A 116,420-nucleotide genomic window follows, 5' to 3' on the forward strand; every position below is an offset into this window, starting at 1 on the left:
GGACTAGGACAAACTTTGGAGACTTTCAATTACTATGTTCTGTCTCGGTATTAAAGATTTAAGAAAAAATGTAGATAGCTTTATTTTCAGTATTATTTCTGTATGTCTTTAATCATTCCCAAAGCTAATAAAGGACCCCCCTGCTTCGCAGAATTGCAATTTAAGAAGTCATATCCTTCGGTATCACTGTCAAATCTAGACTCTAAAGGCCTAATTCCTATACTTCTTGTCCAGCCATGTAGCTGTACTATTACTGTACATAGGAATGGAAACATCTTCAGTGTGGAAGGCAAAAATCAGTTTCTGGAAGCCACTGTTTGGTACAGAGCAGGAGAGCTAGCAGGTGGGACAGCACAGTGAGAGGCTGGTATCACTGTTAGGAAAAAAGTCCAGAAAATCTTAAAGATACTGAGAAGGTCTATGTGGTAGTCTGTGGCTATGTGTGGAAAGCTGGAAGTGTCAGCTACAGTGGTAGTATGCACAAAAATTGGTCATGAGATCACAAAATCATTAGGAGTTACTTTTGAGAACTCTGGGATGTTAAATGAAACACCAGGTCAGAAACTGAAATACGGTGCCTATCCTTTAAAGATAAGCTGTGGAAGAGTGCTGTTGCCTTAAACTTCAATTATTTGTTGATGATTTAGATTTTTTTTCTAGTTCTAAGACTTGAAAAAGGAGATGAGTAACCATCAGTCATTCTGATTTTTTTAGCCTGTTGAAAGAAGAGAAACACCACTTCCCTAATTTTTAAGTAAGGCTGTTGACACATCTTCAAATGCCATCTTTAGATGCTTCTGAGGGCAAGTCGAGACACTATTATCAGCACGGCTCCCTTGTCTTTTACGCAAACCCCGGTGGGTGCTGCTATGTATCCCGAGACCCCTACGCCCCCTTCAGCCTGTCTTCCCGCCGCCTCCCCGGCTGGAAAGGCTTAGCAGAGCCTGCAGTGAGCCAGGAGGGGGGCTGGCCCTACAGAGAAAACTCTGCTTCCTTTTGGCAGGATTAATTTGCTGCTGGCTTGGGAGCCTGAAGAGAGCAGGGGAGCACCCGCGGGGGCACAAAGAACTCACTGGGGAGGAGCCGGGCAGGGCCATGCCACTTATGTGAAACCCCAACTACTGAAAAGCAAGTGCACGGCCGGGGCGCGCTGGGAACCGCTGCAGAAGAGCTCCTAGTCCGAATAAAGGAACGCTGAGGAGCGCTGGACCCTGTCCTAGCCAAGCCTTATTCCTTCTGGCACTGGGATGAGGGAAGAGAGAGCGCGGTCACCCCACCCGCGGGGAAGGCGGCGGCGGCAGAGGCCGTTACGAGGAGCTCAGCGCGGCTGCGAGGGCAGGGCAGGCCGGCCGCCCTCCCAGGGGCCGAGCGGGTGCTCAGCTCGGCAGCCGCCCGCCCCAGCGTCTCCGCTCCCCCCCCCCCCCGGCCGTGCGCCTGCGCCTGGCTGCGCTTCCAGCTGCGCACCCGCCGGCTGACGTAGCTTCCGTTTCCGTGCCGTCATTTCCTCTCCCGCCGCCGCGATCTCGCCGTTTCCTGCCCGGCCGGAGGGGACTCGTGTCCCTTCCCAGGCTCCCTGTGCGCGCGCGCCCCGCCGCCGCCCCCCGCGCCCCCTCCCTTCCCCCCGCCGCCAGGGCCGCCGCCATGGCCATGAGGCAGACCCCGCTGACGTGCTCCGGGCACACGCGGCCCGTGGTGGACCTGGCCTTCAGCGGCGTCACCCCCTACGGCTACTTCCTCATCAGCGCCTGCAAGGGTGAGCGGGGACGGGGGGCGGCGGCGCCCGTGTCGCCGGCCCCCGTCTTGTTTTAGCCTGCCCGGCGGGGCTGCGCTCCCCCCCGGGGGGTGGGTGGGCCGCGCCTCCGCCCTGCTGCTCGTAGGCCGCGCGTCGCCTCCCTGTGGGGGGAGTTGCTGGGGCGGGCGGGAGGGGGCCGAACGGCCACTGCTCGCCGGGGCGGTTGCGCCGGGGTGCCCCGTGCGTCCAGCGAAACGCTGGTACTTGTAGGGTAATACCGGCTTGCGGTCTTACCGAGCGAAAACGGGAGGGGACAGCTGATTTTCCCGGGCGAGGCTGGGGGGTATCGTAGCCCGCATTCCTTCAGTTGGGATCCAAACCGGAGGCGGGAAGCCTCGAAAGGATTTATTTCTAAAACTGCCCGTTTCTACCATCTGTGCACGTGTGCTGTAGATCTTGAAGCGAGCTGCCGTTTAAGCAGGGCAGCTGCCTTGCTGGACATGGAATGATGATGTCCGTCTCCTTTCCCATGAGAACTCTCTTCTCATCATGTGAATAGCATTTCCCCTTCATAGACGCATATGTTAATCTTATGTATGTATTCATAAGTTTAAAAGGACGTTCATTTCTGCCTTGGAGTGCTTCCAGTTCAGCTCTACAACAACTTTTTGATAGCCTCCCAGAAAAAATAGTTACAGCAAAGGCTTTTTATTTCTGTTTCATTTTTACAACATCTCTGTGTGTGTTTTAAATGTATCCGATTACAAACACAAGACTTATTTTTGAGTACTGTTAGTCTGAAAGTACTGTTCCAAAGAAAAAAAAAACTGCGCTGCCTGAAGAAGACTTGAGTAAAAATAAAACCTAAACAAAGTGTTCCTTTCTATCTCCCTTCTACCTTAACACAAACCTAAAGAAAACTTTTATCTTATTTAGAGCGGTCTTTTAATGTCTGTGCAGTTTAGGTGCATGCAGCAAGTACAGCTGCATATCTAAGCTCTTCAGCTAAACTCTTTCACAAAGAATAGCTCCATAAAGTATGTGGTATTTCCACATGCTGGTGCAAGGGAACCTTTTTTTAAAACAGTTTCCTTTTTTGTCATGATACCTGAATATTGGTTTTGTTTTTGTGAAGATGGTAAGCCTATGCTGCGTCAGGGCGACACCGGAGACTGGATTGGCACATTTCTAGGTCATAAAGGTGCTGTTTGGGGTGCCACTTTGAACACGGATGCCACTAAAGCAGCTACGGCAGCAGCAGATTTTACAGCGTAAGTGATTAACTGTCTTTGAAGCCTGTATTTTTATTTTAGTGCTCTTTGGTGACATACAGCTGTAGGAAATTACTGATTCATTTGTTTTTCTTTAGTAATTGTTAGCTTATTTATGGCTAGCCAAATTAAAACCTAGACTTTTAGGTTCTTGAAAGCAGCTACAGTTAATTCTGTCATGATGAACAATTATGATTGCTTCTTGATAAATATACTTAATTACCATACTGATTTGCTAGAATAACATTTCTATGTGACTCTGATCTCTGGCACTGTCGTTATAGCAGAGTTGAAAGAGTGATTTTTATTTGGCTTCTGCCAGTTAGCCTCTTTTTATTACAAGAAAACTCTTGTGAAAATTCTAGTGAATTATTTCTTTGATGGTTTTTGTTGCTTGTTTGTGCTGTTTGCAGCATATATTAATATTTGGCAAGTTGAATCCTGTTAGTAGAGGGCAATCTATTAAGTTGCAGAGAAGAACTGCCTTTGTCTTAAAACTAAAATGCTAATTGGTCTGCATTATCTTGAAGAAGAGGATAAAGGAAAATGGTGGGATAGTAGGGGAAAAAAAGCTTTAGTACAAGCATGAGAAGTATTCTCATTGACTAACTGGGTTATAACTTACAAGAATGTAGCATTTATGACAAAATGTTATGATGGTGTCAGGAAAGATTGCTTACAAACTAATCCGACTTGAGGTTGGTTTGTCCTGGTGCTACTAAAATATAAATGTTTTCTCTTGCTGTTTAGCAAAGTGTGGGATGCTGTGTCAGGCGATGAACTAATCACATTGGCTCACAAACACATTGTCAAAAGTGTGGATTTTACACAGGTATGAAAAACCTTTATACCTTATTCACCAAGGTAGTAAGCTCTTGAGTATGTTTTGCTATTAGTTACTTTTCTACTTTTTACGTGTGTATCTTAACAGGCAAATAATCTAGCATACCGCTTCTAGTTTTTAAGATTGTAACTTAAATGTAATAAGTGTGTCAGACGCTGTCTGAGAGAAAGAACTGTTTTTTTAAGACTCACGGATGAAGGCTGGTATTTTGATTCAAAATAGAGTTGACCCTTTATAACTTTTGTTTCAGGATAGCAATTATCTGTTAACAGGTGGACAAGATAAACTGTTGCGTATCTACGACTTGAGCAAGCCGGAAGCAGGTGAGTCTGCTTTTAGAACTGGTTCTTGTTTTTTGGAATTAAATAAAAGTTCTGAAATTAAGAGCTACTTTCTGTTATGAATCACAAAAGACAAAGTTAAGGATTGTTTTACAAATGTAGCGTCTATAACCTTTTGCTAGAGTAAGATAATCTGTATGTTTTAAGTTTACACTTTTACAAATGAATTAGTTTATCTGTAATGGATTTCAGGGATAGCATGTTTCAGTTCAACAGAGACTCATTAGAAATAGGTCTAATTAATTAAAATTTAGTCATGTGGAAAAAAAGATTCTACATATTTAAGTGTGTTTAAATTCATGTTGACACTGAACTACTGATGATTGATAGGAAGCTAGAGAACCTTGGTGTTAAACTAGTGAAGCTTTTTAAATTTAGGCAATCAGATGCCCAGTTTGCATTTATCCTGTTTCTGGAATAAGATCTACAAATAAAGTCAGAAGTGCTTGAAGTCATTTTACAGTTTCTAGTAAATGGAAATCTATATAGCTTAAGAAAGCCCCCAAACTGCTGCATGACATTACTTCATTTTCTTACATGTATTAAAATATTTGGCTTTATTTTAAGAACCTGACGTTGTCAGTGGACATACTTCGGGCATTAAAAAGGCATTATGGAGCAGTGATGACAAACAGATTCTATCAGCTGATGATAAAACTGTCCGGTAAGAAAAAGTAACATTCAGTTTTCTAAGCTGCTCACTTTTATTTATTGTTATAATCTATGTGAGAAGATAGTTATGTTTTTTGGTAAAGGATATAAGTAACACAGGTTATTGGATCCTAGATTATTATAGCTGCATGCCTAATACAGTTCTCTTCTGCTGTTAGAGACATAACTTCTGTAATAATTCTAATTTACCCCATAATTGTGTCCTCCCTGATAAGAAGAGGTGGTCTTTGAGAACTGCATAGTAGAATAAATTTATGCCTTTCATAATCCTAGAGAAGATTAATTTATAGATGAGGTCTTGTGAATATGCGTTGTGCTGAGGTATTGCTGCCTTGTCGTCTGCAATCCAGCCTTGAAAGATGCACAAGGCATGGACTAGCCAGGGACTGGGATAAACGACTGGGAAGAGTATCTGGAAACAGTGCGCTGTTGATAGACATAGCCTTCTTTCTCTGCTATGCTGATCAGTTGAGTAGGCTTTAATGTTTTTATAAGATGGCTCATCCAGTTACAGTTAAGTGTTTTGTTTACTTTATGCCCAATTGGTAGGAGATGTGCTGAAATGTAGACAAACCTGGCTGCTGGGGAGATGAATTGACAAAGACCCTTCCTCAAACTATGCTCTCCAGAAAGAATGGGCGATGTGCCTTACTGCTTCCTCAGCTTTCTGCTGATACGACCAATGTCATCTCATGCCTAACTGTCTCACCATTCTTATATTTATGGCACAAAGGAAAAAGAAATAGAATGGTCTTTTCTGCTTTGTGGAAGGAAGGATGGGAGGGTGAAGTCACTGGCGCTATTTCCCTGTAGTCTCTTTTTCAGCTCCTGTTCTTTTCAGTTTCCTGGTGTTCAAGATAGGCAAGAGCCTAGGCTTGTTTATTTTTCTCTGAATTGTAAGACTAGAAATGCAGTAGTCAGCAAATGAATGAAGATTCTTACTTGTCATAGCAAAACAATTTCATTTCTTTTCTGTTTAGATAGCTCTTGCACCCCTAGATAGAAAACTATATTATCTTAAATGAATCTCTGTTCTTTGCATAAATTGGCGTTAGTACCTCTTTGCCTTGTGAGGTATAAAGGCAGAATGGAATCTTCAAGCCTTGCTTCTAGAAAGCTCTGTTGCTCAGGAGACTTATAACAAGGTTTTTAATCTCCAAGAGAATCCTTGAGTAGTTAAATGGTATGTGTACCATTTAATGTTGTTGCATTAAACTTCAAAAGTAGCAGTATTTTAAAGTAAGCATGTCTTCATTCACACCTAGGCAAATCCGAAGCACCTGTGGAATCAAACCATATTCTTTGTTAAGTGGTTTTTTGATCCAAATCTTGCCGTGGATGGGAAGTGAAAATTGTTTGATTTGCTGAAGTAATCGGAGAGTCTTTTCTGTTTTGTTTCCTCTTAAGCCTCTGGGACCGGAGTACCATGACCGAAGTGAAGGCGCTAAATGTTGCAATGTCAGTGAGCAGCATGGAGTATGTTCCAGAAGGACAGATACTTGTGATAACCTATGGGAAGACTATTGCTTTTCATAGCGCAGAAACGTGAGTCCAAAACACAGAATTTTCACAGTTTGAATAATGGGCTTGGTTGTGGGTAAAAACTGACTGTACGAGGCCAAAATCGCCCAAGTTGCCGGAACTGGTGTAAGTAGACATCTTTGCTTGCCATCTTGTCAGAGGCAGAGCGTGAAACAGCTACCCTTTTCTAAAATAATGAACCCTAACTGTCTATAAGATGCTAGACTGTAAAGGTTCGGTGCCATTTTTGTATTTCACACTAATTATAATTGTTGTTAAATAAGTTTCAGCCAGGGTTCAGTTCAGTGATTTTCAGAGAACTAATTATTTATACATCTCTATGATGTCTCAAGAAAGCAAGTTACACACTTAAACATATTCCAGAAAGTAGTTCTGAATGTGAGCCTTTTGTTTTGCTTATTCTGAACTTGTTTCTAACTTGATGAGCGTGATTTGCAAGTATTAAAACTTGTTACAGAAACTGTGCGTGGGTGTCTTCTGCTTTTCTTAAAAGCAGTTGTGATTTGTAGAATCACAGTTTCTTTGCTCTCTTTTTTTCTTTTTTTTTTAATGAACTTTTAACAAACTTTTCCCCCTCAGTCTAGAGCAGATTAAATCATTTGAAGCACCTGCTACAATCAATTCTGCATCACTTCACCCTGCGAAAGAATGTTTGGTTGCAGGTGGTGAAGATTTTAAACTCTATAAATATGACTATAATACAGGAGAAGAATTAGGTATGTTTATATTCTATAATCTAAAATGATTTCTGAAATGGGTATTCGATAAATGACATAATGACTAATAAATGAAACTGTTGTACTCAAATAAGGTCTTAGCATAGCATGCTGTGCAAGAGGATGAAAAGGTGTATTATCAGTTAAGAATTTATCTCAGTATACCTAATATTGTTCTTCTGGAACTAATTAAAGCCTCCATTAAACAGCTCTTTGTACTTACTAAAAAAAAAAAGTTAAGTCATTCTGTGTTGCTGCAATACCAACCTGTATGTTAAGTGTCATACTATAGCATTCATTAAATATGTCTGATGAGTTGCAGCTACTTGCTTGTATGAAAAATGTGATATGCTTGTGTTCGTGTTAATGTTGGCCAAATACATTTCAAAAAAGTGTATTTCTAAGTTTGTTGGTTGATCCTGTCCTTGTTCTAAATTGTATGTATGTAGAGGGCATGGCTGAAGGAACAGAGCATGTATACTCCGTGCTACTGGCTTGCTTTGTAGTTTTGCGTAGAATAATTAAGCATCTATTTTCTTGCAGTTAATAAAAGATTAATATGTTACCTAAATTAGAGACGGCTGAGATACCAATTAATAGAAGCTTTGTTTTGTGTCAGAAGTTAAATACTGAGAAATTGCCTCCCATCAGTATTTTTTTTTCCTCTTCTGAGCAGCTTTTACTAATCAATTTCAGTTGTTGGCTGAAATTTGAAATTAACGGTCTTGATATTCTCTTATAGAATCTTACAAAGGACACTTTGGTCCAATTCACTGTGTGAGATTTAGCCCTGATGGAGAGTTATATGCAAGTGGCTCTGAGGATGGTACACTAAGGCTGTGGCAGACCACAGTAGGGAAAACCTATGGTCTTTGGAAGTGTGTAGTTCCTGGTAAGTGCGTGTTCCTGGTGAAACTGGGCTGTTTTGTGTGCACTTTTTAAGTAACATCTATCTTAAGTGGTAAACATCATCTGAATTTCATGCAGTAACTTTACGGTCTTCTGAGGGTCTCTATCCATTCAAGTCTGTTAGATTTGAGGATTTACTTTTGTAGCTGTCATTTAAGCAATTAACTTCAAACCTGTAAGCTTATGGAATATAGACGCTTTGTGGAGAGTTAAGCAAGTAGTCTGGTGTATTTTTATGTTATAGACCAAGAAATAAAGATACAAGAATCTCTAGAAAGAAGTGCATATGATAGTTTTATTTTATATTGTACTTTGTTTCTCTAAACTTGGGGAGGGGGCCAACATCTAGAAAACTGCAAGTGAGTATTCGTTAATGGATTGCTTACCCAACTCTTTCTCAACACTAAATTAAATGGATTTTTTTTTTTTCCGTTAAGGTGGGTGGGGTGAACTGAAGGTATTGACTGTTTTTTCTCCCTTCTCTCTACAGAAGAGGAAAATGCAGAAGCAGCAAAAGCAAGGACCACCCTTCCAGGAACTGCAGAGGAGGAAATAGGTAATGCGCTGAACTGCCAGCTTCAACTCAGCTAAGTGTTAAAAGATCAGTGAGGATGGTGTAGCATTCTCTAGTATGGAAGAGGTAGTTTTCCCCAATTACCCTCTTGAATTTTTCACCCTTCTCAAAAGATCTTTGAGTGCATTTTCCTGACAATGACCATGTGGTAAGTGTCAGACTAGTGACTAGAGCTTTGCAGACTGAACAGATGAGGTAGAATAACTGGATCAGGTTAAATGGAAAACCAAACTGACCTGGTCTTTAAGCAATCTCTGCAACATTTATTTTATATATCTAGTTTATGTATTTAAGGTGAAGTTAAATAATACCCTTCTTATTTAATTGCAGAAGATCTTGCCTCTGAAAACTCAGATTCAGTGTACAGCTCAACTCCTGAAGTTAAGGCCTGATTATTGCAACTGTTACGCAGCATATGGACGTACGAGACTAAATCAAGTGAACAGTGATAAACAGCAGCCTTCCAGAGTGCGCTCTCTACATAAGGCAAAGATGGGCAGTAATTGATGAGAATGCGGTGGAACTGGCTAGGTGTTGTCTGTAAGAGAACTGAGTATCCAAAAAAAAAAAAAAGACAAGTAGTAGAGTTTTGCTATCTTTTTAGCATAACTGCCTACTGTCTTTTCAAAGACGTGTGCAAGCCAAGATCCAGTCTCTCCAATTTCTATTAGACTCATTGTAGTTTGTTTTCTTTATTATGGAGAAGAGATACAATGGCTTTTACCCATTTTTTTTTTCTTGAAAGTTGGAAAATTTGGCTTTAGTTGAAAAGAAGGGGTTATGTACTGGAAGTATTTGGTTTGAGTTTTGTTTCATTGTACGCTGCTTCTGAACGTCTAACTGTTTTCAGTTGTCTAAATAAAATGCCTCTCAAAACTCATATCTTACTGTTGAGCGTTGGGTTCATAGAATGAAAAAGCAACCAAGTTAATTACATAATCCTTTGTAGCATCTTGGTTTTGTATTACACGGAGGGAAAGCAATAAGAATGTTTCAGTGTTGGTACAGAGGGTTGCAAGTTCCTTGATCTGTAAGCTTTGTGTCTTTTTATTCTTTAAAGTTTGAATGTAAATGTGAGTCTCTAAAATCAAAACCAGTGAAAACTCCTAAATTAAACGTGCTGCCTGAAATATTTGGTTGTACATGAAAATCTCAGAGGTTGGCTATGAATCTGTATAAAACTTGGGTTTAGTCCTCCAGACTGGGTAAAAAAAGTTACTCTTTCAAGGTTACAAATCGTATTTTCTTCATTAAAGAAAATATTGCCATTCTCCACTTGTCACTTCCTTTAATGTTATGCTGAAAGGTTTACATAATGCATTCTGTATGGAAAGGAGAAAAGTTATACAGAGGTATATTCATATACCTTTTTATTTTTTTCATAGTCATACTTGTCCTTACTGTTCTTTTGGATTTTTTCCCAAGAGCACAGTAATGCTGTCATCTTAGAAAATTGAAGCTTAACATTTGAAAACTGGGGTATACATTGAAACATGGGCAATTCTGTCTGAACACAAGAAAAGACTTTTCCATTGAAGGGCAGTCAAACACTGGAACAGGTTGCCTGGAAAGGTTGCGAAGTCTCCATTCTTGAAGATACTCAAAACCCAACTGGATGTGGCCCTAGGGAGCCTGCTATAGCTGAGCCTGCTTGAGCAGGTGCTTGGGCTCGAGTGGTTGACAGAGGTCTCTTCCATCTTCAACTGTTGGGGTGGGGGAAGTAAGGAAAACAAAGAATGATACGATGAATCATGGTTTCACAGTTTATTTTCATAGTAGTGTTAAGGGTATGTTATTTCACGGACTTTATTCCAAAATTAGTTTTGCAGTTATCTACTTGAATTTTACTCTAAAAACCAGCAACTTGTAGCCCTGTGATTTACAGCTAATTATTTCAGCCTTATCATTGATTCCATTAAGGCTTACGAGGGCTCCAAATCTAGTACTTCAGCCTAGAAGCTGTTCATTTTACAAGCTGAAGGATGCGTTCAAAACAAGAAAAACACACCTCGCCCCCTGGTGAAACTTGCAGGCTGTGGTCTTCGTGCCATATTTCAAGTAGGCTGCGTAGCATTTCATAGAGGGGTCTGGAATAGCATCCTCAGGTTTCAGAGCTGTGACCCTTTGCTGCTTTATGTGATGCTATTGCGAGTTTGTGGTTTCTTTGCTAGCACAGAGCAAGCAGCGCTATAAAGTTGCAAGATGTTTCAACTAAATGAGAATATTAACTATTTTTAATACTTTTTTCATGCGAGTTGGTATCATTACAACTCTGGTAAAAAGTAAAGGCTGTGAAGTTGCCAGTGGCTTTCATTTTGCAGGTGTTACTAGAAAGTTTTACAAGGTTGGTAAGTTTATAGAGCCCATTGTGTACATGTGACGCTAGTTTCTACGTGAAGATTCAACTCGAAGAAATGGGAAGGTGCCTGGGCTCATGAACATCAGGATGGCGAGCCGGGTGTTACTTGTCGCTAGAGGAACAGACCGCCCCAGCAGCTCCGGCACAGAAGGGCAGCGCCCTCGCCCTGCGGGGGTAGGCCTTGGCTGCCTCCTTACCGGCAGCTCCGGTGCCGTGGGCTCGGTACTAACGCGGTGGCGGCGGGGGAGCACCGTGCCCCGGGGCCTGGAGGAGACCCGCCGAGCCCGCCCGCCGCCGCCGTTTCCTGCCCGCGCGGGGCGGGACCGGCGAGGCCGAAGTCTGTCCGCCCCGCCCGGGTCCGCCGCCGGGGGCGGAGAGCCGCCGGCAGTGCGGGCCATGGCGGGCCGAAACCCGGGCACGGAGCTGGGTAAGGGGCGGCGGCCTACGGGGAGGGCCGGGGGCTGTGGAGGCGGGCCCAGCCCCGCTCCTCCGGGGAGAGCTGTTAGCTGCGGAGCCGTGGCGGGAGGGGTTCCCGAGGCGGCCATCGGGGGAGCGCTGCTGGGCCGGGGCCGCCCGCCCTGGGAACTGGTGGAGGAGTGGCGCTGAGCGCCCGGGCGGGTGAGGCGCCCGGTGGCTCCCGGCTGTGGGGCCGGCCTCCCGCCCGCCCGCCTCCCCGGCTGACCCGGGCCGGCTCGGTGCGTGCGAGCCAGGCTGCTGCAAAACCTCGTTTTTCTGAAAAGCCAAAGTAGAGTTAGGGTTGCTGTAGAACCTTTAACACATACTCGTGAGGTATAAGCGGGAGGCTGTAGGAGGCTTATTTTCCCTTTGATTAAAGAGAAGTTGAGGTCTGCCATCAGGTGCGGCTTCGCCCCGAGAGGCTGCCAGCAGGGCGGCAGGTTGCAGGCTGGCCGGTGCTGCGGAGCTTGGCAAAAAGCTGGGCCTGGTCACAAAGCTGGGCCTGGTCCCCTCTTGCATACCTTTCTGGTTCTCACGGAATAAACCTCCCCCCTCCTTTCTCCCCAGGAGGTTCAAAACACTTTTTATTAGTTGGATTCTGATTTGCAAACTCAGGACTTTACCTCTCTTTACCATTCTCCTTGTTTGCTCTCTGAAGACTGATAAGGATTTTCCAGGTTTGCAGGTGGTCTCCAGGCCTGAAAGGTGGCTGTGCCTCAGGTAAGGTGGAGGGCAGCCAAGAAAGGGTTTCTGTGCCATTTCCCGGCTGGATCTCCTGTTCTGCTAATTGCTGGGGGTGGGGAAGGAGAAAGGGCTATAGCTTTCTGACTTCTCCACTCAGCAAAACTTGACTGCAGTGGTGGTATGAATTAAAGTGATTAGCCTTCCTACAGTCTGCCTTTAGAGTATGATAATTTGGTCAATATGAGTAGATGGACAATTAAGTGGAGGAGATACAGGGGTGGCATCATGGAAGATGGGAAGCAAAGGCCAGCTGGTGTGGAACAGGGAGATCTCAAAGTTAGCACGAGCAGAGTTCAGGAGGCCATGCTGCACGGTGTCACGTGGCTCCTGTCTCTAGCACAAGCATGGGCATTTTTACAGAGCTAACACGCAGTTTAAATGATTAGCCTGTGGAAGACTGAAAGTTGACTGCGTTTTTACTCACTGAAATCATTGACCTGTTGTAAATCCTAAAAGTAAGCTGTCAAGTTGCTCTCTGATGTGCTTATTCATGGGCTGCTTGCAGGAACAGGTGAGTCTGTAGCCATCGGAACACCATCTTTTTGCTGAAACATTTGATAATATAGTGGCAAAACTTCAGTGTCTGTTAGGAAACAAGCTATCACGGAAGTTTGCGAATGCACTCCAGTTACTTTAAACTAGGGGCATTTTGTGCTTTTTCTTACTGTAAATTTAGTCTTGCAATTAATTGTCGGTATGTGTGGGGAGTCCAGAAACCTGAACGTAAAGTCAGTTCAGTTCCTATCAAATAGTCGTTCTCTGACAGACAGGCATACATGTAAGGAAGGCCGTGCTGCTGAGTGGGAAATTATTGGAAGAGACGGGTGACCTCACTAACATTTGGCCAAATCTTGCTGCACAACCGTAGTCAAGGGGAAAGTATTCAATGGGCAGCTGACCAGCACAACATAATTGTTGGTTTTTTGCACCCATTAAAATAATCTTTGAGTATGTTCCAAGTATTTTCTATAACTCTTTCTTCTCCTGTAAGCCCTCCCCTGCCCAAGAGGCAGAGTCAACTAATGCTCAAGATTATTAATGGAGAGCACAGAGGGATGGATGTCTTCAGGGCTGCACCATGTGGTCTCTTCCAGCTGCAACTGATTTACCTGGAAAGGCCACTGCCCTCAGCTTATCTGCAGTACTTGTTGCCATCCCTTCCCAGTGATCTTCATTTAAATCAGTTGTGGTCAAAATGAGCTGGGTTAGGTGTGCTGGACAGGCATAGTAGGGGAACGGTGTGGCCACGACTGCATTTTTATTAAGTGGCAGCATACTCACTGTGGCTGTTTCTAACAGCTGTCTTATGCTGGCTGCTTTAAAGGGAGAACTGAACCTCCCTGCCATTTGCTCTCCTACTAAATACATATATGAAATATGTTACTTAGTCCTGTATCTTGGCTGGTAGCAGTACTCAAAAAGGACATGTTAAACCCTTGCCTTTGTCTTTCGTGGTTGCTAGCAATACACACTGTGACTTCTGTGACTTACGCGCTTTGGCTTTTGAAGGTTTTGCCAGCTTGTGCCAGCAGCTTTAACAGATTAATTCAGATTATTTGCCCTGTATCTCACAGAGCATTCTGTAGGTTTATAGTTTTCAAACAGGGACACCTAGTGGTAAAATATCTTTTACTTAAAGATATATTATTTGAGTCCTTTTCTCTGTGTCTGCTATTTCTGTGCTTGCTACCTAATGTAATTATTTAAGCAGTAAATTTCTGATGCTGCCATTAGAAAGCATCTATTTTTTTATCGGTGACAAGCCAAACTCTTCTCAAATCATGGCTTTTAATGCTTTCCCATGTGATTTTTTTTTTTTGGTAAAATAAATACATTTTTGTAAAGGCTCTTAATTGATCCTTTCTTTCTTTCTTTCTTTTTTTCTTATCACTGTTCCTTAGTAGAAGAACAAGGTGTTTACTTGGTATAAAGAACAGGTATATGTAACACAGATAAAAAGACACTGATTTGCATGAACTAGTCAGAGGGTCACTAATCTAATACATGGATACATTTGCCATCAGAGAGTCATGTAAAGAAGGTGGATAAGGAATTTTACAAGTTTGGCGTTCCACAGGGACTGTTTGCGGCATGATTCTTGGGTACTCGGGTTCACCACAATGCCTGCAGGAGCTGAAAGGCGTCTGCCTCTCCTGCTCTGCTCCCAAGGATGCTGGAGTATAATGGACCAGATATTTCATGTTTTGTCACGTTTCAGAAAAGCATCAGATGCAACTTTTTAATGCCACTTCACAACAAAATAGTGAAACACATCAGTGAGCATCTGTTTTGTAGTGTAAGCTAGTAGCATACTCCTTTGGTTTGATTGTGGGGATGCAGACATCTGCCACATGGGTTTTCTGTTCCCTGCAGGTGGAATTTCGATGCAACAGCTTCAGAAATTGTGGAGAAAGACAGACATTCAATAACCTTGGGTAGAGGCAGAAAATGGCAAGTAGGATGTTTAAAACCAAGCAGATAACACAGCTTGTTTGTGTGGAGCCTGAACTTGTGCCTAGATATAAGTCTTTCTTCAGGCCACTCAGTAGGGAGATTGGAAGGGGGAATGGCCTGAATGATAACACAAGGTCATGTGGCAAAACAACAGTGGAGTTGATTTCTAGTCACATAGTTTTATCATTTATTGTATTGGTAAAAGGTTAAACTGTGCCTGGCCAACCTAACTGCCTTCCGTGTAAAATGGTTGGATATGGTGACAGGGGAAGAGCAGTGGATGTCATTTGCTTCAACTTTAGCAAGGCTTTTGACATTTTCTTTCGCAAAATTTCATATCCAAGTTGGGACATTTGGATGGGTGGATACCAAAATGGTTAAAAGCCTGGTTGGATGGTTGGGCTGAGAAGGTGATGGTCAATAGGTCATACTCTGCTTTGAGGCTGGTACCAAGTAGGGTAATGCAGGGGTCTAACCTGGGACCCATCCTGTTCAACATTTTTTTTCAATGAACTGGAAGAGGCGATGGACTGCTTGCTCATAAAGTTTGCAGATGAGACTAAATTAGCCAGATCATTCACAGGGACCTGAACTGGCTGGGGAAATGGTCAACAGGAGCCCAGTGACATTCGGCAGCGCCGAAGGCAGAGCCCTGCCCCGGGGAGGATGAGCCCGGCAGCCGCACAGGCTGGGGCCTGCCTGCCTGGGGAGCAGCTCTGCCCAAAGTGGCCGGGAGGGCAGCGAGCTGGGCACGAGGCAGCAGTGCCCCGGCAGCAGAGACGGCCAGCGGCCTCCCGGGCCGTACCAACGGGGACATGGACGGCAGCTCCTGCGAAGAGAGGGATCGTCCCCTCTGCTCAGCCCTTGTTAGGCCATATCTGGGAGGCTGTGTCCAGTTTTGTTGCCTCCCAATAGGAGAAAGAAATTAATAAACTGTCACAAGTTCAGCAGAGGGTCACCAAGATGGTCAGGGGCTGCAGCACCTGCCCTGTGAGGAGACACTGAGGGAGCTGGCCTCGTTCAGCCTGGGGAAGCGAAGGCTTTTGGAGGTCCTAGCAGCAGCCTGCTCATCCCTGTGGGGAGTGTATCAAGAAAGGAGAGCCAGGCTCTCCATAGCATTGTATGATGGGATGAAGCGAGACAGCAGGCTTGTTCTGAGACAGAGAAGTTCATACTGGATATAAGGAAAAACTTCTTCAGGCAGGACAGTCAGGGGGTGGGGCAGGTTGCCCAGAGAGGCTGTGCAGTCTCCATCCTTGGGGACTCTCAAAACCCAACTGAATAAATCCCTCAGCAGCCTGGTCTGAGCTCAGAGCTGACCCTGCTTTGCACAGGAGGTTGGACAAATGACCTTCAGAGTTCTTCCAACCCAAATTATTCTATGATTATATGGTTTTTTACCTGTGCATGTGTGTCTATGTATATGTGTGTGTATATATATACACGTATGTATTCTGAGTAATGAATAATTAGTTACAGTTGTTTTGCAAAGTGTGTTTGTTCTTGGATTCTAAAAAAAAAAAAAAAAAAACTATCCATGTTGCTCAGCCCCTCTAGTTGAAGGGCCAGAAATACATTCATTATGTTTCAATTGATATTTTTAATTATAGTTGGTATTTCTGAGCTATTTACATGTGAGAGCTAGCCTGTTGGTAAGTGGCATTTAGATAATGAAGTGTTGCATCCCTTTTCAAGACAGCATAATTCTGTTCTAATATATTAATAGTTGGTTTTAGCCTGTACTGTAGCTCTGTTTCTTCGCTGTTCCTTTCTAACACCTTTTGAATCTGCTGGATAATTTTAATCAAATTTGAAGGACAGATTAGTGTCTTGGAAATAAGTAAGTCACTGGGTAGAGTGACCAAATTAGTCCCTCTGTTGAGGGAAAGGCAGGCACAGCTCGGCAATTACATGACTTTTCATTACATCTTTTTTTGGGGGCTTTATGCAAGTAACAACGTCCTGGTTTACTCCATGGTTGTAAGGACCGTAATAGGACAGCTGGGTTAGTGGGGTGAGGAGAGGTCTCTGGAGCCAGGGAAGAAGAGACAGAACAGCAGAGGACCTGCGGGAAACCAAGGTCCCGTTGTCCTACAGCTCGCTTTCTGAGGAAAGGCTTGTCAGCGGTTTTCGAAGTGCTTTGGAGGATACCGTGATCCATTTCATGTGATCCGTGGTCAACATTGTGTGATTTCACTAATGTCACAAGATAGCAGAGCTGATTTCTAGTTCAGGGCTCATGCCGTGGTGTCCTGCTTTGAGTATCTGAATGCTGATGACTTAGAGACTGAACTTCTCTCATATAAGGAGGACCCATCTGAAAATAGAATAGGTCCACAGCAAGAGTCACTATGAAAAAACAACTACAGCTTCTGTCTTGAAGAAACTGAATAACCCACAAACCTCTAAACAGCTTATGCGGTAAGGTAACTGTAACAAGACCTGATCCTGAAGCCTTTTCTCTCTCTTCAGTGGCTTTGCTCACTTATGCATGGCCAGCTGGGGTCAGCCTGTGTCCAGCTGAATACCTCATTTCTCCACTAAAGGTTCAGGACACAGTTTCACTCGCTTCTCCAGAAATAACAGCTTTCATCACTTCCCTTACCCATTTTATCATGTGTTCATGGTAAGAGCAGGAGCACACATGCTGTTTCTGGCACAGAGGAGGAAATAACCGGTTGGGAGGGCAGCTTCTTTTGGGGTCAGTGCTGCCTCAGAATGCTTGTGAAGCTACAGCCTCAGGCATTCTTGAGCTTTCTGTTTCACCATCTGAAGGGATGCCATCCACACATTTTTTTTTTAAAAGCTTCTGAAAAGCTTAGTCTGTTTTATGAGGAATATGTTAGGTATCTTAGATATTTATGTAATTATACTAATGAAGTGGTTTTATTTATTGTTTTCTGAGGAAATGCTTGGTATTTTTGGATTCATGTTCTTCAAAGAGAGGAGATGAATTTCCTGTTAAGATTTTGAATATGATTTTTTCAAATGTCTTCAGAGGAAAAAGTAAACTTGAAGAGTGATTACAGAATATTGGCTAATTAGCTATAGTGTAACTGCTTTAATTACTTTTATCCCTGAAGCCACATGACTCTGCAGATGACTAGCAGATGACTTATTTAAAAAAAAAAAAAAAGACGTGTTCACACTGCAAGGTTAATGAGCCTAATTAAATATAGTTTTCCTTAGCCAGATACTAAATCATAAAGCTTGGGGGAGTGGGGGAGGGGGAGAATCCAAAGGCAGTCAGTTCTATTTCAAATAATGGTTTTATTCTGATTTTTAATGCAAAGAAAAAAAAAAACTGGAATTGTGAGTGATTTTTCTGAATAGAGACATTTACATTTAAAGATTTGGTAAGGCCTCCCGTGGCAAACTTTGAAAGTCTATTTAGAGACAGTTACACTGACACATATTTGTTTTCACTTGCCCACTGCTTTAATTAATGGAGAAGTGGGCTTGAATAAAAGGTCTGTGTTAGACAGAAGTCTCCATCTGCTGCTGTGTATCATAAGAACGTTTGTCCTTTCTTGCCGTGTATTTTTTTATTACACCATTTTATTTCCCTTAATAAGCTTCATAATGTCTCACATTAAGTTGTTCAGACAGGATGGAATTCCGATTTCTTTTTAATTATTTTAATTTTTTTATAAGTTTTCTGCCTTTGCTGTGCACAGTGGTTCAATATCCCACATTCAAAAATATACTTGGAGATCCAAATTCTATGGTCTTTCAAGGAAACTTGCATCTCAGGAACAAAAATTAGATATTGCACCTTATTGAGTTGCCATGTGTCAGCTACCTTCATGACTAGTCTGGAGTTATTGAAAACAGAAGGTAAAATGTGTTACACAGTGAAAAGGGCTTAAGCCAATGAATTTCATCATGTTTGCAAAGAACTAAGAACATGCAATCAGCTATTGCTGATCAGCTGAGATATGGTAACTTTCACAGGTGACTTTGGGCAAAGATGAGTGAGTAAAAGTAGTAGCTTTTTTTTCCACTTCCACTATTCTTCCCCTTCTTTTCTCCCATTGATTGTGAATTTCAAACATTACCCCCCCCGCCGCTGCAAAGGGTATTACACTTGACAATTTCTTTTAAGCTAATCTAGTGTGCAGCGTTCCGTTTCCTGCAGAGATTACCCAGACCTTCTGAGAAGCTATGCTCAAAAGTCAGGTAGGGGCAGATACAATAACAGTATGTTTCTACCAAAGTCCAGCACAAGATGAATCAGACTGAATCTGCTCCAAATAATAAGTAATGAAGCGTTAACCTACTCATGGGGGAAATTTTGGTTCTTTCACTTAAATTCAGGTTTATGCCCCAAGAACCAAGAAGATGAAAATTTTTCATGTTTAACAGATTGGATGCTGTCTCCATAGTCTTCCTAACTCTTCTATAGAAGACAGTAGTTCTTATAAATTAATTATTTAGTTGGATTTCTTGGTTGTTTTTCATAATGTAGAAAGAATAGGTTAGGGTAGAATAACCGAAGCTTCTGGATCCGTATTAGAGAGCAAGAAGCTGAGTATCTCATCTAAACTGCTTGCTTTGATTTTTATCACATTTTCCAAAGGGGCTGAAAGGTCACCACGCACCCAGTAGGGTTCAAAAGTTATCTTGATAAATTGAATTGTGATTAAATTATTCCACCTGAGCACTTGGTATATAGTAGGAGAATCACAACAGAGAGTTTGTGTTCCTTCATTTATTTATTTATTCATTTGTGTTTTCCTCCCCTGTGGGCTTTGTCAAATACTGCCTATAATGGCCCTGTGGGAGGTGATGTATGCTCTCTGCTGATCACATAGGAGCCTCAACCTTAAGGCAACTGCGGAGGATGTAGAGGTTTCACTAGCTTATATTTCAACTGTCTGTGTTTATATGGTTTGCATTTATTGATACTCAAAAAGAAGGAAAGTTTTGTAGCAATAGCTTTTCTCACCTGCTTTCTATATGGCAGTTGAGCTTCTTGCTTTTGGGGCAGAATGAATAAGCCTGTGGCTTTGAAAGTGGAGGGAAGTAATGAGGGTTTGTTGTTCGACTGGTTTGCAACTTTGCAAGCTCCTTCTTTTCTTTTTCGCCATACAGTGAGACTGATGCTAAAGTCTTAAAGAAATCCTTAAATTCCTTAGGATTCCTTTGAAATTCCTTCTTTGGTTTGACTTTTTTTGCTTTTGGCCAACATTTTGACCTTGCAGGTACTGCTCATTTAATTACTTGTATGTGGTAATAGGAAAGTAGTAGCAGGGTGCCTTACTGTGCTCAGAACAAGATTTCGTTTAGCTGTGTTTCGTGCCTTTGTCCTGCATTTCCACTGAGTCATCTTTACCCTAAATTGGTTTCTCCAGAGCTTTTTGTAAGTCTAATTAGGAAAACAAGCTTGTATTTACACATACTTCAGCTAGTACATTAGCTCTGCACTTTTTTTGGCTATTAGAACTATAAAGTAGGAAGGAAAAAATTTGACGATAACATTTCTGTACAAAATTAGTGATTTTGGCTATCAGCTTTTTTTAAAGTTTTAAACCTTTTTTAATCAATGTGCTCGAGGGAAATGCAAATTTAATACAGTAGTGAAGAAGACTCGTAGAGATGAGATGCTTTTAATAAATTAAGTCACCCAGAATTATTATCTCTTAGTATCTGAGCCCGTGTCCATATACTGACCTTAACCGATGATGGTATTTGATGATTGATGGTGGTGATTTGCTGATGATTGGTGGTTAATGATTGTTGATGTTGTCTTCGGAGTATTTTCATGGATTGGTTATATGATTAGTATTTAGAAGAATTATTTGTTTTGGGATATGAGAGATTTTAAAGATGATCTGATTTCTTTTTCCTGTGTACTTCTCTGAGCAGTTTGAGTTTATTAACATTCAAAATTACACTTTTGGTTCATCATACTAAGCAGAAATTTCAAGATTCAAGGGCCTGAACCCTCAGTTCTCCTTTATCAGTCAGTTACCCTTCGTTAAGCAGTGTCCGATTTTTGGTGCTTCTGTTTTTAGACAGTTACATTATTTTAGTAATCATTGAGTATCTGCTTCTCTTTGGGTCTGGTTATTTTTTATGGATAGTGAACCATAGGCTGTGTGCAGTGGGCATCTGAAAGAATTCACACGTTGAAGGTGTTGCCCTGGGTCCTCCGTGGTGCTTGGCAAGGCGAGCACTTCTCAGGCCGGCATGCATCTCAGCATCTTCCAGGCAGATAAGTTGCCCAGGAATTCAGTGCTTGTGGAAACTTGCAGTTAGTCAGGCCCTAGTAGCAAATTCAGTAAAATTAGCTCTAGACAATAACAACTCAAATGCTTTGTCATACAAGGGCCTGTGCAGAGGTTTTGGTGACTATGTGGGGTACAGTTCCTGTAAACAAAGATTCATGCACACAAAAAGTGCTGTTGTATCCTGGGTGCCAGCAGACAAGGAAGGACTGAATAAATGTTACCATATTCTGGAATCAAGAAGTAAATCAGCAAGCAATGGCAGAAGGCTGTTTTGTGGGGTTTTATATGCTACGTGTGTAGTAAACTTCATAGTCCAGGACGGGCAACATAGTGTGTCTTACCAGCAGTAAGTTAATTCAGGTGTAATGGCAAACAAAACATGCTGTGTGAAACATCCAGTTCACAGATCATACCCTAACAGCAGCTAATGCCATTACATTATTTCAGACTGCTGATAAATACGCAAGCCCTTAAAAGGACATAAAAGCACAACATGCTCCTCAGAGATCCCAAACCAAGCTACAACTTTCTTCTGAAGTCCCACACTGTATATTAAAAGAACACAGAAATAGATGAGACTTTTTTCTTCTTTTTTCCCACCCCAGAACTTGGCTGGATCTCAAAAGTGCATGTGAATCGACCTGCAGTTGTGAGGCATGCAGAACGAATTAAAAAATGGAGAACTGTGAAAGGTAATTGGCAAGTAAGTGCTCTTTTTATGCATTCTGTTCCTGTATTTTTAAAGCAGTCACTCTCCCTCTCCAGGCTGCAATATTGAATTTTTTTCAAGATGCATGTAAACTTAAAAGATGTGCTTGTCCAGGTCTTATTTTAATAATTTGTATTTGATGATGATGGGATGGAATAAGGTGATGCATTTATCCAAACAAGTTAAAAACCTTATAACTCATGAGTGGCAAAACCGCAAATGAATTTAAGTCATCTTTATTCATGAGTGGATTAAATTGTATATTACTATCCCACCACATTTATTCTGTTTCCCAGACAGACTTCTCTGCATGCTGCCTTCTTATTTTTTAATTTTAAAGCTGTAAGATATGATCATGGTCCCTGTCAAGTTTGACCTACCTGGATGATTTTTCTTTACTTAAACATCCCCAATATGTGTGATTTCTTTGCTTAACTAGTTCTTACCTAAAACTCAAAAATCCTGACTGGCTATGGCACTGGGGGGGGGGGAAAGGATAAAAGAAGAAAGAAAGGAAAAAAAAAAGAAAGAAAGAAAAAAAAAGCTACTAATGTTAAGGGGGCTGACTTCTCTACTCCTGAGATAAGGTAAATGATCAGTTATTGTCCATCTTAGTATAAAATAGGTTCATATAAGCCACCGCTAAAGCCAGTGGTGCAAATGAGCTTTTCTTCAAGGCTATCTTGTCTATTCATTGAACACACACGTTTAATGTCTTAGCAGTTACTGTCAGCCTCTGCTGTTCACCGCCCCCCTGGCAGATACTGGCGCAGTGTGCATTTCGGTTTCTCCAGTTTGTACATGAGAATCGTAATGCAAAGCCATCAGGTCAGCAACGTAAGCTAATACGTTCCGCAAAGGAGAGCGGGTGAGGCACAGCCACATGCTGGTCTCTGCCCCCTCAGCGGCAGGACGGGAAGCGCTGAGAGGGGAACGGCAGGCAGAGCTGGCTGCAGGATGCCGTAAGTGCTTCGGCAGCGTTCAGCCAAGGGCAAGGTCTGAGAAATGCTGTGGAGCAGACCCAGAGCTCCCAGTGAGCTCTTGGCTGTGGGGTGTAACCAGTGTCCAAAGGACAAGTTGGTTCTTCGTTCACCAAACAGCTGTTCTGCAAGCAAACCTGTGCGATTCCTCCCCTCTGCACGCTGAACAAGTCGTTTACTTGCAACAGTAACTGCTAACGTGGAAGCAGGAGGAAGGAAACACTCAAGGATCGATCTTAACAGTCCAACATAGTAGAACAAAGCAAGAATCATTTAATTATACTTAATTCTTAAAAAAACTGTTCAAAATAGTTGGTATCCTGAGCTTAGCATGTCGGGCAGCCATTCTGGGGTGGCTGAAGCTGCGTTTACAATGAGTACAGATCTTGCGGACAACAATTTGGGGATAATTTGATGTAGCTTTGTAAGATTCTGCGGGAAGGTGATAGAAAACAATTTCCTGCCTGTTACATGAACCTGAAAGTCTGTGCTTTGCATGTTATGATTAAATAAAAAATGGTCATAAACTGAGGAAAGTTAGACATCAGCATTTCCCAAGAGTTTCTTACACATAAAAAGTCACTTGCTACCAAGTTTAGCAGTCCAGTGGCTCTAGGTTGGGAAATAGTGTCAGTGAGAAAATCTGAAGGGTATTCCATAACTTTGGCTATCTTCAGATACTGCAGGTGCGGTAATGTAAAAAGTAAGCCTTCTGATTTGACAGAAGTTACTATATAAAGAACAAAGGAATAGAGAGCCATAGGCTTTGATTACAAAGAATCACTGGGAAGAAAGGATTTAGTGTCACTCCCTCAACATGGCTGTAGGACAAATATTTAATTATTACTAACACTTCCCCACTCTTCTATGTAGTAACACTGGTACTGAGCTACTTGAGTGAGGTTTTACTTTGAAGAATGCCAAGAGATTATTTTCAGAAGCATCTCTCCTGTATTTGAACACTGTCATTGCAGTCATGATAGTCATGTGCTGTTTATTTCACAGAGATGATTTTGAACTTTTACGTGTTTGAATGTAAGTAGCACCACAGATTCAAATTTTGAAGCCCATTTCCCAAAATATTCATTTGAAAAACCCTTTTAAAAAAATGAAGTTCATACCAGTTCTTGGAACTCCCTGACTACATCTGTCTTGCTGACTTTATGATTCATGTCATAAGAGATGAGACAAAAATTCCCTCAAGTGAAGGATAAAAAAATCCAAGTAAAAGAAACTTAAAACCATTTAAAGTGAAAAACACTTCTGAAGTATTATAGGGTGAAAGTAGAAATCTGTTAGAAACAAGCAGTCAAGCTTAGACTAACAGAGGCCAGTAACGGTTCATTACTCTGTTTAGTCACCCAAAAATAGCTTTCAGTGTAACATTTACTGCAAGTTCCCATCAGCAAAGTGTGAAGGTTTGTAGGCTGGCCAGCATCTTAAGATTTGCAGAGTAATACCTCCATGAAGAAACAACAAATTTTGTTGCCTATACTGACAAAGCGTGTCACAGAGCAGAGCAGTCTGGGAGGGACTTTATGGACTCAAGTGGACTTTGCTGTTGCAAACTCTCCCCTTGTTGAACAAGTGCCCACTAAGAGATGCCAGCTTTTAGTGAAGCCATCACTGTAAATGAGAATTTGCTCGAAGACCTTCAACAAATATTTCAAAATAATGTCTTAAACTCAATTTTTGTTCAAAAAAATTTTAGTTGTGCTTCTGTTCCATTCTACAATTAGTTAGTCTTTTAAAATTCTGCAGCAATTTCATCTAAAGAGTGCTTTAGCCCTGTCTCTTAACTCTTACTTTTATGTCTTGCACTAAATAATTGCAGATGTTTTTATTCCCAATTCACACAAAAGAAAGTGGAAACATCTGGAGTCTAGACCCTAAATTTTAAGAAGTCTGAGTTCTTGCCCCCCACTGATTCCATGTTTCACTCTCACAGCAGGAGAAGCATGCAAACATGCAAGTGTGCAAATTGCTGATGTGTACACTCATCTGGTTACAAACCGTGCTCCACTTGAAGCACGTGTATAATTTTTCGTGCATGCAAGCTTTAAAGATACAGACATACTATATAGAATGGAGCATATTATAACAGTGAGGTTCCTCACATAGATGATGTTTTTATCTTTGTCTTGGAGAATTAAATTTGAACCAAGATCCTTTTTGTCCAGGTAAAAATGTTTGTCTGATTCTTAGAGTCCCATTTTGTAGTTAGCTTTGCACCAAAAATTGGAATTAGATCCTTTCATCCTGAGAGAGCTGACTTTTTATTCCAAATCCTTTCTGTGCCATTAGATACTGCTCAAGACGTGAACAAATATCTGCCACCCCTGTCTGTCATAAACCATTCTTTGCATATCCTCCATGTTATATCACATACATTTTCTTATTCTTAGAGTGAGAGCCAGGCTTCTGATTCCTGCATCTTCTAAGTCAGTTTGATTTTGGAAGCGCAAACTGAAATATTGTATTCCTTGCTTCACTCCCTGTGTAGGCTGCTTGGCTGCTGAAAGCTGTCACCTGCATAGACCTTACCACTCTTTCAGGAGATGATACTCCTTCAAATGTCCAGAGACTGTGTTTTAAAGCAAAGCATCCCATCAGAGAGGATCTGCTGAAAGCCTTGGATATGCATGATAAAGGTATGATTGGTTTTGTTGTGTGTGTTGTGTAGAGAAAATGTCTGCATTTCCTTAGTATTTTTTCAATTTTCAGATAGGTGTAAAAATGGCCTCCTCTTCTTATAATGGAAGCAGTTACGGTAGGCAGCGCTGCAGTTATGGTAGTCCCGAGAGAACAAACTAGGCCTAAATGGTCTTATTCAAAGCAACTGTCTTAAGTTGTAACTGCAAAATATCTATTCTTTTGAGTTAATATAAGAATACAAGGAGAAAAAAAATCCATTCTCAGTTTGGCAACCAAAGTGAAGCATGGACTCAGGGTGACACTGTAAGTTATGATGAGCAAATTTGATATGGAAGCTGCAACTGTGTAACCTCAGTGTATGTCTTGTAATAACAGTGCACTAAGGTGAAACTAATTAAGTGTTCTGTGAATCTGCTGATGTCCTTACTAAATTGGAGAAGGAGGCAGTGTTCACGCGACTCCTTTGGATTTCATGCTTAGCTGCCGTTACTGTATGTAACTACCAAGCCTGCCACTTTGCTGTCAGAAAAGATGCATTCCACAGTTCTAAGCATGTTATTTTTACTTGGGAAAGCATTACCTGTTACCTACTTGTTTCAATAGTTAAGGTAGGAGACATCTTTGCAGCCCAGTCTACTTTAAGGAATCAGTCCTATAGTAAGTGTGTGTGGTTGTGTGTGTATCACATATACACACACACAGAGTTCCCAGCTAAGTCCACAGAGTTGAAGGGGCAGAAGGCAGCCCTTAGGAACTAGTGGTAAAACTTTCATTGATATTACTCAAGCAGCCTCCATCTGAAGTCCCAACGTTACACCCAAGACTGAACACGATTCAACTTCAGAGCAAATTGAGACTGTCAATATAACTATCAATAAAATCTCTTTATATCTGAGCAGCTCTTCTTTTCCAGCTGTAATCACTGACATGTCGGTGAATAGCATTTGACTTTTTTCCTGTCATGTTGGCCTTATGATGATCTATCAAAACCAAAATCTCACTGACATTTCGGGCATGTTTTTACTATTGAAATATTTCAGTTTTACATGGGCATTGGTCCACCGATTGAAGTCATATGATGTAAAACCAAAGGGGAATCAGACCTCTGGCTTTAAGCCATACACATAAAATACCGAAGATTAGTCTTTTTTTGGAACTTGGATTTATGGACTCTTCAGACAGTTGAAGTATTAAATATGAGGTCAATTATCTGAGACTTTGAGAGAATAGCATTTTAACTAGAATGCAGTAGGACTGCATTAACATAAAGACTGCTCAGTTGCTGCTGGGCTCAGTCTGGCTCAACAAGTAAGGACAGAGCTTGGCAGTGTGGTTTCTCTCGCAGTAATTTGCTGACTAAGCATGTCTTAACTGTACATGTTGGCATTAAATAGTGAATCTGTCGATAAAAATCTTGGTGTTTTAATTCCTGCTAATGCAAACTTGCTCCTAGGGTCAGGTGAAGGAACATGAGGGAGGTAACAATATGGAGAATCACCTGAAGTGCCTGAACAATAAAACAGATATCCCTAGTGTAGGTGCTTAAAATCCTTGTGAGAATGCAGAAGTGGGAGGTGCAAACAATGCACACATGCTCATAATGTGGATTGCACTAGAGAAGGTGGAAATCTACACATATGAAAAAGCGAACTGTGGCTTTTGCAGGTATTACCGTTGGAGCGGTTTGTGTATATCCTGCAAGAGTCGTCGATGCTGTTAATGCCCTAAAGGCTGCTGGTTGTAACATACCAGTAGCTTCAGGTATGTTTTATTCTAAAATATCCAACTAAATACTTTTATGCTATAAAAAGTGTAGAAAAATCCAGAAGTTTGGATTTGCTTTTGTTTCAGAGAGTAAGGTAAAAAGGTAGCAGGTGGAAGGAAGGGAATGGAGGGGAGGATTTGCTTCTGGTGTAATCTTTTGTTTTCTTTCAACTTCAAGCTTATCAGCAATGCCAAGTCTGTTTTGCTGGAAGCTCTTCAAAGAGGTCCTTGAGATCTATCAGCATTTCCCTCATCTGAATAGAAGAAATTGCAATAGTGTGCAGGACAAAGTATCAGTAGACACTAAGTAGATAATAATAATAAAACTGCAATATGAGATTTTAGGAGTTCTGGTACAAGTTTTTTTCCCTATCAGTTGTTTGGCTTTTAAGTATAATCGTACAGACTGAATTCAACGAAGCTGTGCGCAGAGACAAGGGTTATTGCCTGCTGAGCAGCCCGCAGGTCCAGGACTTGTACTTGCAAATATAATAGTGGCAGCTCTTCTCCAGTCACCACACACAACAGACAAGTCCTGAATCTACAATAAGCAAGAAGTAGAATCAAAGAATTATGCAGCTTGGAAGGGAGCTCTGGATGTCATCTGGTCCAAACTCCTGCTCAAAGCAGGGGCTAAGTTTGAAGTTAGATCAGGTGTTTAATGCTCCATGTTTTCTGGTTTTGTTTTTTTTTCGTTGTTGTTGTTATTGTTGTTTCGATGTCGTGTAGGGAAAAATACGTACTAAATGCATTTATATGTCAGAGAGGCAATTAGAGCAAATATTTCTTCCATTTCCGAAGTTACCTTTGGGTTTTGTACTTAAACATCATGAAGGTAATCTTAAGTAGATCTCATTGAAAACAATTTTTGCTGTATTGTGATTTAACTGTTAAACATATTACTGGGATTTAGCTTGAAATACTACTTAAAAGAATTGGGGAGAATGAAAAATGTATGTATTGCTTCATATATGAGTTCATGCCTTGTTTGCTCAATTCTGCTGGAAGCAATAGATATTGTGCTTTCTTATGTAGCTGCTTTGGAAAAATTTAAGGCACGTGAAAGAGACCTTTTTGCAAGATGTACTTAGTATCTTGCTGGACGTTGGTTCTTGCAGGAAAAGCAAATGCTTCTTGTGGATGAAGAGAGGATAGGATGAGATGCCTTTAGATTTTTTGAATTGTGGTAGGGATAAAAAAAGGAATAACTTTCAAAACTCTTCGGTGTATTAGAGGTATTTGCAATTTTGTGGTCAATTTATAAAACATTTTCTTCTCTCTACCTACATCCTCCTTCTTGCCAGTGGCTGCTGGGTTTCCATCTGGACAAACTCCTCTAGAAACCAAACTGGCTGAAATAAAGCTAGCTGTGGAATATGGTGCCAGAGAGATTGACATTGTCATTAGCAGGAGTCTGGTGCTGAGTGGCCAGTGGGAAGGTAAGTACCCACCCTTCGGCAAGGAACCTAAGCCTGTGTATATGCACAGCCTGTGTGTAGTGCAAACTCTGTCTTTGTCTTTCTCCAGTCTCCACATCAGTCCTTGAAGAATTTGGTCCTTTCCCTAAGAGTGACAGATAATCTGGGGCACGGAACTATTTAACTAATTTATGACTAATGGTCGGATTTTTTTTAAAAGAATGCTGTTACAAGTTCTGTCAGGTTGGGTATTCAGAATGACTTCGTGTTTTGAAAATTCAGGTCTATTCCTTCTGTGCCTTTTAGAGGATTTTGTGTACAGGATTAAAAAAAACAACAAGTGGAATGGAAGTGAATGCCTATAGTCCAATTATTTGAACAGTTTTGTTAAAAACCCCAAGGGGCTGCTAATGTAGATGATACCTTGTTAAATATACATGTTTCAATTCTTGACAAAAATATGTATTTTAGTTGTTTTCTTTTCCCTGAAAGTTGAGGGTACAAATTGACCGTTCATATTATTATTGATGTTCTTGTGCTTGTAGTCTACTACTAATTAGTAAGAACAATAATACTGAAGATGGTTTTTGCTCTAATTGCTTCCTTAATGTACTGTGAATGGTTTGCCTTAAGTGCTGACAATGCTTCTATAACTAATCTCCATGTGAAGGTAAACACATCATTGTCTTGGAATGAATTTTCCATTTAGTTGTATAATGCATTGCTGCAACAGCCTGTTTGCTTGGAAGACTTTATAAAGGACCCCTGGTACCTGAGTTTGGTTAAGGAAATACAATCATCATGGTAACAGATCATGTTTTCTGATTTTGATCTTCCTTCAATTAGCAGTTAGAATTGAACCAAAAACGAAGTTTCTGCATCTGTGTCTTCAGGACTGAGATCCTGGTTTCCACTTGCTCTAACATCTTGACCTCTTTTGTAGTATTTACCATCTCCTTTCTTTTGCTCTTAAATATATGCAGCTTTACAAATGTTTGAATTCTTGAGGATGGGCAGTGTCGCAGACATCTGTTTCTTTCGGAGTGGCTATTTTAAGTTTAGGTATGGCCCCAGAAATTGCTACAATATGGAGACCAGGTGATTGAGCCGTTTTAACTAAGACAGAATGATGGTCAAATTCTTTACCAGCTGGCAGCAAGACTACATGCACACCTTCCTGTGCTGTATCTTTGTTAGGGTCTACACGGCAGGTACCCCCTCCAGGAGCTGCGCTCCACTGGGAACACGTAAAGGTCTTGGATACAAAATGAGCTGAGTCAGTGATCTGTCACCAACACTAAAAAAGACCAGTAAACTGGACTTGAGCAGCAACTTGCAATTGTGTCTGGGAAAGTCTGTCTTGTAGCAAATAATTGTGGTTACCATGCTTCAGACTTCATGGTACAAACCGCTGTTAAGTGCAAGTTGCATAGAGCAGAGATCAGAAAGTTAGTGCATGCAGGCCGTTGCAAATGCAGGCTCGAAGTTACATTGCCCAGGATTACGCAAAGGAGAACTCGGAGAAGAAATACAGGACTAGATTCAGTATCAGTGATTGAAATGAACCAGACATATATTGCTAGGTTTTTCTATATGGGAAACAAATTGTTTTCTGTGGTCATAAATTACATGGGAGGAGTACACAGACATAGCAATGATGGATGTAGTATAAAGCTGTCAGTTTACTAAATAAGTAAATTAGGGATGACTCTTGATTCGGTGTGCATATTCTTTTATCCGCAGTGAAATTGTGACAAGGTTTAAAGCCATCCTTTTTTTGGCAATGATTAGTTTACATTTCTTTTACTGAGGGCAGAATTGAAATTATTTCCAAATGTTTTCTGAAAGTTTGTTTACGAACGTGAACCTGTGTATGGCACATATTTACATGGTCTTGAAAAAGCTACCTCAGGAACAGAATTTACTTACCATCCAGATGAAGATGCTACAGGGTGAAAAATTCTAATATTTGACTTGCTCGTCCAAAAAAATTACTTCAGTAGGTCATCTGAATATTTTGGTGAAAATCTAGTGTTCTGACTTCATGTTTAGCTTTCAATAGATGTATGTTACTTGTGTGAACATGCAGCTTTCCACCCCTGTCTAATGATTAGATATGATATACAACAATGATAAAGTACGTTTAAGGAAGCTAGAAAGGATGAAGAAGTCTTTCTTAGGCTGGATTCCTACTTAAAATTGAAAAAGTCCAGTGCAGTAATTATGCCTGTGTTCAAGGTACTTCATCAACTAGAGCTGCCTTGCAGTTATGACAGAACCTCTGCTTATGCTTATAACACTAGTATATTTTTATCATTTTTTTCTCATGCTGCCTGTCTTCACAACTTCAGGAGTTATTGACAAAAATACATATGTGGTAGAATGCTTTATCTTACTGTTCATACATTTTTAGCTTTTCTTCTAGCCTGTGCAATAATTGGGGTCACCATGATAGCATAGTGTTGCTTTCTGATTTGTTTCAAAGGCTTGTTTGGTTATTAAATATTTTAGTGTATGTCCACTTATGTCAAGTTATTTTAAAGCAGTTCTTAAATATTGTTGGAACTCTGTATGACATTCGGAATATATTTTCTAGATCTTTACAAAGTAATTGTTAAGAGCTTTTTAATAGTGCTGAACATGAAAGCAACTTTATTGGACAGTTAATTCAGCTTGGAAAATAACATTGAATGAGATTTAAGTTTAGGAACTTGTATACCTTTTACAACCTATTAGCTTTTAGGGCAATATTCTTTTACAACAGTTTACTCGACCATTGTCTTGTATCACTCGACAAAGTATGTATTAAGCTTAAAAATCACAATTTAATGTCTTTAAGCCCAGAATGTGGAGCCTGTTTGTAAAAAGTGACGAAGTTGACCAACAAAGTGTTGAAAGAAACTGGATTTTTAAATTTTTTTTTTCCCTGTTATCAATGAATATGTTGGACTTGCTGTACCTTCTGAAGCTGCCTGGGGTACCGTAATGTTACTTCTAGTTCCACAGCTTTTAGCAAGCACCTAGACATACCACAGTGTCGATGGCTTCAGAGGTCTTGAGTATGCTCTAAGAAGTTTTAACACAGCTTCATCCATGAAATTCATTTGGTATAACCTCGTTATGAAAGCTGCCTTTCAATTCTTCTTGGTAATCATGCAACTGTGAGTTTAGAGGCTTTGTTCAGGGATTGAGGCCCCCTTTTGTGCTACATACCTGATAAACAGGGCAGGGAAAATACGCTCCGCACTCCAAAGACTTGGAAAAGACTCCACATGTTGTTCAGAAATATTATAATTGGATTTACCGTTTTCTAGATGTGCAAGCTGACTTGGGACCTCAAAGTTTAGTTGCACAATTTTTCTCTTATATTGTCAGCAGCAGCTCAGGCTCCTGAAGCCAAGCTCTGTTTTCAGTTTCATGTGAATCACTGGAGCCTGGAGTTGCACATATGTGGCTGAGAGCAGAACTGAAAGAGTCGTGTTGTGCTGATAGCCTTGTGCTTGTCATTTTGTTAACAAACCTGCCATTAATGTGCAAGACAGAAGGGATTCCAGCTCATTTTCCAGTTTCCCATCATGATTACCTTGATCTTTTGGTCTAACAGAAATTGAAACATCTTCCCTCCTCGTCTCAGTTTCTACCCTTAACATCAGTCAATGTGACTGACTAGATAAAAACAGCAAATAAGCTGAATTTAAAAAAAAAAAAAAGAAAAAGTGGTTTTATCACCGCATTTTTGGAGAAAAGCTGTTTCATAAAAATTTAAGCTGTGTTTTTTTCTCCTTAATATTTTCATTTCCTGTGTAGGAGATATGGATTATCCCCTTTATTATGTGATTTTTAGAACAAATGTATTAGACCAAAGCAAAAGGCCATCTAGACAATCTAGGGCAGATTATAGCCAGCAGTAATTGTCAGGGATGTTTGCTTGAGAGATGTGTTAGGGGGAGGCACGTTTTCTGTGGTGCATTTAATAGCTGCAAAAAATCAATGTAATGTTTGTACTGAATAGTTGGACTTTTAGGAAAACTACAAAGAAGCCACCTTCCAACACTTATCTTTTGTAACAGTGGAATTAAAACCACAGCTACGAAAGTTTTTTTTTTTGTTCTTATAAAATCTGAATTTTTTTTACTTTAATGAATGCATCCAATAAAAGCAGATCTAAAGTTCATGAAAGCAGCAAGGTATCTTAAGTAAGTGGGTGCAAAGTAGAAGAGTTCTTATATCACATCTGTTTTAACAGCTAAGTCAGTGGAGCTACTACAGACTACATCAGTGAGCATCTGGCTCCAAATACATTCTATATAAGTTGGCTTGCTTTGGATTTTGGGTTTTTTGTTTGTTTGTTTGCTTGTTTTTCCTGGCTTAAGACTTAGACTTCTTTTAGAATGCATAGTGTTGGTGCTGTGTTCAAGGTGCTACACAGTGTTGGCCATTTGCTTTGAGATTGTCTTTTCCCTGTTTTCAGCAGTCAGAAGGAGAATCTCTTGCAAACTCTTCATGGTGGTCTAAGCTCACAGCGGAAAATACGCCTGTGGGGTTTTCTGTGATAGACGTTTTTCACAAAAGCTTTTTGCCACTGCTGCTAACCAGAGAAGCTCTACCTGCTGTGTCAGTTACTGGTGTTCTGCATAGGTTACAGATATTCCTAGAATCAGTGTCCAGCTCTGTTCCTGCTACTGATCGGCTTGACGGAACCGAGTAGTTAAATGATGGACTTTTTGGCAGCACAGACTGTCCGGGAAGAATCCCAGGACCCCTTGAAATACTGAGTGCATTTTCAAGTGTCATTAATTCCACCCATACTTTAGTCATTTGCCAGGAAGTTTCAGGATAATCAAGTTACTTGTGTCTTGATTTAAATCTGAGTGAGTATTGAAACCTCTTTTTTATTTTTGAAAGGAGTTTTTGCGCTTGTTCTGTATCAAAGCAGTCCCTGCTTTTACGGGGACTGGGGTGCTCTGGTTAATTTTCTCTGTCCCAGAGGTAGTTGCATTTCTATTTGTGCTTTTACTGTAGGGCTGAGAATGTCCTATGATGCCAGCTATTGTCTGCAATAATTGTTCTCTGAATAAAGAGCAGTATTTATTACCTACACACCTGCCCCATTGAAGTATGCCCATTTTTCCACCACCTCAGCTAACCTGATAGACACGGATGATTGAAGATCATCAGTTGTTCCTGTCCGTGGGTGGATGCGTGCTGTCAGATGGTGAGACTGTTCAAATGATCTTGGCACTAATTGCGTATAGAAGTACCTTCCAACAATAGGGAAGATGCTGTAACTGCGGTACTAACTCCAGTGAACAACAGCTGTGAGAATATAATTTCTTTTCATGGAATCCAACCTAAATGTACACTTTGTTGATTTTATTTTGACATTTTTGGCGGTGTATCTTAAAGGTAGAGAAAACTCGAGTCTTTTCTTCTTGTTACAGAAACTAGAAGAAGATGAAAGCTGCTTTCTCTGGCTTTCCAAAAGCTTCAGGAAAGAGTCACTCCACAAAGAGACTGCATTTGGATCTATCATGAGCAGTGTTATCAAATGCACAAGAAAATAGCACAGGTTCTCTGTATTTCCTTTTGAGTCTCAATTTGATGTAGGTTTCTGGAGTATCATCAATTGATCAATAAAACATGTTAGACTGCATGCTAGTACTGATTAATTCACACCTTTGGTACACAGCAAGAAACAAGGTGAAGCCTGGTGTCTATAAAGGGACTTGCTAAGTGCATTAGCCAGTTGTCTACTAACGTGCGTAGTACGTCTCAGAGGACCACCCCAGTGACCCCAGCCCCGGCCGCCTGGTGTGCTGGTGGCATCAATAGGATGCGACAACATCGCGGGCGGAGGGGAGGTCCAGCCGTGCGGCAGCTGGCAAACCCTACTGTATGTTTCCAGGTCTCACTTGAGGACTGAGGAGAAAAGAAAGCTAGTATGCTGAAAAAATTTAGTCTCCATAGCCATATCCTGGCCTTTTTTAACAAGGAAGAGTTGTTAAAAGCTGTATTTTAGCCTTCCATAAACAAACTTTTCCATTATGTGTTTGAAGATTGAATACAATTTGTGAAAAGGACTCTCTTGCAAAGGACCCTGTTTGCTTATTTTGTGTCTTTTTTTTTTTTTAATTCAAATCAAATCCCAAAAATGGTGACTGTACACTGTAAGAGCTGCTTGTCTCTCTACCATTAACACTGGATGGCTCTTAATCATCCCCAAGTGGCCAGCTTCTAACAGCTATGTTTTGATAATTTCTAGCTATTTTAATCTCCCTGTGTTTACAATTTTGTGGGAGCACTGCTGAATTTTACCAAAAAAAGGGTGGGAGGGTTTCCCAGTGCTCCATGTGTTGCATTACCTGACCAGGTCTGCAAGTTCTAGCCTTTTTTAAAAAACGCAGTTGGTTATGTCCAAATTTATTCCGGTCCTTACTGAGTCTGTGAAAATATAAAGCTGTTAGAAAGTTAAGCATGCCTCTGGTGTGAAGATACGGAGATAATGGTCTGCTTTAAAGGCTAAAAGGCTTTATAGAAGTCAGTCCTGCTGTCTGTGTCAGTGCGAGTGGCAGTGCTTGTGAGTATAACAGTGGCTGATAACAAACCTCCTTCCTGAGCTCCAGCCGGCTTCCTCAGCGAGCGTGGGCATCAGAAGCGAGGGTCCAGCCCTGCCCGTGGAGCTGTAGCTCCACAGCATGCTAGGCAGATGTTGTCCTGCTAGCCCTCCTGCCGCGGTGCTTTCTTCATCCTTGCCAGGGCCGTCTGAGGTCATGGCACAGGGTGGTCCAAGTCCTCGGTAACCTCGTGAGCAATGCAACTACTTGAGGTGGTTTGTAAACACAGATCCATGCAGATTTGCTGGTCCTTGGGGTGTGATCCCAGGCCTCGGTCTCTCCTCACCGGGGATGTTAGCAGACTGCATTGATTTTTTCAGGAAATTCTTATTTTCAAAAAGCTTAAAGTGGGATTCAGATGCCTAAACACAGGCATCTAGCTCCATAATCAGACTTCCCAAGTTGGTCCCATGGTAGGGGAGAATGGTAGGAGACCAAAGGGAGATGTGAAGCGTCCAGGAGTGGCAGCTGGAAGCCAAGGGGGATGACATCTCAGGTGGCACTGGTGTTTGTAATTAGACAACTTGGTCATACCTTTGGTGTCTTTTAGGCTGAGCCCTTTGGCAAACGTGGCTGGAGGGGACAGAGAGGGTGGTGATGTGATGTGGACAGGAAAACATAACCGTCCCTGAGTACTGATTCAATGTACTACCGTATTTATTGCTGAAAAAATTATTGCTGTTGTAAAATCAATCTTGACTAGCATAGCATTTTTTACTCCTGATGTATTTATGAGTGTTTGTCATACTGTGCACATTCTTAGTTTTGAGAGAACCGACATTAATAGCTATTAAGTTAAGTCTGAAACTGTGTGGCATTGTTAATTACCTCCAGTCATGTAATTTATTGAACTTGCAAAACTTAAGTTCTTGAGTGCTATGACTAATTATAAGATTGGAAATTAATCCAGAAGTGGAAATTGCAGCCATACTTGAAAATGTCTCTCAGGCAACTTTGATCATTTTCCACATGCTTTTATCCACAGGTCTCTACGAGGAGATCCGTCAGTGCCGAGAGGCCTGTGGAGAAGCTCATATGAAAACAATCTTGGCAACAGGTGAACTGGGGTCCCTTGCTAATGTCTACAAAGCCAGTATGATAGCTATGATGGCAGGTAAATATATGTGTTTTTCTTTTTAAGCTAAGAATGTCTTTTCTATATTATTTATGAAGCTTAAAAAATTATAGTCGTGAAAGTTTAGTTTTGCCGATAGTAGGCAAAAACTATTATGCAGCAATTACTGAAGTTGCAGGTGTAGTAATGAAGTGTCACTTGTTTTGTATAACCTACAAAAACTGCACAAATAACTGCATAAATAACTCTTAAAACTGTTAAATGGCAAAACTTGTAGGAACAAATATTTGTTGTCAAACGTCTGATCCTTGGTATATTTAATAAGGATACATACATTTGCGGCAGATATGCATATTATCCAGCCAATTGTGGTGAGCTACAGATGTGGTGTAGGTAGATGGCTCGTAAGCTTATTTTAAATGCAGGAGGAACTTTCCTGTGAAGATTCATGCTGACAACTCTCGTTTCTGGTTTGCGATCACTTCTTCTAACCATCTCTATGAGAGTGCGATTCGGGAAACCAACTGTACTGGACATGCAGCGAGGGGAAGGGTACCATATGCTCCAGCAGGTGCTGGGATGATCTCAGTTATAACTGGTTTTAACTGGCACACTCAAAAGCAGTAGCACTTGCTACCGGCAATTAATTGTTGCTTTAAAAAGTGTTCAGTCTTCCCTATCTTTGAAAACTCAATTATGTCTGACCTGATGTTTAGGAGTCTGTCTGTCTTTTATCCTGAACCTTTCAGCTAAGAAACATTCCCATGAGCAGGATAGAGTTTTTAGGGGCTGCGTATAGTTTGTAGGTATTACTTTTTTGCATAGCTATAACCATTGCAGACTGAATGTAGCGAAGCACCCATTTGAGCCCAGATTTACAGCAGTATATTTGCTCTGCAACTTTGGCCTGCGCTGGTATAATTTTCCCTAGTTTAACCAGGATTTTAGGGCTGTGTTTTAATGCCATCTTTAAGATGCAAAACCAGGAATTGGCTGATAAGGCTATGTTCTTTGAACTCTGTTCTAGACACCTGCTTTTTCCATTGTGCTTGAAAGAGGGCTCTTCAAGAATATTGATAGAGAGAAGTGTAAAGATATACTAAGAACCACTTCTAAACTTCCCTCATTTTTGTGTTGATTTTTTTTTTCTATTGTAAGCTCTTCAGACCTGGAATTTCTTCTTATTTTAGAGCAAGAAAAAAATCATCCAAGTATCTTGTCAGTATTTAAATAAATATTCAACTTGCTGCTGACCTCATTGTCCCCTTATACAACACTCCGCTTATCTACTTCAAATGGAATGGGAAGCATTTCAGGCTTTTTACATGCTCAGCTACAATGTCAATTAGTATCATTAGATACAGAGGATCAGTATTATGCCAGTACATATTGCTTTTAATTAGAAGAGGTGTAAGAAATACACATTTCCTGTAATTTAAACTGATGTACTAATCATTATGATTACTTTTTGTAACATGGAGTAGTGAAAAATTCAGGTTGTAAAGCATTTTAACGTTTTCAGATTTTTTGCTGGTGTAGTTTTTTTGAAATACAGCAGATGGCTCTATTGTTAATGATTTTCCTTGCATAGTTATTCATTTTACAAGATACTTATCCATCTGAATATGTGCAATAATTTCCTTATTTCAGTCTCTTGCTTTTTCTTTGTGGGTAGTGTAAAAATAACAATTTATTGGTGCCCTACATACATGTATTGAGGGCCAGATTTTCAGACTCCAGCTTGTCAGAACTGCTGAGAACCTCGAATTCCAGTTGAATTTTTTTTGGTCTGCATATTTGTAGCATTTTGGGGAGAAAGTAATTTGACACGTTATGTTTAAATTCTAGCTTTAGTATCCATTTATTTTTTCAACTGGTGCCATGATTTAAAAGAAAGAAGGAAAAAAAAACCAGATGATCTTGTGGATGTGGCCCTGGCAACTTTTCTCTAAAGATAAAAAAGCAACACCTCTGAAGATAAAAAAGCAACTCCAGTGATTAGTTTTATATGGGGAAATGAGTTACAGAGTGTAGTGGATTCAACTGCAAAACTGGCTTCAGAAGCTTTTTAGCAGCCTTGCTGCTGCTGGCCAATTGCTCCTGTCCTTTACACCAAAATTTGCTGCTCCTTCAGCCATGCTGTTAGAAGCGCTCATTACGCTGCATTGTAAACTGAGCTTTCAAAGTAATACTGTTGAAAATTACTCCAGAAAAGGGGTAACTAGTTTGTTGTGGGTTTTTTTTTTTTGAGTGGTTGGCAATGTTTTGGTTTTTTTAAATGGTCACCTCCTCAACAATCTGGTTTACAGCCTTGCCTTGCATGCAACTTTATCAGTGCAACTGAGGACATGATGTGCAGACCTTAAACTGTTTTCACTTCACAGTGCATGATGTAAGCCTGTCACGTAGGGAGCACAAAATCCTAGCCTTACAGATGTTTACATTGCATTGCTGAGCACACACACATTCACCTAGGTTCTGAAGCACCGAGCTACTAGATGTGTTGTAACATATACATAAAATATATGTATTTCCCATGTGTCTCATTTGTGAGACTCAGAAGGGTGAGAGAGTAACACAGTGCTGATTTATCACTAGCTTCATGGTTAAAAAGCTTGCCTGGGATGTCTGGGACTTGGTCTCTCCGACTGAGGTTCTTCTTCCACAAAAGGGTCAATTTTACAGTGTATTTGCCATTAAAGATCTCAGTCCCTCCCGATAAAGTTGCTCTGCTTTGCACAAAGCAATTAACTGAGCAGGGAATGCAACCCAGATGTCTCCTCTCTCAAAGAACTTTCCAAAATTTCTATACAGTCTTTCTTGTGCTGGCTTGAGGAATTATTGGCCTATACTGGGAACCACAGCACGTTACATTTAGTCTGATTCAGCTAGCAGGTGGGGGTTCACCACTGGACGTGAGGCCAGCTGCACAGGCTTGAGAAGATAAAAGGTCAAAAAATGGGCACCTCTGCATTGGCTGGGATTTTAAAAGAACGCTAAGGGCCGTGCTCAGGGTGGGGTGGCGTGCCCCATGCACTTTTATTTTCAAAGCAGATTGCATAGGCTGCTTCTGTAGGCCAGCATCTGTACTCTGAATCACAGCCCTTGCAGGACTCGGCAGAAGCCGTTCACTACACACCAGTGAGGGAGCCTGAGGCCAGTGAGACATGCAGATCCCAGCAGTGCGCTGGAGGTGGAGGCCAGTAGTAGAAACGGTGCTTTGTACAACATGCCTGTGTACAAGATGTTAGTGCTTGCACCTGCAAGAACTTGGGAAAAAGTGTTGCTTCACAGTGAGGTGTGATAATAATTTGCCTTTATTTGAAGCAGTGGCTTTTGGCTCCTCCTGTGTCTGAAATAGTACCTCCAAAGTACAATGACTACTTCTTCCTTCTCTGGCACAGTACCTAAGGAGAACGACATCAGAATGGGAGCAGGCACCCAGTTCTCTTAAATTGTTCTAACCAGACCTTTACAGACTTGACTGACACACTAAAAATTCTTCTGGAATATTTAGGAACCTATTTCTGAGTGAAAGAGGCTGACAGCTCTCTAAGGACAGTGACTCACCTGGCAAGAATAATCCTTGCAGTGCTAAGGAGGACATAATGGCAGGTAGGATTGCACGTCAGTGGCTCTGTGTCACTACCGAAGGAGCACATTGTTTTCAGAAAGCTGACCAAGATAAAATCTCAGCATTGAATCAGTGAATTTTTGGTTATTGGTTTACAATGTCCACTGCCATTTCTTGAGCTTCTTGAAGTCTTGATGGTGGTTTGAGTACGTGAGCTTCTCAAGGGAAACTGACTGCATCTTTGACTCTACCAGACAGCTTCCAAACAATGAGTAGAGCAAACTCATTAGTGGTTTTCACTGTCTGGTGTATGCTTGTGTGAGTCACGTCCGTTTCTACAGGAGACACTTAAATCTGTGTCTTCGTAGCCTCTTGAAATAAGCAGTCCCAAGAAACACAAATGGGAGCCTGACTCCCCCATACCAGTGGGAACTGTTCTATGTTTCTTCATCATGGTGTCTTTAACAAAAACAGGTCTTGTACACAGTTCTCTTATGAGAGGTAGGCCATTTTTTAACTTCCATTTTTTGATACAAACATCAGAAACTGCCAAGGAAGCCAGACAAGGAAAGGAACGCTTTAGTAAAGGTGTGAATGGCTTAATTGCATATTTCAGTCATACATAAGGTTTTCATTTTGGAAAATCACATTTTAACCATATTACCTAATTACAAAATCTTTATTGTTCTGTGTAACAATTCATATTAATTAAAATATGCAGACTGGGGGAGAGGTGGAGGAAGCAATTAACTAAATGTACTTCACTTTAAAAGTAAAAACTTCATCTGTGTCACTTTGACTGTGAAAGCTGGTCTTGATAGTACAGCTCCTTTTACATCACTCTTTGGGAAGCTAAGGGAAACACAGCAGTGACATGTGAAAGATATTTGGTTTTATTACATATATCTAAACAAGTACCTGTGGAAAGATCAGGAAGGAGTGATGTATGTTCTTCTGCAGCTCTACTAAACATATGGGTTTAAAACAATTTTTTCATAGGTCCTTAAGCAGTTAGTCAAATAAATTGTAAGTTGAGAAACTGACTAATGTAAAAATTGAATTTAGAAAGGGAATGAGTTAGTGCTAAAACAAACTTACTTCTCTAGCACAAAAAAACTCTGCGAAAAGTAGCAGAAGATGGCTGGGGCAATAAGGTCTCTGATGCTGATAGTCTAGAAGAAGAAAATTAAAACACATTAAATGTGTGAGCAGAAATTTTTTTAGATACTTTGATATTGTTCATTCCAAAGTGAGCAGAAATAATATAGCCAAATGGTGAAGAAAAGATGTGTCTTGCAGTTCTTAGGAGAACCCACTTTCAATCCTTCAAGGCTTCATCCTGCTTTATGGGAGTGGTTCCAGTTAATACACACTTACCATTTTCACAGCAAACCTTACCAAAACTTAAAGGCACAAATAGGCGGCCTTGTGCTGGATCCAGAGAGAGACTGGCTGAGGGCTGTAGTATTCAGTCTTTGTCTCTAAAAGCAGAGAGCAGTGCCACAAGATTCCCGCAAAGAAAACTCAGGACGCAGGAGTACTGCATGAAGAGGTTTCCTCAAAAGTCCTGAAGACCGGAACATCTCACTGCACAAAAGCCTAGTCCTGAATTAAGAAAAGATATGACAGTTTAATGATTATAAGAAGAGAGAGTCCAAGAAATGTGGTTTGGAACATTGCAAGATAATGCCTGGCTACAAAAAGCTTTTACCCCAGCTCTAAATAAGGTTTTTATACTGTCATTAATATTGGTGCAGATCCATTTTTAGTATGAATAATGGGAAGACAAATTCTAAGGTACCAATAGCTGCTGTTGTTCAGAGCACTGTCTTGCAAAGATCTGTTCTGAGCAGGGTTAGGTGGTATGGCTGCAAACATGCTAGCAGCTGTCTAGGTGCAAGGGATGACTTTCCTACTGCTGGATGTGGACCGCCATGATCCAAAACTTCTACCAAGCAAATGTATCATGAAAAATGAAAGAGAAGAAAGGAAACCAAACTAGCAAAATTTGACTGAAAAGCTAGGCATACTTTGCGCAAATGCGACTAATGTAGGAAACAAGACTACTGAATAAGTAATAATACTTGGCACTTAGCTAGCACTTCACATCTTCAAAGCACATATTGACACTAGCAGAATAAATCTTACAATCACCCTGTGAAGTATGAGACAAAGATAATAACAGACAAGTCAAAAGTCAAGCTGAGATCAGTTGTGAATTCCTGGCTTTAAATCCCATGCTTAAACCAAAAGTTGAGGGTCCCTTCAATAGCATGTGAGTTGTATTGTGTTTAAAGAAAAGTTTGATTTAATTATGTGTCTACAATTTCAGCTGTAATTTAATACTAAGTCAGTCAGTTATTAGAGCCCAGAGCATTTCCAGATGAAAGGTAAACCAAGGGAGGAAGCTTGGTAACACATATGAAACAAGATTTCAATTTGTGTCTCGTTTTACGCATCCGAAATAAAACCAGCTGTGTTGAGTTTACAGCTTATCTGTAAAGGGTACACTTTACCCTGTAAAAGGTCCATCAGAAATCAGGGGCAATGCGTGGCTGTCGTCTTCTAAAAGCAGACGGGGTCAAAATTGGCAGCTCCTTTCTACAGATAGGAACTGTCTCAGAGTGCTTTCCAGGGTGACAGATCATGATAAGCTCTGGTCTGGAGGTCCAGTTTAGGGCTGGGGACAAACTAGTAAGTCCTTACTCTTCTGAATGTGTAGGAAGAGGACATTCTGCCTGACTGGCGATTAAGGCTTTCTCAGTCACAGTCTGGTGGCTGTTTCCTCTCTCCCTCCAACCAAGCAGGAGTCAAAGTGAGTCCAAGGTGTGATGGGGATTACTTGCTGTTCCAGCTTGGCTGAGCTGCGCTCACCGGCAGAGGAAGGTAGATGTTGAAACACGCCGTATTCTTGCATCTGACTGCCTGTCTTCAGAGAAAAAAGCACAATGCAGAGAGAGAGTTCTCCCACCTGTGTTGTCAAATGGTAGAGAATAATCCCAATTTTCTTTGGCTGTGATCTTCTGGCAGTACAGATTAGATCTAGCGTGGGCATGAGCACATTTCTGAATTTCTGTTAGTTTACTGAGAGTGCATAAAATGATGTTTATGTCAGCTCTCTTCCGTCTGCATGCATGCAGACAATATCTCATTTGCCCAAAGATCTGCCCATTCCTTCAGAATTTTTAGATAAATTTGAACTTGCAGGGTTTGTACTACTTCAGCACTTTGCATCATGCAGATGCAGTGTTGTATGTCATTTTAGGAACATAGCCTTGGTTACTGTCTTGAATATGTAGAAGTGGTTGCAGTTGGCTGCTCTAAGAGGCTCATCAGGACAGTAATTAATGCTATGGAATTATATTAGTAGTTGATAACTTTCCTGTCTGTTTGCTGCAGCAGGTGTCCTGCATTCTGCACAGTCTGCGGTTGTTCTGCATGTTCAGAACTCTGGTTAACATCACTGAAAGTTTAGGGCAAGGAACGAGCATGAAACATGCTGTGGAAAACTGAGATACAGAGCAGGTCAGAGTGACACAGTCCTTCTCAAAATTTTGCATGATATTATGGACTAAAAAAGTTTTTGAATTAAGGAGTTAGATCAAAAGATAGATGGTCTTTAAATACAATCGGTCTAAAAGAGGTCTCTACAGGAACCAGTGACTTCATTTATTCTGGTACAGAGTAGGGGGAAATAAAAAAGTCAGTAGTATAAAAATGCAGATAGCTGCATGTTCTGTAAGGCAGTACAAGGCTGCTCCCTTAAAAGATGTAATTGCCTACAAGCTTAACAGTGATACTGCAACTAATCACTAGAAATAATGTAGGCGTGATAGATAAGCTTGGAGTTGAAAAGTTCTGACAATGTAATCACAATATCCTCAGGTTTGAATTACTGATGAGAGTCCATACAAAGAGCAGTAACACAAAAAAAAAATGTTGGGCTTGAGTAAAGCAGACATTGAAGGAATGCAAAATGAGACTTAAAAATCTGTCTGGAACTCAATAATGCATGTATAGGGAATCAGAAGTGAAGGAATGGAAAGTGGCTGAGAAACACTAGGGCAGGCTCTAATGAAAAGTCTTTTCAGTAGAGTCAAAAGAGCAATAGAACCCTGTATGGGTAAGTAGAGGACAGAAGTAACACGTAAAGGAAATGGAGATGTTGGGGGGAAAAAAGATACAAGGAGTCTGTGAAGGGAGAACAGAATTAGTGTGTACAGTAAAACCTCATTTGTTTGCAGTTTGTTAAGTTAGAAACCCAGATGTGCATGCAATGCCACGTTTTGTTATGCATTTATTTATGTGCTTACTGAACTGTGCGCTAGCCTATACAGCCATATCTGAGGGGAGATAGTTATCTGGGGCCATTCATATTTGTCATACCGGGATGCCTGGCAACTCAGTTTGCTAATTTTGTGAAAGGTCTATTCTATTAATGGCATTCTACTGTAATCAGAAAATAGCAATATACACCCTCCACTCAAGTCAAAGAAGAAATACCAGTGTAAAACAGATTACATTTGTCAGCTCTGTATACCTGTTTGTTTGATTTTGTCTTATCCACAACACCGCTTGACTTTCTCTCTCCACCATCCCCATTTACTATTAGAAAGAGTGCTATTTCCAAGCACTTCTCACCAGAAGAATACCAGGAAGCCAGAAGATGGGTAGGACTGATTGAGGTAGCAGGATGACTCCTAACTTATGATCACTTTTGACAACCCTATAGCTTCTCTGTTTTGCCATATGTAAAATTAACATTGCACATTTTATAGGACCTCTGTGATGTCTAGTAAATTGAGATATAAGCAGAAATATATTCCTCTCATTAGGAGGCAGAAATTTTCCATGCCTGTGCATGAAGATGGAATACCCTTGGTCACCAATTGAAATTGGGAAATGGAGCAAGAGAAAGTCTGGAAATTTTCTGGTGGGAGCTGCTGATTCTGATTTACTAGTACAACCAACCCTGTGAGTGTCAGTGGAGATGGGAGCTGGCGTGGCTTGATGGTATCGTGCACTGCACGATTGACCAGTACTGCCCGTAGCAGCAGGGAGGTCACCTTTCTTCAGCTGTTTTCATAGCACTCCATCCAAAATGTTCTTTTAAATAAAAGAGTTTTGCCGTACCTCCTGTACGCCTTTTTTGCTGTGCTTTGGTGTTCTCCCTGCACTGAGCAAAATGGAATGAGCAGTATGCCCCTACAAGAACTCTTAGAGGAGCAGGAGCGTGATAAATCCCCAGAAATCCCAGGACTTGTCACTGGATCTCAGAGAAGGGTTTGAACTCTGTTCTGCAGATTTCTGCTTCTTGACCTGTAAGGAAGTGGCTATTCTTTATGCTTCAACCTTTGAAACTGGTTGTGAAATAGTAGGTTACAGGGAGTAGGCATGTACTGACAGTATAACATACTGTTGAGAGGGGTCAACCTTCTATTAACAAACTATCCTAAATGCCTGAATAGCATTTTTCTTTTGCTGATATTCAAGATCTTTGCAAAGCATGTTAATTAAGGAATATCTAAATGGTATACTTTCAATTTATAACAACTGATGCAGAGAGGTGAGAAAGCACCCCTGTTGTGTTAATTTTCCCCATGAATGAAACCTTGTTTCTATGTTAAATAATTTGTTAGAATTTGAGTAAAACTTCTGAAGTTTCATATCACCTCAGATTCAGAAATCGTTGCACAGTGAATAGTTCTAGTCAAACATGCCATCAAAATAACACGGCTTCGTAGCAAAAACCTTTGCATCTGTGAAGCTCTGGTATTGAAAGTAATGGTTTGAGAGAATGCAATTTTAAAACATGGAAATATTATGTAAAATCAATAGATGTACAGGGTACTATTTATTTCTCTGATATTTCAGGTTGTTTTTTTTATTGTGTTAGCAGCAGGTGTTAAATTCTACTAAACCAGTGAAAAATAGAAATAAATATTTAATTTACTGTATCTATCAATTATACAAAATTGGCTTATGAAATATTAAAATATCTTTTAAGAGATTGCAACTAGGAACACCAGTTAGAAAATCCAATCCCTTAACAGAAACTTAATATAGGTGTGGAAATAAACTAAGCGTGATTTTAGGGTTGTAGGTCCTGGGATTTTTTGTTGCTTTTTAAGGTGGCAAGGCCTAGTGATCGTGCCTATCTAATTTGAAGGTATATACTCATGACAGCAGAAATTGGACTTCTAAAGAGGAAGATGTTGAATGGAAATATACACTAGGAATATGTGATCTTGAACACCAATATGTTATTTTAAAACACTATGGACACTCATTTGAATAAACCCATTTAATCATAAGGAACAGGAATGTAGTGGAAAACAGAGAAGCATAATGAGATGGACACAAACATAAGTGAAATACATATTGAGACATAGAAGTCAGACAAAAATTAGTCATATGAAACAAGAAGTTAGTCATAAGGAGGTTATGGATACTTTCCTTACAGATAAACTGAATCTTAAAACACACTGCGATCAATATAAAGACATCCACTAGCTTTTAACAGCTCATATCCTAATGGTGCTGATGCTGTATTTCAAAGTATTACTTCATTAAGTGCAGAGAAACAGGCTGGATACCCAAGCTAACTGTTGGGTTGATGATGCTACAAACACATTCCTCACTGAGCTAAAGAGAACTGCCTATGCAAATGCTTGTGTTTAACATTTTCCCTTCCTTATAAATGTAAGTTTTTAACTGGAATTTAAAAGGTCATCTTAATAGACTTTGTCAGTCTTTTCTCAAAGGAAAATATTTCTATCAGAATATGACCATAGGATATAGCAATATTCTTCAGGAATGTGCTCATTTCAGTGGTGTTTGGAAAGAGCTCCATGGCTTTTTCCAGCTTGCCTCTCTGGTTGCTTGCAGTATTTTTGGTGAGTGGCACAAGGGACTTGAACTTCCTTGGTAGGTACTGGGGTTACTTGGAGCCTGTCTCCCAGGCTTTCTACGCTCCTTTGATTCATGTTGCCAAAATGCAAACCGTGTTAGGAAGGTGTGGAAAAGAACGGAAGATATTACCTTCTTCGATACTATACTTTGGAATTTCATCCCCTGGGAAATGTTCCTGATTGATACTTTTTAAATTCCTTTTCTGAAATGGTAGTTTTTAATTTCAGCATCTCTCAGATAAGACAATTTCTAGTTTCTGACTATGCTTACTTTATGGTTACCAGAGACAATAGCTTCCCCAGACCTGTCTGTAATAGTCCTGCTTTTGAGAGAATTTTTTCGAAGACAAAGATGACAGCAAAGTCCATAGTCTTCATGGCAAGTCAACAGGGATCTGATATCTGGTTGTCATTTGCACCTTTGATGTTTCTTCCCCTCTAGCATTTGTGCTATAAAATGATTTCCCTGCAGTGTACAACTGCAGCTGATTTCTCAAGTTGAGTTCTCCCTAAATCTAAGATGTAGAAAAGATTCCTCCTTGATGATGCCAGGACTTTTTCTTAAGCAAAAAGTCTTCCTTCCATCACCCTTGCAATTACACTGCCAATCCAATGTCCAACTTACCAGCCTATCCCGAACATCGCAGAGGTGAAGTCTTGTAGTTTATCAAGAGGATTTGTTAACTCATCTCTAATGGACCAAGAAGGAAACAGATTACGATGTTCCTTATTCTGTGCAGCACATTAAACTTAAATTATGCAATACAAAATTATGACTCATATATCTTCAAAAGCTGCCTTCCCACTGGTCCTGGAAAATGGACATGTAAGAGCTCAAAGTAAACACAAAGCCTTACTCATAAATGGGGCTTTGAAATGAACCCGAGCCCCAGGTTGAGAAAGCAGCTTGGTGGGGTGTGATGGAAGGGGGTGCCATGTTTCTCATGACTTCTAGTCCCCAGTAAGAGGAGGGGTAGTATTTTCAGGTGGTGATCTGATAACAAGATACCATGGATAGCTAACTGGTTACATTTATGTTGTAATCGGGTACTGTGTTTGCAGCTACTCTGGATGTAAGCAAATTTAGCTTCACAGCAGTTTGCTTGGTTGCCAGTTGCAGCACAGTTGCAGCTTCGAGGCAGGCTTCTCCAGGCACTTCAGCTGGATGGACCCTGTGCTGTCGTAATGATGCCATTTCCAGCGCCTGGGTTAGAATTACAGCTCACTTAGCTTTAAACTAACTGTCTCCAGAGTGTACTGCAGAAATGCTGGTTTGTTGCTTAGAAGTAAAACAAAAATATCCTAGTAAAAGAAACAGAGCTGCTCCGTACTTTTGAACAACTTGGCGAGTTCATTTGCAGGCTCTTGCTTGTATTAGGAAGTAAGAACTGAAGGCAGGAGAGAAACCTGGGAAGAAAGTAATATATTTTTCTGCTGAAATGTTCAAGAGATTAAATAAAAAAAAAAAAAGTGTTAGTGAGGGGTAAAGAGAAGCCTTTAGGTTTGAAGGGTTCCTGTGTCTTTTTTACTGTCTTAAGAACACAGTTTTGGAGTGAAACACAGGAACATGCAGAGCACTTTGCAATCTATGTATGAAAATGCTGCAGATTAGAACAAATAATTATTAATTAGTAACACCGCTGCATTTTGTTACTTAGAAATAATTCAGAGAAGGGTTCTGCCAGTTGAGGTTATTGTCTGTGTCTGATTCATGAAAGACAGAAGCAGGAGAGGATCTGAGATTATTTGGGTGGAATTTTTCAATGGCGGAATGCAAAGGGAAGGTAAGAACAGAATCAAGTTGGAAGGAGGCAACTAATACGGCATTTTGAGATATCAGTGATGCATTCTGTATTATTCACGGCCGTGACTCCAGTATGGCTTGTAGGTTTTCTACGTTTTCATTTGCTAAATTAGGTGGGACATCACATAAAGAGTGAAGTAGTCAGTGAAACGTAGAAAGGTTTAGATCATCATGATCATACAAAGCTTGCAGACAGCTTTCTACAAAATGTGAGTTGCTACAGCACTGATTTTTATGTTAATTTACTAGTGAATAATTTAAAAAGACCTGTTTATTTTTTAATAAAAAGGAAAGATATAAATTGGCTGAGTGTTCCTAATGTTACTTACAGCTGCCATTGAGCAGATGTTAGGGATTCTTAGTGGTATGCTAGACCAAAATAAGTTTTATGAATAAACAAACAATTTCTTTTTACTACCAACTCTTTCAGGCTGATTCTCTCCCAAATTCACAATAAATGGCTTTTTAAAGTCTCCTCATAAATAATTACCTTTCTTGTGCCACTTTTTTCTAGGCACTTGGATTTTAATTACAATGATGAACTGTTTTAATAAGTTGTTAAATAATTTTATCTTTTTAGGGCTGAATCCATTTTCCATTTCTCTTTGACTTCATTGGTTCCTGGGATTTTAATCCTTTTAATTCTTGCTAATTCACTTGATATTGCACTTTCACTCCCCTTTATAAATTCACACTGGAGAGGCAAACGGCATGCAGCAGCATCTTTCTGCTCTGAACTCTATGCCCATACACCACCTTAGCTTGCTGGTTAACAACAGTCTCCTGTTGCTAGTAACCATTTTGTTTAACTCGGTCATTTTGGTCACAGTAAGTTTGAAAAGATAGGTAATTAAATGGTGACAATGCGTCTTTGCTTTGGGCTAATGTCTGGGGGCCTTAAAGCACTCTACAGAAGACCTCTAGCAGAGTGAATACTGTGCTTAGTTGATAAATAAGGGATATGCAACTTCAGACCAGTGTTACTAGACTCCACTTCAGATCAGTGTTTTCCAATCTAAATACTTATTGGATAACTTTGTATGTGATTTGATATAGAGAAATGCTGAACACGTAATTCCTCGTAACTTCAGCTGTGATTCAGTATCTGTGAAAAACAGCTGCTTTATTGAAATGTACGCATTGCTATCAGGATGGGGAAGAGCCAAGTGACAGGTTTTTAAACTTCCTGATTTTTAGTCTCATGGCATGATCAAGATTTACTTAAATTAAAAGTGACCGCTATTAAAAACAAAAAAACCCCAGATCGTGTTTAAACTTCCATAGTTTTCTTTCAGATTATGTATGAAACACAAAACATGGTAGTATGTCTCATGATCCCACTCCTGACACTGAATAATTGGAGTCACTACAGAAAATATTAATACCAATTTAGATATTGTTAGAAGTCATAGACAGAAGTGTGGATCTTGCAAGGCTTTACTTTTATCGGGTTAGGGTCTGTCTGTTCACATCAAATATCTGTTTCTTTGGGGTGCAGCCTTGGGTAGCTTTGCTTACTGTTATGCTCTGTATGACCTAAACAGAGCATGCTTAGGACCAAGCTCAAATGGAGAGACAGTATTGCAACTTTTTGCTATTTATGTCAGAAGCTTGGGATTACAGAAGGAAAGGTATAGACCAGGCAGTTGTGCTTCCTGGTGTGATGGTGACACCACCACTACCGCTGCAGTTTGGCAAGTGACAATGTGGTAAAACACAGGTAGTGTTTTGCTTGACCACTTCTATTTCTGAACATATAAATGTGGATGAAGAAGCCATTGATACCAAAGCGAGGCTCTGAAATATTGCCATGCAGAGCTACAAACTTTAGATAGATTTTTTTTTTTCTGTAAGAAAGACATAAAATGTACTGTCTCAATGAATAGTGACATTTAATAACTTGCCACTAAATACCTATGAGGATATATATACATCTAACACAATTGATACTCGATTTCTTTCATTCACAGTATTTCAGTAAAGAGAGTGGAATGCCAAAGTACAAAATTATAATATATATTTAGTGTAGGTTTTTAAAAATATAAAACCTATATATAAAATGTAGATTTGAAGATTGAAATATCATCTTCATTTTGCCAGTGGACTAACGAAATGTGCATTTCTATATCAGTTTCAATTATTTTTAACCAAAACCCAGGCAGTTGTTTGATCAGATTGTTGGTACTTTTGGTTTGAGATGCTCACCATGATTGCAGTCCGTGAACAGATCAGCACACAGGCTGCTGACAAATGGAGGTGGAGAAACAATGCCCCGGCATATTAAATACCTTTTTATGAGTGGCTGCCTATTTCTGACGGCGCTTAAGGGTCTTTTTTATTTCCTTCATTTTTTAAAGTAGTGCTCAGTAGATTGTTATGCCAGAAAAGTCTGACTGAAATTATCAGCAACACACCTTCATACAGCAACCCTTTGAAATAAAATTGTTAGTTTTGCCATGTAAGCATCATTAATAATACAGTGGGGGGAAAAAAGATTTCTTAAAAATCCAGAAGTGTGTCTTTCCCCGACCCCCAGCAGAGAGGTGCCTCCTGCCTGGAATGTGGCTGCACAGTCAGGGGTTTTGGTTGTTTTTTTATTGAAGGGGACTGGCAGGCTTTTTGGTATTCAGGCTACCTGAAGAGCTAGAAACCTTGTAAAACAACCCTACTAACAGTGGAGAAAACATCTGTCAGTACCTGGAAGTTCTCACCCACATTGCAGCCTACACACCTGGGCTTTTGCAGTTTAGCCAGATGTCAAATTATCAAGTTGGGGAAAGAAGAAGGAAACGCTCTGAGGGGCAAAAACTTCTGGGAAGCAGGAGCTGCAAGTAAGATCGGTACCTTTTAAAAACAACCGTAGCTTGCCATTTTACTGTGCTGCCTTACGTGTAGGTAAGGCCTTCCAGGGTGTTACCCTTTGGATATTTGTTGCATCATGAGAATGCCCGATACCTGCACCCAGAAAGTCCATGATAGAACCTATGTGCTTGTAAGTTGATTATATTGAAGACTTTCAAGTATCATAAAAATCAAACTAAAAGTGCCTAACATTTTCCTAGTAATCGCATGATTACTGGAAGTGGAATATTCAGCCCTCTATGCAGGCCCCTAAGTAACCTATTCTACCTGATTTGTAAAAGCCAGGAGGAAGCAAACCCATCACAGATGAGTCTGGTGAGATCTGGCACCTTATAATTTTTTTCCAGGAGAAGCCAAAAGCTTTACGTTGGCCACAAAGAGCTCTTGGGAAATGCCTTTGATACTGGAAATCCCCCCAGTGCTGAAGCCTCCACCTGTGCCAGCTGCCTTTTTATGTGTAGGGAACAGTGTGGAAGCAGGGCTGATGCTGGCTGTTTGTCCTCTGCATGACAAAGAGGCTGGATGCTGGACAGATTCTGACTGTGGCATTAAGACATGACTTTTAAATCTCAAAAATCAATCCTGCCTTTTTGTGCATTAGAGTCAGAACAGAATCTTAAACTGCTTTTATCATGAGGTGTTAAAAACACTCAAAATGACATTGAAGTGTCATGATTTTGGCTGTATTATGTATGGTTTTTTAAAAAAATCTTTAAAATTCATAGCACCTTCTTGATAAAGTAGAATGATTTTCTACTTGCTTTGTTCAGTGTGGAGTATTTCCAAATGGATTTTAAACAGCTATTCCTTCAATTTGAGTAATTTTGTTACAAGCTAATAGGCAATACGTAAGCATACCTGAGTTTTCATGTTAACATATTTGTTTCAAAGTTGCTATCAACATTAAAAAGCACAAAGCTAAATGTGGTTGCTAAAACATGGTATGCAATATGCCATGTAGTGCTGTGTTTCTAAGCAGTCATGCATATTTATTATTTTCTTCCAAATTGCAGTGCTGTTACTGGTAGATATATCAGGGTTTTAGCCTCAGTCTGTAATATGTCATGTACTGGACAACATTTTGAGAGACTGAGATGTATTGATCCAAAAACCAAGAATGCCAAGAGGGAAAAAGCCTGACCTAGATCAGTGCTGTTTTAATTATATCACATTTTAGGATAGTTTATCATTGCTTAGATTAGTTTAAGTGTGAACAAGTAAATGATGTAATGCAATTCAGTGTTTGTAAAGGAAGCTTAATGGGTGAGATTTTCAAATCAAGTCTAATTTCTCCCACAGCATTTTGCTTTTTCACTCAGCCCAGCAGGAACACATGGCTCAGTGCTGAGAACCTGAGTGCCTGCATCTAATCTGAAAGGAGAGGCCAACCTTTATGTTGTTCCATAAAGGAGCAATAACTTGTTTTAGCAGCAACCTGTGCGTTACTGGTAAAGGGATGAGAATGAATGTCATGGTTCCTTCTCAAACACCCAGCATACCTTTAGCTGCTGTAAGTGGGACACTAGCACTCTGCCAAAGCAGGGAAAGTCACCATCTCCCTCTCAGCCCCTGGCCACATCCATATCCCTATACAGAGACAATGTGTTATTTTGTAACCCTTAGCTTTTTTTGTGCAAATGATGACGTTTGGACATTAGGGCGATCTGCAGAGTTCAGCCATCTCTATCTTTGCCGCAAAGAGTTGGAACGAGGTGTTGAAAGATGTGTCTGCCTTTTTTGTAGGTAGCCGCTATGTAATTGTGGAGATCATGGTGGTGGTGGCAATGAGAGGGAGCAGATCTGCTGCTCTGTGCCTCCATGCATGCCGCAGAGCACTTGCACTAGATTTTATGCAGGTGCTGCGGCTACTCTCACCACTAGCACGCTATCCATGCTTTTTTCAGTTGTTTGTGGTTCTTCTACTCTCTTTCCCCTTACTCTTCAGGTATTTTGGTAGCTGATGGAACAGCCACATCTTAAAGCTAATGGAAACCGACTTGCTTCTATCTCCACATACCACTTCTGCTACTCCTTTCACCCTGCTCGCTCTTCTCTCCACTGGATAAAATGCACCACAACTCCCTGCTTCTGTTTTGTCCTGGGTATCGTGCCGGAGGAGGCGATAGGTTCGGGCACCTGGAGCCAGAGCTGTGCCACCAGCACTGCCTCCTGCCCTGGGTGCACTGGAGTGCCCTCTCAAGCTGAGCCTATGCTAGAGTAGAGAGGAGATTTGCACTGATGTCTCTTGTATTTTGTGTCTTGCTCAAAATCAGAAGGAGCGTGGCAAAAAATAGCCCACAGAATAGTTTGTAAAGAAAAACAGCATTGCGAGTGGATAAACTGAGAGGAAAGATGTATTTTTTCTCAGTGATTATAGCAAGGTTAGGATTAGGTGTTGGGATGCATTGATTTATTTCTTCTTTCTACCTTTGGCTCGTCATGTGTCATTAGGCAAACTGCTTAACCAGTTCCAGTAATGCCATCTGCAAAATGAAATAAGGTTAATATAGGTCATACACTGTAAAGCCCTTGAGTGTAATAGATGGTACACAGTTTTAAAGAAGAAAAATGAGATCTCAGTAAAGAAACACGAAATTTAACAAGCAGATAACAATACAGGGATTCCTTAAGCTTCCTTGTGGTCCCATTAGTCCCTCTTGGGAGGATATCCTGCTGCTTCCTCTTTGGAGAGGAAGAGGAATGGCTGTTCCAGCAGCACATAACTGCTCCTGGCATCTCCCAATACGGCTTCTGCCTGGCAGTATGGGAGGGGACTGGGAGCATGTTTCGTCCTGCGCTTTAGTGTGGTTTGAAGCCTAAAGCCAAGAGCCACCATTGACAGGGATTCCAGCTGTGGCCTTTGAGCCTGGAGCACATGTCAATTATTTGTCTTCTCTTTCACTACTAAACAGGGATTGGATTAGAAGGAATGCTCTAAAAATAGCAAGAGCCCATACTATATAGCCAAGCAAACAGAAGGTGGTATGGATCTTTCTGTTGAACCTTCTAAAGAAACACATTTTAAATGAACACACAAGAAACTAATACTAATTTAGTAATAGTATTCTATGGAGACCTGTGGTAGACACTATAATAGTGCATTAGCGAGCTATGCATAATTCAGCAATGCTGAATTCTTTCAGACATCATCTACAGGGAATTTTGCATGAGTATGGACTTAATATTTTGTCCCTTCGTGTGCATGTGTAAGTGTTCCTAAGGGCATCATTTGGCCTGCAGAACGCCTATTGCTGGAGGTGGTGTACAAGAGAGGAAGCATCCATTCTGAGTCTTGAAAACCGAGCTGGGATGATAGGATGCGTCATTAGAAATGTTGTCTTATTTGTAAACAGACATTAAACATGGAGCCCTATGATGTGATTTTTTTTTCTCCCCTCCGTGCAGGCACTTTTCCAAAAAGAATTGCAAAAAATAGGCAGTTCGCAAAAGACCAAGTTGTAAGCTAGCATTTTTCAAAATGGTAGCTTAGACACAGGCATGTGAAAACATGCATAGGCACCTAACCAAGTGGTCTGGCAATGTACCCATGTGTGATGGAGTTAAAGCTACTTGGTGAGCTACTGCTGCTGAAGTGAGTTGTCACAGCTTCGTATCCTCTTCTCCTCCTCAACAGCAAAGTTAAGCTAGCAGGAACTGTATTTTATCTTGCCACTGGAGTAGGATAAGGACATGAAAGTGTACAATTACAATGACTCAACTGACACGAATTAGCTACTACATTAGCCTTTTATTTCTTGCCCTGCCTCTTATTTTCAGAGGGTTGATAACCTGGTCGCCCCTAGTCAGGCTAATTATGCGTGAATCTTAAGATCCTTATTTTAGGTACTCATAAAATAGAAAGATGACTTGCTAATGGGACTTTATGCACATTTGATAATGTACTATTTTATCATTGCTATCTTGTCAGCACAAAAAGCAGGGGCTTTTGCAGGTCCCCTCAGCAGCATGCCTCTTTTTGCCACCAGTCCTAGAAGTCTTGGAAAGGTATGTGTTCACCCTATGTTGCCGCATATTGTTATATCTGAGTTGCATTGTAAGTACTTACAAAGTAGCATGGCATAATTGTCCCTCTGCAAGCATCTCTCTCTAAACTATTGTTTAAAATTGCCAGATGCATCTTTGTTCTTTATTAAGAGTAAGGCAACAACACGGAGTCTGTAGTTATCAGGAGATAATCAATCCCCAAGGGCATTTGAAGCACTTCACAACCAAAAGGTTGTGATTACTCCACAATTGCTGTACTGCTTATTATTCCTTATTGCTTAATTATGGAACCAGAGCGTGTTTCCTGGACACTGTCATCTAAATAAGATTCTCCATTTCTTATGCTCTGCTTCAGTGTTAGGTGGACTGGGAAGCTTTGTAGCGTTTCGAGGTGACGTAGGGGATAGCAGTAGGGCAGGCCAGTCATGGCAGCTCTTCTGGCCTTCAGGAGATCAGGGTGTTCAATCCCTGCCCTGCCAAATGCTTACCAAGGGGCCTTGGGCAAGTCACTCAGCTTCTGTATACCTCAGCTCTACACCTCTGCTCAGGTGCTAGCATAAATAAGGCTGTGTGAGTATCTAGAATAGAATAACGTGATGGACTTCATCTTGACCTCTAGGTATAGACTCGGGCGACATGCTATGAAGACACTGATTTTCTTTTTAGCGTGTGCACATTCAGCTGGCTTATTTTGAGTGGTAGAGTGCAGTGGCTGAGGGTTGTGTATGTATGGGGAGTGAGAGCACAAGGAAAGGGGGGATTTAATATCTTAAAATACTCTACCTGATTTCACAAGGCGTGTGACTGCAGCCCAAATGGTCTGGCTCCCAACGGCACTGAGAGCTCGGTTGCTCTCGACTGGAGAGAGCCTCTCAAACAGAGGCTGCAGCACTGTTCGCTTTTCTTAAGGTTTATTCAGATTTCCATCTCTGGTTAAAGTAAACTGATGCAGTTTGTGCTTGCCAGGCTGTGGTGCTGTCATGTATCACACGCAGGTGGGTTACTAAGTTGGCAGCAAGCCCACCTGAAACAGGCGTGTAATGCTGCTGTGTTTCAGAAAGGCTTTGATGTCTCCACCCTTTACTGGTTCAATGAGTCTTACATGACTCGCTGCCTTGAAAAGCAGTGTACTGTTGTGGTTACACATTGGAGAAGAGTAGAAAGTGTGGCCTTTTCCAGGCTCACTGGGCCTAGAAATCTACCCCGAAGAACTCATTTTTTTAAGTCTTTGATTTAATGTTTCATTGAATCATGTAACCTTCCCTAAGGAAGGGGAAAGCCATCCAGCATGTATTTTAACATTAGCCTTGATTTTTTGAGTGTATACATCCATAGGAAGATGAGAAGATGGGTGATAAAACTCAGTTTCTAAATCATCACCTAAATTTCCAGATGAAACTCCTGCTGAACTTCATTCCTTAGACTTGTTTTTGAAAACTTGAATAAGTAATAGACTTGGTGAAACTCCCTTATTATTACAAGGTTGGCATAAAGTCTACTTAATGAGGTGCTTTTTACAGCAGTGGTTGTTTTTTAAATCCCCCTTTTCATTCCTGAAATCTAAAAGTTAATAGCACCTTCCATTGTGGCATGCTCTGCTAGCGTGCATCTTCTGTCTGCCTGCAATCCTGCTGGCAAGCTCTTGTGTCATAAATAGAATTTGTTCAGGAAATAAAAATGTATTGTTTTCATTGTTAGAGGATGCTACTAAATTGGCTGTATGTTTGTCTAATAATCACATCTAAAGCTGATTATTCTGGTAATAGCCTTAAGATATTATTTAAAAATAAATATATAAATGCACTACTTTTGTACTAATACTAGTTTTTAATCTCTTCTTGTTTCTATGAAGTCTGAATGAGATTTTCAAAATTGAATAATAATTTGATCCGTTAATCTTTTGAAGCTAGTAATTTTATTTTCCCCTCTTTGCAGTCTCTGAGGCTCGCAAATGAATAGAGCTTCATTACTGGAGTCTGCATTTAATAACCATTATCCATTATCTTGTAATTAAGACTCCCTGTAACGAATCATGAGGACAATGCAAAAATACATAGTACATTTCTTTAATGAACTGGAAAATGTTCATCTTGTTCTATTTAGTAATGAGTTGCTGAATAGTCGTTAAATCCACTGGAGAATAGAGCTAGATGGATTTTGAAGACTATCTTGAGTTTGTGGTTAATCTATTAGAATTAAAATTTCATCTTCTATTTTTATCAACAGCTGATTAGAAGTCATTCTGTTTGACCAAATTGATTAGAAGACCATATACAAGGGCAGCTGTTGTTTAATGAAAGTTTTTAATGAAACTGTACCATAGAGACTTGTAATTATAAGACTTATAAAAGCTTTGACTTACCTTATACGAGAAAAAATGAAAAGTATTGCACTGAAGGACTTTAAGTGCTACATTTTGAAAGGGAAATTAAAAATATAATTTGGCGATGTTGAAGTTTCACTTCCACTGTTACTCGTTTTAATGTGACTATCAGATGTCCGTAGTGTCTCTCTGGAAGGGAGTAGCTCTGAAATATGTAACTCAGTTGTCTCTCCTATGTGCTCTGTTCTTTGCAAAGCTCAATCAACTATTAATTGCTTCTTTTGCACATTGCACTTTCTCTGGAGTTAGAACTTTTTTCGCAAATAACTGTTTCTCTTTAGAATGAGAATTGTCATAGGAGGGTGCAATTTAATCACCAATGGGCTGAGTTAGTGCCTAGACAGGAAGCCTACAGAGAAAACTGTGGTCTTACAAGACACAGTGTTAGTGATACCGTTTGATTATGTTTAAATCACAGGACACAGAAACATGCCTGGCTTTGTCTTAACTTCCCATCAGGCTGAGACCTAGGTGTGTGCCAATCAGCTGTGTCATCAGGAAGACGGGTCTCTGGAGTGTGCTGCAGCACACGTCAAAATGTAGTCTAGGCAACTCTTCGGTTTGAGCCAGTAGTGAAATTTTCCTTGCTTACTCTAGGGGATGTTGTAGAGGCATCATCGTTCAAATAAGAGACAAAATGGACCCTAAGCCAAATTTGAAGTGGAAGCAGATGCAGTTCCAATTGACTCGAGTGGATGATGCACTACTATGCCATGTTTGAATTATCCCTCTTCTCCCGATTATCTTTGATAATTAATGATCCCACAGTACACCTTTTCTAAGAAGTAGGTTCCCAGAGATGAAGTGTGCCCTAATGCAATTAAAGAAGTTTTGTCATTGTATTGTGTCAATGCAGGATCATACACTGCAAGGCAAATTTTTTTATTAGTTTCTTAGCTTTTTGTTGTATTGTGCTGCAGGATTCCCTTTAAGCCAACCCAGAACAGCAAGAATGCTCAAGAACAGTACACAAGTATTCAGGACAGGCAGTGGAGAATATTGTTCACAAGTGAGAAACTAGAAAAAAACAAGCCAAGGCTAACTCTCTTTTTTTAAATAACACAGGTGTTTTGACCTTGTTACTGCATTACATCAGACAATGGCTTTAAGTGTAGTAATCTGCAATGTTACAATTGCAAAATGCATAAGAAGGGAGTTTTTCCCCTGTTTACAGTATTACACAGCTGGTTTTGTAAATACACGTGGGCTTTCTTTCACTTTAAAGAGCTGTGGGAGATACAATACTAGACTGTCAAATGTCAGACTAAATAGATGCAAAGTTAAATTAAAAAAACTGATGAAAATTGTTTCTATTCAGAAAGATCCTTGTGGAAATACTAAAATGTTGATTTATATGCAAAATTTGTTTGGAGGAAATAATTTCCATTGTTGTGGTTAATCAGAGACATTCCTATTAATGTATATATACACATATATTGAGTGTCTGTACAGGAACATGTGTTATATTGGACTGTCCTGAAGAGATTGTTGGTCTGATAGCTAGAGCAAAGAATTAAGAGCTGGGATGTTCATTTAGCCGCTGGGATGTCTGACTTGCTCTGAAACCGGATGGGTATCATCCTCCTGCTCTAGCCTCGACCAGAGCAAGGTTAGCAGCGGCACCACAGGAATGTACGTGTAAAGGAATGCTTCATAATTGCTGTGAAGCATGAGGACATCTCTGGAGGGTGTGAACTATGTATGTGCAGAGTGGCTCTTGTTCTAAAACTACCATAAAGCTTTTTACTTCCTTTCAGGTTCTGATTTTATAAAGACATCTACAGGAAAGGAGGTGGAAAACGCGACCTTTCCAGTCGGAGTAGTCATGATGCGAGCCATTAGAGAATTCTACTGGCAAACTGGCAACAAGGTAATTCTCGCTACCTGTATAAAAATTAACCAAACAGGCTCACTCAGAAGGAAATAAGACTGTAATAGTTTCAAAATGCAGAACATATAAATCCACATATATGAACTTCCACAGCTATATGAGCAATAGGTAATGGGTCTTCTCTCTTGTATTCCTAATTCGATTTGCTAATATTTGTACACTTTAAAAAAAAACCAAAAGGTGGCACTTATCCCTCGAATAACTGTCACTTCATTCCCTAAAAGCTCATGCAATCTTGATGCATCTACTGCTGCATTTGGGTTTGAGTTTTGTTTCACCATTTAAGGTATTTAAATGATCATCTCCATTAATAACAGGGCAAATCTCAAACTGACAGTGACTGGCATACTCCCATAAACCTCAGTGGAGCTTTACAAATTTATAGCCATCGAGAGTCTGTCCAGCGTACACAACTGTATTTTCTGACTTTGTTCTGACAACCCAAGGGATAAATTCCGCTCTTTGCTCCCTTGCCAGAGGAGTTTTCCAAGGGGACAAGAAGGCAGATCCAGTTGGATCCTGTTGTCTGGGATGGAAGGAGGGAGGGACAGGGGCTGGCAGAACATTTTGTCCTGGTACACAACATTTATCCGCCAGGTTACTGTCAAGTGAGGTCAGTGGAGGCAAGGAGCAAGGGGGAGCATATGGCAGAGCCAGTGATGAACTATCCGTGCATCCATCCTTGCGCTGAAGCGGTGAGAAAAGAGGAGGTTATCCAGGAAGGCTTAAGCCACCTCTCACCTCCTTTATCCACCGGCAAGGGGGGGCTGCCAGTTAGATCTGGTGCTGGTGTTCAGCAGTGGGCTTTGTCCTCACCTGCAGCCTCAGGGAAGGAAACAATATCTCCAGCTAAGACCCTCTCCCCATTTCTGGGTCACCCTTCCATCCTCTCCAGCTCACCCTTCTGTCCCTTCTGAAGGTGACCTTTCAAGGTATGATGTTAGGACATGGGATGAGCAGTGGGATAGGGGCTGAGATGGCTTCAGGGGCTGTTGGAGCTTGAGGAGCACATGACAGCAGGTTAGACGTGTGTCCATCTGCTCTCCGTAGTTGTCTAGATGAGGCCAGCGTGGATCTCTGGGCTGTCTGCACTTCTCCCTTCCCCAGCCTGCATCTCTCTCTGCCACACAACAACTCGAGCAGCTCTGATAGTCTTGCTTCTGCTGGAGCATCGGAGCATCGTCACTGCTGCCAACCTGAGGCAGATCCCTGGGGCCGGGTGACTCACCTCAGCACCGGCGCTGTTTACATGAGCTGTGTGCCAGAGGTTGGGCTCTGCTGCATTAACACAGCTTTGTACCTATAATTGGATATAAATGTTGAATTCACCTTCTGTTTTGAAAGAATGCATTTGTGGTATAAAATGTGTTATTAAGCATGAGTGCTTATGTCTGTGTGCATGCGTGTGTCAGTGAATTAGATGTAAACTGACTTTATGTGCTTTTATTAACTGAAGACAATATTATCAGTGACAAGAGATTTCTAAATGGTTTCTTTAACAAACTAATTTTGCTGCTGTAGGGATGCTTTCTAGCAAGGCGTTGGCTGGGAAAAACAGGTTAATACAGAAATTAAACTTCTTCGAGGAAAGGAACAAGTTGCAGAGTAACATTTATTGAATGATAAGCTGTGGTGGTGATATGAAAAGTGTGCAATATAATGGGAAATAATCTTTTCCTGTCATTATTGAAGGACATACATAAATTGGTTTTTCTGTTGGGAAAACCCCCAATCCAGAAAAACTTATTACTTTTAATAATATAAGGTGAAGAGAAAATTCTTGAGGAGATGAACTTATTAAGCAAAATAATGAAATGCTGTGAAACAGCAGGAGAGTGGTAACTGGACTTTGTACTGCTCTTGAATTAAATTCCAACACCCCTTCCTTTTTGGGTTTTTATGGCAGTCAGATGTGCCGTTTGGAAAGCTGGTAAATGGAGGAGAGGACAGGCTTGTCTTTGTCAGCTTTTTTGTGAAGAAAAGAGCTTTCAGAATTTGCTAAAAGGGGAAGGAATTCTGCGTGGTGTTTTCAATTCTCTTATTAACTCTATTTTACTTGTTTTTACCACAGATTATCTCAAAGAGCTGTAATATTTCTAGGAAGAAGTGTAAATTTGAATTTCATTAGAATTTCTCTTCCTGAGGGAAAACACATTCTCAGTATTTTAATTTATTGTCTAGAAGATGCTTTTCCAGTTGCTGTGGTTTAAATTCCTTTTGGAAATCTAATGTTAACAGATGTATGCATATACTCACGCATCCATCCATTCATCCACAAAAACACAGTCTTCGTGTTTTGGATTTATCAAGCTTTTCCTGTTATTGTTCTTTATAATCTTATTGGAAATAAGATTGGCTGTTATCACAATGCTTCAGTGTGAGAGAAGGATTTATTCTGTGTTTGTTTGTCCTGAAATCACTATAAAAAAAAATAACCAAACACATTTGAAAACAGATATTTTTGATTCCACTATTATATCCATAAGGTACAAAGAAATCCTCAATGCAGTGAGGTTTCAGGAATGTATATACAGAAATCAGAACGATAATTCTTGCAGAAGGAGGCTGACAGGAAGGAGTACCCAAGGTAGAGGTTTATGGCAGAGGGAAATGTAGAAAGAATCGCTGTGTGCTACTGTACAGATTGTTCAGATTTAATTTTTTTTTTGATGCAGAAACACTTTTTCCTAATTCTCTTTGTTTTTCAAGAGTTTAGTAAGCTGCTGCACGCCAACATTTTGGCTAATGCAGGGGACAAAATTTTTGACGAGGGATTTGATAGCTGCATGTCACAAGCTCTGTCTCAGAATGAGATGCATTTAAATGGCACGTAACCAAAACATTGGTGTTAGGGATGCATGCCAAGTCACCTCAGTGCTGTCTCTGCACAGCGGGTTTATCATGGGATTCAAGACATGCTTCACCTCAAAGATAGGTTTTTCTTGGTGTGTGTCCCTCTACATACATGGCAGTTCACCTGACCAAATATGACATGTATCTCACATCAAGTGGCTGAAAGCATATCCAGCATGTGTTGGGAGAGAAGTTTTGCAGTTCCTGTGAAGCACAAAACTTTCAATTTTTGGAAAAGACAGACCTAATTTAATTCTCATTTGGAAAATGTTAGTGAAAATTAAACCTCTGATAGGTTTGAATGTACAGCCCAATCATGTATAACTGTGGTGCACAGGCTTTTTATAAAGTACAACCATCTCTCACAGCTCTCCACATTCAGCTGCCTCACATGCTTTATTTCAGCATCTTTAGTGTTATGTTATTGCACGTATATTTGTTGTTATATATTTGGAATTAGATTGCAACGTGAACAGTAGGTGATACGCAGATATCCCAGGTCCTGCCTAAATGCCTTGGCTTAATATGTGCTATGGGCAAAGTACTCTCATTAGACCTCAAAGCTAGCTTCTGAGAAAGTGCACTGGGGTCAAAAGTATTACTCCCTCAGTTGCTGTCCCTTGGGATGAAAATGTTATCCTTCGCGGTGATGGCTGAGCCTTGATAGCTCTCAGCACTAAGTCCAGGGCTTATACCGTTTGCAGTCAGATACCTACCAAGTAGAGTTGTTACATACACCACAGGCACTTTGAGACTGCAGGTGTACAAATGCTGATTGCTCTTCTAGGGTTGCTGATGAGTGAAAATTTGTATTGCACTTCTTTTTTCTATATAAAGGTTGGATTTAAACCTGCTGGGGGCATTCGGACGGCAAAAGAAGCTATTACTTGGCTTATGCTGGTGAAGGAGGAACTGGGAGTGGAATGGCTAACACCAGAGCTCTTTCGCCTGGGTGCCAGTACTTTGCTGGAAGACATTGAGAAACAGGTTAGTTGTTAACAATTTTCAGCTTGATGGAGAGAAAAAGTAATCTTTCTAAATGTGCTGGCTTACTGTTTTTGCAGAATATGCTTTTTGGTGCTGTTTAAAAGATAATAGAACATACATCTAATTCATTATTAACGACAGGTTTGCTTCCAGCCCAGTATTTCTTTAAATTTGGCCTGTCATTACACACATCTGAGACATTGATATTCCAGCAGCCTGGGCCAGGTTTGCAATGCAGGGAGCAAAGAGGCTCAGTTTGTATATACACGGAGTCTTTTGCAAATGCATGGTAGTGCAATCCCCTGCACTCCTAGCTGTCGCCCGTTCAGCTGACCCTCAAAATGTCTCGCAGACCCTTTGTGTCACTGTGCTGCAACTGTTCGCAATATATTTCCATGCTGTGGAGAAAGTCACCTCTCATCCTACGTATGGTACTGCTGATAGAGAAGTTTTTACATATTGATTATTTCCTGGGGAGGAAAAGCAATCGCCTCCTACAAAGCCTCGTTCTTCTAATTGCTTTTATTTTTGTGCAAGCTGGTGGCTGTGTTTCCTGGCAGGCAAATAGTGTATGAGGTGCAGTGGCAGTATGTAGCTCCCTGTGGGAAGAAGGGTTCTAACCTATCTACCCACGACCTTCCTCACTGGCGTAGGGTATCAACCCCGAAGGATACAGCATATGAGAACAGTGTAGTGTCATAGGAACTACTAAACCATTAGGGCTGCTGAACCTCGCTCCCATGTTCGTTAAACCCAGGAGATGAGGTGATACTGGCTTTAACCAAGAAAAAAGTTTGAGAGTCCTTGTGCTGTTGCTGCTGGTGGGAGAACATGAGATATAGGGGATTTGGGGAAGGAAAAAAGCATCAGTCTGCTCCCTTTCCCCACCTTTCCTGGCAATGGAAATACTGACATGTCTTAAGAAGTATAGAACAGCTGAGAGATGTCAGGTGAATATTCATGACTGTTGAAAACCCCTGGCTCACTCCTGCAATGAAAATAATACTGGCTTGCTTCATTGCCAGACTGCCTCTGCCTCACTCTTGACCTAAAATCACGTCCCTGGTTATGACAAAGCAGCATAAGCTTTCTTGTTGCCACTTCCATCGCAGCTGATTCTTACAACACAGCCAGTGATTGTGTTGCACGATTTGTTCTGATTTCTTAAAGGTGGCAATCTTAAGGGATTGCACAAATGCCTCAGTCATGACCAAAGCTCTGCTATACTGTGCCATGTAAAAACATGGAAGATAAAAAGTCCTAATCGTTATATTCAATAAAAGAAACAGGTATTTAAAAAAAAAAAAAAACAAGCATAGAAAATGAGGAGAATGCTCCCCCACCCCCAAGACAGTACAGTTAAAAGAATAGTTCGAAATGAGCTATGTAAAAGCATAAGCAATTTTGGATACTTTGAATATCACAAAATAATACTGAAATTGTCAAAATCAGATTACAGTGAGAGTAAAGCATTGTCTTCTACCTGGCTCTTTTTGAAAGCTTGGTTAAAAGCAACAAGTATCTTTGCTTTTTTCCAAGTAAAGCAGCAAGAGCCCTTAGTTCAGATCCTATAAAAAAGTATATAGAGGTATATTACATCATATTTTATGCACGCATACATACACACACACACACTAACAAATATCCATCATCTTCATCTGGCATGCCTTTAATTTGTTACTTCCTTGACACTTTCAGATTTATAGACATATATAATTCCATCGTAATTTTTTTTTTTTCTTGCAGATTTTCTATCATGTGACTGGCTCTTATGCACTTCAGCATGATCTGGCAATGGCCTAGACACAAAATCAACTCAGGATTACTTTTACAAAAGAGGTCTTTAAGCAAACAGCATTCAGAAGTCTTCTGACAACCAAGTGCATACGATAGAATTAAAGGCCTAATTCTCCCTTCTTCATATTTTATAGTATTTAAAAATATGCTCAAGTCTGCTGGTTGTACTTGATCCAAAAGCAGAAAAAATGGTAATTCTGAAATAGTTAAATAGTTAATACTTACAGATTTGCAAAGTTAATCTTGCAAAGCCTTCCTCAGACCAGCCTGAAAAGCTTATTAATGGCAACACTGAAATACTATGAAAAAGATTTAGGTGGCCTGGTAACACTTTGCAGTCACAGAATATGAAATATCTATGGAATGTTTCAGATTGCTAATTAAGAGCTACAGATCTTGGAATAGCTTTCCATTCATCTCAGACAAAATCTTCTGCCACAGATGTGTTGCACTATTAATTGTTATGTTGATTCAGTTTCAAGCATTGTAACCTGAGAAAATGAAACTTGCCTATTACTTTCTTTTATAAAATGCCTCTGTAGCAAAAAAAACTTCTTTTTTTTTATTTTTCCCCCAAACTTGGGCACAGACATCCATATTTAGACCCTTGAATAAAGGTGGCTTGATTTCTAGAACAGCTGAGTATCCACAGTTGCTCCTGAAGTTAATGGGAGCTCTGGGTGATCAGAACAACTGAAAATCAAGCAGCCTCTATATAGGTGCCTAACTATGCATTCAGGGGCCTATTTTTAGGCATTTCACTCTTAAAATTTTAGTCTAACTTGCTTAGAAGCTCCCATTCCTGTCTCCTGTCATTTTAAAACACATTCATGCAAATCTTTCCATTTTAACGTAGGGGGGGTTGACTGTCAGTTTGCAGGTGTCACTGCTATGCTGGCTGAACTTCAACTTTTCCCATTCTAAAAGCAATTCTTTAATTTAAAAGGTGATTTGAATTGTGTCCTATACGAGGTTTACAGCTTTAATGTAAAAAGTACTTTTCTCAGAGCACATTAAGAATAATACCAAAATCGTCAACACCTTTTGAATATCAGACTGGAGCTAGTAGATTCATTATTTCAGAACTGCATTCTGCTCACTAACCAGAGTTGTACTAAAAACTTAATTATCTTATCATCATGACTAGTCTCACTGACTTAAGTAGGTCTCATCAGGGAAGTAAGAGGAGGAGGATTTTGCTGTAAATCAAGCTACAAGGTACATTTATTACAAAGAGATCTGTGTTTCATAAAGATAATAACGCAGTTATTTATCTGGTTATACCACCTGAATCACTAGTGCTCTGCGAAACACCTTGGACAGAAGGAAAGCTGAATAGGGAAAAAAAAATCAGAGAAACAATATATACAGAAAGCAAAATCCTATATGCAGTGCTCAGCACTAAAAATAGGCCTTAATTTCCCAGGAAATAGTTCATCCAAGGCTCTCAGCCTTTTTCTGGTTTAGGTCTCAACACAGAAAATGAGGCTGAGCTGTGACTGTATTTTCACACATTTGTTTTCCTGGAAAGTGGCCTTTTTTGCCATGGGTTTTCCTTCTGATTTCACTGCCAGTTTCTTGAAGGAAAAATCCAGTGCCTGTTTGCGTATTTAGAGGAAAATTCTGCTGCTGAGCTTTCCGAAATACAGAGCCCATTATATGAACTCAGCTCCCACCAGGTGCTTGCCAGGTTGACCCTCTGCCATGTCCTCCCAGCAACCGCACACTGGATTTTGCTGCTGCTCAGCTCTAGCTGTATAAATGTTAGAGTGTATTTCAATACTTCCATAACAGAAAAGATTCACCTCGCTTGCAAAGTACACTTTGTTGTTGTTGGTTGTCTTTTGGACATTTAGGGCAAAGATAAAAGCTATTTTTTGGAGATGCTTTAGTTTCTAGGTGAAGGACTCTGTGTAATTCCTTAAAATTAATGAAGGTCCAACTTTGCCACCTAGCTATTTAACGTGAGTACCTCTGAGAACAACCTCACTGTTTCCATGGGAGCTACGTGTCGATTAATGAAATTGCCAGGAGGAATTGTTTATATATCTGTTGACAGCCCCCCCTTCGTTTTGATGTGCACATGGGCTGCTGCTGGTTATGTTGCTTCAGAGGGAACAGGCCCCATTTGTGGAGGGAGAGGTTTGGCTTCCTGAAAAGTGGAAGGTAGCCGCTTCCCTTTTCCACGAACATTACAAACACACCGACGTGAAATACTGTGCAACTCCAAGCCAACCAGTGTTTTGGGAGAAGCTGGATTGGAATACTGTGCAACTCCAAGCCAACCAGCGTTTTGGGAGAAGCTGGATTGGAAAGTAATTTAAACATTTTTTCTGTTGAAACCTGTAATTTTGGGGGGAAAAAAGAAAAAATGTAAAAGTAACAGAAAACAGTAAACACATTCAAATAAAGATGATTCTGGTTTTGGAGTGGTTTTTTTTCGAGGAATAATCAGAAGGCTCAGTGTTACAGAGTGACTGGTTGTCTTTGTCTTTGCTAACTTCTCTGTGACTCGGGTGAGTTGTATTCATATTGTCTGTGGACCCCTCTCGTCTTTCACTCCTCCTATAGAAGCTGCTCTACCAGCAGGTATCGGTCTGTTGACAGCCGTAGACGATGTGCGGGGAAGAACCGGGGCTGGGGGTCCCATCAGGAGCAGCAGGGGACCGGGCTGGAGACTTATGACAAGGCACGTCCAAGGGGCCCATCAAGGAGACGGCTACCAACAGCGCAGGTCCGAGGTGCATCGCGGAGGCAGGGCTGGAGACCAGCACTCCTGCAGCGTAGCTCAGGGAGGTGCTGAGGGCCATGGTCTGAGCTGATGTGGGGCTCCTGGGGCCCTGCTGCGGGTGGGGGGAGGCTGGGCAGGGCCAGAAGCGTCACTGAGCTTATTGCAGTACTGAGCCTGTGAGAGAGCCAAACACGGGGACTAAGATGTGTTTTGAGCTCAGGTCGGAGGCTGGCGTGGCAGGACCTACACCCCCGCCCACGGGGAACTGGCAGCGCTCACAGTGTGGTCTCCCGGGCTTGCTGCCCTTCGCCCTGACCAGCGTTTCCACTGCCCTCTCTTCCATCTTTCCCAACGCTGACGGCTCTTTGCTGCTATTTAGTTCCCGTGGTCAGGGGGCAGTTGAGATTCATCGAGGCTGCTGCAGCTGGTTGTCGCTCCTGCAGACAGCACGTGAAAGGTGATGGGGACCTGAACTCAGCCGGGAACCGGGGAGGGGGCGGCGCTCCGTTGCTGCATAGACTTTGGGGAAAGTTCAGATTTAGCGCTGTGCTTCAGGCCATTAGAAAAGGAACAGGCAATTATGCACTCCCGTCTAAATATATTTCAGAATATGGCATATGTTTTGTGCAAGGCAGCCTTGTATACTAATTTATTATTTTTATAACACTTATTCATTTAGGATTTTAAATAGCTTCATTTTGTAGACCACATTACTTTGCAAAGAAGAGAATAAATTCAAGAAGAAAGTCAAGTAGAAACTGCAAATCTAGAAGTTTCTGCATCAGCTTATTTACAAGAAGAGGGAATTGGGAGAGAGGGTAAGCTTTTTTCTGGTTTGTAGGAAACAAAGATATTAAATAGTAATTATATGCGAAGTGTACATATCAGCTGGGGCAAGTAATACTTTGATATCTTTATTTCATCACTCATATAAGTTCATTCTTTCATTTCCTTTGTGAAGCAGGGAACATACATTATATACCATAGCACATGCTACTGAGACAGAAAAAACTGATCTACTTTTAATTTTATTTTTCTCAGTTGGAACTTTGGCTCCCTGCCTCCCCTGGGGGGGGAAACACAAAACAATAACAGCAAGTTTAATCCAAATCTTGGTGAGCTTTTGCTGAAATTACCAGTGCTGACATCTGGATGATATGCATAGTGTGCGGTAAGAGTAGAAGGAGGGAGCTGCCTTTAATTAGATGTAACCTGCCCAGGAGAGAAAGACAGAGAATTGTCCATCTGGTCAGTCCTTATTTAATAGGGCAATCAACGATAAGAGTATTCTTAACATGCAAAGATACCATAGGTAAAATTACTCATTGACCATTTTTATTAAAATCCCAGAAAGCCGGAACTGTGCTAAATTAAGAGGTAGTAAGACTTAGAAGCATCAAGAAAGGTTGCAGTCCTTGCACTCCCTAAAAGCAAGAGTAAGCAAGTGATGGGCGACTATCAGGTCCCAACTAGCGATAGAGACCTTTCCTCTGTTCTAGACAATTTACAGATTCTTCCCCTTCTGTGAGGACCTACAGTAACCACTTACCAAGAGAAAGTGTGACAAAGTTGTTTTAATATCCTTTAATTAAATTTAACATTGATGCAATGAAGGAATGCCAACAAGACGCTCTAGCCATTCCTAATGAGTCTAGTGATTTTAAGTGGCTCTGTTTTGAGCACTGGGGACATCTTGTGGATTGCTAATTCTTGGAAATTGCAGAAAATGTGGTCTTCTGGAAGCAAAGCTTTCTTGAGGCATAACAGTTTCAGATCTCCGAGATCACAGGGAGTCTTTGAAAACACTGAATTATAAAGCATCAATTTAGAATTGCTTCCTTAGCTGAGATGAAAACAAAGGATTTTTTAAAGAATGTTAACAAACTGAGGAAGCCATACTGGAATTGACTACACTTGTTTTTTCAAGTCTTGCTTTCTCTATGGGAGGAGTAGAGGAAGGAGCTTTGCAGGCTCAGCTGGTGGAGATTAGCATCATCTCTATACAGTACAGTGTTGTATAAAACAAGACACCAAAATGGATGATGGCTTGCCCAGGAAAACAAGGGAAAGTTTTATAAGCTGATTTTTCCATTTCAATAATAGCACGAGCTCTGTTTTTATTCAAAGACTTACATAAGTTCTCACCTATTTACTAGTCGTAACAAACAAGCGAACAAGCAAACCAGCCGGCCTGTTCACTTCCTACACCTGGGCCGAGGCCAGCGACCAGGCTGGTTTGATAATCCCGCGGGTTTGGGGTCCCCGCCACTGTCACAACCTGGAGAGCAAGTGGGCTGATGGAGGAGCCTGCCAAGGCTCACCATCGTGCCTGCCGGCTGCAGGAGCCAGCCTGTGCTCCTACTGTCTGAGAGGTTGCCCTGGGGGTGGATGGTGCTAAAACTGTCTGTAGTGATTACTGGTCCATCAAGAACTTTTTTTTTTCCCCCACCCTAATGCTCAGACCTGTGCAACCAGCTTCTGAGGAGAAGCTGGAGAATGCGTATTCTCCATGATTTAATTTAATTACCTGTAAGTTGATTAAGGATGTTATCTTCATTTCCAGGGGAAATGAAACATTCAGCCGGCATCATGTCAGAAGTCTGGCTGAAGGCTGGCACGTCTCAGCTTTGGCTGCTTTCTGCTGCATTCAGCAGAGTCTTAGGCTTTCCTCAAGGTACAGGCACCTTTCTTCAAGGTACAGGCACATGACCCCGAGTGTGATTTCTTGCTCTAACTTATTTAAAGGCATGAATTGAACCAGAGCAAAGAACGACTATCCGGGGTCTCAACAAGAAGTGCTTTGTGTCCTAGTTAGCACAAATCTGTCCAATTCCAAAAAAACCCGTGAATGCCATCACCCCATCTGATAGCGACTGTAACAAGGCCTCTGGGAGGACAGTGACAGGAAGATGTAGATAAAGGAAAAAGAGAGGGGAAAAAAGAGAAGTTGTGAGAAGTAAGAGAGATCATCACCACCACTGTTATTGCTTCACAGAAGTGTAATCTTTTGTGATCTCTTTGGAACAGGAGGTAAATAATAAAACACAAGGGAGGGAAAAAATTAAAATAAATGTAGTGTGTGAGTGTATGTTAAAACAGATGTCAGATTAAAAATAACTGAGAAGGAAATTCTACTGTAGGGGAAAAACTGCTTTTTCCTTCAACATTTTATATTCCACCTTCATTAGGCGGAAAGTGAAAGAGCTGTAAAGGAAAAGGGGAACTTTTGTTGTTTCCCTCTGAATGTTAAGAGAAGCCTAATGCGAGCGCAGGGGGGATGCTCTGTGTGCTGGAGCAATTCTCAGGGTGAAGCCCAGAAGCAGCAAGGATGTTAAACAGATGCACTGTGTGCGCCGAGCCCTGGGACTTGGAGCTTTAAACCTGCAGTGCTGCACATCCAGGTGGTTTCATCCTCTCCATCCTCCCTCCCTTAGTCCCTTCAGGGTTGACGAGTCCTCTAATGTTGTAAAACAATAAACCCTGCAATCTGGTAGGATCACATCATCCAGTAATGCCCCTCTAACCATACATCTAGGTACTGGGGACTTCATTCTAGTTTCTTCAGCTCTTTTAAACAGGCTATTTCAGTGTTTGATGACAGCAGAGTGGGGAACATCTACACACACACATATTTTTCCCCACATGGCAGCCAGACCACACCCATCCTTGCAGATGGCAAGTACTCGTAAAAATACCGGTGCCACTCTGTAAAACAGTGTCATCCCGGGTCTCTTCTGCTGAAAGAGTGGCTCCTAAAAATTCATGGTCTGAAAAGTGACCTGCCCTGCACGTGTTTAAAGCTCAAGGAGCTTTAAATAAATACCTTGAAGATGTGCTGAGGCTGGACTGGGAACCACTACATTTCATGGAGAGCTAGCATGGGTAATTTGGCTTGTTCAGATTAGCTAATGAAATGAGAATAATCTTTATATGGTTTCCGCCTTTATTCCTGAGCGTGGGATGCAGTTTTTTGTTTTTTTTTTTTTAAAAAAAAAAGGGCTCAGCTCTGTGACTAATGCCTCAGCTTACAGGAAGAATCAGAAATGACAGATATCTTTGGCTACTGTTACAGTGTGAATGTCCAATGTATTCAAACAACTCGATGGGATCCAGAGCGGGTATATTCCTACAGTTTTTGAGAAAAATAACTACTTTTCGCTACCATTATCTGGAGCAAATTCCCACAACTCCTATTTCTTTAAGACATTTAAGCTAAGGAGGAGGCAGCTGAGACAGAGGTAAAAGGCATCCTAAAAGGTATCAACAGCAGACTGAAGGCAAAGCTGTTTCACAATTTCTGAAACTTTTCTTAAGCTTGTCCTGAAAATGCCAGGTAAGATCCCAATGCAGAGTCCTCCTCACGAGAACCGCTGACAAGCAGGAGCATCTCGGTGTTACGCTGGCTTGGGATTTGCCAGAGAGGAAGGAGCAAACTCCGCACAGCCAGTCAGGGTGAAACAGGTACGTTAGCAACACGGGAGAGTACACTGCTTGTTAAATGTATTGTGTTAGACTACAGTCAGATGAGACGGTATTAGAAACGTGTAACATTTTCCGAGAGGATCGCTAGGTATTAGCGGCCACTCGCGGGACACGCAGCACCTCTGCCCTCAGACTGTCTCTCAGAGGCACAGCAGAGAAGCAGGGACCTCCCCAGTCCCCAGCAAAGGTGGGGAGGCTGAGGCCTCCAGGAGGTTTCACCTGCGCGCTTCCCACTGATCTAATTTCATTTACCCCCACCCCCGCTTTTCACTAAAAAGAAAACTCATGACCTTCTGTTCTGAATAAACAAATAAATGCATAAATAAAAGTCACTTCAACTGCAGGAAAATATCTGTCTGCTCTTAATTGAGTATGTGTTTTCAGAGCTGCCTCCTCCAGGGGAAATTTCTTTGTTAAGCGTTAATTCCATTTCATTTTGCTGAACGTGTCTGCCATTTTCTCCATTAGAGGGCTGCAGAGCAGTGTGTTACAGTGTTTTAGAAACGGATTTAAACCTCTATATGTACTTTGGGCCTAATTTCCTGCTGCATAGCTCTCCTGAACTCAATGGGGTGTAAAACTGGTGCAACGCACGGAGAGAAAAAAACCTGTGCGGTGCCTCAGAATACATCAATGCTTTGGGTTTTGCTGATGAGATTAAGAAACGCCGAGATGCTAAGACAGAATTTTAAATACACGTGTGACAGGTGAGGCAGATGAGTAAGTTAATTGCTGCTTGTGTGTTTGAACACAGCGTAATTGGTCAATAGGGTATGTTTCCAGAGTAGTGAAGTGCATGAGCAAAGCACAAGTAGAACTTTAAATCCTTCCTTAGAAACTACGCTTATTCTAGGCAGAAGTTAGTCTCTAACACTTATATGAGCCATAAACGTTATATTCTCCATTACGCTCCAATTGTGGTGTTGGCGAGCTAACTGCTTGGACTGAAATTTTCTAGGTAGATGTCTTCCTCGTCTGAACTTTCTTCTAAAAAAGAGTCAGAAAATAAAGCTGAATAAAAATACGGAGTGGGCTGGGGGTTTTCAGCCCACACCTAGAAACTTTGGCAATTGAGCTCTGTGAAATTCCCACATTTCAGAACATGAACCTGTGGCAAGGGGGAGAATGGTCCCGATCCTCGGCACCTGCCTTTCGTGGTGTTAGTACGGCGCGTGGTGCCAGCAGGAGGAGCGTAATTCCACCGGCAGGGAAAAGCGAGGCTAGCGGGAAAGACACTGGCACAGGCTGGAGAAATAAAGGAAACGGGAAGTGCCAGTGTGAGCAGGGAAAGTGGAAGGAAAGGCGTTGGGGGGAGATGCCTCAGAAGACCAGAAGCAAGAACTGGCAGCTGCACAGCAAGAGTGAGGTGATCCGGGCAAGGAGCGTGGGAGTGAGCCTGCCAGGAACATGGTCCCTCATCGGGAGAGGAGGAATACTGAGACCAAAAGAAAATGGTTCACTAATCTCCTGTCCATGAATTTAATTTTGGGAATGGCTGGAAGAGAGGCAGACAGATGGACCAGGGAACACTATCGTCACTGAAAGCAGCATTTACAAAGCTTGAGATACGGTGGCACAGGCAACCTTAGTACTTGGTGTTTTGTAACTTTGAAATGCTTTGCTCTCCAGACCTCAGTGTTTGTTTCTTGTCGTGGATGTTGTAAATTTAATTCATCTGAGCAATTAACTCATTGAGGCAGGGATTGATTTTTTTTGTTCTGTTTTCGCACAGCACTTGCTGTGATGTGTTGTGGTTCCTGGCTAGTGCCCTTACATGTCACTAATGCAAACAGGCAATAGCATGTTGATGGAGGTAAATGAGAATTCCAGCAATGGAGCAGAATGGTTTGATACAAAATACTGGGATTATATCCAGTGCACCAGGCAAAAATAACACGTGGAAAATTGAGGGTGAGTACCAACAAGTCTTTCTGTAAGTAGTTAGGCGAGACTGTTTGGCAGCCCATTGGGCAAGCAGCAGAAGCCCCTCAGTTGGGACCCGACTGAACATGAGGCAGCAACGTTCAGAAAGCGCAAGCCTGTGTGGGGAGGCAGATGGGCTGGACGGTCTAACGGGTCCGCTCTGTCTTTAACTTCTCTGATTCTGCACAACCTTTCCCAAAAGCCAGCTGTCCTGGTTTTGGCTGGGATAGAGTTAAATTTCTTCCTAGTGCTGTGTTTTGGATTTAGTATGAGAAGAATATTGATAACACACTGATGTTGTTAGTTGTTGCTAAGTACCCTGCTAGTCAAGGACTTTTTCAGCTTCCCGTGCACAAGAGGCTGGGAGGGAGCATAGCCGGTACAGCTGGCCCAGCTGGCCAACGGGGTATTCCATATCATGTAACGTCATGCTCAGTATATGAATGGTAGGCGTGTCCAGGAAGTAGCGATCGCTGGTTTTTTTGGGGCATTGCTCGGCGAATATTCTTTTGTATATTGTATATTCTTCTAATTTTGTATATTCTTCTATTATTATTATTGTTATTATTGTTATTATTATTTTCCCTTCCTTTTCTGTTCTATTAATCTGTGTTTATCTCAACCCATGAGTTTCCTCACTCTTCCGATTCTCTCCTCGTGCCACTGGAGGGGGGCGGGGGGGAGGAGTGAGCGAGCGGCTGTCTGGTGTTTGGCTGCCTGCTGGGTTAAACCACGACACCGGCACAAAGGAGTGTCAAAAGATGCAATACATATTCATGGACATTTTTGGAGCTACAAAGTATGAAAAGAAATCAAGTCGTTCTCATCCATGGACTGAAATTGAGAGTACACTCTAATCCAAAAGGATACCAGCTCGCAGAGTGGTGCATGAAAATCTTATAAAGCTCTGCAACACTCCATAAATAATTTTCAAACAAGAAGCTTTTTGTTTCAGTGATGGCAATACCAAAAGGGAAGAATGGCAAATAGCTGTCAAAAAACAGCTGAAACAGCCTGCACTCTGTGCCGATGTTAACTTTAATCATTGCAAGAGTTGCACACAGAGTTATCAGTCATTTATTAGAAATCACAGATGATCATTGCAGGGGTTTAGATTAACGTGGACCGGAGCCTGGTACCTTGCCAGTGGGGCACCACGTGACAGGCAGCCCGTGGAATAAACAGTCTGGCACATCAGCGCACTATAAATCCCCCAAATGAAAGAAATTAAAAAGCCAGGAGCAATTTTGAAAATGATTTATGATTGGAGGTGCACTTAGGAGTACTTTTATTGTCACGGGAACATCTCCTTTCACATCCTTAAAGTGACAGACCCCTCCGCTTCCCTCCAGATTTCGGGCTACCCTGTGACTGCGGACGGTGTGGAGGCGAGCGCCACGGGAGCGCGCTGGGTGGTGGGGGGCATACGGGCGCTTTAGCAGCACCCTTTGTGAGGGTTAGCTTTGCATGGCCCGAGGGTGAGGGAGCTGCAAATCCCTTCTGACTTTTTAAGTATGCGAAAAGACGCCGGTTGCTGGGTTTTTTTCTTCTTTTACAGCTATGTCATAACCATGCTCCTAAGTGCATGTATAAACATTTTATAACATGGATTTGGAATAACGCTTGAAAACTAAACTTAAGAATAGTTCCTAAGCAGAAGGTATTCTTATCAAAATAGCAGTCTGTTGCAAGTCAACCCTTTGCTCCATACGTAAAAAGATGCAGCACTATCTGTAGTGTACTTCTAATGTAAATATTACTAAATGTTTCACTAAAATACAATTTTAGTACTAATATAGATATGTTTTCTTAAACAAAAAGTGCTTTCACTATAAACTGAAAGGCAAAAGATTGTGGTTTGCAGGCAGAGTACTCTGTTGCCTGTCTAAAGAACAGCAGTGGTGATGTGAGTGAAAGCCTGAATATCTTGTCTATCCAAAATACGGGCATGACGGTAATCCTGCCCCAAGCCAGTGATACCCTGGGCCATGGGCACAAACCTACCTGCAGCGTTGGTGCCTTCCTGGTTTCTACTTTGGGCATGCCTTCTACTTTGGCCTTGTGCCTCTTGTTCTTCTGGGGTGGCACTGGGGTGTCCCACACGGGGTGCCATGCACATGTACCCAGCAGGGCCAGCTGGTTTGGATACATTTGGATTAGCAAGCCTGTCTGATTGTTACTGCTTCTGTCCACAGCTGGAACAAAACTTTAAAAAACATAGTCTGCATGGGTGATTATTTCAGTTAAAGGCTTACACATCTCCCAGTGTTGCCTGTCTTCTTTAGGTGATTGTGGATACCTGTATCGATCTAAAAATATTTCCTCCGCGGGTTCCTGCAGCTGACTTCTTAGAAAGGGTTAATTTTGCATCTATCTACTGATCCTTCTGATGTTCCCGTCCTGGGACAGTGCAGCAAAACAACTTTTATAACTTGGTTGGAGGTCGGCTCTTCAAAGCCAGCAGCTCAGGATCTGTCTTATAAAACTCTGCGTGTGTTTGCTGAACGTGACTTTTCCTTTGCTGGACTTTAAACTCCTGCAAGGTTCTTTCACCTTTTTTGGGGGGCCCACACTCACTTACACCCACTCATACCCCCACCTCCATCAAGGCTAGGCAGTGCCTCCTCCCCGGGGACGCTGTGAGTGGACTGACGGTACGGGGTACAATGCCTGGGGACCTGCACCACAGGTGGGCATATGTGACCTTATGGGGTCCTTCTTCACCCTCACATGGGGTGAACGTGGTGGGAGGGCATGAGGTTAAAATTTTTGGGGATTACTTATGGAAGTAATGCCTTTCTTGAATTTGCAAGTGTTTATTTACATTTTGTAAGCATCTTGTATTGTGGTTTATCTGTTGTGCTGCTGATATTGACCCTGGATGTATAGTTCACTGACTGCCAGTTAATTACATGTCATTAGTAAATCAATAACCTGCTTTGATTCTGATTTGCTTTAAAACATATGAATCGAGCAGCTTTTCCCTGCAACAACACTAATCTTTCTCTGTCCATTTCTCAGAAATAAACCAAGGAAGTTGTACAGCAGACCCCCCCGAAGGCAGGTATCTCTTTGCACGTACCGTACCTCGTCCACCACGCTGAAAAAAAGGGGCAGAATGAGATAAAAACTAAGGGAGTGGCCACTAAGGGAGAAGTTCCCCATGGCACTGGAAATGAAGGGTACAGCTAAGCGTTTTCCAGGGTAGCAGTAACTCTGGGTGGGGGAGAAGACCAACGAGCTCCTGCAGCACAGGGAGGGTCCTGTAAGTTGTACAAATTGTGCTGAGGGAAACTGGAGGGAGTGGAGCTGTCTCAAATCGAGTGAGCACAAAGAGGGCTTTAAGCCATTCAAGCTTCCTCCCTGCGAGGCCTGTGCTGAGGCACTGCAGACCCGGAGCTCAGCAGCTTCCCCGCCTCTGTACAGCCCAGGTGTTAGTTTGCTCTGTGCATCTAGTCTGGTCTTCCCATTTTACTGACAAGGCTGCTGAGCAGTGGCTGCTATGACAGTAATAGGCACCTGTGGATCCCTATTTAATAAGAAATAACCTGAGAGAAATTCTCCATCTGCATAGTAGGTGAATGTTCCTCCTTTGCTTTCTGATTTGGATTGATTCAGAAATGCTAAGCCATAATTTTAACAAGGCAGATGCTGCTAGAAACGCAGGATGCAACACCAAGTGATTTAATCATTGCGTTGTATTTAAAACAAGTATACGAGTAGATGCAGTGAAGGGCATTTCAGCACGTATCAGCTCCATAACAAGTTCTCCATCCTAAGTGGAGGGGCATGTCTGAAATGGTGGCCTGGGAGCCAGCCGTGTTCCTCAATGAACCGAGGGGCTGCGATCCCACCGCACAACCCTATGCACCCCCAGTTTGGTATTTCAGCACTGGCATCTGACCTGCTCGTGTACGAAGTATCTGTGGGTTTGTTAGCGGGCCTGCCTGTCCCCCGCCCCAAGAAATCCGCATCAAACCTCCCAGCGGACGGGCTGATCTCCATTCTCGGAGAGAGATCTCACCTTCACAGTTTGTAAGGATGCATGCCTTGTCTCGCAGGGCCTTTTCCTCCCTCTCTCTCTCGCCCACCCCATCAACACTCCAGCATGAAAACGGGATGCCATCAGGCGCAGTTATTAATACACAATAGAAGTGCCATGTGTGATTGTCTGCGAATGCTCCAGTGTTTCATGTAATGCAGATTTAGAGATTTCATTGTAAAGTCATTTTAAACTCTGAACTAATGGGTAGTTTGGCAACAGCTTCTAAGTATGAAATCATTATTAATTCCTGTAGTACCATAATAACATTGATTTAGATGAACCCTTATAACATAGAAATTGTATAGTATTTAGCTGTAATTAACGTCCCCTAATTAGGAAGTGTTGCCAAGTACTTTTCTCTGCTGGCTCTGTTGTACTTAAGTGCAGCTGGATGAAAATTAACCACAAAGGGAACAGCTTGTGTTTTATGTGAAGTTTGCCTTTGATTGATTAAAAAAATATTCCTTGGTACTTTATTTTATTATCAAAAAGGGTGCACTGGATTATCAATGTTACAGAGAGCCACAAAGTCCACATGCCATAAACTACACATACATTTGCATAGTGTATAACCCAATGACTTAGCTATACATTCAGAAAATTCACAGATTTATTTTGTTTCAATATCACAAGTTACCATAATAAAAATGAATTGATTTTAATGTGGCTGTCATTAATAAAGTCTGTAGAAATTTAAGCAGAATTAGCATAATTTCATGTCCACTCAGAGGAAAGAGTCATGCACTGCAAGCTGAGAGGCATTTGTTGATGTGAAAAATGCTGACATTTTTGGAAATTCAAATTATAAATGAAATACTGCTGTCAGTTTACTGTGCAACTTCGTAGCATATGGTGCTTCTGCTGGTGGGTGTTATTTCAAAGTTTGCAAATCACACTATGAGAGTGTCCCTCTGGTGAGCTTTTGCAACGCTTAGCAACTGTGAATCAAAAGTGACAGTACAGAGGAAGAGGGACTAAAAAAAAATTTCCCTCTCTAAGTCAGTAGAACAAAGTACATGATAAGTTAATACATTTTTACAGGGGGGGAAAGGAGGCCAACATGGTAAACCTAAAAGAGATCCGGGGCCTCCATTCTTGCAGAATAATGCACAGTCTTCTAAATTGTTAAAATAAAAATATGGTTTCTCTCTCCCAGTCTCTTTGACTTTGATATGACAAGAGAATTAAAACAACTGACAGATAGAACATATAATGGTTCACTTTCAAAATTAGGGAAGTTGCTTCAAGACATGATGCAATCTCCTCAGAACGTCCAGATGTTTCTTTTACCCATCTCTCTGAAAAAAGTTCCTATGACCACAAAATAGCATTCGCCATTTGAAAAGCATTGTCCACCCGAGGCTGTCAACACAGAGGAAAAAAGCCAGAAAAAAAAAAAGTTCTGAATTAGCCCAGCAATGTGGATTCCAACTAGTCTGATAAAAAGCATACACTGAGAAGGTAAATTTAAATAACTAAAATACAATGACATCCTACACCATGTTTTTCAAGAATCTGCCACCCGGTGACCCCTTTAACATGCATATACACTATCAAGAAGTGAACATAAAACCTGGATTCATTGTGATTTGATCTGACCGTAGTTGCTACTCGTTGTTCTGCTCCAGGTAGTGATTTTTGGCACCAAAATGGAACCGTGGGTGCGTGGTACAGACCTCATCAATTTGCCAATCAAGCTGGCTGAGAATAGAAAGTGATGGAGCTGTCAGTAGCAGTTCAACCATAAGCAATTCTAAACTAAGCAATTTGGAAATTTAAATAGTTATAATGACCAAGATTCTCTACATTGGCCCTTAATTACTGGAATGTCAATTCAGCTGAAAATTGCCTTTCCCAGGTAATGATAATTCTTAGAAAAGTCTTTGCTTATACACCCACCCATGGCACTCATTAAGTCAAGCTTCTTCCTTTTGACTGAAGAGCTGTCAATTTTACGTGACATCACCAATCATCTGCCATCTAAAAAATCTCTAGGCTGTCTTGCTGAAGGCAGGCTTATTCTCTTCCAGCTGTAGTGCACTGCATGGCAGCACAGCCTGCTCTTACAAGCAACGTTGCACCAAAGGAGTGTGATGAGTTGCCAGTCTTGGCACCGCTAAATGATGAGCCACTCAGGTTTGGTTGTTGCCATCTCGGGTGAAACCTAGGGTCCGTGAAATAGCAGTACATGTTTTATGTGTGAAGGGAAACTCCACTACCCAGCCCTTCGCAGCACTCAGCACTGGAAGAGAAGGTTGACATCCCCTCCATCACTTCTTCTGGAAAGGAAAGGGAGAGGGAAGTTGCTGGATTTGCTATATCAGAGGGCTCCCCCTGCGATGGGCATAAGGGATAGAGATGGGTGGAATGAACCTGTGGTGCATGAACATATCCCTATGTATCCCATATATCATATTTATTACATTTCTTTTGCAGCAATCTGCTATTTCCAATTCAGAATGATTGCCTTGCGACTGTCCGTGTCGATCGACATTGGTGGAAATCACTAGTTGTTTTCTTTTTGAGAGAAAAAACATGAAAAAGAAGCAAAACCACCTCCATGATCAGAATGTGTATATCAACAATCCATAGTTATTGTAACCCATGTTAGTAATATGTATTTCCCACAGAAGGCCAACAGCACCCTGCAGTTGTGGGTACAGAACAGCTATGCTTCGTTCCCCTCTTCCAGTCGAACCGAAGCAGGCTTTGCCTTCTGCCTTCATATGAGTAATATGGAATTCCAGGGAAACCAAGAAAAAGTAAGAGGAGCACAATCGCACCCGCAGAAAAAGTCTGCAACAGATAGAGGGAATTCAAGTGCTCATGCATCTAAATTCAGACTAGTTCAAATCATTTACTGCCTCCTCCTGGCAATGTGTCGTGTGCCCAAAGGCAGGGTTATATCTCTCTGGACACCATGGCCAACACGTGGCGGTTTTTTACGCACAAAAAAGAGGAAAGGGACTCCATTACTGGTTTGAAAAAGGGAGAATGTTTCTTCCGTGCTGCCTTCTTGACCACGACTCCTTCCCTCACCGGCCCTACATGCTGAAGGTGCCATTGCCCCACATCTGTAACAGCTGCATAAGGGTGGCAATCATATTCTCGCAGTCAGAACTGTTTCTTACTAGTTTGGATGCAACTTGCTCACTCTCTCTCCCCGCTCCTGATTCTTGCCTTGCACACAATGAACTAGTAGGGGCCTTAGGCACTTTAAAAAAAAAAAAAAAGCCCTCAATAAATCCCCTTAAGGGCCCATTTTAATTCTGCTTATGCTCTTGATGTGCAAGTTCTTACCCTGCTATCCCCCTAGAAGCAGTTTATTTCTGCCTGTCAGCCCTGCCAAGTGACAAAATCCACTTTCCCACCCACCATGTAATTGCTCTGTTGTTGCCCTTCCCACACATGCCTGTAGAAAGAAAGCTCTCGCTTTATTTGTACTGCCGAAGTGAATAGCATCTCTTTCCTCCCTCCCTCCATGTGGCTTTCAAGTAGTCACACTGTCATTAGTTATTTCTATTCTGGAGGAGCTCCCCATCTGAGAAGGGAGCATATTCCATAGGAAGTAGAGCGAAGGCCTGATCTGGCAGCCCTCATGTGCCCCCAAATCCTGGAGCTGAGGAATTTGGGGGTTGTAAGGAATGCAGAAGCAAGCATTACAAATAAAGGACATTCAGAGAAGGGTAGTAAAATAAGAAAATCAAAGGACCTGGCTGCATTTTTTAATTGCATATTTCTTATTGCAAAAGCTATGGGGCAAAGTAGATCCCTTTGTTCTGTGCTTGCATGGTGCCATGTTGTTAATTTTAGTCTCTGACAGGAAAACTATCCATTGGAATCGGGTTATTTTTACCTTTCCGGTCTCTCTCTCTCTCTTCTTCATTTAAACTTCCATTGTTGCCAGAAAACAAAAGCAGTTCTAGAATCGGTCTAAAGTTCTGGTTTTCTTTTAATTTCTTCGGGGTTTATTTATCCATTTATTTTAAAGGTGCACCACAGATTAATTTCCCCACCTCATTCTAGGTGCCAGGTGTATAATTACAAGAAGACCACACCGCCGCTACTAACTAAATCATCAGAAATAATTTCTTCCACTTGCCTAAAGAAACCGATCCCTAACTCTTGTTAAAACTTCAAAATTCACTGAAGCATGGTTACATGGAAACAAGAAATAGAGTTTCAGAACCACTCACCTCTAAGGCAAACAATGCACAATAAATTTATTTCTTAATAAAATTTTAAAATATAATAATGTAGCCTCAGATAGAACAAATTTTTGCTTTAGACATGCTAAGTTTTTCATGTAGTTTTGCTCCTGTGTGGTTTGGCAATCTAGGATTGGTAAATAGCCATAGTTACATTGTTAAATAATAGGAGAGCATGACTGTAACATATTTTGCAGTCAGCATCCTATTATATGCGGCTTCAGAATTTTGCAATGTGACAACTCTCTTTGCGAAAAAAAGTCCCTAACAGTGATCTAAATCACATATTTGCTCTTCCTTCGAGCACTGGTGGTTGTCAAAGCCTGTTGCACTCTAGTAGGGGAGCCTTTTAGGCATATTCCAGGGCTGGCTCCATGCAGACAAAATGCATTAGAGGCCACTCAAATACCACATCTAAACAACCACACAAACCTGCTGGTGCCCACTTCATCCGCGAGCAGTCCTGTAAACCCCACGCAGAGGTCAGCTGTCCTCCTCCTCTGCGGTGTGGAGCACTGCCAGGCACAGAAAATATCAAGGGCTGGTAGAAATTAATCTATATTGCTTGCCAAGCATGTATTTAGGATATCAGAGGGGGCGTTAACAAAAACAATGCAAAAGCCCAGGTTAGGAAAAAATGGGAAGAATATAATTTTAGTAAGAGCAAAACAGACTAACCTTAAACCTCTCCCTCTCTGGATGCCCAGGCTTCTCTCTGTGCTACTGTTCCTCCCCCGCACTCCCCCTCCGTCCTAGCTACTTCCTCTTAAAGCAGTCTATTTTTATTTAAACTTCTGTTTATTTAGAATTAATGAATTAATTTCTGAAGAAGCCAAAACGTATCTGTGAAGGAGCTGTATTACAGTACCATTCATCTCCTGGGCTAACCCAAAGAAACCTGTACTGGGGGAGAGCCTTATTACGCTACCAATAACGATGTTCTTCTGACGGTGCTGCCATGCTGGACACTGGCTGTGCACTTTTATATTTGGTTTTCAGTCCTTCACTCTGCTTTTTTATCTCTGACAGGACCTTCTCTCTCCAGTTCAGGTATTATCAAGTCTTCATAGCTGTGCCTGATTTCAACATTTTATAATCAGCTCTAAAATTTTCCATTTAAACCACAGCAGCATGGATTTGTTAATGGCAGCCTGGAAATAACAGCCTTTGTCATAAAGCCCTACATTAAAATTTTATCTTTATGGAAATATTTACATTTGGTTTTGGATAAACAGACACCAGTTACTCACGCCGTGAGTACAGATCAGTGCTTATGCTGTAAAAATTGAGGGGATGGAGAACATGAATGAAGAGGGGATTCTGGAGTATGCTCCCCAATGATCTGCAGAACCCCCTCAAACCCTCTGATTTATTCCTAGCTAGTGATTCCAAAGCTGAAATAAAAACATGTTCCTCAAAGTAGTTTTTGGTTGGTTCAAAGGCGAGATTTCCATCAGTGATGATTTACTATTCTCAGCAGTCCCACTGATCCAGCCCTCCTGAGAAATCACACCCCTTCTCTGAGCCCCCCAAGCCTGTGGAGTTTGAGAAAAGAGACCCAGATGGCCTTGTGAAACTGCATAGTGCATAGCCTTGCCCTCTGCGTAGCCTCTGATTTCTGCCAATATTACCAAAGGAAGAGCCAGATAGCATGAATAATTTCTTAACATCAGCCATAGCCAATAAACAGCCCCTTGATGACGACAGCTCCTCACCTGGCTCGGACCGGCAGCTGAGCTTTGCCTTCCCAGTCCCAGTCCCGGCTGTTCGTGACCACCGGCGCCCTGCCGGCCATCCCGGCTCCCGGCGATGGCTGCGCAACCCCATCGCCCAGACGCAACACGCTTGGGGCATCCCAAATGGCTTCTGCGGATGGCACACACGGGGGAACTGAACAACGTTCACTCTGAATTGTGTTGGCACTGCCGTACTAAGTGGAGTACAAACACAAAGGGTTATTTTTCAACACTCATTTCAGCAGGTGAGACCTTACTTATAAACACAGAATAAATCAGCTATGTAAGGCAGTGCCAGTTCTGTGTTAAGAATTGAAGGTTCAGGTGCAAAAATAGATTTAAGCAAAACAGGACTAATTTCCCCGGCTTGGGTGGCTACTGTCTGCGGCGTCTCGCGGGCTGTGTAACTCAGATCCCCAACTGCCTGACACTTACGTGCCTGTCCTCCCTGTAAGATGACCAGGAGAGCGACAGGCACCATCCACAAAAAACCAGCAGTGTCCTAGGTGAGCAGCTAACCAAGCGCCAGGTGACAGAGGGCCAGCAATGCGGGGGAGCACTGCCCCCCACGCAGCGCACAGCCGGGCTCTGCTAACGCTGCTGCTCACCTCAAAGAGGCAAGCGGGGCTCATCCTCGCTTGCCACCACTGCCCGGAGGGTTTGCAGCATTGCAGCGCTTAACTGAGATCCAGCACATCCAGGCGTGAGTCTTTTCTCAACGTAAGAGGACTCAGACCCACACGTCCTACCCTAACCACCAGGCGACAGCCCAGCACCGACACCGTGCCGATACGGGTGCGCGGCGCACGCCTGTGTGCCGTAACACGGCCGTGAGTGAAGGCGGGAGCCTGCGCGTGAGTCCTCTTCTGAAAAGCCAAAGAGCTTCAGTACTAATTGGGCCAGGGAGAGAGAGGAAAAAGAGTGTGCCTAAGCAAGAGGGACCACCCTCTTCAGATTATTATTGAGAGCTTTCCTCTGAGAGCAAGAGTCTTTGGTCCCAGTGCACGCTCCTAGAAAGTGATCTATTTTACATTACATGGATTTTACACGGATAAAATACAGGAAGAGCTGGAACTGGAACTCGGGACTCTTAAACTAAATGCCTTAACAACACAGCTGGTTATGATGTCCCTCCCTCCCTCTGGCCAAATCATTGCTGAGTCTCTCCTGCACTGTGGCACAGCTCCCAAACTGGAAGGCTGGAAAATGGGGCCCCCGTCCTGGGAATCCGGGCAGGCAATAGGGAGATGAGAGGAAGGGAGGTGACCGGCTCAGGACTCCTTTCTGGCCAAACTTCCTAACACCGAGCCACAGTACAGGATCCAGTTTAAGACAGAACTTAAATGAAAGCAGAGCTTCCACCACTTTTCACCCAACCTGGTAGGCATTCCCCACATTTTCAGACTCCTCTGGGAGAAACCAATGTACAAATATATTGTTTGAAGATCTTGATCAGGCTTATGCATAAAGATAGGCAATGAGCTGTTCAGCCATTTCAAGACTAGGAGGCTGCTCTTTGGGCACTAAAGTGGATTGTGAGGTTTTTGGAAAGCCTATAAGGAGAAAACTGCCCATAAAAGATTATGAGGCACAAGCTGAGCGTCCAAATAAATGGTGCTTTGTAGGACTGCATTTTAGGATATACTTGACTACATTTAATGGCAATACCACTTAGGCATCCTGGTCCTTTTTCTATCTTCCCTTTTAGAGGCTGATACACCTCCCTGAGCACTCCTGAAACCTTGTTCAACTGACAAGGTCACTAAGTTTCAGCACCATACACCGTATCTCTGCTGGCTTTGATTCCCTCCTATTTTAAGCAACCGTACGTGGAATGAAAGACAAGCACACGTTTCTTAGGCAATCGGAGGCATTTAACTTTTGGCTGTGTGGCACAGGATGAAAGACGTACCCAACCTCCCAACTTCTCGCCTGAACTCACGCTTCCTTCACGGCTGACATTTATCCTTCTGCCAAGTCAAATCAAAACCTTCTCTCACAACTATCCTGAAAACCGCATTTACAACCAGCCCAAGGCTCCCTAGCCGGTGCCAGCTCTTCGTACGCCTCAGAGTGTTTGGTAGGAAGGAGAACGGCCTTACGAAACACACCTGCTTCGGTTTACTGGACAAGAGCCTATTCTCATTTACGAGTCAGGCGTGACATTTGTGAAGACAGAGGAATTATTCTTGTATACGCTAACTCCAAGAGCAAAATACATCCCCCTCTATTCGTGCAAAATGTAAACCCTTTCTTTCGCCTTTAGGAATCTACTGCCAGCTCCAAACTTGCATCGTCCATTGATTTAAATCGCAATTCTGTAGGGTAAAATTTGGCTCATGATGCCCTGTACTAATTTAGGAGGAAAAGAGGGGCCTCGCTCATGAAATATTTCAGGTATAATCAGGAAATTGTGGTTACAGATGCAATCCAGGAGCATTTTGGGTTGGTAACCAAGGCAACACTTCTTGCTTCAAGACACACTTTTCTGTTGATAATCTATTGTAATGCCAGTAATTGCAGCTGACAAGGCTCTGTTTGTTGTGAGAGATAATTAGCACTTGAAATAAAGTAACAGTTTTAAATACATTGGGGGGAACCGAGTGGTGTGACCTGATCGCTTTAGAAACAAACAAGAGCTTTGGGGGCCTACACACTGTGTGATGTTAGTGGTGGCCTCCACGGCGACTGAACAATACCAACGTTTATTAGGCATTGTTTAATTGGGAATTACAGTCGCTTTAGTGATGAAAACATTTTTTCTCTTTCTCACCCAGGTTATATTTACATTATAAAACACTTCTAAAAAAAAAACCCCACAAAAACCCTCTACCTACCTTACCAAACAAAACTACAGATGTTTTCATGTGCTTGTTCTTTTGCCTAGAATTTGATCTGTTTAAAACCAAATGTTTTTTAAAAAGTAAGCATTTTGAAGAATTGCACCGTTTAAAGAAGCCTGGGTCACTCTGCACAAGGGTATGGAGGGAGTGTTGTTCGATCAGCACATACTGGGTATGTCCCTGGGGTCAGTAGGCATGAAAACTGCTTCAGTTCGCCGCCAGTTTATTCAAGCCCTGGTTTCATGCCTTGGGTTCTTAACGCGGCTCCTTGGTTGATGTTTGTGTTTGCGTTAGGTGGTGTATCTAGAGCTAGAGAGGCAAACCAAGGCTGCTGCCCGATGTAACGCGGGATCCCATAATCTGCAGAAAGAGCATTAGCTGGAGGGGAAAGGTGGGGGTCAGAAGCTACAGTAATTCCCTTAGGCTCCACTAATAAAGCCAGACTCGATATTATTTTTTTCTTTCTGTAATTGTGAGATACAACTGCTTGGCTCAGCGGATAGCGAGAAGAGGAATACAATCCTACTGAAAATTTTGTGCCATGGGGAATGAAAGTATTTTACATAAACTTGTAGCTGTTGAAATGAGGATGCTTCTGGGATGGAGCAACACAACCGCGTGGCTGCATGCAGCCAGAACTAACCCAGTTAAGTGATCCGCTTTTCCACAGTGCCCGAGCATCGTTTTTGCAGTTAAAGAGAAAATGAGATTTCCTAAGAAACTGAGACCAGCTTGTTTACAAGAGAAGAACGGAGGCTCAGGCTACACAGCTTTGTCCAGGCTCACAGGCAAACACGTGGCAGAGCAGTGAACTGAGCCCACGTCGCACAAGGTCCACAGCAGCAGCCCAAACCACAGGCCACATTTTACTTCTGAAAGCCAGGCTGTTTTGGGCTGGAACGGTTCAGCTCCTTCACAGAATCTCACCAAACCTGTGAAACCTCCTGGCTGGGACATGATATCATATCCAGTGTCAAAACAGAGACTGTCATGTAAATGCATTCAACCCAAGGCTGGCCAGAAGGCAAAATCAGTACCCTCTCAAGATTTGCTCATAAGAGATTAAATGACTAAATAAGGCCAGTAATACTGTTTCTTTCTTTAATACTTCATCAAAAAGACATCATCTCTGTTATCTTCAAGATAACAGCCACATTATTTCTCCAGCAAACATTAATTGACAGTTCACATCAGAAACACACATTCATTATACATTACTATTCACAGCCCAGGTAAGGCAGGATAGTCACATTCTCAGGAGTCCAAAATTGCATTATTACTTTCCTTCTGCAAGTGAGGTCAGTGGTTAAAGATACCAGAACTGAACTGCCTGCTGTTTGCTAACCTCTGCTGAAGTTACAAAGGTGGCTAGCAGAGGAGACCAGACTGAAGCCCGAGGGGGTTCATGCTTCCAAGGCCAGTGGTCAGGCTCTCCCCTGCCAGCTCCCACATGCGCTCTTTTCCACACAAGTTATCCGGAAGCAAGCAAAGAAAAGCTGCGTGTTAAAACTACAAGCTCAGCGCATGGATTACAGTCGTCTTCTTTCTTTAGTAATCAGCAGTTTAGCTCCACCAGGCAATGTTTCTGCTTTCTAAATGCTTTGAAACACACAAAAATGTTGCATTTATAAGTTATTTAAAAAACAACAACAACAAATAACGATCTGCAGTAGTTCCCCAGGAATTAAAAATTGCTTACAATTTGTAGCGTATGCAGGATCTTACCGCAAATCCCATCCCAGCCCCAGTTCTAAGTAGCTCATAAAAATGGCCTGTTTATTTTCTAAAACGATCTGCATAAAAGGATTAAGCTTATTTATTGTAAAAATTAACGTCTTGCTGAAACAGTAATGACTATATCATCGAGGAATGTTCTTCCCCTGAATGCCTCCCTCGGCAGTGCTGTGCAAGGAGACCCGCATTTATAGTCTCCTAGAATAAAGTTAATGCTCATAAGACTCTGCTCCTGTACGCCTACAGCTAAATCATGGTATCTAGCAGATGGTGTATGTGTGTTTCCTAATGCAATGTCTTGTATGTGTGTAGTTGTCATAATTAAATAATAACTCCCTACACCATCTCATGTAACAGGACAGCCACAGCCATATTTCCCATCACAGCGAAGCTGTAAAACCCAGCTTGTGGGCAGATGAAGTAGGCTATAAGGAAACTAGTACACAAAGCACCCCATCACCTCCTCTCGGAAATAAAACCAGTTCTTCTGTATGTGACTAGTCCTTTTTAAAAAGTAAATGAAAACATCTCTGCCCCAAAACTGGCAGATACTAGGGTCCCAGCACATCTCTGAGGTTATTTAATGTATTCTCATCCCTGAGGTTAAGTAATCTATTCTTGTGGGAAAGGAGTCCGGCCTTATATATTTTGGATTTTCCTTGCTTTTTCATGGTCATCGTCGTGACAGAGGAATTACGGACATCTGCAGGAGAAGTGCCTGTGAGACAAGGCAATTTACAGCTATCATCTTCTTAAGATAAATGCAACAGCTGCTTTTTATATTCCTTTATGGATGGAAGACAGAATGATAGGTCTCTGCAGATATTCATTCTTTCCTTGGCTTAGGGAGAGAATTAAGTTGTTGATTACGCCCAGCAAGAAACATCTCTGTTCAAACTGAGGACAAATGTAACTTATTTTAAGGGATACGCATTTTACAATTCCAGTATTATCCTTCACTTTGCTGTAAAAAAATCCTTTTGCTAAGGATACTATAAATGCCTCGAACAGATGAAAGGCATTTAGCCTTTATTTCATACTAAAAATTAGAATGTGAAATCAAGAAAAGCATCTTTCAAATTTGAGTGTGCAAGTTAAACAGGAGGTAGTGGGAGCTACTTACCTCTTTTGTGTGAAAAAATACAAGGAATCTTTGGCTCTCCTTTGGCCAGGCAGCTCTCTGCCCACGGATCAGCCTCCTCCTCCTCCTCCTGCCCCAGCAGGTCGCACCTCCCAGTTAACTGGTTACTTCTTGGGAGCCTGGGGAAGCAATAAGCAGCACCTCCCTGTGGCTTCCTCCTCTGTAAGGTGGCACAGCCACAGCTGATCATCTTTTTCCCCTCTCCTTCAGCTTCAGAGAGCTGGAAATTAAAACCAGGAGTCAGTTCTAAACTTTGCAAAGGGCCTCGTCCTCTTAGCAAACAAATCACTCCTCCTCTATCTTCAGGACGCTAATATCCTCTTTTAGGCTTGAAAAATGGAAGGCATAATTGTCTAGAACATATGAATGACTATCTCGGTATTTTTATTTCATACAATGATCGTTTTTCGTCATATATGTGAGAAAAAAAGAAAAATTCCACCTTTAAATTTCACATCATATACTCTAATTAAAAGTAAAGGCGAGCTGTTGCCACAGGAAGCGCATAAAGACAACAAACTCAATTTTTCTCCTGAAGTTTACATTATAATACATATTCATGCCATACTCCCTTCACAGTGTAACTGCTAGAGAACACACTGTAATCTGTTTAAGAAGAACATGAATCAGACTGATAAAAATAATTGGCTGGATTTTTCTTTTAATTTTTTTTTAATGTTTTAAATAAAGCTGTCAAAGGTTCCTGTGGTAATGAAGAGCTTTGTTGTTATGACAACTGCTTATTTCTTTTCTTTTGAAGAAGTCTGCAATTTGATAGGCAAAACATCAGGAATAATTAAAACAAATGGTAAGTGAAGAAAAAACATCTGCTAGGAAAAATCCCTACCCCAAATCTTAACAATCATCTCACTTGTGAAGTGACAAACTTCAGATGGAGTGTCTTCACGTCAGCTAGCACAGGGGTGCTCAGCAGCTGCCGGGGGTCCGGGTAACCCCACGTCAGAAAGCCCATCTCTTCGTAAGGGGCACATATACGTTATCCATGTGACTCTCTCTTCCTCTCCAATGTATGTATGTCATTATCAAAGAAGGGTCCTTTCAGAAGTTAATTCTGTTTCTTCTAATGATTTATTCTGCTCCTCCATTTTAAAGCAGCGATCATTTAAAACATGACCTCCAAGTGTTTGGCAAACCATGCTGGTGTCTTCTGCGACACGTACCCCTCTCACTGCAGACAGGGACTGGGGAATGGGGAGCTCTGGGCAAACTGGTGTGAATTAATAGGTTTTGGCAACCAGTAGGGCTTCCCTTTAGAAGTGAAGGTGGACGTTGCCAAAGAGTCCTCTAGTGAAGATGGCGCGATCCTCAGAGCACTGGCTGGGGATGTACCGAGGGTCTTGGTGGCTTTGAGGAACCTTTGTATGAGCAGCTAGGGCTGTCCACAGCTGAGAGCATAAGCAGACAGCTTTGGTGTTGACAGCCACACATAGACAATGGATCTTGAGATGCAGTGATCAAAAGTATTTCTGCTGTCTGGGACTAATGTTAGACGCGAGGGGGAACCACACCATAAACAAGTGCCGAAAATTTGGAAAAGTTTTCCCCAAAGCAATTTTTTCCCTCATTGTTATCTCATGGGCTGTCATCCCAGGAGATGTGTGACTGTCAGACTTTAGTCATTTCTTATGTATGATAATTAGTCTGCTCCACTTTACAAACTGCGAGACTTAACCCCGTAGATGTAATATGACAGAAGGGATACAAATGCACGCTCCTGGCTCTATAATGCTAATAAACTCGGTGTTTGGCAATAAGCTGTGATGATACATGCCGCTCGGAGACTGGAATCGGGAGTGCCAACACTCCTGCTGTGTGTCTGACTTCATGAGAAATAGGACACTTTGCAGTAATTTCTGTAGCTTTACACGCCAGCTCGTACTGCCAGGCACACCACGGTCTCATTTTGCCGTTCTTTGCAGCACACTCTGCTCTCCATCGCTCCATCCTCTTGGAAATAATCCAGCGCTCTTAAGCGGCAGAATTTTAACCGCTGTCTTGCCTTGCCACTGACATTCAAGAACCTGCACTTTTCATGAGTGCTCCTCATTCATTCAGCCAAGATATTCCTACCGAAAGTGAGGATTTCAACATCCCTGTCAAGAAAGTCTGGTCCCCTCTTGCTACCCCTTTCTACACTGAGAGATTTCAGACATCCGAGAGAAGATGATCCTCCCAAAAGATGGCAGGATTTCAGAATAAAAGCAGTAGTTGAGCTGTTGCAATTGTACATTTTTCTGAAGCTGCTGTAGGAGGCTAGGGTAGCTTAAAAAAAACCCCAAAAGCCCCCCCTGAACTTTATTTTCCTTTTTTCCCCCGCAACTGGCTGCATTCCCCCATTAACGACATCTGAATTGCCAGGCTGGACACTAGGTGGTGCTGGGACAGCGGTTTGTCAGGAAATTTAGTAGGAAAATTCTGGGTGAAAAAGCACAGTAGGTTGTAAATGGTTACTTGCCAATAAAACATTTGCTCTGGTACAGCTAATCCATTACTATCCGTCTTTGTTAGACTAGCCCACGTGACTGGACACCATTAGCTGGCAGCGGGAACACCTAATGCTGCCTTTTGCCAACCTTGTTTCCCACACATCCATAAGCTGTCAGAAGTATAATGCTCCTTTTGCCAATCCGTCACTCTTCCCCTCCCTCTCCTGTCCCCTCCCGGGAGGACACCAGCCTGGCTGCCTCCTGAATGCAGAGAGAAAGATGCTCAAGAAGTTTTGCTGAACTAGCCCTGCCACTCGGGCAGGAGAGAGGCAAGCGAGCGGGACTGCTCCGTGGCCACTCTGCACCTCCTGCCTTGCGCCGTGCCCGTAATAGCTGTTTGCGTGGTTGCGCAGCTGGCCAGGTCGGGGAGCTGATTTGGTTTTAAAACAACCATTTTCCACCACGTCCCGAGGTTGCTTTTCAGCTGCATCGTGTCCCTCACCCGCTGCATCGCCCACATGAGACACAGCGTGCCAGTGCGGGGTGCGGGGTCAGACCAGAAACTGAGCTGCCACTAACCAGAAACTCACAGCCCAAGTCGCCCTGGCCAGCTCTCCTGGTAATAAAGGTACCAGAAATGGCAAGCTTTGACAGAGGGCTGCCTGCTGGGAGCGGACTGGAGGACCCAGCTTGGCTCCCTGCGCTCCCTGAGCAACCCCCAGCTGCAGGGGTGCAAGGCTCAGCGTCCCCGAGCCACCCGCTCCCCCGGGAGCCGCGGTTCCCTGGCAGACGTGGCACGCATCCTCCTGCATCTGCATTAAGGGTGTGTGGTGCTCCAAAGGTTAGGGCAGCTGCCACATACCGTGACAGCGTGCGAAGGAACCCGACGAAGCCGTATTCAGGAGCGCTGCAGCACTCGGTGCTCCCGGAGGTGTGAGTAAATCTGGGGACAAGAGGAATGAATAACGCTTAGAAACCAATTAGTGGGAAAGGCTTGCTTTCTTTGATCTGGTTTTGACACCCAACTAAAGTGTTTCTCCTCACTTACGGGGTGCTACATGAGCGAGAGCCCTCTCATCACACCGTCTGCCCGCCTCTCTCCCCGAGTCTCCAGGCAAACTGCACCCCCGTATTTACAGACAGCAAATGAGACTAATTCCCTGGGGTCGGTCAGGTGCAAATTGGACATAGTTTAGCGTTTTAATAAATATATTCAGAGAAAAAGAAGAGTTTGAAAGAATAAATCCTGTAGTCTTATGATGTGGTATACTTAAGGATTGGCTGAAACTAAAAAAAACAAGGGCCACTTCATTTTTCATGCATATAGTTACTTCCTAACTACAACCATTAGGTATGTCTCCACTTCAACCTAAATCCTTTTACCCAAAACATTAGGATTAACAAAGTAAAGGGGCCCCAGAGATCCTGTATTTGGTGCTTTCTGTTGTCAGGGAGCACTATCTGGAAAACCAGGACCAGTTTAAGGCAAATTAAAAACCAAACCAAACCAAAAACTTCAAGAATAAAATGCAATTTCAGAATAACGAACAGCATACAGCAAGTAAATAAGCATTCCTGCATGCATTGAACCTAGAGATGATACCTGGCTTAACTGTATACAAGGCCTGTTCCCAGACACAAGAAATTAATTACAATATACAATACAAGGAATTGGTTTTTTTGTTTGTTTTTGGGTTGCGTTTTTTTTAATTAACAAAATACTACTTCATGGCAACCAGAAAAGTTTGTGCAAGAATGCTCCAATTTCAATACTTATTTGGAATGAAATATCTAGTCTGGAGCAGGCAAACAAAGATCTGAAACTGCACTTCTAGGTAAGCGTCCAAGGGGTGTAAACACAAGACTGCTCTGGACATACTTTTGAGTCCAAGTTTTTCCTCAAAACACTTTCTCAGTTGCTGGCAGATGTCTTGGCACAGAGTGGAAAGCGATCTGAAACCTCACAATTGCAGAGAAGAATAAACATGCTCTCACCCAGGAGAGGCACACACTAAATTTAGCGTTTTGACCTTTGGGTGCCTGTGTTATGCACAACACGACACCGATCGCATCCTCATTCATCAGTCACCTGCGGCAAGACAAACATCCTTCAGCGGATAGGGCAGGAACCGGGACGTAGCGGCAGGCTGCACCCATCCTGTCCCAGTTAACCAGTAACTGAGTAAATGGTGGGTATTTGTAATGGCTCCCTCAGATGAAGAAACTATCGAGATCCAGGCATGCTGTCCCCCAACCAGCACCCTCTACGCAGAAAGAGCTCGATCACCTGGAATTGAAGCCCGGGAAGTTGTGAGAAACATGCGGAAGATTCAGCTAACAAAAAAGGTCACCTCTCCTTGCCAAATCACACAGTGCCCTCTGCATGGGGGCTGGCGGCACGGAACAGGTTCTTCAATTTTTCTCATATCATAGATTAAACTAAGTAGGAATGTATTCTTAATAGCAAAGACGACCATTTGTACATGGGAAAATTCAAACTAGCTATCGTGATTTATATCTGTGTCTTCATCAGTCAAATTAGCTTTCATGGATAGACAAGCCTGTGATGGAGCCAGGGATAGTATCACATCAAATAGTTTTACAAAGTCATTAATTACTAAAGGTCAGAACTATATTACATAAATCTTAAAGCGTCCTTTAATGGAATACCCTCTGTTTTGCCTATTACAGCCAGACTATGAGCAGCCTTCTATGGATTTCTTGCCTTTCGCTACTCCACTCTTGCTATGTATTCAGGGATCTTTCAAGACAATAGTTAATACACATTAAAAAAAAAATTAGAAAAAAAAAAAGCAACAGTAACTTGGTGGCTATTTTGTTATCTAAATGAGTAGTCCCAGATGACCATCTTGTTAATGCACGCTATAAAATATATTGTCCCTGCTTGGTGGACGTAAAACAAACACAGAGATTTGTGGGTTCTGGCAGTTGCTGCTTGCTCAGTAATGCTCATGCATCTTGTCACAAATATAAAATGTAGATTTTTCTAATATATAAATATTTCCAGCTTGGCAAAGTGATTAAAGACAGAGGATATCCATCTTCAACTATCCAAAGGAATAAAAATGAAAAAAGGAAAATATTAGCAATAATTCACAAGGGGATGGGTCAGAAGACCCAGATACGATTATGGGTTTTAGCCTTTGAAAGAAAACGTGGTTAGCCTGACAAGAACGGGTCACCCGTGACTTCAGAACACGTATCAAGGACCCTGTCCTCTTCCGGCCGTGCTCTAAGTGCACTCACAGCTGAAGGACACGAAGACGGCCGTGACCCACAGAGGAGGCTGCCGCTGCCTCTGCTGCCCCACCGCACAGCCTGGTCCCACCGACCGAGGAGCTCCGTACTGCGGTCCAGCAAACCAGTACGTGCGAGACCACTACTTGCGGCATAGACATACAGATTCGGAGAGCTAGTAAAAAGCCCGAAGCGCAGCAGAAGCGCTAGGGCCCGAGATGGTCCCCAGTGCCCTCCAGGACTCACCAAGCCACCGGCACCTGATGGAGGAGGGCGAGCAACCCACGCATGCTGAGGGGAAACAAAACACACCCCCAGGAGCTGGCTGCTGCTTCAGGCTGGGCGAAAGGGCTGCTGTGAGGTGTGTACCGCTGTATACCTCCTTAAATTAGTCCTAGAGAGAGAACAAAGATAATTACACAAAGCATTAATAAGATTTGAAGTCCTTTTGGTAATAACCAGTGAAATCAATGCAACCACAGCTGACACGAGCATCAGCGCAGAGTTGCTGAGCAGAACTTCAGGGCATGAGGCGTGGATCCTCAGACACAAAATGAGCCACTGAAAACCGACTGACTGACAATACCCAGCCTGCTGCGTGCATTTATTGCAACGCGTGTGCTTGCAGCAGGTGACTCCGGCATTAGCGGGGGGAAATAGTATCCATAAACAACTCCTTGTAGAGTCGCTCTTAAATGCCTGCGATCCCTGCTTGTTCTATTGCTTCCCTTTCAGTGAATGAGTGTAACTGCGCTGTCATTCCGTGCTCCCCAGGGATATTTATTAGACAACAGCCAGCAAATCACCTTCATTATAGCAGCCAAATGCAAAGCCTTGAACGATGCAAAGATCTTTCAAGTTTACCGGCAGCGCTTCCAGAGAAAGAGAAAGCGAGTGTGAATTTAGTTTTGTTCTTTCATCCTGTCATCCCTCAACATCCAAGGGCTTCAGCTTGCTGCAGCCGGACTGTTGAGGACCCCCACGGATTAACACGAAGCCAGAAGACGGTAAGAGATGATCAGACGGCAATCACAGAAGCAGACGCTTAAAGGATCTTTTCATTTCACCAGATGACGGACCTGATATGCTAATTGAAACAATATCTGTGTCTGCTCGTGCGATTTCAAACCACTAAAGCTCTGTTTTTGACACAGGCACGACAAAAATAAAGTCCTCTTCAAAAGAGTAGTAGTGACCTCATTCAGACACGTTCGTTTCCATGAAAGGTAAATATAGCAGACAAAGTAGTGATGTTAGCAGTTTGTTCCTGGGAAGTAAGGCAGGGGGAGAAGAAAAATCATCACATAGTTTGTCTTTCCACCAGGCTGATTTCCTTTAGCAGCCTGAATAAGCAATTGGCTACTAGCCAGCTGCAGTGAATTTGTCCCATGTTTGCAAGATCAGTCAGTGAGCAAAGCTGTTTTCAGTTAATAAATATTTGATTTACAAGGTACAGTAAGTAATAAAAAGGGGAGTTTAGCTGCTGGGAGATTTGTTTAGCACTTTAGTGGGGATAACTAACAACCAGCTTTGGTTGTTTTTCCTCCTTCGCATGGCCAGTGGGCAACCAACTTTATCAGTCTTGCTGCATTACACCTCGTAGTAAGCAGAACTAACACACTGAGCAAAACAGAGGTGGACTGGGACATACATCTTGCCTTGACAGAAACACAGCTGAAGGGAATGCTCTTAGATTCTCCTTTCTTCTTCTCCGAGAGTAACCTGTGATAAATATTGCATTTCTCAGTATCATTGGGAAAAATCAACTGTTTGATCCTTTCCATATGATATAGGTAGCTATATATGAGAGGGGGAAGGATATAAAGTAGCAGGTAACAGAACAGCCAGCAGCGTTTTATCAAAGGACAAAAGACCCCAGAAGACACTAATCAACCGACTATATCGTCCTGGGTATTTTGGATAGAGCTGGAAAACAAAGTGCGCACACACACACACACACACACAAAGCCTGTGTTTAAAAAACCCCAAACCAGCTATGATATAAAAGGTAGCATTTTTTTACATTTTAATTTCTTCCTAGAGTACTGAGCCTCTAGGTGGGGATGTGGTAATGTGGGCAAGGCAGGGAACAGAGCATCAGGAGACCCGAAGTGCAATGCTAGCACAGGTGAGCACGCTCTGCATGCTGAAGGAGCCGACACGTCTGTTCTCAGTCTCCGGTGCGCAACAGACCTCCCGAGTGACCATGGGCACATCTCCTAGTCTTTCAGATCTCCGGTTCCCCTTCTTGTAAAAAGACTGACTATCCTACCCCCTGCTCAGGCACATCAGGTTGTTTCATGCAGGCTCTGTAAAGGAGTTTTGAGTTGTGTGGCAGGTACTAAAAAAGTGCAGATTATTATTAGAGTTGTGGCTGTTCATTGCAGATCAAGGACTCCACCAGAAGAGTAATAGCCTCTTTCTACGGGCTCAGAACAGCAGTAAGGGTGTCCATACAGCCTCACCAGAAATACTGTGCATGCACAGTTATTGATTTCTAGGATGCTGTCAGTAGTTGCTTCCCAGTAACTACCAATAGGACAGAACAAAGTGTTTTCTCTGTCAAGTTCAAACTAATTCTTCTGAGTTCTAGCTCGTCAGTCTATGCAGCTTTACACTGTTTTATACTGCTTTGCATAAGTTATTCCAGGTATTTGCCTAGTGAGAGCACAAAGCAAGCCCTGGAGAGCCTGCAGGTGAGGGACAGACCACAGGTCTTACCAAGCAGACTCTGGAAAATTGGCCCCTTCCCTGCTCCCTGCTGCACAGATTGGTCTCAGACCGCAGCACCTGGAGAGAAGAGCAAAAGGCAACCGAGGACAACACCGCACCTACAGCTGCGTGGCAGCACCGCAGCCTCGGCCAGGCTGGCCCACGGCTCTGCTCTGAAGGCCCTGCTGGGGCTCGGTGGCTGGTTTCCCCGCCGGAGCCAGAGCAAGCACTTGCAAGAGCGGCTTTTGCGTCGCTGGTGTCTAGCGGGTGCTCTGCAGTGAGGAGCCAGCCGTGCTCAGCACCGCTGCGGAGGGCGTGGCAGCTCCAGCAGGAGACCAACGGCCCAGCTGGGTGAGCCAGGGCCCCGCACAGCCACGGAGGAAGGCGATGGAGGAAGGCGATGGAGGAAGGCGATGGAGGAAGGTCCGTGTTCACTTTTCTACCAGCATAGAAATTCTGTCTTTAAATTCTGTTCCAGACTTCAGGAAAATTTCATGCCAGGAGTTCCATCAAAGCATATGCTTCTGCAAAAGAGCTTTAATGAATCAATGTTTCCTGACAAAAAATAGTTTTTGCCAGAAATCCTGTCCAGCTCCCCTATTCAGTTATCTATCTCTAAAGACCGCAGTCCTCCATCTGCAAAACAAGGATAAGAATTTTACCTTTTCTTTTTTTTTTTTTTTTTTTTTTTTATGAAGCACATTAGGATCTGTGGGTGAACAGCTCACAAAATAAAGAGCTATTAAAACTGGTGCTTTCACAAACGGACTGACAGCTGCCACACTAATATTGGACGATAGTATTCAAATGGGCCAGACAAAGTAGTAATTTGGGCACGAACGATCCCGCATTATATGATTTTAAGATATCCACTCATTCCCCTGGAATTGGAGTCCAAGGGTGATGCCAAGTGCTTTGGGGAAAGGAGGGAGCAAGAGGAGGGTGTATTTCTTTCATATACGCTTTACTTTTTAATAGCTATTGGGATATCTGTTAAACTAAACTGCAATAGTTGGACCACAAATGTTTATTGTAATAACAGCAATATTATAAAACTGATCAGCCCCATCCTTCAGAAACAGGCTGTGCCTCTGTTTGTTTTTCTGTTGAGGAGGGACGTGTCCCAGAGGATCTCCCTTTGGGAACCCCTGTCTCGGCATGAAATGAGTAACACGATTTATGCAGACACTGCCAGCTTCTTTCCCTTCTCAGACAGAAAATGGCTTTATCTAGTCAGGTAATGTCACAATAAAGTAGTACAGTAGAAATTTCATCACTGAATGGTCTAAAAGAGACAGATCACCCAATCTATATTTTCACAAGCTTTTTAAACAACGTGCTGTGCTCAAATGGCAGCAAGCAGTAAAGGGGGTGGTGGGGGTGGTGAGAACACAAAAAACCACAAAACCAAACAACTGATGCTACACCACAGATTTTAAGCCAAATATTTTCATGAGGGACTGATGATAGCATTATCAAAGTTGATCAGATTTAGTGAGCCTATTAGACTTGCTTTTGGTGAGCTTTTCAAAGCAGGGTTTGAGGGCAGAGGACGGCCCCTGCTAACAACGTTCCGTATGATGCTCACACCTCCCCAGCACACCTGCACCCGTCCTACCTTTCCTCTCCCGCCCTCGCCCCTGCTCCTGGGTCAGACCGGGGCTGTGTCTGACTCTGTCTGCACATGCATAGATGGGGATTATTGATAGCTAATGTTTAAAGAAAGGGGGAAATGCAGTAAACGTTTCTTTTGCTACACTATTTCAGCTTCTTCCTCTAGTCACATTTGTCCCGAATCAGAGCCTGGTGCTGGGTACAAAGCTCTCTGCCAGGTAATCTGGTACATTACAGCAGGGCTAGCGACAGTAATGCTTAACTGCATGGTTTGCACAGTCAGTCTGAACACAGGCAAAAAACTATTTCCTATACTCCCTTCACATTTCTGTTTTCATTTAAAAAAAAAAAAGAAAAAAAAAGAAAAAAAAAACAGGAAAAAAACAGGAAAGAGAGGAGAGGGGGGAAGAGAGGGGGGAAGAGAGGGGGGAAGAGAGGGGGGAAGAGAGGGGGGAAGAGAGGGGGGAAGAGAGGGGGGAAGAGAGGGGGGAAGAGAGGGGGGAAGAGAGGGGGGAAGAGAGGGGGGAAGAGAGGGGGGAAGAGAGGGGGGAAGAGAGGGGGGAAGAGAGGGGGGAAGAGAGGGGGGAAGAGAGGGGGGAAGAGAGGGGGAAACAAGAGGAAACAGAGGAAACAGAGGAAACAGAGGAAACAGAGGAAACAGAGGAAACAGGAGGAAACAGGAGGAAACAGGAGGAAACAGGAGGAAACAGGAGGAAACAGAGGAAACAAGAGGAAACAAGAGGAAACAGGAGGAAACAGAGGAAACAGAGGAAACAGAGGAAACAGAGGAAACAGAGGAAACAGAGGAAACAGGAGGAAACAGGAGGAAACAGGAGAAAACAGGAGAAAACAGGAGAAAACAGGAGAAAACAGGGAAAACAGGGAAAACAGGGAAAAAAGGGAAAAAAGGGAAAAAAGGGAAAAAAGGGAAAAAAGGGAAAAAAGGGAAAAAAGGGAAAAAAGGGAAAAAAGGGAAAAAAGGGAAAAAAAGAGAAAAGAGAAAAAAGAGAAAAAAGAGAAAAAAGAGAAAAAAGAGAAAAAAGAGAAAAAAGAGAAAAAAGAGAAAAAAGAGAAAAAAGGAGAAAAAAGGAGAAAAAAGGAGAAAAAAGGAGAAAAAAGGAGAAAAAAGGAGAAAAAAGGAGAAAAAAGGAGAAAAAAGGAGAAAAAAGGAGAAAAAAAAGGGGCCTTAGGAAATGACACAGGAAGTTTCATAGGAAAATTTGGGATACAAACGAGGGGGATTTGGAACCTAAAATGTTCAGCAGTGTCACTAATACTCACCACTTGCATCTAACTTGGCACACCTCTCAGCGGCGTGACTAAATAAAATACTAGTGTGTCATTTTGACGTTTTCTTGTTTTTGAATACCTGAATACAAAGCCTTAAAAAACAACCAACAGCCACATTAAGTACATAACGCTACTGTCACGTTAGTGTCCGGAAGCTCCACTCATGGTTTCAGCATAACAAGGTTTTTCAGTCTACAAAAAGCCTCGGTGGATGCTGTTTTATTTTAAGGAAAAGAACACCACGTACAATGCAGTTGGTTTGAGCCACTTTTGCTCTGTCAAGGAAAGACCAATTAGCGTCTCAGAAAATAAGTTCCTTCCAAAAAATCCAGACTTTTCTTGCGGCTCATATTGGTAACTCTGTACCACACCGCCAGTGCCAAAGAGGGATGGGAACACAGGAATTGGTGATGGGATTTAGTAAATGAAGAGAAAGGAGGTGTGTCACCACCTACAGAGATTTTTACTTATTTTCAAAGGTGCGAGTGTTTACAAGCTCCCTTCCCTCAAAAGTAAAAGCAGATCTAAAACAAAACTATGTAAGTCACTACTGTCTCAACTGATTTAGGCAGCTGTTGTTGCTGATGGTATCTTTGCTTCTCGACATTCATGAATAAATTCCTTCATCTTAAACCCAATAAACATATAAGTTCATGAAAGAACCCACAAGACTCCTTTTACTTTTAGGAGATTGAATAAAACATTTATATCCCTCTGTGTCCCAAATATCAATTGCTTCCTTCACCAAAAAAGTACATATGCAATGTGATTAAAAATTTACCCTACTACAAAACAATATACAATTAACTCACACATTTCCAACTTTCCTTGTCAGACATATACTGTATACATCCACATCCATCCCTTTTAAACCATGCACACCATCAATACATCCTTTCAGGTAAGTAAAAAGCTACAGCTATTATCAGACAACGCATCCACATGATCTGACAGCTACAAGCACACACAGCAGTTACCACTGGAAGAAGTCAGTGTTTACTAATGTGTGTTGGACACTGGTATGATTTTCCTAGACTGTAAGATTCCTAAAGTACTTTCGTTTCAGAATTAATTTTTAGAGAAATATAGACAAACACAAATTCTGATCATTTTCAGCACAACCTACAAAGTTCTATTTTAACATTTAAAAAAAAAATTCTATGCAATTATATTTGCATCTATTTTCTTCTTTCTCATGACAACTCCCCCCTCCCAAAAAAGAATATCCAGCAAAAACCTTTAAAACTTTATCCCAGTAAAGCTTTCGATTTTTTCTCTTCTTCTGGAATAGAAAACATGAAATTCAATAGCAACATTTGCTTTCATCACTGCATTTTACATGGGAGGTATGAGGAATTTAAAATTTCACTTAGAATTTATTAATAATTTTTAAATGCCTAGAGAAATACACTCTCCACAATAGTCTTACAATAACATAGCCATGAAAATCAGTGGTATTAAAAAAAATTGCTCAATAAATTACCTAGTTAAAACAATTAAAAAAAAATCAAAAATCAACAAATCCAATCAGGAAATAAATGTTCACAAAGCAGAAGCAGCACTGCAAAACTGTGTTGGGTTTTTTTAACCCTATATCATCCTCAAAACATTTCTCTTTAGAAAGTCTTCTGAATCTCTCTAAAAATTAACTTTAGTGATATGTTAATATTCAGACTGCAGGAGCAGAGAAAGACTGAGAAAACAATACGTGAAATATGTAGCGAAATGCTGTTTATGAATACCAGATCCTATAGCAAAATACAACAGTTAACCAAAATTTGTCTTCTAGTACAGGAAGTTACAGGGTGCTTTTCAAACATTTTTAAAAATGAAATAGCTATGATGATACAATCAAACATCAACTGATCGCAGTTAAATTGGAAGAAAATCTCCATTAGTTTACGCCAATGTGCAAAACCCTCTATACCAGTAGAAGTTACCATTATACCTATAGAGGAAAGGCATCCCACTGCTTTAGTATCAGACATGTTCAAAGAGCTACACATTTTGTGTTCAAAAACTCCTCCAAGTTCATAAAAGTAAAGGTTTTTTTTTTCAGATACTTAGTGACATCACCTTGCTAAGCAGTGCCTTTAGGAACACCCCCATACTGCTTCCCTTGCTGCTGCTGCCCTCTCAGATTTAATTTTTGCAGTTAGTAAGGGCTCAGACCAACCTAAGAGGAACCACATGGTTCTCAAGCAGAGGGAAGCAGAAAGAATGAGGGGAAAGGAGGAAAGCACTTTTGAGAAAGAAACTCCCCCAAACCTGTCTGTCTACCTGCATTCCTACAACCACACACACAAACAGCGTGTCATTTCTCAGTTGCAGATCTGAAGTGGCCATCATTTCCAAGATGAGGGGAAGGCAACTGCCAAACCTGTTGTATACTCGCCCCTACGATAGAAAAAATAAGCATTAAAAAGTCTTGTGGATCAGGGACGAGGCTCACAGTAGTATGACTATACAGATACCTGAGCTCCTACTGAAGTCAGGCAGAAGTAAAACTTCTCAAGTGCTCGTGTGGGGTTGATCACATGCCTCTTGTATTCAGTTTTGGAAGATCGCAGGGTTGTCTCCACTTCCCTATTTCTGTCTTCCTACAGCCTCTGTTAATATAAAATAGAAGGACTTCCCATCTGGATGGGTCTTCTGACAAGCAATAACAACATATGACTTGATGATTTCCAGCAGGAGTGCAGAAGAATGCACAGTGGAAAAATGTATCTTCGAATTCATAATTTTCGAACTTATTTTCATTCTCATTCTATGAAAAATTCATTTGTGCTATTAAAAACTGTTGTGGCAGAAACCCAAAAATCCAAGCCAATTTCATAATGGAAGGCAATTAAGTTGATTGCTGAATGATAAACACCACATCTTTCTTCAATGGGGATACTGTTTTTGAGTAAGCAAACTGTTTTTCTGTTCATGAATTTAAAAGAATGCATCATAAATCTCTCTCTCAAAAGTTCAATGGAAAGCAAACATTCATTACCGAGTTCTCCTCGAAAGTCTCAGCCATTTAAAGAGCTTATGTACTAATAATGGGGGCAGAAAAAAGCAAACTGTCTCTTACGCAAAAATACTAGGATTAGAAAAAATAGCTCTACAAATCCTGACCTATATTTTTGCTTTCCAGCTCTCTGTTCATTTTCAGGAATGAACATCTTCCTCTGGAATCTGTAGGTTGATTTAAGACTGGAATGAGAGTGTCACTATGAAAGAGACAGTTACTGCCCTGCATGTAGTTAAATGGCAAAGTTTATTTCTTAAGTAGGACAAGAAAAAATGCAACAGACATTTATTGATTTATTCCTTTGGTCCAGGCTATATGAACTATATAGGTTAAGATATTTTATTCTGAAAACCAAACCAAACCAACTCCATCAAGAAATGACTATACCAGCCTAGGAATTCATATTGAACACAGATAAAGAAATTTAGTGCTAGGCAAACCTTGAAAAGACTTTAAATAGGAGAAATATACATGGTTAAACATGCAGTAGAGATCAGTTTTGAAAATAAAGTCAGGTTAAGCGTCTGGGACAATAATTATAATTTGCAGATTCCTGGACTTTAGTATTTTTCTGCAGCAGTAAAGTCATGAATGACAAAATGCCACACCTTACTATGGTATGATCACCAAAATCTAAATGTAGTTCTTAGCTTCTCTAAACCATATACATTACAGACAAAATGTAAGAAATATAAAAAAAAAACCCCAAACAGTAACAACAATACCTTATGGTATTAACAACAATAACAACATACCCTTATGGCAATTTTAGGACTTTATGGTTGAAAAATCCCATAGATCATGCCACAGATTCACGCAAACCTTACTGGGCACACTCAGCCCCGCACAGAAGACTAAGTCAAGCCAGGCAGCAAAATGAAACCAGGTGTGAAACCCTGAACAGTCCACTGCAGTCATGATTCTCATGATCTAGAACTGATAATATTCACCAACAGCTGAGATGAAACTCAAATCACATGAAATGATGTTATCAAAAGACATTAGCTGAAGAAAAATTTTAATTGCTTGGAATACGTGATATTTCTCTCTTATTTCTCAGTATTCTTTTCTTCATTGTTTCAAAAGGCACCAACAAGTTCCTGGGGTTAGAGACACTCCATCTGTTGTATTTGAACAGATATACAGGGAAGTGAACCCAGAACGTAATCTGAATCTTTGGACACACTAAGGAAATTAACAGCGACACTAAAAAAAGTGAATATTCTCAGCAAGCTGCTCCTCCCTTCAACTCTCTTCTGTACAGGTCAGGCTAAGATTTGACTAAAGATAATAGAGTATTTAAAAAAGAAAAAAAAAAAAGATTTTATATTTTCAGTCGGAAAAATCCAATGTTTTTGATCTTCATAGTGTCAAGAGGCAGGGGAAGCTCTTTGAATATATCTTTAGATAGAGATTAAATAAGAAATATTTTGTAAAGCCATAAATGTGGAACAGAACGGTTATGTGGAAAGTAGTGAACAACACAAGCTACAGTAGCCACTATCAGAAAGGGTGTAATGTGCAGAAATATTGGATGATTAGGCACAGAAGATTACTAGGAAGGTACTCTGATTCAGAAGCTCCAAAGCCAACATGATGATATGATCATTTTTCATGCCAAACAATCTCAAAATGTTTTGCGGGAAATGTTGGCTTGTAGTTTGCTGACAAATGGGATCTGGGTGCTCAAGATAATATTTCACCCAAAATCGATTTTCACAGGGTGCTCATGACTCTTGTAGATCACACCTCTTAAAGGGCAGGCAACAGGGGCATTTTAACTGGAAGGTACTGCCAGAGTCATAGAAGTGACCCTAGACCTGTCCCCCTCTTTGCTTCCTTAATCAACTGGCTGCAGTGCGTTTGAGGAAGATCAGCACTTTCAGCAGTTCTGCAACAACTCAGTCTTGGAGATCTCCCATTCAAGAGACATGCTTCAGTTGTATTTATTATAACCAACTACAGTCCCTTCAAACTGCAGCTCCCTCACCAGGTTTCTGCTTGAGCAGAGACTAGGTTAAGCGATTTGGGAAGCTCTTAAAAGACGTGTACACTGCCAGATAATTAAAAAAAAAAAAAAAAGAATGTGGCTGCCTGGCATGACTCAGCAGTCAAATATTTCCATTCAGAGATATTTAGTATTATAATTCAAATAGATTCAGGTGTCATTAGCTATTTATGAGGGAAAGAATCTCAATTAAGTATTCTTGATTTGTTAACAATTCAAGTTACAATGGAGCTTTTATTTCCTTTTAATTGTGCGCAAACTATTATTAGTACTCAAGGCAGACAAAACAGCAGTATTATCATTATTCATTTACCATTATTACTAAAAAGTACAAGAAAAAGCAACAAACACCCCCAACCTCAATCTCTTCCTCCTCCCCTGAAGATATCCTTTCTAATCCTATAAAAGCATCTGTCTTTGATTTCAAGTGGAGTACCTGCTGTGCAGGATGCAATGCCAATCCAATTTGTGTGCAACAAAACCAAATGGGTTGAAATGAACTCTGCATTTTAAAGATGTTTTTGTTTAATCATTACCGTCACTCCTCTTTAATGAATGCATTAATCAAGCAAAACTTCAAGCAAAAACGGAAAGGCTCATCTCAAGAAATGAAAAAACAAACAAAAAACCCCCCCTATCTTCACAATATCCGCTACTGTCAAACATTGTTACACTTTCCTTTGGCAGAACTTCAAATGCATATTACTGTAGGTTGTTTGGAGACATTAAGTAGAAGCAGCAGCTCCCTCCAGAAAGAAGTGGAGGAGGAAACAGGTGAGCTGCCGTGTAGTCTCAGCTCTGCTGCTGAGCTGATTAACGACCTGCTACACAGGATGTGCAGCCCTGAGTTTTCCTGAGCACCCCCTCAAAAGTCCTAGAATTCCGTTTTATTTTAAGGAAATAACAAGAACGGTCAATACTGCATTGTCAGCAACATGTAAAAACCATGTACATAACATTTATTCAGCCCTTCGAAATTAGTTTGTTCCAAAACTCGGTATCAGTAAGAACAATTCAATATTTGGAAGATTTCCACCAGACAATAAAAGGCGCAGGGCTCGCCTAAAGAGAAACTTGTTTTTAGAAATCAGGGTATGTAAATGCTGACTTCTGACATAAATTCAGTCACACCCATTATTTACCTTATGATGTTTATCCACATTTTTGAAGCAGGGATTGAAGATGAATTTGCATGGGAAAATACCAAAGAAGAACAGAAAATGGAAGAACACCACAGCTTTTCCAGTCTAGCATTCCGATCATCTCTGTCACCCAGGAAAAAATCAAGGATTTGTTGAAATTTAACCATCATGATACACTGGAACAAATATCATTTCACAAATAAAGTGGAGATAATTTGACATAACTTGCTCAGATGACAAATGCATTTTATATAAATGCTTTTCCTTTATAAGAATTTTCCTTGTTGAAATTGTCATACTCTTTCATCAAGGTAATGTTTAAACATTACTTCTCTCTCGCTTCATTTGTGCATCATATTTTTTCCAAATGTTTAAGGCATTTCTACTGGTCACTGTCACCAAGGTACCACATGCAAACCTGGGGAAAAGAGTTGCTGAGCGCTGTACCAAAGTTGCAATGTTCCTTCAAAAGGATTTATTACAGAACTAGATCCTTTCCAGGAGGAATTATCCAATAGCATTCCATTAAAGGATCATAAAAGTTTTGAAGACATTTTATGATTAGGCCAGTGACCTTTACTAGAATTTCTCCCATAGCTTCCACAAATTTTATCTCAATGTGGAAACAAAAAACAGCAGAGGAACAATCATATTGTTTAAATTAGTTCGTAGTTTGACAACAAAAAAAGGCAGTGTTTCCACTATCAGATGGACTAAGAGGAATATAGTAATGTTACATAAAATTAATTTCTTTTCTAAAGAAAAAAAAAGAAATTAAGTTAGATCTTTATGTGCTTTCTTGATCCCTGGAGGGTTCATATTCTTTTTTCATATTTCTGAACAAAACTAGGGAGCAAAGGTGGCTATACTGATGCACAGCAATAGACATTTTGCTGTCCTGATGCTACTAACTAGAAGATCAGCTAGCGCCATTTCTAGAGTTACTAAGCAGGCAAAGGACAGTTGCCTCCTCTACACGATCATACAACAAGCAGCCATTAGACAGGGCAGAGCAAGAAACACCTTCCATCCTCTGACGTAAAGGTGTGGAATTCACTGAGGGTGTTATTCTGTATTATGACAGCCACAGAACAGGTCTTTTTTTATTCATTTATTTTAATATCTATCCCATTCAGAATTATTCCAGAAAAGCCCATTCAGTCAGAAAAATGGGAGACTCCGCTCCCCCGAGGAGCAGTGACTGAATCTGATCACTGCCAGAATCAGAAAAGGGAAGGAGACGGCTCCTCTCAGTCTCATTACAGACTCCAGATGAACCAAGGTACACATGAATTATGCATGAGCTAATTTGAAAAAGTTGTATAAAAAGTTTAAGTTTGACTATTTGTCATCAATTTAAAAAAAAAAAATCTGTCACCTCTAGCAATAACATTTATTTACCAGTTATTCCAGTGTTATGCATCCACAATAATAGCTAATACTTTCCTTACTCTTTCTTCCAAATTCTCCATTTGAAAAGCAATTAAAAGATATCTCTAGATATTCTTCTGAGAGAGACTCAATTTCCTGATTTCAGTTGTTGATAGATATGAAGCAACATCACATAGCAGGCGAGGGGGGGGGAGAAAAAGAAAAAGACGAAAGAAGTCATCCCAACCTTCTGTCAGGCACTTTACAGCATAATGAGCTATGATAAAAAACAAGTCAAACGCTGAGAAAACAAGAAAGCTTGGAAATTTGATCTTACTGACGGGATCGGGAGTAATTAATTATAACCCATGTGACCACTGGATGTCCCCACTGTTCCTCAAACGCAGCACAGGCACCGTCTACCTGGCAGTTACAAAGGCAGCAGGTCTGACAAAGAGCAGGGAGTGTGCAAGGACAGAGGTAGCGATGATTCCCACAGTGATCAAATCCCCAAGGCACGCAGGCATGCACACGCGTGCCCACACGTGCGGGAGCAAACCGGGGAGCAGGGAACAGCACGCTGAGAGAGAAACGCTCTTGGAATACAGTTTCCACCAAGTTCACCTGTGTCTACTCGATGCTTAGTAATCACAACACCGAGCGAGGCTGGGTGACAGATCCTCAGAGGGAGCCGGGAATGCAGAATTACTTCAGAGGAGACGTGCGGGAAGCCTGGGTTAGAGCGTGGCATGCAATGGGGCAAATGGAAAAGACCCTCGTGCCATAACAGGTGAGAGGAAAGGTGAGCAGGAGCAGGGATGCCAGCATAAGACCACCGAGCAGCTGCCAGTCAAAAGCATCCAAAAGAGCCGAAATAACAAGAGAACATCTGTAACGCCATGGGGTGCTCTTCATATCAAAGCTTTGAGAGCACTGGTGGGATGAAAGCTGGAGAAGGCAAAGGAAAACAAAAACAAACCCCAAAAGTACACCAGGAAGACTACTCCTACACATTCCTTCTTTTGAGGTCAGGTCATGTGAGAAGTTTAAGTTCACGCGAAGGTGTAGGAAGCCGAGGTGTTAGCATCAACTCATTTTTATTTATTTTGTCACGTGACAAAAAGCCAGACCCGATTCTGGCATCAAGGAAGGACCAAGTGCCTTGCTTACCATGATGAAAAGGGAAGAGATCATCCTATTTTTAATGGAAGGAATTTCCTACTAATAGATTCAAAAGCAAATTTCAAATCAACCACGTGTCTGTTTTGCGGACTTAGAAAGCTCAAGCTCTGATAGCTCATGACTTATGTCACGCTTGTAATGAGAGGTTACACCACAAAAAGCACCAGATCCCTCCTCTGTCCCCACTTCCCTTTATTAGCACAGCTCACTGATGTTAGATGTTAGAACTACAAAGGCATGGGAAGGGCAGCAGTTGTTCATACAAAATAATATTTGAAGAGTTTGCACCCTGTGAAAATGAGTTTACGCTCTCTCCTCCATCCTTCCTCCCCTTCCTACCACTCGTAGAAGCCTGATCAGTGAAGGGTCTGGGCCACGGCTGACTTCACCTTGGACTTCAAAAAGTGAAGCATAAAAAACCCGCAAGAGCACAAGCACTAGCGGAGAGATACTAAAACCAGATATAAACTGAAACCAAGTACCTAAATCGCACATTTCACTAGAACATGCTAAACTGGCAATTAGTATTACGTTTAGTTATTAGTAGTATTCTGATTAGTTACATAAGCTATTGGGACAAACAGAAACACAGAACTAAAGATAATTCCTTCAGCCTGGATGCCTGGAAGGGTTCTGTATTTTTTCCCCTCACACACCGTTAGAAGGATGACTGGTCTGACACACTGTGGATATTCTTTTGTTCAGATTTCAGATGTTCACCAAACAGAGCTGCACTGAAAAGGCAGGTTTTTTTCAGGGGGAGAGCCCTGGGGGAGGGAAGTGCATGAATATATTTGAATAATAAATTAATTTGAAAATTTCATGGTTTGCAATTAAATTAATTAGGTACTCTGAATTACTGGCCAGTGACTCTTCAAGCTTGTTCTACTCGGTTTGAAGTGATGTATATACACAAATGTGCCAGAAAACCTAGATAGCTTTTGTTCCCTCCCCTGGATCTCACCTATACTTTCAGATCAGCAACTGACCATAACACATACGCTTTGTATGAAGAATAAAACGGATAAAGTGATTTGCTGAGATTTCACAATAATAATAAAAATTTGTTACCTGTTAGGCTGGCTTCTCGTAGTCACTCTCTTTTGCAGCATGTTGTCTGACAGAGGAATTCATTGTGTATGTTTCAGCCTTCCAAAAATAAGAGTTACTATCATGACTCTTCATCCAAAGATCTGAGATTGCTTAAAAATGTCAGGGATGCTTTATGACAGCTGTTCAAATTCTGAGCAGTTTCTTTATAGCTTTTGGCTCTAAAGGAGGATAAGTAACATATCTAATCCCGAGACCTGATTACTTTCCCAGGTTTAAAATGGAGACTGTGCACTCTCATTTTCAGACTTGTTGTTGGAAAGCTAGTTCTCTGGCACCTCCTCCACTCTCAAGACGTTACATCTCCACTTGACTCCAAGCTGAAGTCAAGTAAGAGTGCTCTGCACTCTCCAGCACTCAGCTTTTTGCATCTTAATCAGGTGCTATAATTAGAAGTTAGCCATAATTAAGGCCTATGTAAGTTTAGGAAGAAAATAATAGAAAAAAATACCAAGAAACAGTTAAAATCCATTGAGCCAAACATTTTGGGGCTCAAAAGTTCAAGATCCCATCCATTCTCTTTGCCCTAGAGCCCAGTGAAGGAAGAATTTAGCCTATAGTCTTACGGCTGTGATAGTAAGATAGACCCTTCAGAATCAGTCCGATTCCTCCAATTTTAATATTATTATGGTTGGAAAATTGTAAGGCCCACTATGGAGTAATTTACATTAAATCTTTAGCCATTAGGGATACAACTAAGCCCCATTAGTGTTTACAAAGAATTACCAGACTCATAGCAATTATACGTAGGTAAACAAAACAAAAAAAACTATTGAGCCATTGCTAGGTCCTCCCCAGTGCCTTCACAGAAAAGGTTTTGCCCATGCAAGCTGGCAGACAATTGAATGGAGAAGTATTAAAAGGTGTCCACAGAAGAAAAAAAAAAAAAGGCTTCGGCCAAGTTTGCTCATACCTTTATTCTATGGCATTTGTTCCTTATCAGCCATTAATTAAGCAGAGAAGAATTTGGCCCAGAGTTGCTACAGTTATCCCTGCTTAAGTTTTAGTTAATCTTGTGTGATAGAAATGCATGCATGAAATCGCTGTGTAGTCCAGCCCGAAGCACTCATAATGCCTCGATAGGGCCCTTTAAGCATGATAAACTAGAACAAGACTACACAGCAAATCCCATCTTGCACGAAGGAGTCTCACAAATTCAGTTTTAATTTTTATAAACAGATTGCTTCTTGGGTTGTTATTATTAGTGTGAGCTGGACAGCTTGAATTAGAGAATAATTTATTCCCTGTGCATTTCTAATTACAGAAAAGAGGTTCACTCATTGACACACTTGTCCGTCTTGTTCTTTCCTGTCTTTCAGGCATGGCTGATTGCAGTTAAATAGACAGACCAGCACAAACTGCATAAGAAACACAACTCTGTCAAAAAAGGACTGAAGTGTTACCATTAATTATTCTGGACCATGTGCTCATTTACAACAGATCTAACATGAGAAATATTCTCAGAGGTGTCAAACAGCCTCAGTTTCATAGGTGCATGGGGGTAGCACTGACTAAATGTTTGAGTGACTGGTAGGATGTGACCTGCCAGAGACCCCTGAAGCTTGGGGATTTCATGTGCAATTTGTGTTTCAGCATTCAATAGATAATTTAAATTGGGCCACTCTCTCTGAGCATTTCTGAAGGATCTACATGCCTGAGCCTGTGTCGGAACTGCACAAGTATCTCAAAAAAAAAAAAAGCATTTATGAGCATCTGCGCAAGTGATTATTTGGAACTCACTGCATCTTAAAAAGGCTCGAAGAAAGTGAAAATATTGTTTTTTAAAGAATGTCGAAAGGTAGGCGTACGAATCACTGAGTGCATAGGAAGATAGCTTGAAAATGCTAACTGGGGGAAAGAACAAAAACGAAATCGCCATGATTTAGTTAACCCTCGCTACAACAGGGGCTGTTATTTTAAATAACTGAGCATAGGATAGTCCACTTTAGCCATTAATCAGATGAACAAACTTTGCAAAGGCAAGAATCAATTGACTGGTAATTCACATTGGAACTGAAAAGAAAAGAAGCACTGGATTTACTAAGTAAGTTGTACCCTTCAACTATTTCAGCCAGAACAACAAGAGTACCCTCTTTCAGGTCATTTTTTTTTTTTTTTAAATACAAGAAATACATACTTCAGGTGTGCCCTCACTGCCACTGTATTTAGTCTTTTTAACATCTATGCAAGACCTTTATCCACTCTCATGTATTCTCATAAACATGAATTTCCTACCCCAAGCAAGGAGCAGCAATCAAAAGCTCCTCCATAATGAAGCAACACCATTTTCAAATAGGTAATAATCACCTTCCTCCCCTCTTGGTACAGTTGCTGCTCTCTCTGTTGTTGAAAGGTCTTTTGCAAGGCCTGCATCATTTCTGTACTTGTATCTCTGCAATGAAGTTTCTTCCTTAAAGTCACAGACATTCCCTAGCTCTTTTTCACAGAATACTTAAGGCAGAACTTTTTGCTGCTTAAGGTTTTACACAATATTCTCACCATTAAAGTTTAGTTTACAAACAGCTTAAGCTTAAAGAGTGTTTCCACTAAATGACAGCTCTTTACAAACAGTGACAAAGCTCGTTGAGGGGGTTATCATCTGTCAGCATGATATTAAAATCTCTCAGGTTTTTCACCTGAATATTTTAAGGAACAATTTCAAGACAATAGGAAAACTCTATGAGCCAAGGAAAAGAAATTCAGCATTGCATGTAATGCTGGATTTGCTTTCAAGCAGCATCCTCTTGCAACCTTTGGTTTACTATTCAACTTTTGTTTTGAACTTATGATTTTGCTTGGTATCAAAGATTCCCTCTTTCTGCCAGCTAAATAGACAGTATCTTTATATGGTATTCATTGACCATCGAAAAAACAAAGCTGAGATAACTTGCTGTGCCTTTTTACTAAGTGCTACTATAACTACTATCCCCAACCTCATCAGTGATCTTGCTTCTGAAGTCCACATGACATGACAATGAAAGCATTCAGGATCTGGTTTCAAAAGATGCTTTTTACCAGGCTACAAAGCAGGTAGGACAAACGACGACTGCTTTAAGGTTTTTTTTGTTGGTTCCACAACTCACCTTCCCCCCCTCCCCCGGGTGGTTGGGGTTTTTGGTTTGTTTGTTAAGTGTTTCAGATTTCAAAACATTTCTTCTGATCTGAAAAGAAAAAGAGGGAAAAAAAAAAATTAAATAAGAAAATATGCACACCTACATTCAGTCTCCATCCAGTCAACATACTGCTGGGTATACAAGACTCAGTTTCAAAACTCTGTTCTAAGCTAAGCTGTTCCAGATGTGAGAGAACAAGCACTTGAACAGGAGTTTCCCATATTAACAGGAAAGAAGCCTAACCCTCAAAATGTAAAGTTAATATCTGCAATATTTTCTAGACATGTGCTTTTTCTCAGAAACATATCAGATAATTGGAATGAGCATATTTTGGCTCTACACAAAATCCTGGTGTTTGGAAAGGTGGTAGACTACCCCCCAACCAAACTGTAGATATATTTGTTATTTAATCTGGAGGAAAAAAAAACCAAAACCAAAAAAACACACAACAAAAAACCAATCCCAAAACAAAACAAACAAACCCCACCACCAAAAAAACAAACAAACAAAAAAAACAAAGTAGGAGAAGATGCTGGTCATACAATATTTTTAAAAGAAGTTTCTGCTAATTTTCTTTCTGAGAGCATGTATCCCCCAACAAAACGTGTAGATTGTATCTATAATTAGGTAGTCTTAGGGTGCATTATCCAGCACTCTGCAGAGATGAAGTATCTTCAAAACAGTGAAAAGTCGTTGTCAGAGCAGTTCCTTTCAGTCTTACTACCATTGAGTATTAGAACTGATTGACTAACTTTAAAGCGCAGCACCAGTACTAGTAGACTGCATAAGGTTCAGATGTCAACCTTCTCTGAATCAAGGAAATCTATATTTACAGTTACAGACAGAGACTGAAACTAGAGTAATTTAAAGTACTACACCAACAGAATATTATTTCTATGGTAAGACTTTCTAGAGACCTGGTAGATAGAAAGGAAAAGGTCATTTTTATTCTATTCAGAACAGAGACATGATAAGGATACTTGTGAATTTTTGATTTTTTTTTTTTTAAAGATTAAATAAAAACAGACTTTCAAAACATCCTCTGGAAGGTAGCTGTATTTGCCCTTGCCAAGCCAAATCTAGTACTTGTTATAGCAAATAGACACGAAGCTGAAGTCTAAAAGCTTTAGTTCTGCTCTGCAGCTCTGCTCTAGGGCCACAAGGAAGGTGTTCTCCTACCGCATCTTTCCAACTCAGAGTTCCCACAGAAGCTGAAAAAGACTAATTTTCATATCAAGTGGGTCACGCACCTCTTTCTTCCATCACTGGCAGAAAGCAAGCGATTCTAGAAAATTTACAAGAACTTTCAAGATGCAATAGTAGCTCCAACTAAAAGAAGAGAAAAGAAATCAAGACCTAGACAGCTCAGTTTAATGCTGTAAAATTACCTCCAAGGTATTTTAATCAGACACACTCAGGGTTCTTTCCAGAAAAGACTTCCCTTTCATACCTAGGGAACCTGACTGAAACAGATTAAATAACTTGCACAAGGACACTCAAAGCCTATGTAATGTCTGATCTGGGTTCTACCTTCTGACTGCTACTGCTGAGTCTTAACAACTCCCTCTTTCCTCTGCAAAGCTGCAGGCTTCAGCAAACAAAGCATTCCTTATAGCTAATTGGTATTACATGGAAACTCAACTGCTCTTATTTACAAAACTACAGATTTATGTCAAGCAAAGCCAATTATGCTTAATGTTTAAACTATTGCAGGTGCTCAATGACATTGTTGCTAGGCAGTAGAAGTGAAATTGCTCTTTTAATGCATCTTGTTCCAACTGGGAGCATGTGTTTTATCACCAGTGCAAACTTAACAGATGGAGATCTTAATCCTCTCCAGCGAGCTTTCTTCACCCTCCCTCACTCAAAATGGTGTCCCATGCATTTAGACTTAACTGAGGTGCTCAATGAACTGTCTGGGACAGGACTTGTATTTTTCGCATGTGCATTCATGCATACAGTATAAACACACATTAAACCCTCAAAAAAAACCCCCAAACTGTACCGGCAGCAATCAGCAATACATATGGCTATTCAAGGTTAGTAATGACCTCCACTGAGCACAGCTGAGTACCTACTCAAATAGTTATAACCAGAGCTGGTAGACAGCACAAAAGCAGCTTCTTTCAAAGTCAAGACTGAATCTACAGGGTCCTTTATACTAATTTGACTGTGTGCTGGG

At 41.4% G+C, this 116,420-nt stretch overlaps 2 protein-coding genes across 7 annotated transcripts; both read left to right on the forward strand.

Moving 5' to 3' along the window:
• Window positions 1-1,501: 1,501 nt before the first annotated feature.
• STRAP (serine/threonine kinase receptor associated protein) lies at window positions 1,502-9,872 on the forward strand. Of its 2 annotated transcripts, none has more exons than XM_075160061.1 (10): window positions 1,502-1,753; window positions 2,868-3,003; window positions 3,754-3,835; window positions 4,098-4,170; window positions 4,756-4,852; window positions 6,268-6,405; window positions 6,982-7,118; window positions 7,861-8,010; window positions 8,518-8,583; window positions 8,932-9,872. In XM_075160061.1, the coding sequence occupies exons 1-10, from the start codon at window positions 1,642-1,644 to the stop codon at window positions 8,991-8,993; spliced, it is 1,053 nt and encodes a 350-aa protein (XP_075016162.1). In that variant the 5' UTR covers window positions 1,502-1,641; the 3' UTR covers window positions 8,994-9,872. The 2 variants fall into 2 exon arrangements, with proteins under 2 accessions (XP_075016162.1, XP_075016172.1); XM_075160071.1 differs by lacking the exon at window positions 1,502-1,753 and adding an exon at window positions 1,953-2,326.
• Window positions 9,873-10,883: 1,011 nt separating this feature from the next.
• On the forward strand, window positions 10,884-67,558 carry DERA (deoxyribose-phosphate aldolase). 5 transcript variants are annotated; one of them, XM_075160022.1, is made up of 9 exons: window positions 10,898-11,387; window positions 21,453-21,539; window positions 25,092-25,187; window positions 26,857-26,952; window positions 28,260-28,394; window positions 35,973-36,101; window positions 59,359-59,471; window positions 63,183-63,332; window positions 65,079-67,558. In XM_075160022.1, the coding sequence occupies exons 1-9, from the start codon at window positions 11,036-11,038 to the stop codon at window positions 65,133-65,135; spliced, it is 1,215 nt and encodes a 404-aa protein (XP_075016123.1). In that variant the 5' UTR covers window positions 10,898-11,035; the 3' UTR covers window positions 65,136-67,558. The 5 variants fall into 5 exon arrangements, with proteins under 5 accessions (XP_075016132.1, XP_075016142.1, XP_075016123.1 ...); XM_075160013.1 differs by having other exon boundaries at window positions 10,903-11,387; window positions 21,453-21,550; window positions 25,040-25,187; XM_075160050.1 differs by lacking the exon at window positions 21,453-21,539 and having other exon boundaries at window positions 11,312-11,387; window positions 25,040-25,187.
• The last annotated feature ends 48,862 nt before the right edge of the window (window positions 67,559-116,420 follow it).

The sequence above is a fragment of the Calonectris borealis genome, chromosome 1 (genome assembly GCF_964195595.1).
Source record: "Calonectris borealis chromosome 1, bCalBor7.hap1.2, whole genome shotgun sequence".
NCBI classification, from domain to species: domain Eukaryota; kingdom Metazoa; phylum Chordata; class Aves; order Procellariiformes; family Procellariidae; genus Calonectris; species Calonectris borealis.

Excerpts from the sequence above, each read along its gene's own strand:
- STRAP (XM_075160061.1), top strand. The coding sequence starts at position 1,642 with ATGGCCATGAGGCAGACCCCGCTGACGTGCTCCGGGCACACGCGGCCC. Across the intron at positions 3,004-3,753 it reads GCAGCAGCAGATTTTACAGC|CAAAGTGTGGGATGCTGTGT; the intron begins GTAAGTGATTAA and ends CTTGCTGTTTAG. Across the intron at positions 8,011-8,517 it reads TTGGAAGTGTGTAGTTCCTG|AAGAGGAAAATGCAGAAGCA; the intron begins GTAAGTGCGTGT and ends TTCTCTCTACAG.
- DERA (XM_075160013.1), top strand. The coding sequence starts at position 11,036 with ATGAACATCAGGATGGCGAGCCGGGTGTTACTTGTCGCTAGAGGAACA. Across the intron at positions 36,102-59,358 it reads TATGATAGCTATGATGGCAG|GTTCTGATTTTATAAAGACA; the intron begins GTAAATATATGT and ends ACTTCCTTTCAG. Across the intron at positions 63,333-65,078 it reads TGGAAGACATTGAGAAACAG|ATTTTCTATCATGTGACTGG; the intron begins GTTAGTTGTTAA and ends TTTTTCTTGCAG.